Below are 144,179 nucleotides of genomic sequence, written 5' to 3'. Positions count from 1 at the left end.
AAAAGATGAAGAGTTATTTTCATATATCTTTAAATTGCATTATTCTAACTCATCAAAACTTTTTACATATAAAGAACAAGAAATTCTTAGGAAATACGTGTAGTTTCAAAATGTTATCATGCTCAGAGGCCCCAAAAACATTAAAAGTGTCACATAAATTTGTCAGATTAAAGCTCTAATACCAGGGATGAACACTAGAGGTCCTCATAAGATAAGGAATCGTTTGACCTCTAATGCTATTTAGCTCATTCTCAGTGTATAAGAATGAAAATAATCCATAGAATCAGTTGATATAGACTGTACTGTCAGTGTACTTTTACATAATTATTTTGTATAGGTGCTTAAAGAGCATTAAAATCTTTTTTTAATCTTTTAAGGAAAAATTATATGATTTATATACATATATACAATCTCACTGATAGAATAAAAAATCTTATAAGTATGACACTATACTGCTCAGTTCACTTAATTAGAATGAGAAACAAATACATCAACTAAGTTAATATGTATTTATTTTTAATATATTTGTTTATAATTATTTCACAGATGCTTATAGATCATTAAAATAATATTTAAAAATGGATGTAGATCATAAAACATGGTAACTATTTAAAATAGGGTCTCTTTTGTTAACATTGGTTAATGAACTAACACACGAACGAACAACGAACAATATATTTGTACTCGATTTTCTTCAAACTTCATCAGAATGATGTAAAAACACGGCCGATGAGAGTCTGTAAAGGCGTCCCTGATGCATCAAATGCTGTTGCCATGGCAAATAAATAAAAATACAAAATACATTCAAATATTTGTTTCCTGGGTTTTTGAGGCAGATAGCGTGCCTAGAATTTTATTTTCCATTTTCAATTTTCAATGATTTATTATATATTTAAAGTGCAGCATCCTAACTCTTTGAAACTTTTTTCATACAAATAACTATTCATTCTGATTAAACACAGTTCATTTCATAATTATACAAAACTCCACGAATGAAAGAAAATTAAAAAACAAATCTGATCTCACTCTGCTCTGCACTCTATGTGTGTGTTTGTGTGGTAAGTGGCTGAGTGTAAGGAGGTGGGATGGGTGGTAAGAGAAAGAGTCAGACAGGAGGAGAGACAGTTAGGGTTAGTCCAAAGGGTTATTGTGAATGCATGTGCCAACTGGGCACCGTTTTCCTGATGCTATCGGGATGGCGACTGCCAGACGGCGAGGGCCCGGTCAACGCTGCTTGCAGCTTTAATTTTTTTTTTTTTTTTTTTTTTTTCAACCGTTGGGGCACTTTTGGGGGCCTTAACATACTCAAAAACTCTTGAAAATTTGCACACACGTTGGAATCTGCCGTCGTCCGGACGCCACAGAGGCTGGGACCCGGGCGTGGTTCAGGGCATCTACAGCGCCCCCTGGAACACAGTTTGAAAACTTGATGTACTGCGCACACATACTTGCACGTACTCATATGAAACTCGGTACACATATAGAACTCATCGAGCTGAACAACTTTTGTACTCTATGTCATGGGCTCCACGCAACAGGAAGTGAGATATTTAGGGCTGTTTAAAAAGCGCATGCTCTGGAATTTAACGTACTTCTCCCAGGAATTCCATGGGATTGTCACCAAACTCGGTCAGCATGATCTCAAGGCATTGGGGACGCTAAATTGCGAGGAGATTTTTGATATCTCGAACGGTTTGGCCGTGGCAAGGCGACAAAGTTATGGCGAGAAATGAGAAACAGGAAGTGTCTAATAACTGTTGCACACATTGCCTGATTCTGATGAAACTTCACCAGTTTGTTCCTTGTATGATGCCGATTCCATAAATGTGACTATTATGAGTCAAAGTTATAGCGCCACCAACTGGCAGCAGGAAACGTGTCATTTTCAAAATGCTTTGAAATCAGCCTCTTAATTTTACTCGATTTTCTTTAAACTTCATCAAAATCATGTCAAAACACGGCCAATAAGAATATGTAAAGGGGTCGATGATAAATCAAATGCTGTTGCCATGGCAACGTGTCAAACTTTAAAATTACATTCCTGTCTTTTCGAGGCAGATAACATGCTTAGAATTTCATGAAACTCAACACACACATCAATATTAATGATAGTTAGACACTGGCAAAAGGTCATAAATGGGCGTGGAGCAGGCACTCTATAGCGCCATCTTTTGACAAAAGTTGGGGGGTTAGTTTTTCCTACAGTCACCAAACTCTGTACATATATTAATCTCATCAATCTGGACAACTTTCTAAATCAAACTCATTAGCTAAGACCAACAGAAAGCCGGCTATTTTGATTTGAAGGTGGATTTTTTGAAAAATCAGGTAGTAAACAAATTCACACTACTCCTAAGAACAACCAGCTGTTCACACCAAACTTTTTTAACATGAAGAGAAGATTCTGAAGATGTTAAATTGCGAGCGGATTTTGGATATCTCGAACGGTGTTGACGTGGTGATTTTTTAAAGATATAGTAAAAAACATAACCCTAATTTTTTATATATTTAAAGTGCAGCATCCAAACTCTTTAAAACTTTTTTCACACAGAGATCTAATCATTCTGAGCAAGTGCTGGAAATATTAATTTTATACAAGCTTCAATGAATTAAAGAAAATTAAAAAAATAACTCAGAAACCTGCTGTCACTCTGGTGAATGTCTCTACAGTATGTGTGTGCGTTCAGTCAGGCACAGAGAAGCTCATTATTGCAGGGGGGAGGGGTGAGAGGCAGAGAGGGTGACAGAGTAGAGAGCCATCCTACAGACCATCTTTGAACAAAAAATGCACATATGTATTTTAATTACATAAATATGTCTGATCTTTGAGAGTCTGATATTTTGAGAAAATATAAAGGGTCACTTTGTCTTTCATTGTTCGTATTTTGCAGTTGTTGTTTTTTATTTATTTTTTACTTAACTGTACCATGAACTTGTCCTATTCAGTCACATAGCAAAAGATTTAAAAAAATACAACTTTTTAGCATGATCAATTTATCTTCATTGATAGACAATATTTACATAGTGTTATTTATTGAATATAAAATAATAATAATAAAAAATTATGACAAACTTTGACAACAAAACAAACGTTACTGTTATCTCTTCAAAACATCTGAAAACCATAATTTTAAGATCAGTTATAAATATATATATATCACCCCGTTAAAATACTCAACTTGATTTTTAAAGATATTTTGAAAGAATGAGTTTATAGAGCACTTTATTGTGTATTGCTGTACACCCACATGAACTGTGTTCATGTTCATGTTAATTCACAGTACATAAACTTTATATGAATACTTTTTTTAGCTTAATATTAATTAACATTAATAAATGCTATTTATTTATTGGTCATGTTAACTAATATAGTTAATTTTAACAAATGAAACTGGATGGCAACATTTTATATTTTGTGTGTATGTGTCTGTGTGTTGATTTTAAAGTGTAACCCTTTCAATTCTGTAAACTTTAAATCCAAACTAGCAGAGGGTTACTGTGAATGCATGTGCCAACTGGGCACCGTCTTCCTTATTGATTCTTAGTTATGTAGCACTTAAGAGTGATGTCTTATAACAGGAGGAGTCACTAGCAAAGCAATATCCACACAAAAATTGTACAGATAGGTAACAATGACATTTAAGCAGAAGTGGTGGATGTAAAGGAAGCAATAATAACATTTTGCTATCATCATGAATCATGTTCTTATCATCATTTGTAGCATACTGGTTCACAGTTGGCATTTATCTGAAGTCCTTGCATTGATTGCATTTAGTTAAATCAACATTATATTTGGTCAGTCTGATCTTGAAGCCTTAGAGATGTTAAATTGTGAAGATCTTGAGTTTTCATTAAAGGGCATGTCCGTGGTGGCCTGACAAAGTTTGATGTTTCTGCATAGACATAGAAGTGGTTATAACTTAGCCTGAATATGTCTGATCTGCCACAAAATTCACAGGTTTGGTAAGAGTCCTGGCCTGAAGACACCTAAAGACCAATATTCAGATATTATCATAGCGCCACCTGTTGGCAGCAGGATATCTCATATATTTCACTAACTCAAACATACCAAGGTCAATCTGCACCAAACTTCATATGTTTGATAATAGTGCTGGCCTGAACACATCTACATGCCAATAATCAGTTATAGGCATAGCGCCACCAGCTGGCAGCGGCAAGTTTGGCACATTTAAGTGACTTTGACATATTTCTCCTACATTTACTGTATTAAAAGCATACTGCCCACCGTTTGCTGTTTTCCTGAAGCCACCGGTCGGCGGTGAGCCCGGGTGCGAGGGCCCGTTCATCGCTGCTCGCAGCTTTAATTATTAGGGCCCGAGCCCAAAAGGGCGAAGGCCCTATTGTTCTTCTAAGGATTCTTATTTTTTTTTTATTTTTTTTTCAACCGTTGGGGCACTTTTGGGGGCCTTAACATACTCAAAAACTCTTGAAAATTTGCACACACGTCGGAATCTGCCGTCGTCCGGACGCCACAGAGGCTGGGACCCGGGCGTGGTTCAGGGCCTCTACAGCGCCCCCTGGAACACAGTTTGAAAACTTGATATACTGCGCACACATACTTGCGCGTATTGATATGAAACTCGGTACACATATAGAACTCATCGAGCTGAACAACTTTTGTACTCTATGTCATGGGCTCCACGCAACAGGAAGTGAGATATTTAGGGCTGTTTAAAAAGCGCATGCTCTGGAATTTAACGTACTCCTCCCAGGAATTCCATGGGATTGTCACCAAACTCGGTCAGCATGATCTCAAGACATTGGGGACGCTAAATTGCGAGGAGATTTTTGATATCTCGAACGGTTTGGCCGTGGCAAGGCGACAAAGTTATGGCGAGAAATGAGAAACAGGAAGTGTCTAATAACTGTTGCACACATTGCCTGATTCTGATGAAACTTCACCAGTTTGTTCGTTGTATGATGCCGATTCCATAAATGTGACTATTATGAGTCAAAGTTATAGCGCCACCAACTGGCAGCAGGAAACGTGTCATTTTCAAAATGCTTTGAAATCAGCCTCTTAATTTTACTCGATTTTCTTTAAACTTCATCAAAATCATGTCAAAACACGGCCGATAAGAATATGTAAAGGGGTCGATGATAAATCAAATGCTGTTGCCATGGCAACGTGTCAAACTTTAAAATTACATTCCTGTCTTTTCGAGGCAGATAACATGCTTAGAATTTCATGAAACTCAACACACACATCAATATTAATGATAGTTAGACACTGGCAAAAGGTCATAAATGGGCGTGGAGCAGGCACTCTATAGCGCCATCTTTTGACAAAAGTTGGGGGGTTAGTTTTTCCTACAGTCACCAAACTCTGTACTTATATTGTTCTCATCAATCTGGACAACTTTCTAAATCAAACTCATTAGCTAAGACCAACAGAAAGCCGGCTATTTTGATTTGAAGGTGGATTTTTTGAAAAATCAGGTAGTAAACAAATTCACACTACTCCTAAGAACAACCAGCTGTTCACACCAAACTTTTTTAACATGAAGAGAAGATTCTGAAGATGTTAAATTGCGAGCGGATTTTGGATATCTCGAACGGTGTTGACGTGGTGATTTTTTAAAGATGTAGTAAAAAACATAACCCTAATTTTTTATATCTTTAAAGTGCAGCATCCAAACTCTTTAAAACTTTTTTCACACAGAGATCTAATCATTCTGAGCAAGTGCTGGAAATATAAATTTTATACAAGCTTCAATGAATTAAAGAAAATTAAAAAGATAACTCAGAAACCTGCTGTCACTCTGGTGAATGTCTCTACAGTATGTGTGTGCGTTCAGTCAGGCACAGAGAAGCTCATTATTGCAGGGGGGAGGGGTGAGAGGCAGAGAGGGTGACAGAGTAGAGAGCCATTCTACAGACCATCTTTGAACAAAATGCACATACTGTATGTAGTGTAATTACATAAATATGTCTGATCTTTGAGAGTCTGATATTTTGAGAAAATATAAAGGGTCACTAAGTCTTTCATTGTTCGTATTTTGCAGTTGTTGTTTTTTATTTATTTTTTACTTAACTGTACCATGAACTTGTCCTATTCAGTCACATAGCAAAAGATTAAAAAAAATACAACTTTTTAGCATGATCAATTTATCTTCATTGATAGACAATATTTACATAGTGTTATTTATTGAATATAAAATCATAATAATAAAAAATTAAGACAAACTTTGACAACAAAACAAACGTTACTGTTATCTCTTCAAAACATCTGAAAACCATAATTTTAAGATCAGTTATATATATATATGTATCACCCCGTTAAAATACTCAACTTGATTTTTAAAGATATTTTGAAAGAATGAAGCGTTTATAGAGCACTTTATTGTGTATTGCTGTACACCCACATGAACTGTGTTCATGTTCATGTTAATTCACAGTACATAAACTTTATATGAATACTTTTTTTAGCTTAATATTAATTAACATTAATAAATGCTATTTATTTATTGGTCATGTTAACTAATATAGTTAATTTTAACAAATGAAACTGGATGGCAACATTTTATATTTTGTGTGTATGTGTCTGTGTGTTGATTTTAAAGTGTAACCCTTTCAATTCTGTAAACTTAAAATCCAAACTAGCAGAGGGTTACTGTGAATGCATGTGCCAACTGGGCACCGTCTTCCTTATTGATTCTTAGTTATGTAGCACTTAAGAGTGATGTCTTATAACAGGAGTCACCAGCAAAGCAATATCCACACAAAAATTGTACAGATAGGTAACAATGACATTTAAGCAGAAGTGGTGGACGTAAAGCAAGCAATAATAACATTTTGCTATCATCATGAATCATGTTCTTATCATCTTCATCAGAAAATAGGGAATTTGTAGCATACTGGTTCACAGTTGGCATTTATCTGAAGTCCTTGCATTGATTGCATTTAGTTAAATCAACATTATATTTGGTCAGTCTGATCTTGAGGCCTTAGAGATGTTAAATTGTGAAGATCTTGAGTTTTCATTAAAGGGCATGTCCGTGGTGGCCTGACAAAGTTTGATGTTTCTGCATAGACATAGAAGTGGTTATAACTTAGCCTGAAAATGTCTGATCTGCCACAAAATTCACAGGTTTGGTAAGAGTCCTGGCCTGAAGACACCTAAAGACCAATATTCAGATATTATCACAGCGCCACCTGTTGGCAGCAGGATATATCATATATTTCACTAACTCAAACATACCAAGGTCAATCTGCACCAAACTTCATATGTTTGATAATAGTGCTGGCCTGAACACATCTACATGCCAATAATCAGTTATAGGCATAGCGCCACCAGCTGGCAGCGGCAAGTTTGGCACATTTAAGTGACTTTGACATATTTCTCCTACATTTACTCTATTAAAAGCATACTGCCCACCGTTTGCTGTTTTCCTGAAGCCACCGGTCGGCGGTGAGCCCGGGTGCGAGGGCCCGTTCATCGCTGCTCGCAGCTTTAATTAGGGCCCGAGCCCAAAAGGGCGAAGGCCCTATTGTTCTTCTAAGGATTCTTTTTTTTTTTTTTTTTTTTTTTCAACCGTTGGGGCACTTTTGGGGGCCTTAACATACTCAAAAACTCTTGAAAATTTGCACACACGTTGGAATCTGCCGTCGTCCGGACGCCACAGAGGCTGGGACCCGGGCGTGGTTCAGGGCATCTACAGCGCCCCCTGGAACACAGTTTGAAAACTTGATGTACTGCGCACACATACTTGCACGTACTCATATGAAACTCGGTACACATATAGAACTCATCGAGCTGAACAACTTTTGTACTCTATGTCATGGGCTCCACGCAACAGGAAGTGAGATATTTAGGGCTGTTTAAAAAGCGCATGCTCTGGAATTTAACGTACTCCTCCCAGGAATTCCATGGGATTGTCACCAAACTCGGTCAGCATGATCTCAAGACATTGGGGACGCTAAATTGCGAAGAGATTTTTGATATCTCGAACGGTTTGGCCGTGGCAAGGCGACAAAGTTATGGCGAGAAATGAGAAACAGGAAGTGTCTAATAACTGTTGCACACATTGCCTGATTCTGATGAAACTTCACCAGTTTGTTCCTTGTATGATGCCGATTCCATAAATGTGACTATTATGAGTCAAAGTTATAGCGCCACCAACTGGCAGCAGGAAACGTGTCATTTTCAAAATGCTTTGAAATCAGCCTCTTAATTTTACTCGATTTTCTTTAAACTTCATCAAAATCATGTCAAAACACGGCCGATAAGAATATGTAAAGGGGTCGATGATAAATCAAATGCTGTTGCCATGGCAACGTGACAAACTTTAAAATTACATTCCTGTCTTTTCGAGGCAGATAACATGCTTAGAATTTCATGAAACTCAACACACACATCAATATTAATGATAGTTAGACACTGGCAAAAGGTCATAAATGGGCGTGGAGCAGGCACTCTATAGCGCCATCTTTTGACAAAAGTTGGGGGGTTAGTTTTTCCTACAGTCACCAAACTCTGTACATATATTGTTCTCATCAATCTGGACAACTTTCTAAATCAAACTCATTAGCTAAGACCAACAGAAAGCCGGCTATTTTGATTTGAAGGTGGATTTTTTGAAAAATCAGGTAGTAAACAAATTCACACTACTCCTAAGAACAACCAGCTGTTCACACCAAACTTTTTTAACATGAAGAGAAGATTCTGAAGATGTTAAATTGCGAGCGGATTTTGGATATCTCGAACGGTGTTGACGTGGTGATTTTTTAAAGATATAGTAAAAAACATAACCCTAATTTTTTATATCTTTAAAGTGCAGCATCCAAACTCTTTAAAACTTTTTTCACACAGAGATCTAATCATTCTGAGCAAGTGCTGGAAATATTAATTTTATATAAGCTTCAATGAATTAAAGAAAATTAAAAAAATAACTCAGAAACCTGCTGTCACTCTGGTGAATGTCTCTACAGTATGTGTGTGCGTTCAGTCAGGCACAGAGAAGCTCATTATTGCAGGGGGGAGGGGTGAGAGGCAGAGAGGGTGACAGAGTAGAGAGCCATCCTACAGACCATCTTTGAACAAAAAATGCACATATGTATTTTAATTACATAAATATGTCTGATCTTTGAGAGTCTGATATTTTGAGAAAATATAAAGGGTCACTTAGTCTTTCATTGTTCGTATTTTGCAGTTGTTGTTTTTTATTTATTTTTTACTTAACTGTACCATGAACTTGTCCTATTCAGTCACATAGCAAAAGATAAAAAAAAATACAACTTTTTAGCATGATCAATTTATCTTCATTGATAGACAATATTTACATAGTGTTATTTATTGAAAATAAAATAATAATAATAAAAAATTATGACAAACTTTGACAACAAAACAAACGTTACTGTTAATTTCTTCAAAACATCTGAAAACCATAATTTTAAGATCAGTTATAAATATATATCACCCCGTTAAAATACTCAACTTGATTTTTAAAGATATTTTGAAAGAATGAAGAGTTTATAGAGCACTTTATTGTGTATTGCTGTACACCCACATGAACTGTGTTCATGTTCATGTTAATTCACAGTACATAAACTTTATATGAATACTTTTTTTAGCTTAATATTAATTAACATTAATAAATGCTATTTATTTATTGGTCATGTTAACTAATATAGTTAATTTTAACAAATGAAACTGGATGGCAACATTTTATATTTTGTGTGTATGTGTCTGTGTGTTGATTTTAAAGTGTAACCCTTTCAATTCTGTAAACTTAAAATCCAAACTAGCAGAGGGTTACTGTGAATGCATGTGCCAACTGGGCACCGTCTTCCTTATTGATTCTTAGTTATGTAGCGCTTAAGAGTGATGTCTTATAACAGGAGTCACCAGCAAAGCAATATCCACACAAAAATTGTACAGATAGGTAACAATGACATTTAAGCAGAAGTGGTGGATGTAAAGGAAGCAATAATAACATTTTGCTATCATCATGAATCATGTTCTTATCATCATTGGTAGCATACTGGTTCACAGTTGGCATTTATCTGAAGTCCTTGCATTGATTGCATTTAGTTAAATCAACATTATATTTGGTCAGTCTGATCTTGAAGCCTTAGAGATGTTAAATTGTGAAGATCTTGAGTTTTCATTAAAGGGCATGTCCGTGGTGGCCTGACAAAGTTTGATGTTTCTGCATAGACATAGAAGTGGTTATAACTTAGCCTGAAAATGTCTGATCTGCCACAAAATTCACAGGTTTGGTAAGAGTCCTGGCCTGAAGACACCTAAAGACCAATATTCAGATATTATCATAGCGCCACCTGTTGGCAGCAGGATATCTCATATATTTCACTAACTCAAACATACCAAGGTCAATCTGCACCAAACTTCATATGTTTGATAATAGTGCTGGCCTGAACACATCTACATGCCAATAATCAGTTATAGGCATAGCGCCACCAGCTGGCAGCGGCAAGTTTGGCACATTAAAGTGACTTTGACATATTTCTCCTACATTTACTGTATTAAAAGCATACTGCCCACCGTTTGCTGATTTCCTAAAGCCACCGGTCGGCGGTGAGCCCGGGTGCGAGGGCCCGTTCATCGCTGCTCGCAGCTTTAATTCTTCTTCTTCTTCTTCTTCTTCTTCTCCAAAGTGAAAAGTCTTTTTGAGGGCCTAAACATGCCCGAAAACTCACGAAACTTTGCACATGCATCAGACCTGGCGAAAATTTACATCTGATATGGTTTTCAAAAGTGGGTGTGACAAAATGGCTCGATAGCGCCACCTATAAAATTTCAACGGAGTGCCCCTCGAGCTACGTTTCATGTACATGTACGAAACTCGGTACACATATGTAACACACCAATACCTACAAAAAAGTCTCCTGGTGCAACATCCGAAACCCAACAGGAAGTCCGTTATATTGAATTTCCTGTACGATTTTTGTGCAGTTTTTGCCATTTTCAGGCCTCATACTTTAACGAACTCCTCCTACAGTTTTTATCCGATCATCTTCAAATTTGCTGAGTGTCATCATAAGGCCTTTGCGATGTTAAATTGCGAAGCTTTAGAGTTTTCGTCGAAGGGCGTGTCCGTGGCGGCCGGACAAACTTTGATGTTTCGCCATGAAAAAGGAAGTTGCTATAACTCAGGCATACGATGTACGATCTGCCTCAAACTTCACATGTTTGATGACAGTCCGGTCCTGAACACACGTCAGTGCCCATATTCAGTTATAGTCATAGCGCCACCTGCTGACAACAGGAAATGACATGTTTAACACTGTTACGGACTCCTAGAAACATATTGAAAAGCGTTAACAAGTCTTAAATAGGCTAGCAACATGCTACAAACATGCTAAAACATACTAGCAACACTTAGCTAAGAGCTAAAGCATGCTATTAATACAAATACAAAAGGAAATTGCTGTAACTCATTTACATAATGTTGAATCTGACCCAAACTTAATATTCAACATGCTACAAAAATAATAAAGCATGCTAGCAACACTTAGCTAATATGCTAAAGCATGCTAATAATACAATGAAACAGGAAGTTACTCTAACTCAGGCATACAATGTCCAATCAGCCCCAAACTTAACATGTTTGATAAGAATCCTGGCCTAAACACACGCCCATGCCCGTATTCAGTTATAGTCATAGCGCCACCAGCTGGTAACAGGAAGCCACATGTTTAATACTGTTGTGGATGCCTAGCAACATTTTAAAAAAATTCAACAACTGTTAAACAGGGTAGCAACATGCTAGAAACATGCTATAACATGTTAGCAACATTTAGCTAAGTGCTAAAGCATACTCTTAATGCAATGAAACAGCGCCACCTGCTGACAACAGGAAGTGACGTTTAATGGTGTTACGGACTCCTAGCAACATAATAAAAAGCGTCAGCAAGTTTTAAATAGGCTAGCATCATGCTAGAATCATGTTAAAACATGCTAGCAACACTTAGCTGAGAGCTAAAGCATGATATTAATACAAAGAAAAATAAGTGTAACTCATGCATACAATGTCCAATCTGACCCAAGCTTAATATGTTTGATAAGAGTCCTGGTCTGAACACAAGCCCATGCCCATATTCAGTTATAGTCATAGTGCCACCTGCTGGCAACAGGAAGTCACATGTTTAATACTGTTGTGGATGCCCAGCAACATTTTAAAAATATCAACAAGTGTTAAATAGGGTAGCAACATGCTAGAAACATGTTAGCAACATTTAGCTAAGTGCTAAAGCATACTCTTAATGCAATGAAATAGGAAGTTACTGTAACTCAGGCATGCAATGTCCAATCAGCCCCAAACTTAATATGTTTGATAAGAGTCTTGGCCTGAATACATTTACATGCCAATATTTAGTTATAGTCATAGCGCCACCAGCTGGCAACAGCAAATTACTTGTTTTACACTAACTTAAGCATGCAATGTACAATTTGCACCAAACTTGACATGTTTGCCAATAGTCCTGGCCTGAAGACATCTAAAAGCCAATATTTTGTAATAGCGCCACCTGTTGGCAGCAGGATATGTCATGACTTACACTCAAGCATGCCATGTTCAAGCTTCACCAAACTTCATATGTTTGATAAAAGCACTGGCCTGAACACATCTGCATGCCAATATTCAGTTATAGGCATAGCGCCACCAGCTGGCAGAAGGAAGATTGGCACATATCAATGACATATTCCTCCTACATTTTCTGAGTTAATAGCACAGTGCCAACCATTCGCCACCGATCGGCGGTGAGCCCGAGTGCGAGGGCCCTACCATCGCTGCTTGCAGCTTTAATTAGGGCCCGAGCACCGATGGTGTGAGGACCCTATTGGATCTGCTCCGTTTCTTATTAGGGCCCGAGCACTACAGTGCGAGGACCCTATTGGAATTGCTCCGTTTATTAGGGCCCGAGCCCAAAAGGGCGAAGGCCCTATTGTTCTTCTAAGGGTTATTATTTTTAGGGCCCGAGCACCGATGGTGTGAGGACCCTATTGGATCTGCTTCGTTTATTATTATTATTATTATTATTATTATTCTCCAAAATGAATCGCATTTTTGAGGGCTTAGACATACCCGAAAACTCATGAAACTTCGCACACACATCAGACCTGGCGAAAATTTACGTCTGATATGGGTTGCAGAAGTGGGTGTGGCAAAATGGCTCGATAGCGCCACCTTTACACGTTCCGCGGTGTGCGCTTTCAGTTGTGATTCACGTACATGCACGAAAATCGGTACACACATCTAGCTCACCAATACCTACAAAAAAGCCTCTTGGAGCAAAATTTGACACCCAACAGGAAGTCGGTTATTTTTAATTTTCTTAGCAAAATTTGTGTTATTTTTGCCATTTTCAGGCGTCATACTTGAACGAACTCCTCCTAGAGATTTATTCGGATCAACGGCAAATTTGGTGAGTCTAATCTAAAGCCCTTTGTGACGTTAAATTGCGAAGATCTAGAGTTTTCATCGGAGGGCGTGTCCGTGGCGGCCTGGCAAATTTCGATGCTTCGCCATAAAAAAGGAAGTTGCTATAACTCAGGCATAAAATGCCCGATCTGCCCCAAACTTCACATGTGTGATAACACTCCTGACCTGATGACATCTACATGCCCATATTCAGTTTTACTCATAGCGCCACCTGCTGGCACCAGGAAGTGTCATGCTGTACTCTGCAACAAACTCCTCCAAAAGATTTAATCAGATCAACACCAAAATCTGTCAGTCTAATATAAAGGCCTTAATGATGTTAAATTGCGAAGATCTTGAGTTTTCGTTGAAGGGTGTGTCCGTGGCGACCTGGCAAATTTCGTGGTCTCGCCATGGATATAAAACTTGTTATAACTCAGCCATAAAATGTCCGATTTGCCTCAAACTTCACATGTTCGATAAGAGTCCTGGCCTGAACCAATCTGAAGGCCTATATTCTATTATAATCACAGCGCCACCTGTTGGCAATAGGAAATGACTTGTACCAAACTCCTCCTAGAGATTTAATGATATCAACATCATATTTGGTCAGTCTGATCTCGAGGCCTTAGAGATGTTAAATTGTGAAGATCTTGAGTTTTCGTTAAAGGGCGTGTCCATGGCGGCCTGACAAAGTTTGATGTTTCGCCATGGACATAAAAGTTGTTATAACTCAGCCATAAAATGTCCGATCTGCCTCAAACTTCACATGTTTGGTAAAAGTCCTGGCCTGAAGACATCTAAAGGCCAATATACAGATATCATTATAGCGCCACCTATTGGCAGCAGGATATATTATATCTTGCACTAACTCACACATACCAAGGTCAATCTGCACCAAACTTCATATGTTTGATCAAAGTGCTGGCCTGAACACATCTACATGCCAATAATCAGTTATAGGCATAGCGCCACCAGCTGGCAGCAGGAAGTTTGGCACATTTAAGTGACTTTGATCTATTTTTCCTACATTTACTGTATTAAAAGCATACTGCCCACCGTTTGCTGTGTTCCTAAAGCCACCGGTCGGCGGTGAGCCCGTGTGCGAGGGCCCGTTCATCGCTGCTTGCAGCTTTAATTTTTTTTTTTTTCTTTTTTTCAACCTTCCGGGCACTTTTGGGGGTCTTAACATACTCAAAAACTCTTGAAAATTTGCACACACGTCGGAATCTGCGGCCATCAGGACGCCAAAGAGGCTGGGACCCGGGCGTGGTTCAGGGCCTCTACAGCGCCCCCTGGAACACAGTTTGAAAACTTGATGTACTGCGCACACATACTTGCATGTATTGATATGAAACTCGGTACACATATAGATCTCACTGAGCCAAACAACTTTTGTACTCTATGTCATAGGCTCCACGCAACAGGAAGTGAGATATTTAGGGCTGTTTAAAAAGCGCATGCTCTGGAATTTAACGTACTCCTCCCAGGGTTTCCATACGATTGTCACCAAACTCGGTCAGCATGATCTCAAGACATTGGGGACGCTAAATTGCGAGGAGATTTTTGATATATCGAACGGTTTGGCCGTGGCAAGGCGACAAAGTTATGGCGAGAAATGAGAAACAGGTAGTGTCTAATAACTGTTGCACACATTGCCTGATTCTGATGAAACTTCACCAGTTTGTTCATTGTATGATGCCGATTCCATAAATGTGACTATTATGAGTCAAAGTTATAGCGCCACCAACTGGGAGCAGGAAGTGTGTCATTTTCAAAATGCTTTGAAATCAGCCTCTTAATTTTACTCGATTTTCTTTAAACTTCATCAAAATCATGTCAAAACACGGCCGATAAGAATATGTAAAGGGGTCGATGATAAATCGAATGCTGTTGCCATGGCAACATGTCAAACTTTAAAATTAGATTCCTGTCTTTTCGAGGCAGATAACATGCTTAGAATTTCATGAAACTCAACACACACATCAATATTAATAATAGTTAGACACTGGCAAAAGGTCATAAATGGGCGTGGAGCAGGCACTCTATAGCGCCATCTTTTGACAAAAGTTGGGGGGTTAGTTTTTCCTGCAGTCACCAAACTCTGTACATATATTAATCTCATCAATCTGGACAACTTTCTAAATCAAACTCATTAGCTAAGACCAACAGGAAGCCGGCTATTTTGATTTGAATGTGGATTTTTTGAAAAATCAGGCTGTAAACAAATTCACACTACTTCTGAGAACATCAAGGTATTCACACCAAACTTTTTTAACATGAAGAGAAGATTCTGAAGATGTTAAATTGCGAGCGGATTCGGGATATCTTGAACGGTGTGGACGTGGTGATTTTTTAAAGATATAGTAAAAAATATTTTTATATCTTTAAAGTGCAGCATCCAAACTCTTTAAAACTTTTTTCACACAGAGATCTAATCATTTTGAGCAAGTGCTGGAAATAAAAAAATTATACAAGCTTCTATGAATTAAAGAAAATTAAAAAAAGAACTCATAAACCTCACTCTGCCTGACTGTGTTCAGTCACTGCAGAATGACAGTTAGAGTGGCTAAAGGGGGGAGGGGTGAAAGGGAGAGAGGGAGATAGAGATAGAGAGTGAAACATGCTATCTTGCTTATAGACCATCTTTGAGAAATGCACATATATATATAGTGTAATCGAAATAAATACATCTGATCTTTGAGAGTCTGATATTTTGAGAAAATATAAAGGGTCACTAAGTCTTTCATTGTTTGTATTTTGCAGTTGTTGTTTTTTTATTTATTTATTTTTTACTGAACTATACCATGAACTTGTCCTATTCAGTCACAGAGCAAAAGATTAAGAAAAATGCAACTTTTAGCATTATCTTCATTGATAGACATTTATTTTCATAGTGTTATTTATTGAATATAAAATTTAAATTAACAATTTCAAGACAAACTTGGACAACAAAACAAGCTTTGCTGTTATCTGTTCAAAACATCTGAAAATTATACAATTTTAAGTTGAGTTATATATATATATATATATATATATATATATATATATATATATATATATATATATATCGCCCCATTTCAATACTCAACTTGTTTTTAAAGATATTTTGAAAGAATGAAGCGTTTATAGAGCACTTTATTGTGTATTGCTGTACACCCACATGAACTGTGTTCATGTTCATGTTAATTCACAGTACATAAACTATATATGAATACTTTTTTAGCCTTATATTAATTAACATTAATAAATGCTATTTATTTATTGGTCATGTTAACTAATATAGTTAATGCTAACAAATGAAACTGAATGGCAACATTTTATATTTTGTGTGTATGTGTCTGTGTGTTGATTTTAAAGTCTAACCCTTTCAATTCTGTAAACTTAAAATCCAAACTAGCAGAGGGTTACTGTGAATGCATGTGCCATCTGGGCACCGTCTTCCTTATTGATTCTTAGTTATGTAGCGCTTAAGAGTGATGTCTTATAACAGGAGGAGTCACCAGCAAAGCAATATCCACACACAAATTGTACAGATAGGTAACGATGACATTTAAGCAGAAGTGGTGGACGTAAAGCAAGCAATAATAACATTTTGTTATCATCATGAATCATGTTCTTATCATCATCATCAGAGTATAGGGAACATTTAGCATATTGGTTCACAGTTGGCATTATCTGAAGTCCTTGCATTGATTGCATTTAATTAAATCAACATTATATTTGGTCAGTCTGATCTTGAGGCCTTAGAGATGTTAAATTGTGAAGATCTTGAGTTTTCATTGAGTTGTTATAACTTAGCCATAAAATGTCTGATCTGCCACAAAATTCACAGGTTTGGTAAGAGTCCTGGCCTGAAGACACCTAAAGACCAATATTCAGATATTATCATAGCGCCACTTGTTGGCAGCAGGATATATCATATCTTTCACTAACTCAAACATACCAAGGTCAACCTGCACCAAACTTCATATGTTTGATAATAGTGCTGGCCTGAACACATCTACATGCCAATAATCAGTTATAGGCATAGCGCCACCATCTGGCAGCGGCAAGTTTGGCACATTTAAATGACTTATGACATATTTTTTCTATATTTACTGTATTAAAAGCATACTGCCCACCGTTTGCTGATTTCCTGAAGCCATCGGTCGGCGGTGAGCCCAGGTGCGAGGGCCCGTTCATCGCTGCTCGCAGCTTTAATTAGGGCCCGAGCACCGATGGTGTGAGGACCCTATTGGATCTGCTCTGTTTCTTATTAGGGCCCGAGCACCGATGGTGTGAGGACCCTATTGGATCTGCTTCGTTTATTATTAGGGCCCGAGCACTACAGTGCGAGGACCCTATTGGAATTGCTCCGTTTATTATTATTCTTCTTCTTCTTCTTCTTCTCCAAAATGAAAAGTCTTTTTGAGGGCCTAAACATGCCCGAAAACTCACGAAACTTTGCACACGTATCAGACCTGGCGAAAATTTACATCTGATATGGTTTTCAAAAGTGGGTGTGGCAAAATGGCTCGATAGCGCCACCTATAAAATTTCAACGGAGTGCCCCTTGAGCTACGTTTCATGTACATGTACGAAACTCGGTACACATATGTAACACACCAATACCTACAAAAAAGTCTCCTGGTGCAACATCCGAAACCCAACAGGAAGTCCGTTATATTGAATTTCCTGTACGATTTTTGTGCAGTTTTTGCCATTTTCAGGCCTCATACTTTAACGAACTCCTCCTACAGTTTTTATCCGATCATCTTCAAATTTGCTGAGTGTCATCATAAGGCCTTTGCGATGTTAAATTGCGAAGCTTTAGAGTTTTCGTCGAAGGGCGTGTCCGTGGCGGCCGGACAAACTTTGATGTTTCGCCATGAAAAAGGAAGTTGCTATAACTCAGGCATACGATGTCCGATCTGCCTCAAACTTCACATGTTTGATGACAGTCCGGTCCTGAACACACGTCAGTGCCCATATTCAGTTATAGTCATAGCGCCACCTGCTGACAACAGGAAATGACATGTTTAACACAGTTAAGGACTCCTAGAAACATATTGAAAAGCGTTAACAAGTCTTAAATAGGCTAGCAACATGCTACAAACATGCTAAAACATGCTAGCAACACTTAGCTAAGAGCTAAAGCATGCTATTAATACAAATACAAAAGGAAATTGCTGTAACTCATGTATATAATGTTGAATCTGACCCAAACTTAATATTCAACATGCTACAAAAATAATAAAGCATGCTAGCAACACTTAGCTAATATGCTAAAGCATGCTAATAATACAATGAAACAGGAAGTTACTCTAACTCAGGCATACAATGTCCAATCAGCCCCAAACTTAACATGTTTGATAAGAATCCTGGCCTAAACACACGCCAATGCCCGTATTCAGTTATAGTCATAGCGCCACCAGCTGGTAACAGGAAGCCACATGTTTAATACTGTTGTGGATGCCTAGCAACATTTTAAAAAAATTCAACAACTGTTAAACAGGGTAGCAACATGCTAGAAACATGCTATAACATGTTAGCAACATTTAGCTAAGTGCTAAAGCATACTCTTAATGCAATGAAACAGGAAGTTACTCTAACTCAGGCATGCAATGTCCAATCAGCCCCAAACTTCACATGTTTGATAACAGTTCTGGCCTGAAGATATCTACATGCCAATATTCAGTTATAGTTATAGCGCCACCTACTGTCAACAGGAAGTGACATGTTTAACACTGTGACACACTATTAGCAACACACTAAAAAAGCCATTGAGTGCTAAACTAGTTTAAAACGTACTCAAACATGCTAGCAACACTTACTTAGTGCTAAAGCATGTTGTTAAAGACATAAAACAGGAAGTTACTGTAACTCAGACATGCAATGTCCAATCAGCCCCAAACTTCACGTTTGATAAGAGTCCTGGCCTGAAGATATATACATGCCCATATTCAGTTATAGTCACAGCGCCACCTGCTGACAACAGGAAGTGATGTTTAATGGTGTTACGGACTCCTAGCAACATAATAAAAAGCATCAGCAAGTTTTAAATAGGCTAGCATCATGCTAGAATCATGTTAAAACATGCTAGCAACACTTAGCTGAGAGCTAAAGCATGATATTAATACAAAGAAAAATAAGTGTAACTCATGCATACAATGTCCAATCTGACCCAAGCTTAATATGTTTTATAAGAGTCCTGGTCTGAACACAAGCCCATGCCCATATTCAGTTATAGTGATAGTGCCACCTGCTGGCAACAGGAAGTCACATGTTTAATACTGTTGTGGATGCCAAGCAACATTTTAAAAATATCAACAAGTGTTAAATAGGGTAGCAAGATGCTAGAAACATGTTAGCAACATTTAGCTAAGTGCTAAAGCATACTCTTAATGCAATGAAACAGGAAGTTACTGTAACTCAGGCATGCAATGTCCAATCAGCCCCAAACTTAATATGTTTGATAAGAGTCTTGGCCTGAATACATTTACATGCCAATATTCAGTTATAGTCATAGCGCCACCAGCTGGCAACAGCAAATTACTTGTTTTACACTAACTTAAGCATGCAATGTACAATTTGCACCAAACTTGACATGTTTGCCAATAGTCCTGGCCTGAAGACATCTAAAAGCCAATATTTTGTAATAGCGCCACCTGTTGGCAGAAGGATATGTCATGACTTACACTCAAGCATGCCATGTTCAAGCTTCACCAAACATCATATGTTTGATAAAAGCACTGGCCTGAACACATCTGCATGCCAATATTCAGTTATAGGCATAGCGCCACCAGCTGGCAGAAGGAAGATTGGCACATATCAATGACTTTGACATATTCCTCCTACATTTTCTGTGTTAATAGCATAGTGCCCACCATTCGCCACCGATCGGCGGTGAGCCCGAGTGCGAGGGCCCTACCATCGCTGCTTGCAGCTTTAATTAGGGCCCGAGCACTACAGTGCGAGGACCCTATTGGAATTGCTCCGTTTATTATTATTCTTCTTCTTCTTCTCCGAAATGAAAAGTCTTTTTGAGGGCCTAAACATGCCCGAAAACTCACGAAACTTTGCACACGCATCAGACCTGGCGAAAATTTACATCTGATATGGTTTTCAAAAGTGGGTGTGGCAAAATGGCTCGATAGCGCCACCTATAAAATTTCAACAGAGTGCGCCTCGAGCTACGTTTTACGTACATGTACGAAACTCGGTACACATATGTAACACACCAATACCTACAAAAAAGTCTCCTGGTGCAACATCCGAAACCCGACAGGAAGTCCGTTATATTGAATTTCCTGTACGATTTTTGTGCAGTTTTTGCCATTTTCAGGCCTCGTACTTTAACGAACTCCTCCTACAGTTTTTATCCGATCATCTTCAAATTTGCTGAGTGTCATCATAAGGCCATTGCGATGTTAAATTGCGAAGCTTTAGAGTTTTCGTCGATGGGCGTGTCCGTGGCAGCCTGACAAACTTTGATGTTTATCCATGAAAAACGAAGTTGCTATAACTCAGGCATACGATGTCCGATCTGCCTCAAACTTCACATGTTTGATGACAGTCCGGTCCTGAACACATGTCAGTGCCCAAATTCAGTTATAGTCATAGCGCCACCTGCTGACAACAGGAAATGACATGTTTAACACTGTTACGGACTCCTAGCAACATATTGAAAAGCGTTAACAAGTCGTAAATAGCCTAGCAACATGCTACAAACATGCTAAAAAATGCTAGCGGGAATTGCTCCGTTTATTATTATTCTTCTTCTTCTTCTCCGAAATGAAAAGTCTTTTTGAGGGCCTAAACATGCCCGAAAACTCACGAAACTTTGCACACGCATCAGACCTGGCGAAAATTTACATCTGATATGGTTTTCAAAAGTGGGTGTGGCAAAATGGCTCGATAGCGCCACCTATAAAATTTCAACAGAGTGCGCCTCGAGCTACGTTTTACGTACATGTACGAAACTCGGTACACATATGTAACACACCAATACCTACAAAAAAGTCTCCTGGTGCAACATCCGAAACCCGACAGGAAGTCCGTTATATTGAATTTCCTGTACGATTTTTGTGCAGTTTTTGCCATTTTCAGGCCTCGTACTTTAACGAACTCCTCCTACAGTTTTTATCCGATCATCTTCAAATTTGCTGAGTGTCATCATAAGGCCATTGCGATGTTAAATTGCGAAGCTTTAGAGTTTTCGTCGATGGGCGTGTCCGTGGCAGCCTGACAAACTTTGATGTTTATCCATGAAAAACGAAGTTGCTATAACTCAGGCATACGATGTCCGATCTGCCTCAAACTTCACATGTTTGATGACAGTCCGGTCCTGAACACATGTCAGTGCCCAAATTCAGTTATAGTCATAGCGCCACCTGCTGACAACAGGAAATGACATGTTTAACACTGTTACGGACTCCTAGCAACATATTGAAAAGCGTTAACAAGTCGTAAATAGCCTAGCAACATGCTACAAACATGCTAAAAAATGCTAGCAACACTTAGCTAAGAGCTAAAGCATGCTATTAATACAAATACAAAAGGAAATTGCTGTAACTCATGTAAATACTGTTGAATCTGACCCAAACTTAATATTCAACATGCTACAAAAATAATAAAGCATGCTAGCAACACTTAGCTAATATGCTAAAGCATGCTAATAATACAACAAAACAGGAAGTTACTCTAACTCAGGCATACCATGTCCAATTAGCCCCAAACTTAACATGTTTGATAAGAATCCTGGCCTAAACACACGCCCATGCCTGTATTCAGTTATAGTCATAGCGCCACCAGCTGGTAACAGGAAGCCATATGTTTAATACTGTTGTGGATGACTAGCAACATTTTAAAAAAAATTCAACAACTGTTAAAAAGGGTAGAAACATGCTAGAAACATACTATAACATGTTAGCAACATTTAGCTAAGTGCTAAGTGTTAAAGCATGCTCTTAATGCAATGAAACAGGAAGTTACTGTAACTCAGGCATGCAATGTCCAATCAGCCCCAAACTTCACATGTTTGATAACAGTCGTGACATGAAGATGTCTACATGCCAATATTCAGTTATAGTTATAGCGCCACCTACTGTCAACAGGAAGTGACATGTTTAACACTGTGACACACTATTAGCAACACACTAAAAAAGCCATTGAGTGCTAAACTAGTTCAAAACGTACTCAAACATGCTAGCAACACTTACTTAGTGCTAAAGCATGTTGTTAAAGACATAAAACAGGAAGTTACTGTAACTCAGGCATGCAATGTCCAATCAGCCCCAAACTTCACATGTTTGATAAGACTCCTGGCCTGAAGATATATACATGCCCATATTCAGTTATAGTCACAGCGCCACCTGCTGACAACAGGAAGTGATGTTTAATGGTGTTACGGACTCCTAGCAACATATTAAAAAGCTTTAGCAAGTTTTAAATAGGCTAGCATCATGCTAGAATCATGTTAAAACATGCTAGCAACACTTAGCTAAGAGCTAAAGCATGATATTAATACAAAGAAAAATAAGTGTAACTCATGCATACAGTGTCCAATCTGACCCAAGCTTAATATGTTTGATAAGAGTCCTGGTCTGAACACAAGCCCATGCCCATATTCAGTTATAGTCATAGTGCCACCTGCTGGCAACAGGAAGTCACATGTTTAATACTGTTGTGGATGCCAAGCAACATTTTAAAAATATCAACAAGTGTTAAATAGGGTAGCAACATTCTAGAAGCATGTTAGCAACATTTAGCTAAGTGCTAAAGCATACTCTTAATGCAATGAAACAGGAAGTTACTGTAACTCAGGCATGCAATGTCCAATCAGCCCCAAACTTAATATGTTTGATAAGAGTCCTGGCCTGAATACATTTACATGCCAGTATTTAGTTATAGTCATAGCGCCACCAGCTGGCAACAGCAAATTACTTGTTTTACACTAACTTAAGCATGCAATGTACAATTTGCACCAAACTTGACATGTTTGCCAATAGTCCTGGCCTGAAGACATCTTAAAGCCAATATTTCGTAATAGCGCCACCTGTTGGCAGCAGGATATGTCATGACTTACACTCAAGCATGCCATGTTCAAGCTTCACCAAACTTCATATGTTTCATGAAAGCACTGGCCTGAAGACATCTGCATGCCAATGTTCAGTTATAGGCATAGCGCCACCAGCTGGCAGCAGGAAGATTGGCACATATCAATGACTTTGACATATTCCTTCTACATTTACTGTGTTAATAGCATAGTCCCCACCATTCGCCACAGATCGGCGGTGAGCCCGAGTGCGAGGGCCCTACCATCGCTGCTTGCAGCTTTAATTATTATTATTATTATTATTCTTCTCCAAAATGAATCGCATTTTTGAGGGCTTAGACATACCCGAAAACTCATGAAACTTCGCACACACATCAGACCTGGCGAAAATTTACGTCTGATATGGGTTGCAGAAGTGGGTGTGGCAAAATGGCTCGATAGCGCCACCTTTACACGTTCCGCGGTGTGCACTTTCAGTTGTGATTCACGTACATGCACGAAAATCGGTACACACATGTAGCTCACCAAAACCTACAAAAAAGCCTCTTGGAGCAAAATTTGACACCCAACAGGAAGTCGGTTATTTTTAATTTTCTTAGCAAAATTTGTGTAATTTTTGCCATTTTCAGGCGTCATACTTGAACGAACTCCTCCTAGAGATTTATTCGGATTAACGGCAAATTTGGTGAGTCTAATCTAAAGCCCTTTGTGACGTTAAATTGCGAAGATCTAGAGTTTTCATCGGAGGGCGTGTCCGTGGCGGCCTGGCAAATTTCGATGCTTCGCCATGAAAAAGGAAGTTGCTATAACTTAGGCATAAAATGTCCGATCTGCCCCAAATTTCACATGTGTGATAACACTCCTGACCTGAAGACATCTACATCCCCATATTCAGTTATGATCATAGCGCCACCTGCTGGCACCAGGAAGTGTCATGCTGTACTCTGCAACAAACTCCTCCAAAAGATTTAATCAGATCAACACCAAAATCGGTCAGTCTAATAAAAAGGCTTTATCGATGTTAAATTGCGAAGATCTTGAGTTTTCGTTGAAGGGCGTGTGCGTGGCGGCCTGGCAAATTTCGTGGTCTCGCCATGGATATAAAACTTGTTATAACTCAGCCATAAAATGTCCGATTTGCCTCAAACTTCACATGTTCGATAAGAGTCCTGGCCTGAACCAATCTGAAGGCCAATATTCTATTATAATCACAGCGCCACCTGTTGGCAACAGGAAATGACTTGTATCAAACTCCTCCTAGAGATTTAATGATATCAACATTATATTTGGTCAGTCTGATCTAGAGGCCTTAAAGATGTTAAATTGCGAAGATCTTGAGTTTTCGTTAAAGGGCGTGTCTGTGGCTGCATGACAAAGTTTGATGTTTCGCCATGGACATAGAAGTTGTTATAACTCAGCCATAAAATGTCCGATCTGCCTCAAACTTCACAGGTTTGGTGAGAGTCCTGGCCTGAAGACACCTAAAGACCAATATTCAGATATTATCATAGCGCCACCTGTTGGCAGCAGGATATATAATATCTTTCACTAAATCAAACATACCAAGGTCAATCTGCACCAAACTTCATATGTTTGATGAAAGTGGTGGCCTGAACACATCTACATGTCAATAATCAGTTATAGGCATAGCGCCACCAGCTGGCAGCTGGAAATTTGGCACATTTAAGTGACTTTGACATATTTCTCCTATTTTTACTGTATTAAAAGCATACTACCCACCATTTGCTGTGTTCCTAAAGCCACCGGTCGGCGGTGAGCCCGTGTGCGAGGGCCCGTTCATCGCTGCTTGCAGCTTTAATTATTATTATTATTCTTCTTCTCCGGAATGAATCGCATTTTTGAGGGCCTAAACATACCCGAAAACTCATGAAACTTTGCACACACATCAAACCTGGCGAAAATGGATGTCTGATATGGGTTTCAGAGATGGGTGTGGCAAAACGGCTCGATAGCGCCACCTTTACACGCTCCGCGGTGTGCGCTTTCAGCTATGATTCACGTACATGCATGAAAATCGGTACACACATGTATCTCACCAATACCTACAAAAAAGCCTCCTGGGACAAAATCCGAAACCCAACAGGAAGTCGGTTATTATTAATTTTCTTAGCAAAATTTGTGTCATTTTTGCCATTTTCAAGCGTCGTACTTGAACGAACTCCTCCTAGAGATTTACTCCGATCAACAGCAAATTTGGTGAGTCTAATCTAAAGCCCTTTGTGACGTTAAATTGTGAAGATCTAGAGTTTTCATCAGAGGGCGTGTCCGTGGCGGCCTCGCAAATTTCGATGTTTCGCCATGAAAAAGGAAGTTGCTATAACTTAGGCATAAAATGTCCGATCTGTCCCAAACTTCACATGTGTGATAACACTCCTGACCTGATGACATCTACATATCCATATTCAGTTATAGTCATAGCGCCACCTGCTGGCAACAGGAAGTGTCATGCTGTACTCTACCACCAACTCCTCCTAGAGATTTATACAGATCAACACCAAAATCGGTCAGTCTAATATAAAGGCCTTAGAGATGTTAAATTGTGAAGATCTTGAGTTTTCGGTAAAGGGCGTGTCCGTGGCGGCCTGACAAATTTCGAGGTCTCGCCATGGATATAAAACTTGTTATAACTCAGCCATAAAATGTCCGATTTGCCTCAAACTTCACATATTCGATAAGAGTCCTGGCCTGAACACATCTGAAGGCCAATATTCTATTATAATCACAGCGCCACCTGTTGGCAACAGGAAATGACTTGTATCAAACTCCTCCTAGAAATTTATTGATATCAACATTATATTTGGTCAGTCTGATCTAGAGGCCTTAGAGATGTTAAATTGTGAAGATCTTGAGTTTTCGTTAAAGGGCGTGTCTGTGGCGGCGTGACAAAGTTTGATGTTTCGCCATGGACATAGAAGTTGTTATAACTCAGCCATAAAATGTCCGATCTGCCTCAAACTTCACAGGTTTGGTAAGAGTCCTGGCCTGAAGACACCTAAAGGCCAATATTCAGATATTATCATAGTGCCACCTGTTGGCAGCAGGATATATCATATCTTTCACTAACTCAAACATACCAAGGTCAATCTGCACCAAACTTCATATGTTTGATGAAAGTGGTGGCCTGAACACATCTACATGCCAATAATCAGTTATAGGCATAGCGCCACCAGCTGGCAGCAGGAAATTTGGCACATTTAAGTGACTTTGACATATTTCTCCTATTTTTACTGTATTAAAAGCATACTACCCACCATTTGCTGTGTTCCTAAAGCCACCGGTCGGCGATGAGCCCGTGTGCGAGGGCCCGTTCATCGCTGCTTGCAGCTTTAATTATTATTATTCTTCTTCTCCGGAATGAATCGCATTTTTGAGGGCCTAAACATACCCGAAAACTCATGAAACTTTGCACACACATCAAACCTGGCGAAAATGGACGTCTGATATGGGTTGCAGAAGTGGGTGTGGCAAAATGGCTCAATAGCGCCACCTTTACACGTTCCGCGGTGTGCGCATTCAGCTGTGATTCACGTACATGCACGCAAATCGGTACACACATGTAACTCACCAATACCTACAAAAAAGCCTCCTGGGACAAAATCCGAAACCCAACAGGAATTCGGTTATTATTAATTTTCTTAGCAAAATTTGTGTCATTTTTGCCATTTTCAGGCGTCATACTTGAACGAACTCCTCCTAGAGATTTATTCGGATCAACACCAAATTTGGTGAGTCTAATCTAAAGCCCTTTGTGACGTTAAATTGCGAAGATCTAGAGTTTTCATCAGAGGGCGTGTCCGTGGCGGCCTCGCAAATTTCGATGTTTCGCCATGAAAAAGGAAGTTGCTATAACTCAGGCATAAAATGCCCGATCTGCCCCAAACTTCACATGTGTGATAACACTCCTGACCTGAAGACATCTACATGCCCATATTCAGTTTTACTCATAGCACCACCTGCAGGCACCAGGAAGTGTCATGCTGCACTCTGCAACAAATTCCTCCTGGAGATTTAATCAGATCAACACCAAAATCAGTCAGTCTAATAAAAAGGCTTTAGCGATGTTAAATTGCGAAGATCTTGAGTTTTCGTTGAAGGGCGTGTCCGTGGCGGCCTGGCAAATTTCGTGGTCTCGCCATGGATATAAATCTTGTTATAACTCAGCCATAAAATGTCCGATTTGCCTCAAACTTCACATGTTCGATAAGAGTCCTGGCCTGAAAACATCTGAAGGCCTATATTCTATTATAATCACAGCGCCACCTGTTGGCAACAGGAAATGACTTGTACCAAACTTCTCCTAGAGATTTAATGATATCAACATTATATTTGGTCAGTCTGATCTAGAGGCCTTAGAGATGTTAAATTGTGAAGATCTTGAGTTTTCGTTAAAGGGCGTGTCCATGGCGGCCTGACAAAGTTTGATGTTTCGCCATGGACATAAAAGTTGTTATAACTCAGCCATAAAATGTCCGATCTGCCTCAAACTTCACATGTTTGGTAAGAGTCCTGGCCTTAAGACATCTAAAGGCCAATATACAGATATTATTATAGTGCCACCTATTGGCAGCAGGATATATCATTTCTTGCACTAACTCACACATACCAAGGTCAATCTGCACCAAACTTCACATGTTTGATGAAAGTGCTGGCCTGAACACATCTACATGCCAATAATCAGTTATAGGCATAGCGCCACCAGCTGGCAGCAGGAAGTTTGGCACATTTAAGTGACTTTGATCTATTTTTCCTACATTTACTGTATCAAAAGCATACTGCCCACCGTTTGCTGTGTTCCTAAAGCCACCGGTCGGCGGTGAGCCCGTGTGCGAGGGCCCGTTCATCGCTGCTTGCAGCTTTAATTAGGGCCCGAGCACCGATGGTGTGAGGACCCTATTGAATCTGCTCCGTTTATTAGGGCCCGAGCACTACAGTGCGAGGACCCTATTGGAATTGCTCCGTTTATTATTATTCTTCTTCTTCTCCAAAATGAAAAGTCTTTTTGAGGGCCTAAACATGCCCGAAAACTCACGAAACTTTGCACACGCATCAGACCTGGCGAAAATTTACATCTGATATGGTTTTCAAAAGTGGGTGTGGCAAAATGGCTCGATAGCCCCACCTATAAAATTTCAACGGAGTGCGCCTCGAGCTACGTTTCACGTACATGTACGAAACTCGGTACACATATGTAACACACCAATACCTACAAAAAAGTCTCCTGGTGCAACATCCGAAACCCAACAGGAAGTCCGTTATATTGAATTTCCTGTACGATTTTTGTGCAGTTTTTGCCATTTTCAGGCCTCGTACTTTAACGAACTCCTCCTACAGTTTTTATCCGATCATCTTCAAATTTGCTGAGTGTCATCATAAGGCCTTCGCGATGTTAAATTGCGAAGCTTTGGAGTTTTCATCGATGGGCGTGTCCGTGGCGGCCTGACAAACTTTGATGTTTCGCCATGAAAAAGGAAGTTGCTATAACTCAGGCATACGATGTCCGATCTGCCTCAAACTTCACATGTTTGATGACAGTCCAGTCCTGAACACATGTCAGTGCCCAAATTCAGTTATAGTCATAGCGCCACCTGCTGACAACAGGAAATGACATGTTTAACACTGTTACGGACTCTTAGCAACATATTGAAAAGCGTTAACAAGTCGTAAATAGGCTAGCAACATGCTACAAACATGCTAAAACATGCTAGCAACACTTAGCTAAGAGCTAAAGCATGCTATTAATAAAAATACAAAAGGAAATTGCTGTAACTCATGTATATACTGTTGAATCTGACCCAAACTTAATATTCAACATGCTACAAAAATAATAAAGCATGCTAGCAACACTTAGCTAATATGCTAAAGCATGCTAATAATACAATAAAACAGGAAGTTACTCTAACTCAGGCATACCATGTCCAATCAGCCCCAAACTTAACATGTTTGATAAGAATCCTGGCCTAAACACACGCCCATGCCTGTATTCAGTTATAGTCATAGCGCCACCAGCTGGTAACAGGAAGCCATATGTTTAATACTGTTGTGGATGACTAGCAACATTTAAAAAAAAATCAACAACTGTTAAAAAGGGTAGAAACATGCTAGAAACATGCTATAACATGTTAGCAACATTTAGCTAAGTGCTAAAGCATGCTCTTAATGCAATGAAACAGGAAGTTACTGTAACTCAGGCATGCAATGTCCAATCAGCCCCAAACTTCACATGTTTGATAACAGTCGTGACCTGAAGATGTCTACATGCCAATATTCAGTTATAGTTATAGCGCCACCTACTGTCAACAGGAAGTGACATGTTTAACAATGTGACACACTATTAACAACACACTAAAAAAGCCATTGAGTGCTAAACTAGTTTAAAACGTACTCAAACATGCTAGCAACACTTACTTAGTGCTAAAGCATGTTGTTAAAGACATAAAACAGGAAGTTACTGTAACTCAGGCATGCAATGTCCAATCAGCCCCAAACTTCACATGTTTGATAAGACTCTTGGCCTGAAGATATATACATGCCCATATTCAGTTATAGTCACAGCGCCACCTGCTGACAACAGGAAGTGATGTTTAATGGTGTTACGGACTCCTAGCAACATATTAAAAAGCTTTAGCGAGTTTTAAATAGGCTAGCATCATGCTAGAATCATGTTAAAACATGCTAGCAACACTTAGCTAAGAGCTAAAGCATGATATTAATACAAAGAAAAATAAGTGTAACTCATGCATACAATGTCCAATCTGACCCAAGCTTAATATGTTTGATAAGAGTGCTGGTCTGAACACAAGCCAATGCCCATATTCAGTTATAGTCATAGTGCCACCTGCTGGCAACAGGAAGTCACATGTTTAATACTGTTGTGGATGCCAAGCAACATTTTAAAAATATCAACAAGTGTTAAATAGGGTAGCAACATGCTAGAAACATGTTAGCAACATTTAGCTAAGTGCTAAAGCATACTCTTAATGCAATGAAACAGGAAGTTACTGTAACTCAGGCATGCAATGTCCAATCAGCCCCAAACTTAATATGTTTGATAAGAGTCCTGGCCTGAATACATTTACATGCCAGTATTTAGTTATATTCATAGCGCCACCAGCTGGCAACAGCAAATTACTTGTTTTACACTAACATAAGCATGCAATGTACAATTTGCACCAAACTTGACATGTTTGCCAATAGTCCTGGCCTGAAGACATCTAAAAGCCAATATTTCGTAATAGCGCCACCTGTTGGCAGCAGGATATGTCATGACTTACACTCAAGCATGCCATGTTCAAGCTTCACCAAACTTCATATGTTTCATGAAAGCACTGGCCTGAACACATCTGCATGCCAATATTCAGTTATAGGCATAGCGCCACCAGCTGGCAGCAGGAAGATTGGCACATATCAATGACTTTGACATATTCCTCCTACATTTACTGTGTTAATAGCATAGTGCCCACCATTCGCCACCGATTGGCGGTGAGCCCGAGTGCGAGGGCCCTACCATCGCTGCTTGCAGCTTTAATTATTATTATTATTATTATTATTATTATTATTCTCCAAAGTGAATCGCATTTTAGAGGACCTAAACATTCCCGAAAACTCACAAAACTTTGCACACACATCAAACCTGGCGAAAATTTACGTCTGATTTGGGTTTCAGAAGTGGGTGTGGCAAAATGGCTCGACAGCGCCACCTTTAGACGTTCAGCGGTGTGCGCTTTCAGCTGTGATTCACGTACATGCACGGAAATCGGTACACACATGTAACACACCAAAACCTACAAAAAAGCCTCTTGGAGCAAAATCCGGAACCCAACAGGAAGTCGGTTAATATTAATATTCTCAACAAAATTTGTGTCATTTTTGCCTTTTTCAGGTGTCGTACTTGAACGAACTCCTCCTACAGATTTATTCGGATCAACGCCAAATTTGCTGAGTCTAGTCTAAAGCCCTTTGTGACGTTAAATTGTGAAGATCTAGAGTTTTCATCGGAGGGCGTGTCCATGGCGGCCTCGCAAATTTCGATGTTTCGCCATGAAAAAGGAAGTTGCTATAACTCAGGCATACAATGTCCTATCTGTCCCAAACTTCACATGTGTGATAACACTCCTGACCTGAAGACATCTACATGCCCATATTCAGTTATAGTCATAGCGCCACCTGCAGGCAACATGAAGTGTCATGCTGTACTCTACAACCAACTCCTCCTAGAGATTTATTCAGATCAACACCAAAATCGGTCAGTCTAATATAAAGGCCGTAGCGATGTTAAATTGTGAAGATCTTGAGTTTTCGGTAAAGGGCGTGTCCGTGGCGGCCTGACAAATTTCGAGGTCTCGCCATGGATATAAAACTTGTTATAACTCAGCCATAAAATGTCCGATTTGCCTCAAACTTCACATATTAGATAAGAGTCCTGGCCTGAACACATCTGAAGGCCAATATTCTATTATAATCACAGCGCCACCTGTTGGCAACAGGAAATGACTTGTATCAAACTCCTCCTAGAGATTTAATGATATCAACATTATATTTGGTCAGTCTGATGTAGAGGCCTTAGAGATTTTAAATTGCGAAGATCTTGAGTTTTCATTAAAGGGCGTGTCTGTGGCGGCGTGACAAAGTTTGATGTTTCGCCATGGACATAGAAGTTGTTATAACTCAGCCATAAAATGTCCGATCTGCCTCAAACTTCACAGGTTTGGTAAGAGTCCTGGCCTGAAGACACCTAAAGGCCAATATTCAGATATTATCATAGCGCCACCTGTTGGCAGCAAGATATATCATATCTTTCACTAACTCAAACATACCAAGGTCAATCTGCACCAAACTTCATATGTTTGATGAAAGTGGTGGCCTGAACACATCTACATGCCAATAATCAGTTATAGGCATAGCGCCACCAGCTGGCAGCAGGAAATTTGGCACATTTAAGTGACTTTGACATATTTCTCCTATTTTTACTGTATTAAAAGCATACTACCCACCATTTGCTGTGTTCCTAAAGCCACCGGTCGGCGGTGAGCCCGTGTGCGAGGGCCCGTTCATCGCTGCTTGCAGCTTTAATTATTCTTCTTCTTCTTCTTCTCCAAAATGAAAAGTCTTTTTGAGGGCCTAAACATGCCCGAAAACTCACGAAACTTTGCACATGCATCAGACCTGGCGAAAATTTACATCTGATATGGTTTTCAAAAGTGGGTGTGGCAAAATGGCTCGATAGCGCCACCTATAAAATTTCAACGGAGTGCGCCTCGAGCTACGTTTCACGTACATGTACGAACCTCGGTACACATATGTAACACACCAATACCTACAAAAAAGTCTCCTGGTGCAACATCCGAAACCCAACAGGAAGTCCGTTATATTGAATTTCCTGTACGATTTTTGTGCAGTTTTTGCCATTTTCAGGCCTCGTACTTTAACGAACTCCTCCTACAGTTTTTATCCGATCATCTTCAAATTTGCTGAGTGTCATCATAAGGCCTTTGCGATGTTAAATTGCGAAGCTTTAGAGTTTTCGTCGATGGGCGTGTCCGTGGCGGCCTGACAAACTTTGATGTTTCGCCATGAAAAAGGAAGTTGCTATAACTCAGGCATACGATGTCCGATCTGCCTCAAACTTCACATGTTTGATGACAGTCCGGTCCTGAACACATGTCAGTGCACAAATTCAGTTATAGTCATAGCGCCACCTGCTGACAACAGGAAATGACATGAATTAACACTGTTACGGACTCTTAGCAACATATTGAAAAACGTTAACAAGTCGTAAATAGGCTAGCAACATGCTACAAACATGCTAAAACATGCTAGCAACACTTAGCTAAGAGCTAAAGCATGCTATTAATAAAAATACAAAAGGAAATTGCTGTAACTCATGTATATACTGTTGAATCTGACCCAAACTTAATATTCAACATGCTACAAAAATAATAAAGCATGCTAGCAACACTTAGCTAATATGCTAAAGCATGCTAATAATACAATAAAACAGGGAGTTACTCTAACTCAGGCATATCATGTCCAGTCAGCCCCAAACTTAACACGTTTGATAAGAATCCTGGCCTAAACACACGCCCATGCCTGTATTCAGTTATAGTCATAGCGCCACCAGCTGGTAACAGGAAGCCATATGTTTAATACTGTTGTGGATGACTAGCAACATTTAAAAAAAATCAACAACTGTTAAAAAGGGTAGAAACATGCTAGAAACATGCTATAACATGTTAGCAACATTTAGCTAAGTGCTAAAGCATACTCTTAATGCAATGAAACAGGAAGTTACTGTAACTCAGGCATGCAATGTCCAATCAGCCCCAAACTTCACATGTTTGATAACAGTCGTGACCTGAAGATGTCTACATGCCAATATTCAGTTATAGTTATAGCGCCACCTACTGTCAACAGGAAGTGACATGTTTAACACTGTGACACACTATTAGCAACACACTAAAAAAGCCATTGAGTGCTAAACTAGTTTAAAACGTACTCAAACATGCTAGCAACACTTACTTAGTGCTAAAGCATGTTGTTAAAGACATAAAACAGGAAGTTACTGTAACTCAGGCATGCAATGTCCAATCAGCCCCAAACTTCACATGTTTGATAAGACTCTTGGCCTGAAGATATATACATGCCCATATTCAGTTATAGTCACAGCGCCACCTGCTGACAACAGGAAGTGATGTTTAATGGTGTTACGGACTCCTAGCAACATATTAAAAAGCTTTAGCGAGTTTTAAATAGGCTAGCATCATGCTAGAATCATGTTAAAACATTCTAGCAACACTTAGCTAAGAGCTAAAGCATGATATTAATACAAAGAAAAATAAGTGTAACTCATGCATACAATGTCCAATCTGACCCAAGCTTAATATGTTTGATAAGAGTGCTGGTCTGAACACAAGCCAATGCCCATATTCAGTTATAGTCATAGTGCCACCTGCTGGCAACAGGAAGTCACATGTTTAATACTGTTGTGGATGCCAAGCAACATTTTAAAAATATCAACAAGTGTTAAATAGGGTAGCAACATGCTAGAAACATGTTAGCAACATTTAGCTAAGTGCTAAAGCATACTCTTAATGCAATGAAACAGGAAGTTACTGTAACTCAGGCATGCAATGTCCAATCAGCCCCAAACTTAATATGTTTGATAAGAGTCCTGGCCTGAATACATTTACATGCCAGTATTTAGTTATAGTCATAGCGCCACCAGCTGGCAACAGCAAATTACTTGTTTTACACTAACATAAGCATGCAATGTACAATTTGCACCAAACTTGACATGTTTGCCAATAGTCCTTGCCTGAAGACATCTAAAAGCCAATATTTCGTAATAGCACCACCTGTTGGCAGCAGGATATGTCATGACTTACACTCAAGCATGCCATGTTCAAGCTTCACCAAACTTCATATGTTTCATGAAAGCACTGGCCTGAACACATCTGCATGCCAATATTCAGTTATAGGCATAGCGCCACCAGCTGGCAGCAGGAAGATTGGCACATATCAATGACTTTGACATATTCCTCCTACATTTACTGTGTTAATAGCATAGTGCCCACCATTCGCCACCGATTGGCGGTGAGCCCGAGTGCGAGGGCCCTACCATCGCTGCTTGCAGCTTTAATTCTTATTATTATTATTATTATTATTATTATTCTCCAAAGTGAATCGCATTTTAGAGGACCTAAACATTCCCGAAAACTCACAAAACTTTGCACACACATCAAACCTGGCGAAAATTTACGTCTGATTTGGGTTTCAGAAGTGGGTGTGGCAAAATGGCTCGACAGCGCCACCTTTAGACGTTCAGCGGTGTGCGCTTTCAGCTGTGATTCACGTACATGCACGGAAATCGGTACACACATGTAACACACCAAAACCTACAAAAAAGCCTCTTGGAGCAAAATCCGGAACCCAACAGGAAGTCGGTTAATATTAATATTCTCAACAAAATTTGTGTCATTTTTGCCTTTTTCAGGTGTCGTACTTGAACGAACTCCTCCTACAGATTTATTCGGATCAACGCCAAATTTGCTGAGTCTAGTCTAAAGCCCTTTGTGACGTTAAATTGTGAAGATCTAGAGTTTTCATCGGAGGGCGTGTCCATGGCGGCCTCGCAAATTTCGATGTTTCGCCATGAAAAAGGAAGTTGCTATAACTCAGGCATACAATGTCCTATCTGTCCCAAACTTCACATGTGTGATAACACTCCTGACCTGAAGACATCTACATGCCCATATTCAGTTATAGTCATAGCGCCACCTGCAGGCAACATGAAGTGTCATGCTGTACTCTACAACCAACTCCTCCTAGAGATTTATTCAGATCAACACCAAAATCGGTCAGTCTAATATAAAGGCCGTAGCGATGTTAAATTGTGAAGATCTTGAGTTTTCGGTAAAGGGCGTGTCCGTGGCGGCCTGACAAATTTCGAGGTCTCGCCATGGATATAAAACTTGTTATAACTCAGCCATAAAATGTCCGATTTGCCTCAAACTTCACATATTAGATAAGAGTCCTGGCCTGAACACATCTGAAGGCCAATATTCTATTATAATCACAGCGCCACCTGTTGGCAACAGGAAATGACTTGTATCAAACTCCTCCTAGAGATTTAATGATATCAACATTATATTTGGTCAGTCTGATGTAGAGGCCTTAGAGATTTTAAATTGCGAAGATCTTGAGTTTTCATTAAAGGGCGTGTCTGTGGCGGCGTGACAAAGTTTGATGTTTCGCCATGGACATAGAAGTTGTTATAACTCAGCCATAAAATGTCCGATCTGCCTCAAACTTCACAGGTTTGGTAAGAGTCCTGGCCTGAAGACACCTAAAGGCCAATATTCAGATATTATCATAGCGCCACCTGTTGGCAGCAAGATATATCATATCTTTCACTAACTCAAACATACCAAGGTCAATCTGCACCAAACTTCATATGTTTGATGAAAGTGGTGGCCTGAACACATCTACATGCCAATAATCAGTTATAGGCATAGCGCCACCAGCTGGCAGCAGGAAATTTGGCACATTTAAGTGACTTTGACATATTTCTCCTATTTTTACTGTATTAAAAGCATACTACCCACCATTTGCTGTGTTCCTAAAGCCACCGGTCGGCGGTGAGCCCGTGTGCGAGGGCCCGTTCATCGCTGCTTGCAGCTTTAATTATTCTTCTTCTTCTTCTTCTCCAAAATGAAAAGTCTTTTTGAGGGCCTAAACATGCCCGAAAACTCACGAAACTTTGCACATGCATCAGACCTGGCGAAAATTTACATCTGATATGGTTTTCAAAAGTGGGTGTGGCAAAATGGCTCGATAGCGCCACCTATAAAATTTCAACGGAGTGCGCCTCGAGCTACGTTTCACGTACATGTACGAACCTCGGTACACATATGTAACACACCAATACCTACAAAAAAGTCTCCTGGTGCAACATCCGAAACCCAACAGGAAGTCCGTTATATTGAATTTCCTGTACGATTTTTGTGCAGTTTTTGCCATTTTCAGGCCTCGTACTTTAACGAACTCCTCCTACAGTTTTTATCCGATCATCTTCAAATTTGCTGAGTGTCATCATAAGGCCTTTGCGATGTTAAATTGCGAAGCTTTAGAGTTTTCGTCGATGGGCGTGTCCGTGGCGGCCTGACAAACTTTGATGTTTCGCCATGAAAAAGGAAGTTGCTATAACTCAGGCATACGATGTCCGATCTGCCTCAAACTTCACATGTTTGATGACAGTCCGGTCCTGAACACATGTCAGTGCACAAATTCAGTTATAGTCATAGCGCCACCTGCTGACAACAGGAAATGACATGAATTAACACTGTTACGGACTCTTAGCAACATATTGAAAAACGTTAACAAGTCGTAAATAGGCTAGCAACATGCTACAAACATGCTAAAACATGCTAGCAACACTTAGCTAAGAGCTAAAGCATGCTATTAATAAAAATACAAAAGGAAATTGCTGTAACTCATGTATATACTGTTGAATCTGACCCAAACTTAATATTCAACATGCTACAAAAATAATAAAGCATGCTAGCAACACTTAGCTAATATGCTAAAGCATGCTAATAATACAATAAAACAGGGAGTTACTCTAACTCAGGCATATCATGTCCAGTCAGCCCCAAACTTAACACGTTTGATAAGAATCCTGGCCTAAACACACGCCCATGCCTGTATTCAGTTATAGTCATAGCGCCACCAGCTGGTAACAGGAAGCCATATGTTTAATACTGTTGTGGATGACTAGCAACATTTAAAAAAAATCAACAACTGTTAAAAAGGGTAGAAACATGCTAGAAACATGCTATAACATGTTAGCAACATTTAGCTAAGTGCTAAAGCATACTCTTAATGCAATGAAACAGGAAGTTACTGTAACTCAGGCATGCAATGTCCAATCAGCCCCAAACTTCACATGTTTGATAACAGTCGTGACCTGAAGATGTCTACATGCCAATATTCAGTTATAGTTATAGCGCCACCTACTGTCAACAGGAAGTGACATGTTTAACACTGTGACACACTATTAGCAACACACTAAAAAAGCCATTGAGTGCTAAACTAGTTTAAAACGTACTCAAACATGCTAGCAACACTTACTTAGTGCTAAAGCATGTTGTTAAAGACATAAAACAGGAAGTTACTGTAACTCAGGCATGCAATGTCCAATCAGCCCCAAACTTCACATGTTTGATAAGACTCTTGGCCTGAAGATATATACATGCCCATATTCAGTTATAGTCACAGCGCCACCTGCTGACAACAGGAAGTGATGTTTAATGGTGTTACGGACTCCTAGCAACATATTAAAAAGCTTTAGCGAGTTTTAAATAGGCTAGCATCATGCTAGAATCATGTTAAAACATTCTAGCAACACTTAGCTAAGAGCTAAAGCATGATATTAATACAAAGAAAAATAAGTGTAACTCATGCATACAATGTCCAATCTGACCCAAGCTTAATATGTTTGATAAGAGTGCTGGTCTGAACACAAGCCAATGCCCATATTCAGTTATAGTCATAGTGCCACCTGCTGGCAACAGGAAGTCACATGTTTAATACTGTTGTGGATGCCAAGCAACATTTTAAAAATATCAACAAGTGTTAAATAGGGTAGCAACATGCTAGAAACATGTTAGCAACATTTAGCTAAGTGCTAAAGCATACTCTTAATGCAATGAAACAGGAAGTTACTGTAACTCAGGCATGCAATGTCCAATCAGCCCCAAACTTAATATGTTTGATAAGAGTCCTGGCCTGAATACATTTACATGCCAGTATTTAGTTATAGTCATAGCGCCACCAGCTGGCAACAGCAAATTACTTGTTTTACACTAACATAAGCATGCAATGTACAATTTGCACCAAACTTGACATGTTTGCCAATAGTCCTTGCCTGAAGACATCTAAAAGCCAATATTTCGTAATAGCACCACCTGTTGGCAGCAGGATATGTCATGACTTACACTCAAGCATGCCATGTTCAAGCTTCACCAAACTTCATATGTTTCATGAAAGCACTGGCCTGAACACATCTGCATGCCAATATTCAGTTATAGGCATAGCGCCACCAGCTGGCAGCAGGAAGATTGGCACATATCAATGACTTTGACATATTCCTCCTACATTTACTGTGTTAATAGCATAGTGCCCACCATTCGCCACCGATTGGCGGTGAGCCCGAGTGCGAGGGCCCTACCATCGCTGCTTGCAGCTTTAATTCTTATTATTATTCTTTCAATGTTTTGGGTCATTTCGGGGCCCTTAACATACACGAAAACTCTTGAAACTTTGCACACACATTGGAACCTGCGGCCATCAGGGCCGGACAGACTTTGACATGGGGGGGTCACCTGGGGGGGGCGTGGCACAGCGTTAAAAATATTTACATTTGAGGGACTCTGGACCAAACACCGGATGACCTACAGTTATCAAAATTCATACACATATAGACCTCATCGGGCTGAACAACTTTTATGCTCAAAGTCAGTGCTTTTCCCAACAGGAAGTCAGCTATTCAGGGATGTCTAAAAAGCGCATGCAATGGAATTTGAAATACTCCTCCTAAGCCTTTCCACCGATGGCCACCAAACTCGGTCAGCATGATCTCAAGACATTGGGGATGCAAAATTGCCAGGGGATTTTTGATATCTTGAACGGTTTGGCCGTGGCGGGGCGACAAAGTTATGGCGAGAAATGAGAAACAGGAAGTGTCTAATAACTTTAACACACTTTGTCTGATTTTGACCAAACTTCAGCAGTTTGTTCATCGTATGATGCCAATCACAGAGATGTGACTATTATGAGTCAAAGTTATAGCGCCACCAACTGGCAGCAGAACGCGCAACATTTTCTAAATGCTTTTAAATCAGCCTCTGAATTTTAGTAAATTTGCTTCAAACCTCATCCCAATAATGTCGAAACACGGCCGATGAGAATCTGTGAAGGGCATTATTGATAACTTTTATCATGTTGCCATGGCAACGTGTCAAACTTTAACTTTAGTTTTTTGTGTTTTCGAGCCACTTAAAATACTTAGAATTTCATGAAACTCAACACACACATCTGTATTAATGATATTTAGACACTGATAAAAGCCCATAAATGGGCGTGGAGGAGGCACTCTATAGCGCCACCTTTTGACAAAAGTTGGGGGTTTAGTTTTGCCTACCGTCACCAAACTCGGTACATATATTGGTCTCATCAAGCCGGACAGCTTTCTAATTAACACTTATTAGCTATAATAAACAGGAAGTTGGCTATTTTTATTTGAATGTGGATTTTTGGAAAAATCAGGCTGTAAATAAAATCATACTAAACAAAGCAGAAACAAGAAGTTCACACCAAACTTTGTCAACATGATAAGAATATACTCAAAATGCTAAATTGTGAGCGGATTTGGGATATCTTGAATGGTGTTGATGTGGTGATTTTTTAAAGTCACAGTAAAAAAAAAGTAGCATTCATTTTCAGATATCTTTAAAGTGCCTAATACCAACTCTTCAAAACTTTGTATATATGAAGAACAAATCATTCCTAGAAAATACGCTTGGTATCAACATTTTTTAAAATGCTCAGAGGCCCCAAAAACATTAAAAGTATCCAGAAGTGAAAGAGAGAGAAGTGAAAACTGTAATACAAGGGATGAACACCAGAGGTCCTCGTATGATAAGGAATATTTTTACCTCTAAAGCTATTCTGCTCATTCTCATCAATGTACAACAAAGAAACAAATGCATAGATTAATTTGCAGTTGTTATGTACTGTACTTTCAGAATACTTTTAAATAATTTTAAAATAAACACTAAAAAGCATAAATTTTTTTTAATGAAAAATTATGAAATGTTTTGTTTGTCTCTCATTGATTTGGTAACACTTTCTATGAAGCCCCTATTATAAGGGTATTTCTAAGGCATTTTAATGAACGCATAATGCATTATAAAAAAAATGTATAATATATTATATCATCCAATGAATATTCATAACAACAAATATATTACATTATAATACTTAAATATTAGAGGTTATAACTTTTAAGATTATGATTATTTATAACACACAATAGACACTATATTAAATCTACTTCATTTGTAATGGACTATATCATATTAGATTTATTTTTTACATTATATTCTATTCTATTGACTATAAGCAACTAACTCTCACCAACTAACACTCCTTAAAGTGTAGACTTACTTTAATGTTAGGCTAAGTAGAAGGTTCATGTTCTTGCAAAGTTACTTATAATCAGTTTCTCTTTTGGGGAACTGTCAAAATACAGTGTTCGCATATATTCAGCACACTACTAATAATAATTACTGCTAGCTGACATGCAGTTGCAGAGTTACTTATAAAAAGCTGTCTAACGGGTACCATCAAAATAATTAAACTGATCATATTACACATTTATCTGATCTGATCCCTTATCTTATGCCTATTTGAGAATTATTATTATTATTATTACTTATAAGTGATCTTTGTATGCTTTAAGAAAAGTGACATCAGTAAGATGGCAAAATATGAGAATTATACATTATAACTATGAGGAGGTAATCATACTCAATTTTATATATACAAATTGATTTTTAAAGATATTTTGAAAGAATGAAGCGTTTATAGAGCACTTTATTGTGTATTGCTGTACACCCACATGAACTGTGTTCATGTTCATGTTAATTCACAGTACATAAACTAATGTTGAAAGATACTAATTTACCTTTAAACAATATATGAATACTTGTTTTAGGTTAATATTAATTAACATTAATAAATGCTATTTAATTATTGTTCATGCCAATATAGTTAATATTAACAAATGAAACTGGATGGCAAAATTGTATATATTGTGTGTATGTGTCTGTGTGTTGATTTTAAAGTTTAACCCTTTCAATTCTGTAAAGTTTAAATCCAAACTGGCAGAGGGTTACTGTGAATGCATGTGCCAACTGGGCACCGTTTTCCTAATTGATTCTTAGTTATGTAGCGCTTAAGAGTGATGTTTTATAACAGGAGTCACCAGCAAAGCAATATCCACACACAAATTGAACAGAAAGGTAACAATGACATTTAAGCAGAAGTGGTGGACGTAATGCAAGCAATAATAACATTTTGTTATCATCATGAATTACATGTTCTTATCATCATCATCAGAATATAGGGAAAATGTAGCATATTGGTTCACAGTTGGCATTTATCTGAAGTCTTTGCAGGGGGTTAGGTTTATAGCAAACTCCTCCTAGAGATTTAATGATATCAACATTATATTTGGTCAGTCTAATCTACAGTCTAATGTTAAATTGTGAAAATCTTGAGTTTTCATTAAAGGGCGTGTCCGTGGCGGCCTGACAAAGTTTGTTGTTTCGCCATGGACATAGGTGTTGTAACTCAGCCATAAAATGTCTGATCTGCCTCAAAATTCACAGGTTTGGTAAGAGCCCTGGCCTGAAGACACCTAAAGGCCAATATTCAGATATTATCATAGCGCCACCTGTTAGCAGCAGGATGTATCATATCTTTCACTAACTCAAACATACCAAGGTCAATCTGCACCAAACTTCATATGTTTGATAAAAGTGCCGGCCTGAACACATCTACATGCCAATAATCAGTTATAGGCATAGCGCCACCAGCTGGCAGTAGGAAATTTGGCACATTTAAGTGACTTTGACATATTTCTCCTATTTTTACTGTATTAAAAGCATACTACCCACTATTTGCTGTGTTCCTAAAGCCACCGGTCGGCGGTGAGCCCGTGTGCGAGGGCCCGTTCATCGCTGCTTGCAGCTTTAATTATTATTATTCTTCTTCTCCGGAATGAATCGCATTTTTGAGGGCCTAAACATACCCGAAAACTCATGAAACTTTGCACACACATCAAACCTGGCGAAAATGGACGTCTGATATGGGTTGCAGAAGTGGGTGTGGCAAAATGGCTCAATAGCGCCACCTTTACACGTTCCGCGGTGTGCGCATTCAGCTGTGATTCACGTACATGCACGCAAATCGATACACACATGTAACTCACCAATACCTACAAAAAAGCCTCCTGGGACAAAATCCGAAACCCAACAGGAAGTCGGTTATTATTAATTTTCTTAGCAAAATTTGTGTCATTTTTGCCATTTTCAGGCGTCATACTTGAACGAACTCCTCCTAGAGATTTATTCGGATCAACACCAAATTTGGTGAGTCTAATCTAAAGCCCTTTGTGACGTTAAGTTGCGAAGATCTAGAGTTTTCATCAGAGGGCGTGTCCGTGGCGGCCTCGCAAATTTCGATGTTTCGCCATGAAAAAGGAAGTTGCTATAACTCAGGCATAAAATGCCCGATCTGCCCCAAACTTCACATGTGTGATAACACTCCTGACCTGAAGACATCTACATGCCCATATTCAGTTTTACTCATAGCGCCACCTGCAGGCACCAGGAAGTGTCATGCTGTACTCTGCAACAAATTCCTCCTGGAGATTTAATCAGATCAACACCAAAATCAGTCAGTCTAATAAAAAGGCTTTAGCGATGTTAAATTGCGAAGATCTTGAGTTTTCGTTGAAGGGCGTGTCCGTGGCGGCCTGTTAAATTTCGTGGTCTCGCCATGGATATAAATCTTGTTATAACTCAGCCATAAAATGTCCGATTTGCCTCAAACTTCACATGTTCGATAAGAGTCCTGGCCTGAACCAATCTGAAGGCCTATATTCTATTATAATCACAGCGCCACCTGTTGGCAACAGGAAATGACTTGTACCAAACTCCTCCTAGAGATTTAATGATATTAACATTATATTTGGTCAGTCTGATCTCGAGGCCTTAGAGATGTTAAATTGTGAAGATCTTGAGTTTTTGTTAAAGGGCGTGTCCATGGCGGCCTGACAAAGTTTGATGTTTCGCCATGGACATAAAAGTTGTTATAACTCAGCCATAAAATGTCCGATCTGCCTCAAACTTCACAGGTTTGGTAAGAGTCCTGGCCTGAAGACATCTAAAGGCCAATATACAGATATTATCATAGCGCCACCTATTGGCAGCAGGATATATCATATCTTGCACTAACTCACACATACCAAGGTCAATCTGCACCAAACTTCATATGTTTGATGAAAGTGCTGGCCTGAACACATCTACATGCCAATAATCAGTTATAGGCATAGCGCCACCAGCTGGCAGCAGGAAGTTTGGCACATTTAAGTGACTTTGATCTATTTTTCCTACATTTACTGTATTAAAAGCATACTGCCCACCGTTTGCTGTGTTCCTAAAGCCACCGGTCGGCGGTGAGCCCGTGTGCGAGGGCCCGTTCATCGCTGCTTGCAGCTTTAATTAGGGCCCGAGCACCGATGGTGTGAGGACCCTATTGAATCTGCTCCGTTTATTATTATTAGGGCCCGAGCACCGATGGTGTGAGGACCCTATTGGATCTGCTTCGTTTATTATTATTATTAGGGCCCGAGCACCGATGGTGTGAGGACCCTATTGGATCTGCTTCGTTTATTATTATATTAGACATACCCGAAAACTCATGAAACTTCGCACACACATCAGACCTGGCGAAAATTTACGTCTGATATGGGTTTCAGAAGTGGGTGTGGCAAAATGGCTCGACAGCGCCACCTTTACACGTTCCGCGGTGTGCGCTTTCAGCTGTGATTCATGTACATGCACGGAAATCGGTACACACATGTAACACACCAATACCTACAAAAAAGCCTCTTGGAGCAAAATCCGGAACCCAACAGGAAGTCGGTTAATATTAATATTCTCAACAAAATTTGTGTCATTTTTGCCATTTTCAGGCGTCGTACTTGAACGAACTCCTCCTAGAGATTTATTCGGATCAACACCAAATTTGCAGAGTCTAGTCTAAAGCCCTTTGTGACGTTAAATTGTGAAGATCTAGAGTTTTTATTGGAGGGCGTGTCAATGGCGGCCTCGCAAATTTCGATGTTTCGCCATGAAAAAGGAAGTTGCTATAACTCAGGCATACAATGTCCGATCCGTCCCAAACTTCACATGTGTGATAACACTCCTGACCTGATGACATCTACATGCCCATATTCAGTTTTACTCATAGCGCCACCTGCTGGCAACAGGAAGTGTCATGCTGTACTCTGCAACAAACTCCTCCAAGAGATTTTATCAGATCAACACCAAAATCGGTCAGTCTAATAAAAAGGCTTTAGCGATGTTAAATTGCGAAGATCTTGAGTTTTCGTTGAAGGGCGTGTCCGTGGCGGCCTGGCAAATTTCGAGGTCTCGCCATGGATAATACACTTGTTATAACTCAGCCATAAAATGTCCGATTTGCCTCAAACTTCACATGTTCGATAAGAGTCCTGGCCTGAACCAATCTGAAGGCCAATATTCTATTATAATCACAGTGCCACCTGTTGGCAACAGGAAATGACTTGTATCAAACTCCTCCTAGAGATTTAATGGTATCAACATTATATTTGGTCAGTCTGATCTAGAGGCCTTAGAGATGTTAAATTGCGAAGATCTTGAGTTTTCGTTAAAGGGCGTGTCCGTGGCGGCGTGACAAATTTGATGTTTCGCCATGGACATAGAAGTTGTTATAACTCAGCCATAAAATGTCCGATCTGCCTCAAACTTCACAGGTTTGGTAAGAGTCCTGGCCTGAAGACACCTAAAGGCCAATATTCAGATATTATCATAGCGCCACCTGTTGGCAGCAGGATATATCATATCTTTCACTAACTCAAACATACCAAGGTCAATCTGCACCAAACTTCATATGTTTGATGAAAATGGTGGCCTGAACACATCTACATGCCAATAATCAGTTATAGGCATAGCGCCACCACCTGGCAGCAGGAAATTTGGCACATTTAAGTGACTTTGACAGATTTCTCCTATTTTTACTGTATTAAAAGCATACTACCCACCATTTGCTGTTTTCCTAAAGCCACCGGTCTGCGGTGAGCCCGGGTGCGAGGGCCCGTTCATCGCTGCTTGCAGCTTTAATTAGGGCCCGAGCACCGATGGTGTGAGGACCCTATTGGATCTGCTTCGTTTATTATTATTATAATTATTATTATTATTCTTCTCCAAAATGAATCGCATTTTTGAGGGCTTAGACATACCCGAAAACTCATGAAACTTCGCACACACATCAGACCTGGCGAAAATTTACGTCTGATATGGGTTGCAGAAGTGGGTGTGGCAAAATGGCTCAATAGCGCCACCTTTACACGTTCCGCGGTGTGCGCTTTCAGTTGTGATTCACGTACATGCACGAAAATCGGTACACACATCTAGCTCACCAATACCTACAAAAAAGCCTCTTGGAGCAAAATTTGACACCCAACAGGAAGTCGGTTATTTTTAATTTTCTTAGCAAAATTTGTGTAATTTTTGCCATTTTCAGGCGTCATACTTGAACGAACTCCTCCTAGAGATTTATTCGGATCAACGGCAAATTTGGTGAGTCTAATCTAAAGCCCTTTGTGACGTTAAATTGCGAAGATCTAGAGTTTTCAACGGAGGGCGTGTCCGTGGCGGCCTGGCAAATTTCGATGCTTCGCCATGAAAAAGGAAGTTGCTATAACTCAGGCATAAAATGCCCGATCTGCCCCAAACTTCACATGTGTGATAACACTCCTGACCTGATGACATCTACATGTCCATATTCAGTTTTACTCATAGCGCCACCTGCTGGCACCAGGAAGTGTCATGCTGTACTCTGCAACAAACTCCTCCAAAAGATTTAATCAGATCAACACCAAAATCGGTCAGTCTAATATAAATGCCTTAATGATGTTAAATTGCGAAGATCTTGAGTTTTCGTTGAAGGGTGTGTCCGTGGCGACCTGGCAAATTTCGTGGTCTCGACATGGATATAAAACTTGTTATAACTCAGCCATAAAAGGTCCGATTTGCCTCAAACTTCACATGTTCGATAAGAGTCCTGGCCTGAACCAATCTGAAGGCCTATATTCTATTATAATCACAGCGCCACCTGTTGGCAATAGGAAATGACTTGTACCAAACTCCTCCTAGTGATTTAATGATATCAACATTATATTTGGTCAGTCTGATCTCGAGGCCTTAGAGATGTTAAATTGTGAAGATCTTGAGTTTTCGTTAAAGGGCGTGTCCATGGCGGCCTGACAAAGTTTGATGTTTCGCCATGGACATAAAAGTTGTTATAACTCAGCCATAAAATGTCCGATCTGCCTCAAACTTCACATGTTTGGTAAAAGTCCTGGCCTGAAGACATCTAAAGGCCAATATACAGATATTATTATAGCGCCACCTATTGGCAGCAGGATATATCATATCTTGCACTAACTCACACTTACCAAGGTCAATCTGCACCAAACTTCATATGTTTGATCAAAGTGCTGGCCTGAACACATCTACATGCCAATAATCAGTTATAGGCATAGCGCCACCAGCTGGCAGCAGGAAGTTTGGCACATTTAAGTGACTTTGATCTATTTTTCCTACATTTACTGTATTAAAAGCATACTGCCCACCGTTTGCTGTGTTCCTAAAGCCACCGGTCGGCGGTGAGCCCGTGTGCGAGGGCCCGTTCATCGCTGCTTGCAGCTTTAATTATTATTCTTCTTCTTCTTCTCCAAAGTTAATCGCATTTTAGAGGACCTAAACATTCCCGAAAACTCACAAAACTTTGCACACACATCAAACCTGGCGAAAATTGACGTCTGATTTGGGTTTCAGAAGTGGGTGTGGCAAAATGGCTCGACAGCGCCACCTTTAGACGTTCAGCGGTGTGCGCTTTCAGCTGTGATTCACGTACATGCACCAAAATCGGTACACACATGTAACTCACCAATACCTACAAAAAAGCCTCTTGGAACAAAATCCGGAACCCAACAGGAAGTCGGTTAATATTAATATTCTCAGCAAAATTTGTGTCATTTTTGCCTTTTTCAGGTGTCGTACTTGAACGAACTCCTCCTACAGATTTATTCGGATCAACGCCAAATTTGCAGAGTCTAGTCTAAAGCCCTTTGTGACGTTAAATTGTGAAGATCTAGAGTTTTCATCGGAGGGCGTGTCCGTGGCGGCCTCGCAAATTTCGATGTTTCGCCATGAAAAAGGAAGTTGCTATAACTCAGGCATACAATGTCCTATCTGTCCCAAACTTCACATGTGTGATAACACTCCTGACCTGAAGACATCTAGATGCCCATATTTAGTTAAAGTCATAGCGCCACCTGCAGGCAACAGGAAGTGTCATGCTGTACACTACAACCAAATCCTCCTAGAGATTTATTCAGATCAACACCAAAATCGGTCAGTCTAATATAAAGGCCGTAGCGATGTTAAATTGTGAAGATCTTGAGTTTTCGGTAAAGGGCGTGTCCGTGGCGGCCTGACAAATTTCGAGGTCTCGCCATGGATATAAAACTTGTTATAACTCAGCCATAAAATGTCCGATTTGCCTCAAACTTCACATATTCGATAAGAGTCCTGGCCTGAACACATCTGAAGGCCAATATTCTATTATAATCACAGCGCCACCTGTTGGCAACAGGAAATTACTTGTATCAAACTCCTCCTAGAGATTTAATGATGTCAACATTATATTTGGCCATTCTGATCTAGAGGCCTTAGAGATGTTAAATTGTGAAGATCTTGAGTTTTCGTTAAAGGGCGTGTCTGTGGCGGCATGACAAAGTTTGATGTTTCGCCATAGACATATAAGTTGTTATAACTCAGCCATAAAATGTCCGATCTGCCTCAAACTTCACTGGTTTGGTAAGAGTCCTGGCCTGAAGACACCTAAAGGCCAATATTCAGATATTATCATAGTGCCACCTGTTGGCAGCAGGATATATCATATCTTTCACTAACTCAAACATACCAAGGTCAATCTGCACCAAACTTCATATGATTGATGAAAGTGGTGGCCTGAACACATCTACATGCCAATAATCAGTTATATGCATAGCGCCACCAGCTGGCAGCAGGTAATTTGGCACATTTAAGTGACTTTGATCTATTTTTCCTACATTTACTGTATTAAAAGCATACTGCCCACCGTTTGCTGTGTTCCTAAAGCCACCGGTCGGCGGTGAGCCCGTGTGCGAGGGCCCGTTCATCGCTGCTTGCAGCTTTAATTAGGGCCCGAGCACTACAGTGCGAGGACCCTATTGGAATTGCTCTGTTTATTCTTCTTCTTCTTCTTCTTCTTCTTCTCCAAAATGAAAAGTCTTTTTGAGGGCCTAAACATGCCCGAAAACTCACGAAACTTTGCACACGCATCAGACCTGGCGAAAATTTACATCTGATATGGTTTTCAAAAGTGGGTGTGGCAAAATGGCTCGATAGCGCCACCTATAATATTTCAACGGAGTGCCCCTCGAGCTACGTTTCACGTACATGTACGAAACTCGGTACACATATGTAACACACCAATACCTACAAAAAAGTCTCCTGGTGCAACATCCGAAACCCAACAGGAAGTCCGTTATATTGAATTTCCTGTACGATTTTTGTGCAGTTTTTGCCATTTTCAGGCCTCATACTTTAACGAACTCCTCCTACAGTTTTTATCCGATCATCTTCAAATTTGCTGAGTGTCATCATAAGGCCTTTGCGATGTTAAATTGCGAAGCTTTAGAGTTTTCGTCGAAGGGCGTGTCCGTGGCGGTCGGACAAACTTTGATGTTTCGCCATGAAAAAGGAAGTTGCTATAACTCAGGCATACGATGTCCGATCTGCCTCAAACTTCACATGTTTGATGACAGTCCGGTCCTGAACACACGTCAGTGCCCATATTCAGTTATAGTCATAGCGCCACCTGCTGACAACAGGAAATGACATGTTTAACACTGTTACGGACTCCTAGAAACATATTGAAAAGCGTTAACAAGTCTTAAATAGGCTAGCAACATGCTACAAACATGCTAAAACATGCTAGCAACACTTAGCTAAGAGCTAAAGCATGCTATTAATACAAATACAAAAGGAAATTGCTGTAACTCATGTATATAATGTTGAATCTGACCCAAACTTAATATTCAACATGCTACAAAAATAATAAAGCATGCTAGCAACACTTAGCTAATATGCTAAAGCATGCTAATAATACAATGAAACAGGAAGTTACTCTAACTCAGGCATACAATGTCCAATCAGCCCCAAACTTAACATGTTTGATAAGAATCCTGGCCTAAACACACGCCCATGCCCGTATTCAGTTATAGTCATAGCGCCACCAGCTGGTAACAGGAAGCCACATGTTTAATACTGTTGTGGATGCCTAGCAACATTTTTAAAAAATTCAACAACTGTTAAACAGGGTAGCAACATGCTAGAAACACGCTATAACATGTTAGCAACATTTAGCTAAGTGCTAAAGCATACTCTTAATGCAATGAAACAGGAAGTTACTGTAACTCAGACATGCAATGTCCAATCAGCCCCAAACTTCACGTTTGATAAGAGTCCTGGCCTGAAGATATATACATGCCCATATTCAGTTATAGTCACAGCGCCACCTGCTGACAACAGGAAGTGACGTTTAATGGTGTTACGGACTCCTAGCAACATAATAAAAAGCGTCAGCAAGTTTTAAATAGGCTAGCATCATGCTAGAATCATGTTAAAACATGCTAGCAACACTTAGCTGAGAGCTAAAGCATGATATTAATACAAAGAAAAATAAGTGTAACTCATGCATACAATGTCCAATCTGACCCAAGCTTAATATGTTTGATAAGAGTCCTGGTCTGAACACAAGCCCATGCCCATATTCAGTTATAGTCATAGTGCCACCTGCTGGCAACAGGAAGTCACATGTTTAATACTGTTGTGGATGCCCAGCAACATTTTAAAAATATCAACAAGTGTTAAATAGGGTAGCAACATGCTAGAAACATGTTAGCAACATTTAGCTAAGTGCTAAAGCATACTCTTAATGCAATGAAACAGGAAGTTACTGTAACTCAGGCATGCAATGTCCAATCAGCCCCAAACTTAATATGTTTGATAAGAGTCTTGGCCTGAATACATTTACATGCCAATATTTAGTTATAGTCATAGCGCCACCAGCTGGCAACAGCAAATTACTTGTTTTACACTAACTTAAGCATGCAATGTACAATTTGCACCAAACTTGACATGTTTGCCAATAGTCCTGGCCTGAAGACATCTAAAAGCCAATATTTTGTAATAGCGCCACCTGTTGGCAGCAGGATATGTCATGACTTACACTCAAGCATGCCATGTTCAAGCTTCACCAAACTTCATATGTTTGATAAAAGCACTGGCCTGAACACATCTGCATGCCAATATTCAGTTATAGGCATAGCGCCACCAGCTGGCAGAAGGAAGATTGGCACATATCAATGACTTTGACATATTCCTCCTACATTTTCTGTGTTAATAGCATAGTGCCCACCATTCGCCACCGATCGGCGGTGAGCCCGAGTGCGAGGGCCCTACCATCGCTGCTTGCAGCTTTAATTAGGGCCCGAGCACCGATGGTGTGAGGACCCTATTGAATCTGCTCCGTTTATTATTATTATTAGGGCCCGAGCACTACAGTGCGAGGACCCTATTGGAATTGCTCCGTTTATTATTCTTCTTCTTCTTCTCCAAAGTGAAAAGTCTTTTTGAGGGCCTAAACATGCCCGAAAACTCACGAAACTTTGCACACGCATCAGACCTGGCGAAAATTTACATCTGATATGGTTTTCAAAAGTGGGTGTGGCAAAATGGCTCGATAGCGCCACCTATAAAATTTCAACTGAGTGCCCCTCGAGCTACGTTTCATGTACATGTACGAAACTCGGTACACATATGTAACACACCAATACCTACAAAAAAGTCTCCTGGTGCAACATCCGAAACCCAACAGGAAGTCCGTTATATTGAATTTCCTGTATGATTTTTGTGCAGTTTTTGCCATTTTCAGGCCTCATACTTTAACGAACTCCTCCTACAGTTTTTATCCGATCATCTTCAAATTTGCTGAGTGTCATCATAAGGCCTTTGCGATGTTAAATTGCGAAGCTTTAGAGTTTTCGTCGAAGGGCGTGTCCGTGGCGGACGGACAAACTTTGATGTTTCGCCATGAAAAAGGAAGTTGCTATAACTCAGGCATACGATGTCCGATCTGCCTCAAACTTCACATGTTTGATGACAGTCCGGTCCTGAACACACATCAGTGCCCATATTCAGTTATAGTCATAGCGCCACCTGCTGACAACAGGAAATGACATGTTTAACACTGTTACGGACTCCTAGAAACATATTGAAAAGCGTTAACAAGTCTTAAATAGGCTAGCAACATGCTACAAACATGCTAAAACATGCTAGCAACACTTAGCTAAGAGCTAAAGCATGCTATTAATACAAATACAAAAGGAAATTGCTGTAACTCATGTATATAATGTTGAATCTGACCCAAACTTAATATTCAACATGCTACAAAAATAATAAAGCATGCTAGCAACACTTAGCTAATATGTTAAAGCATGCTAATAATACAATGAAACAGGAAGTTACTCTAACTCAGGCATACAATGTCCAATCAGCCCCAAACTTAACATGTTTGATTAGAATCCTGGCCTAAACACACGCCAATGCCCGTATTCAGTTATAGTCATAGCGCCACCAGCTGGTAACAGGAAGCCACATGTTTAATACTGTTGTGGATGCCTAGCAACATTTTAAAAAAATTCAACAACTGTTAAACAGGGTAGCAACATGCTAGAAACATGCTATAACATGTTAGCAACATTTAGCTAAGTGCTAAAGCATACTCTTAATGCAATGAAACAGGAAGTTATTCTAACTCAGGCATGCAATGTCCAATCAGCCCCAAACTTCACATGTTTGATAACAGTCCTGACCTGAAGATATCTACATGCCAATATTCAGTTATAGTCATAGCGCCACCTACTGTCAACAGGAAGTGACATGTTTAACACTGTGACACACTATTGGCAACACACTAAAAAAGCCATTGAGTGCTAAACTAGTTTAAAACGTACCCAAACATGCTAGCAGCACTTACTTAGTGCTAAAGCAAGTTGTTAAAGACATAAAACAGGAAGTTACTGTAACTCAGGCATGCAATGTCCAATCAGCCCCAAACTTCACATGTTTGATAAGACTCCTGGCCTGAAGATATATACATGCCCATATTCAGTTATAATCACAGCGCCACCTGCTGACAACAGGAAGTGACATTTAATGGTATTACGGACTCCTAGCAACATATTAAAAAGCGTTAGCAAGTTTTAAATAGGCTAGCATCATGCTAGAATCATGTTAAAACCTGCTAGCAACACTTAGCTAAGAGCTAAAGCATGATATTAATACAAAGAAAAATAAGTGTAACTCATGCATACAATGTCCAATCTGACCCAAGCTTAATATGTTTGATAAGAGTCCTGGTCTGAACACAAGCCCATGCCTATATTCAGTTATAGTCATAGTGCCACCTGCTGGCAACAGAAAGTCACATGTTTAATACCGATGTGGATGCCCAGCAACATTTTAAAAATATCAACAAGTGTTAAATAGGGTAGCAACATGCTAGAAACATGTTAGCAACATTTAGCTAAGTGCTAAAGCATACTCTTAATGCAAATGAAACAGGAAGTTACTGTAACTCAGGCATGCAATGTCCAATCAGCCCCAAACTTAATATGTTTGATAAGAGTCCTGGCCTGAATACATTTACATGCCAATATTTAGTTATAGTCATAGCGCCACCAGCTGGCAACAGCAAATTACTTGTTTTACACTAACTTAAGAATGCAATGTACAATTTGCACCAAACTTGACATGATTGCCAATAGTCCTGGCCTGAAGACATCTAAAAGCCAATATTTCGTAATAGCGCCACCTGTTGGTAGCAGGATATGTCATGACTTACACTCAAGCATGCCATGTTCAATCTTCACCAAACTTCATATGTTTGATAAAACCGCCGGCCTGAACACATCTGCATGCCAATATTCAGTTATAGGCATAGCGCCACCAGCTGGCAGCAGGAAGATTGGCACATATCAATGACTTTGACATATTCCTCCTACATTTACTGTGTTAATAGCATAGTGCCCACCATTCGCCACCGATCGGCGGTGAGCCCGAGTGCGAGGGCCCTACCATCGCTGCTTGCAGCTTTAATTAGGGCCCGAGCACCGATGGTGTGAGGACCCTATTGAATCTGCTCCGTTTATTATTATTATTAGGGCCCAAGCACCGATGGTGTGAGGACCCTATTGGATCTGCTCCGTTTCTTATTATTATTCTTCTTCTCCGGAATGAATCGCATTTTTGAGGGCCTAAACATACCCGAAAACTCATGAAACTTTGCACACACATCAAACCTGGCGAAAATGTACGTCTGATATGGGGTTCAGAGATGGGTGTGGCAAAATGGCTCGATAGCGCCACCTTTACACGTTCCGCGGTGTGCGCTTTCAGTTGTGATTCACGTACATGCACGAAAATCGGTACACACATGTAACTCACCAATACCTACAAAAAAGCCTCTTGGAGCAAAATTTGTCACCCAACAGGAAGTCGGTTATTTTTAATTTTCTCAGCAAATTTTGTGTCATTTTTGCCATTTTCAGGCGTCATACTTGAACGAACTCCTCCTAGAGATTTATTCGGATCAACGCCAAATTTGCTGAGTCTAATCTAAAGCCCTTTGTGACGTTAAATTGCGAAGATCTAGAGTTTTCATCGGAGGGTGTGTCCGTGGCGGCCTGGCAAATTTCGATGCTTCGCCATGAAAAAGGAAGTTGTTATAACTCAGGCATAAAATGTCCGATCTGTCCCAAACTTCACATGTGTGATAACACTCCTGACCTGATGACATCTATATGTCTATATTCAGTTATAGTCATAGCGCCACCTGCTGGCAACAGGAAGTGTCATGCTGTACTCTGCAAAAAACTCCTCCTAGAGATTTATACAGATCAACACCAAAATCGGTCAGTCTAATATAAAGGCTTTAGTGATGTTTAATTGCGAAGATCTTGAGTTTTCGTTGAAGGGCGTGTCCGTGGCGGCCTGACAAATTTCGAGGTCTCGCCATGGATATAAAACTTGTTATAACTCAGCCATAAAATGTCCGATTTGCCTCAAACTTCACATATTCGATAAGAGTCCTGGCCTGAACAAATCTGAAGGCCAATATTCTATTATAATCACAGCGCCACCTGTTGGCAACAGGAAATGACTTGTAGCAAACTCCTCCTAGAGATTTAATGATATAAACTTTATATTTGCTCAGTCTGATCTAGAGGCCTTAGAGATGTTAAATTGTGAAGATCTTGAGTTTTCGTTAAAGGGCGTGTCCGTGGCGGCGTCACAAAGTTTGATGTTTCGCCATGGACATAGAAGTTGTTATAACTCAGCCATAAAATGTCCGATCTGCCTCAAACTTCACAGGTTTTGTAAGAGTCCTGGCCTGAAGACACCTAAAGGCCAATATTCAGATATTATCATAGCGCCACCTGTTGGCAGCAGGATATATCATATCTTTCACTAACTCAAACATACCAAGGTCAATCTGCACCAAACTTCATATGTTTGATGAAAGTGCCAGCCTGAACACATCTACATGCCGATAATCAGTTATAGGCATAGCGCCACCAGCTGGCAGCAGGAAATTTGGCACATTTAAGTGACTTTGACATAATTTTTCCTATTTTTACTGGATTAAAAGCATACTGCCCACCATTAGCTGTGTTCCAAAAGCCACCGGTCGGCGGTGAGCCCGTGTGCGAGGGCCCGTTCATCGCTGCTTGCAGCTTTAATTAGGGCCCGAGCACCGATGGTGTGAGGACCCTATTGGATCTGCTTCGTTTATTATTAGGGCCCGAGCCCAAAAGGGCGAAGGCCCTATTGTTCTTCTAAGGGTTCTTATTTTTTTTTTTTTTTTTTTTTTTTTCAACCGTTGGGGCACTTTTGGGGGCCTTAACATACTCAAAAACTCTTGAAAATTTGCACACACGTTGGAATCTGCCGTCGTCCGGACGCCACAGAGGCTGGGACCCGGGCGTGGTTCAGGGCCTCTACAGCGCCCCCTGGAACACAGTTTGAAAACTTGATGTACTGCGCACACATACTTACACGTATTGATATGAAACTCGGTACACATATAGAACTCATCGAGCTGAACAACTTTTGTACTCTATGTCATGGGCTCCACGCAACAGGAAGTGAGATATTTAGGGCTGTTTAAAAAGCGCATGCTCTGGAATTTAACGTACTCCTCCCAGGGTTTCCATAGGATTGTCACCAAACTCGGTCAGCATGATCTCAAGACATTGGGGATGCTAATTTGCGAGGGGATTTTTGATATCTCGAACGGTTTGGCCGTGGCAAGGCGACAAAGTTATGGCGAGAAATGAGAAACAGGAAGTGTCTAATAACTGTTGTACACATTGCCTGATTCTGATGAAACTTCACCAGTTTGTTCGTTGTATGATGCCAATTCCATAAATGTGACTATTATGAGTCATAGTTATAGCGCCACCAACTGGCAGCAGGAAGCGTGTCATTTTCAAAATGCTTTGAAATCAGCCTCTTAATTTTACTTGATTTTCTTTAAACTTCATCAAAATCATGTCAAAACACGGCCGATGAGAATATGTAAAGGGGTCGATGATAAATCAAATGCTGTTGCCATGGCAACGTCTCAAACTTTAAAATTAGATTCCTGTCTTTTCGAGGCAGATAACATGCTTAGAATTTCATGAAACTCAACACACACATCAATATTAATGATAGTTAGACACTGGCAAAAGGTCATAAATGGGCGTGGAGCAGGCACTCTATAGCGCCATCTTTTGACAAAAGTTGGGGGGTTAGTTTTTCCTACAGTCACCAAACTCTGTACATATATTGTTCTCATCAATCTGGACAACTTTCTAAATTAAACTCATTAGCTAAGACCAACAGGAAGCCGGCTATTTTGATTTGAATGTGGATTTTTTGAAAAATCAGGCTGTAAACAAATTCACACTCCTTCTAAGAAAAAAAAGCTTTTCACACCAAACTTTTTTAACATGAAGAGAAGATTCTGAAGATGTTAAATTGCGAGCGGATTTGGGATATCTTGAACGGTGTTGACGTGGTGATTTTTTAAAGATGTAGTAAAAAACATAACCCTAATTTTTTATATCTTTAAAGTGCAGCATCCAAACTCTTTAAAACTTTTTTCACACAAAGATCTAATCATCATGAGCAAGTGCTGGTAATATCATAACTAATCACGCTTCTATGAATTAAAGAAAATTAAAATAAGAACTCAGTAACCTGCTGTCACTGGGCTGACTGTCTGTGTTGACACTAAGAGTGACTGAAGGGGGGAGGGGAGAAAGGGAGAGAGACCAGTGGAACATGCTGTTTTGCTTCAGACCATCTTTGAGGAAGATGCTCATTGCACATTACACATTGCTGTAGTTTAATCTAGATAAATATGTCTGAACTTTGAGAGTCTGATCTTTAAGAAAATATAAAGGGTCACAAACTCTTTCATTCTTTGTATATTGCAGTTGTTTATTTATTTTTTACTGAACTATACCATGAACTTGTCCTATTCAGTCACATAGCAAAAGATTAAGAAAAATACAACTTTTTAGCATGAGCGATTTATCTTCATTGATAGACATTTATTTTCATAATTTAAATTTTAGATTGAATAAAAAAAACACTAACAATTTCAAGACAAACTTTGCTGTTATCTGTTCAAAACATCTGAAAATTGTACCATTTTAAGATGAGTTATATTTATATATCGCCTTATTACAATACCCAACTTGATTTTTAAAGATATTTTTAAAGAATGAAGGGTTTATTGAGCACTTTATTGTGTATTGCTGTACACCCACATGAACTGTGTTCATGTTCATGTTTATTCACAGTACATACACTATGTTAAAAGATACTAATTTACCTTTAAACAATATATGAGTACTTTTTTAGGTTAATATTAATTAACATTAATAAATGCTATTTAATTATTGTTCATGTTAACTAATATAGTTAATGTTAACAAATGAAACTGGATGGTAAAATTGTACATTTAGTGTGTATGTGTCTGTGTGTTGATTTTAAAATTTTACCCTTTCAATTCAAACTTTAAATCCAAACTGGCTGAGGGTTAATGTGAATGCATGTGCCAACTGGGCACCGTTTTCCTAATTGATTCTTAGTTATGTAGCGCTTAAAAGTGATGTCTTATAACAGGTGTCACCTGCAAAGCAATATCCACACACAAATTGGACAGATAGGTAACGATGACATTTAAGCAGAAGTGGTGGACGTAAAGCAAGCAATAATAACATTTTGTTATCATCATGAATTACTTGTTCTTATCGTCATCCTCAGAATATTGGGAAAATGTTCCCTATATTGTGAATGGCTTTGGGATATCTTGAACGGTATTGATGTGGTGATTTATGAAAGTAACAATAAAAAAGATGAAGAGTTTTTTCATATATCTTTGAATTGCATTATTCTAACTCATCAAAACTTTTTACATATAAAGAACAAGAAATTCTTAGGAAATACGTGTAGTTTCAAAATGTTATCATGCTCAGAGGCCCCAAAAACATTAAAAGTGTTATATAAATTTGTCAGATTAAAGCTCTAATACCAGAGATGAACACTAGAGGTCCTCATAACATAAGGAATCGTTTGACCTCTAATGCTATTTAGCTCATTGCCAGTGTATAAGAATGACAATAATCCATAGAATCAGTTGATTTGTACTGTATTGTCAGTGTACTTATACATAATTATTTTGTATAGGTGCTTAAAGAGCATTAAAATCTTTTTTTTTATCTTTTAAGGAAAAGTTATATGATTTAAATACATATATACACTCTCACTGATAGAACAATAAATCTTATAAGTATGACACTATACTGCTCAGTTCACTTAATTAGAATGAGAAACAAATACAAAAAGACCAAAAAAATCAACTAAGTAAATATGTATTTATTTTTAATGTATTTGTTTATAATTATTTCACAGATTCTTATAGATTATTAAAATAAAATTTAAAAATGATTGTAGACCATAAAACATGGTAACTATTTAAAATAGGGTCTCTTTTGTTAACAATGGTTAATGAACTAACAAACACGAACAAACATCGAACAATATATTTGTACTCGATTTTCTTCAAACTTCATCAGAATAATGAAAAAAAAAAAAACCGATGAGAGTCTGTAAAGGCGTCCCTGATGCATCAAATGCTGTTGCCATGGCAAATAAATAAAAATAAAAAATAGATTCAAATATTTTTTCCTGTGTTTTTGAGGCAGATATCATGCTTAGAATTTCATTTTCATTTTTACATTTTCAATGATTTATTAGGGCCCGAGCACTACAGTGCGAGGACCCTATTGGAATTGCTCCGTTTATTAGGGCCCGAGCCCAAAAGGGCGAAGGCCCTATTGTTCTTCTAAGGGTTCTTATTAGGGCCCGAGCCCAGAATGGGCGAAGGCCCTATTGTTTTTCTAAGGATTATTATTATTATTATTATTATTATTATTATTTCATCAATGTTTTGGGGGATTTCGGGGTCCTTAACATACACGAAAACTCTTGAAACTTTGCACACGCATTGGAACCTGCGGCCATCAGGGCCGGACAAACTTTGACATGGGGGGGTCACCTGGGGGGGGCGTGGCACAGCGTTAAAAATTTCAACTTTTGAGGGACTCTGGAGCACACACCGGTTGACCTATATTTATCAAAATTCATACACATATAGACGTCATCGAGCCGAACAACTCTAATGCTCAAAGTCCGTGCTTCGCCCAACAGGAAGTCAGCTATTCAGGGATGTCTAAAAAGCGCATGCAATGGAATTTGAAATACTCCTTCAAGGCCTTTCCACCGATGGCCTCCAAACTCGGTCAGCATGATCTCAAGACATTGGGGAAACAAAATTGCCAGGGGAATTTTGATATTTCAAACGGTTTGGCCGTGGCGGGGCGACAAAATTATGGCGAGAAATGAGAAACAGGAAGTGTCTAATAACTTTAACACACTTTGTCTGATTTTGACCAAACTTCAGCAGTTTGTTCAACGTATGATGCCAGTCACAGAGATGTGACTATTATGAGTCAAAGTTATAGCGCCACCAACTGGCAGCAGAAAGCGCAACGTTTTCTAAATGCTTTTAAATCAGCCTCTTAATTTTACTCAATTTGCTTCAAACTTCATCCCAATAATGTCGAAACACGGCTGATGAGAATCTGTGAAGGGCATTATCGATAACTTTTATCATGTTGCCATGGCAATGTGTCAAACTTTAACTTTAGTTTTTTGTGTTTTCGAGCCACTTAAAATACTTGGAATTTCATGAAACTCAACACACACATCTGTATTAATGATATTTAGACACTGATAAAAGCCTATAAATGGGCGTGGAGGAGGCACTCTATAGCGCCACCTTTTGACAAAAGTTGGGGGTTTAGTTTTGCCTACAGTCACCAAACTTGGTACGTATATTGCTCTCATCAATCCGGACAACTTTCTAATTAACACTCATTAGCTATAATAAACAGGAAGTTGGCTATTTTTATTTGAATGTGGATTTTTGGAAAATTCAGGCTGTAAATAAAATCATACTAAACAAAGCAGAAACAAGAAGTTCACACCAAACTTTGTCAACATGATAAGAATATACTCAAAATGCTAAATTGTGAGCGGATTTGGGATATCTTGAATGGTGTTGATGTGGTGATTTTTTAAAGTCACAGTAAAAAAAGTAGCATTAATTTTCATATATCTTTAAAGTGCCTAATACCAACTCTTCAAAACTTTGTATATATGAAGAACAAATCATTCTTAGAAAATACGCTTGGTATCAAAATTTTATCATGCTCAGAGGCCCCAAAAACATTAAAAGTATCCAGAAGTGAAAGAGAGAAATGAAAACTGTAATACAAGGCATGAACACCAGAGGTCCTCGTATGATAAGGAATATTTTTACCTCTAAAGCTATTCTGCTCATTCATAATGTACAACAAAGAAACGAATGCATAGATTCATTTGCAGTTGTTATGTACTGTACTTTCAGAATACTTTTAAATAATTTTAAAATAAACACTAAAAAGCATTATTTTATTTTTTTTATGAAAAATTATGAAATGTTTTGTTTGTCTCTCACTGATTTGGTAACACTTTCTATGAAGCCCCTGTTATAAGGGTATTTCTAAGGCATTATAATGAACGCATAATGCATTATAAAAAAAACGTATAATATAATATATTATATCATCCAATGAATATTCATAACAACAAATATCATACATTATAATACTTAAATATTAGAGGTTATAACTTTTAAGATTATGATTTATAACACACAATAGACACCATATTAAATCTACTTCATTTGTAATGGACTATATCATATTAGATTTATTTTTTACATTATATTCTATTCTATTGACTATAAGCAACTAAATCTCACCAACTAACACTCCTTACAGTGTAGACTTAGATTAATGTTAGGCTAAGTAGAAGGTTCATGTTCTTGCAAAGTTACTTATAATCAGTTTGTCTTTTGGGGAACTGTCAAAATACAGTGTTAGCACATATTTAGCACACTACTAATAATAATTACTGCTAGCTGACATGCAGTTGCAGAGTTACTTATAAAAAGCTGTCTAACGGGTACCATCAAAATAATTAAACTGATCATATTATACATTCATCTGATCTGATACCTGATCTTATGGCTATTTCAGAATTATTATTATTATTACTTATAAGTGATCTTTGTATGCTTTAAGTAAAGTGACATCAGTAAGATGGCAAAATATGAGACTTATACATTATAACTATGAGGAGGTAATCATACTCATAAAAGCTATAATAAAAAAAGTAAAAATTCTAATACATTAAAACTGTTCTTATGAATGCTCATGAGATTATACAACATATTATAAGGTTTTTTATAATGTATTATGCATTCCTTATAATGCCTTAAGAATACCCTTATAATGTATTATAAATACATGAACCCACAAATATTTTTAACAAATATAAATAAATGTACTAATGTACCTTTTAATAATATATGAATACTTTCTTTAGCTTAATATTAATTAACATTAATAAATGCCATTTAATTATTGTTCATGTTAACTAATATAGTTAATGTTAACAAATTAAACTGGATGGCAACATTTTAAATATTGTGTGTATGTGTATGTGTCTGTGTGTTGATTTTAATTAACCCTTTCAATTCGGTAAACTTTAAATCGACCCTGGAAGAAGGGTTACTGTGAATGCATGTGCCAACTGGGCACCGTTTTCCTGATGCTATCGGTATGGTGACTGCGCAGATGGCGAGGGCCCGGTCATCGCTGCTTGCAGCTTTAATTTTTTTTTTTTTTTTTTTTTTTTTAAACCTTCTGGGCACTTTTGGGGGCCTTAACATACTCAAAAACTCTTGAAAATTTGCACACACGTCGGAATCTGCGGCCATCAGGACGCCACAGAGGCTGGGACCCGGGCGTTGTTCAGGGCCTCTACAGCGCCCCCTGGAACACAGTTTGAAAACTTGATGTACTGCGCACACATACTTGCACGTATTGATATGAAAGTCGGTACACATATAGATCTCACTGAGCCAAACAACTTTTGTACTCTATGTCATGGGCTGAACGCAACAGGAAGTGAGATATTTAGGGCTGTTTAAAAAGCGCATGCTCTGGAATTTAACGTACTCCTCCCAGGGTTTCCATAGGATTGTCACCAAACTCGGTCAGCATGATCTCAAGACATTGGGGACGCTAAATTGCGAGGAGATTTTTGATATCTCGAACGGTTTGGCCGTGGCAAGGCGACAAAGTTATGGCGAGAAATGAGAAACAGGAAGTGTCTAATTACTGTTGCACACATTGCTTGATTCTTATGAAACTTCACCAGTTTGTTCGTTGTATGATGCCGATTCCATAAATGTGACTATTATGAGTCAAAGTTATAGCGCCACCAACTGACAGCAGGAAGCGTGTCATTTTCAAAATCCTTTGAAATCAGCCTCTTAATTTTACTTGATTTTCTTCAAACTTCATCAAAATAATGTCAAAACACGGCCGATGAGAATATGTAAAGGGGTCGATGATAAATCAAATGCTGTTGCCATGGCAACATGTCAAACTTTAAAATTTGATTCCTGTCTTTTCGAGGCAGATAACATGCTTAGAATTTCATGAAACTCAACACACACGTCAATATTAATGATAGTTAGACACTGGCAAAAGGTCATAAATGGGCGTGGAGCAGGCACTCTATAGCGCCATCTTTTGACAAAAGTTGGGGGGTTAGTTTTTCCTACAGTCACCAAACTCTGTACATATATTGTTCTCATCAATCTGGACAACTTTCTAAATCAAACTCATTAGCTAAGACCAACAGGAAGCCGGCTATTTTGATTTGAATGTGGATTTTTGGAAAAATCAGGCTGTAAACAAATTCACACTCCTTCTAAGAAAAATAAGGTATTCACACCAAACTTTTTTAACATGAAGAGAAGATTCTGAAGATGTTAAATTGCGAGCGAATTTGGGATATCTTGAACGGTGTTGACGTGGTGATTTTTTAAAGATGTAGTAAAAAACATAACCGTAATTTTTTTATATCTTTAAAGTGCAGCATCCAAACTCTTTACAACTTTTTTCACACAGAGATCTTATCATTCTGAGCAAGTGGTGTAAATATCAATTTTATACAAGCTTCTATGAATTAAAGAAAATTAAAAAAAGAAATTAGAAACCTGCTGTCACTCTGCCTGTGCCTGTCTGTGTTCAGTCACCATTGAGTCACTGAAGAGTGACTGAAGGGGGGAGGGGTGTAAGGGAGAGAGACCAGTGGAACATGCTGTTTTGCTTAAGACCATCTTTGAGGAAGATGAACATTGCTGTAGCGTAATCGACATAAATATGTCTGATATTTTGAGAAAATATAAAGGGTCATTAAATCTTTCATTGTTTGTATTTTGCAGTTGTTGCAGTTGTTGTTTTTTATTTATTTTTACTGAACTGTACCATGAACTTGTCCTATTCAGTCACATAGCAAAAGATTAAGAAAAATACAACTTTTAAGCATGAGTGAATAATCTTCATTGTAGACAATATTTTCATAGTGTTATTTATTGAATATAAAATTATAATAATTAAAAATTTCAAGACAAACTTTGACAACAAAACAAACTTTGCTGTTATCTGTTCAAAACATCCGAAAACCATCATTTTAAGATCAGTTATATATATATCGCCCCATTAAAACACTCAACTTGATTTTTAAAGATATTTTGAAAGAATTAAGCGTTTATAGAGCACTTTGTGTATTGCTGTACACCCACATGAACTGTGTTCATGTTCATGTTAATTCACAGTACATAAACTAATTTACCTTTAAACAATATATGAATACTTTTTTTTAGCTTAATATTAATTAACATTAATAAATGCTATTTAATTATTGTTCATGTTAACTAATATAGTTAATGTTAACAAATGAAACTGGATGGCAACATTTTATATATTGTGTGTATGTGTCTCTGTGTTGATTTTAAAGTGTAACCCTTTCAATTCAGTAAACTTAAAATCCAAACTAGCAGAGGGTTACTGTGAATGCATTTGCCAACTGTGCACCGTTTTCCTTATTGATTCTTAGTTATGTAGCGCTTAAGAGTGATGTCTTATAACAGGAGTCACCAGCAAAGCAATATCCACATACAAATTGTACAGATAGGTAACGATTTAAGCAGAAGTGGTGAATGTAATGCAAGCAATAATAACATTTTGTTATCATCATGAATTACATGTTCTTATCATCATCATCAGAATATAGGGAAAATGTTCACATTTGGTTCACAGTTGGCATTATCTGAAGTCCTTGCAGGGGATTAGGTTTATAGCAAACTCCTCCTAGACATTTAATGAAATCAACATTATATTTGGTCAGTCTGATCTAGAGGCCTTAGAGATGTTAAATTGTGAAGATCTTGAGTTTCAGTAAAGGGCGTGTCCGTGGCGGCCTGACAAAGTTTGATGTTTTGCCATGGACATAGGTGTAATAACTCAGCCATAAAATGTCTGATCTGCCTCAAACTTCAGAGGTTTGGTAAGAGTCCTGGCCTGAAGACACCTAAAGGCCAATATTCAGATATCATCATAGCGCCACCTGTTGACACCAGGATATATCATATCTTTCACTAACTCAAACATACCAAGGTCAATCTGCACCAAACTTCATATGTTTGATAATAGTGCTGGCCTGAACACATCTACATGCCATTTATAGGCATAGCGCCACCAGCTGCCAATGGGAAGTTTGGCACATTTAAATGACTTATGACATATTTCTCATATATTTACTGTATTAAAAGCATACTGCCCACCGTTTGCTGTTTTCCTAAAGCCACCGGTCGGCGGTGAGCCCGGGTGCGAGGGCCCGTTCATCGCTGCTTGCAGCTTTAATTATTATTATTATTCTTCTTCTCCGGAATGAATCGCATTTTTGAGGGCCTAAACATACCCGAAAACTCATGAAACTTTGCACACACATCAAACCTGGCGAAAATGGATGTCTGATATGGGTTTCAGAGATGGGTGTGGCAAAACGGCTCGATAGCGCCACCTTTACACGTTCCGCGGTGTGCGCTTTCAGCTATGATTCACGTACATGCATGAAAATCGGTACACACATGTATCTCACCAATACCTACAAAAAAGCCTCCTGGGACAAAATCCGAAACCCAACAGGAAGTCGGTTATTATTAATTTTCTTAGCAAAATTTGTGTCATTTTTGCCATTTTCAGGCGTCGTACTTGAGCGAACTCCTCCTAGAGATTTACTCCGATCAACAGCAAATTTGGTGAGTCTAATCTAAAGCCCTTTGTGACGTTAAATTGTGAAGATCTAGAGTTTTCATCAGAGGGCGTGTCCGTGGCGGCCTCGCAAATTTCGATGTTTCGCCATGAAAAAGGAAGTTGCTATAACTTAGGCATAAAATGTCCGATCTGTCCCAAACTTCACATGTGTGATAACACTCCTGACCTGATGACATCTACATATCCATATTCAGTTATAGTCATAGCGCCACCTGCTGGCAACAGGAAGTGTCATGCTGTACTCTACCACCAACTCCTCCTAGAGATTTATACAGATCAACACCAAAATCGGTCAGTCTAATATAAAGGCCTTAGTGATGTTAAATTGTGAAGATCTTGAGTTTTCGGTAAAGGGCGTGTCCGTGGCGGCCTGACAAATTTCGAGGTCTCGCCATGGATATAAAACTTGTTATAACTCAGCCATAAAATGTCCGATTTGCCTCAAACTTCACATATTCGATAAGAGTCCTGGCCTGAACACATCTGAAGGCCAATATTCTATTATAATCACAGCGCCACCTGTTGGCAACAGGAAATGACTTGTATCAAACTCCTCCTAGAGATTTAATGATATCAACATTATATTTGGTCAGTCTGATCTAGAGGCCTTAGAGATGTTAAATTGTGAAGATCTTGAGTTTTCGTTAAAGGGCGTGTCTGTGGCGGCGTGACAAAGTTTGATGTTTCGCCATGGACATAGAAGTTGTTATAACTCAGCCATAAAATGTCCGATCTGCCTCAAACTTCACAGGTTTGGTAAGAGTCCTGGCCTGAAGACACCTAAAGGCCAATATTCAGATATTATCATAGTGCCACCTGTTGGCAGCAGGATATCATATCTTTCACTAACTCAAACATACCAAGGTCAATCTGCACCAAACTTCATATGTTTGATGAAAGTGGTGGCCTGAACACATCTACATGCCAATAATCAGTTATAGGCATAGCGCCACCAGCTGGCAGCAGGAAATTTGGCACATTTAAGTGACTTTGACATATTTCTCCTATTTTTACTGTATTAAAAGCATACTACCCACCATTTGCTGTGTTCCTAAAGCCACCGGTCGGCGGTGAGCCCGTGTGCGAGGGCCCGTTCATCGCTGCTTGCAGCTTTAATTATTATTATTATTATTATTATTATTATTATTCTTCTCCAAAATGAATCGCATTTTTGAGGGCTTAGACATACCCGAAAACTCATGAAACTTCGCACACACATCAGACCTGGCGAAAATTTACGTCTGATATGGGTTTCAGAAGTGGGTGTGGCAAAATGGCTCGACAGCGCCACCTTTACACGTTCCGCGGTGTGCGCTTTCAGCTGTGATTCACGTACATGCACGGAAATCGGTACACACATGTAACACACCAATACCTACAAAAAAGCCTCTTGGAACAAAATCCGGAACCCAACAGGAAGTCGGTTAATATTAATATTCTCAACAAAATGTGTGTCATTTTTGCCATTTTCAGGCGTCGTACTTGAACGAACTCCTCCTAGAGATTTATTCGGATCAACGCCAAATTTGCAGAGTCTAGTCTAAAGCCCTTTGTGACGTTAAATTGTGAAGATCTAGAGTTTTCATCGGAGGGCGTGTCCATGGCGGCCTCGCAAATTTCGATGTTTCGCCATGAAAAAGGAAGTTGCTATAACTCAGGCATGCAATGTCCGATCCGTCCCAATCTTCACATGTGTGATAACACTCCTGACCTGATGACATCTACATGCCCATATTCAGTTTTACTCATAGCGCCACCTGCTGGCAACAGGAAGTGTCATGCTGTACTCTGCAACTAGCTCCTCCAAGAGATTTTATCAGATCAACACCAAAATCGGTCAGTCTAATAAAAAGGCTTTAGCGATGTTAAACTGCGAAGATCTTGAGTTTTCGTTGAAGGGCGTGTCCGTGGCGGCCTGGCAAATTTCGAGGTCTCGCCATGGATATAAAACTTGTTATAACTCAGCCATAAAATGTCCGATTTGCCTCAAACTTCACATATTTGATAAGAGTCCTGGCCTGAACACATCTGAAGGCCAATATTCTATTATAATCACAGCGCCACCTGTTGGCAACAGGAAATGACTTGTATCAAACTCCTCCTAGAGATTTAATGATATCAGCATTATATTTGGTCAGTCTGATCTAGAGGCCTTAAAGATGTTAAATTGCGAAGATCTTGAGTTTTCATTAAAGGGCGTGTCTGTGGCGGCGTGACAAAGTTTGATGTTTCGCCATGGACATAGAAGTTGTTATAACTCAGCCATAAAATGTTCGATCTGCCTCAAACTTCACAGGTTTGGTAAGAGTCCTGGCCTGAAGACAGCAAAAGGCCAATATTCAGATATTATCATAGCGCCACCTGTTGGCAGCAGGATATATCATATCTTTCACTAACTCAAACACACCAAGGTCAATCTGCACCAAACTTCATATGTTTGATGAAAGTGGTGGCCTGAACACATCTACATGCCAATAATCAGTTATATGCATAGCGCCACTAGCTGGCAGCAGGAAATTTGGCACATTTAAGTGACTTTGACATATTTCTCCTATTTTTAATGTATTAAAAGCATACTACCCACCATTTGCTGTTTTCCTAAAGCCACCGGTCGGCGGTGAGCCCGGGTGCGAGGGCCCGTTCATCGCTGCTTGCAGCTTTAATTATTATTATTATTATTCTTATCCGGAATGAATCGCATTTTTGAGGGCCTAAACATACCCGAAAACTAACGAAACTTTGCACACACATCAGACCTGGCGAAAATGGACGTCTGATATGGGTTGCAGAAGTGGGTGTGGCAAAATGGCTCGACAGCGCCACCTTTACACGTTCCGCGGTGTGCGCATTCAGCTGTGATTCACGTACATGCACAAAAATCGGTACACACATGTAACCCTAACCCTAACCCTAACCCTAACCCTAACCCTAACCCAATACCTACAAAAAAGCCTCTTGGAGCTAAATTTGACAACCAACAGGAAGTCGGTTATTTTTAATTTTCTCAACAAATTTTGTGTCATTTTTGCCATTTTCAGGCCTCGTATCTGAACGAACTCCTCCTAGAGATTTATTCGGATAAACGCCAAATTTGCTGAGTCTAATCTAAAGCCCTTTGTGACGTTAAATTGTGAAGATCTAGAGTTTTCATCGGAGGGCGTGTCCGTGGCGGCCTAGTAAATTTCGATGTTTCGCCATGAAAAACGAAGTTGCTATAACTCAGGCATACAATGTCCGATCTGTCCCAAACTTCACATGTGTGATAACACTCTTGACCTGATGACATCTACATGCCCATATTCAGTTATAGTCATAGCGCCACCTGCTGGCAACAGGAAGTGTCATGCTGTACTCTACAACAGACTCCTCCTAGAGATTTATACACATCAACACCAAAATTGGTCAGTCTAATATAAAGGCCTTAATGATGTTAAATTGTGAAGATCTTGAGTTTTCGTTGAAGGGCGTGTCCGTGGCGGCCTGACAAATTTCGAGGTCTCGCCATGGATATAAAACTTGTTATAACTCAGTCATAAAATGTCCGATTTGCCTCAAACTTCACATGCTCGATAAGAGTCCTGGCCTGAAAACATCTGAAGGCCAATATTCTATTATAATCACAGCGCCACCTGTTGGCAACAGGAAATGACTTGTAGCAAACTCCTCCTAGAGATTTAATGATATCAACATTATATTTGGTCAGTCTGATCTAGAGGCCTTAGAGATGTTAAATTGCGAAGATCTTGAGTTTTCGTTATAGGGCGTGTCTGTGGCGGCGTGACAAAGTTTGATGTTTCGCCATGGACATAGAAGTTGTTATAACTCAGCCATAAAATGTCCGATCTGCCTCAAACTTCACAGGTTTGGTAAGAGTCCTGGCCTGAAGACACCTAAAGGCCAATATTCAGATATTATCATAGCGCCACCTGATGGCAGCAGGATATATCATATCTTTCACTAACTCAAACATACCAAGGCCAATCTGCACCAAACTTCATATGTTTGATAAAAGTGCTGGCCTGAACACATCTAAATGCCAATAATCAGTTATAGGCATAGCGCCACCAGCTGGCAGCAGGAAATTTGGCACTTTTAAGTGACTTTGACATATTTCTCCTATTTTTACTGTATTAAAAGCATACTGCCCACCATTAGCTGTGTTCCTAAAGCCACCGGTCGGCGGTGAGCCCGTGTGCGAGGGCCCGTTCATCGCTGCTTGCAGCTTTAATTAGGGCCCGAGCACCGATGGTGTGAGGACCCTATTGAATCTGCTCCGTTTATTATTATTATTATTATTATTATTATTATTAGGGCCCGAGCACTACAGTGCGAGGACCCTATTGGAATTGCTCCGTTTATTATTCTTCTTCTTCTTCTTCTTCTTCTTCTTCTCCAAAATGAAAAGTCTTTTTGAGGGCCTAAACATGCCCGAAAACTCACGAAACTTTGCACACGCATCAGACCTGGCGAAAATTTACATCTGATATGGTTTTCAAAAGTGGGTGTGGCAAAATGGCTCGATAGCGCCACCTATAAAATTTCAACGGAGTGCCCCTCGAGCTACGTTTCACGTACATGTACGAAACTCGGTACACATATGTAACACACCAATACCTACAAAAAAGTCTCCTGGTGCAACATCCGAAACCCAACAGGAAGTCCGTTATATTGAATTTCCTGTACGATTTTTGTGCAGTTTTTGCCATTTTCAGGCCTCATACTTTAACGAACTCCTCCTACAGTTTTTATCCGATCATCTTCATTGCATTCATGACATTGCTGAGTGTCATCATAAGGCCTTTGCGATGTTAAATTGCGAAGCTTTAGAGTTTTCGTCGAAGGGCGTGTCCGTGGCGGCCGGACAAACTTTGATGTTTCGCCATGAAAAAGGAAGTTGCTATAACTCAGGCATACGATGTCCGATCTGCCTCAAACTTCACATGTTTGATGACAGTCCGGTCCTGAACACACGTCAGTGCCCATATTCAGTTATAGTCATAGCGCCACCTGCTGACAACAGGAAATGACATGTTTAACACTGTTACGGACTCCTAGAAACATATTGAAAAGCGTTAACAAGTCTTAAATAGGCTAGCAACATGCTACAAACATGCTAAAACATGCTAGCAACACTTAGCTAAGAGCTAAAGCATGCTATTAATACAAATACAAAAGGAAATTGCTGTAACTCATGTATATAATGTTGAATCTGACCCAAACTTAATATTCAACATGCTACAAAAATAATAAAGCATGCTAGCAACACTTAGCTAATATGCTAAAGCATGCTAATAATACAATGAAACAGGAAGTTACTCTAACTCAGACATACAATGTCCAATCAGCCCCAAACTTAACATGTTTGATAAGAATCCTGGCCTAAACACACGCCCATGCCCGTATTCAGTTATAGTCATAGCGCCACCAGCTGGTAACAGGAAGCCACATGTTTAATACTGTTGTGGATGCCTAGCAACATTTTAAAAAAATTCAACTACTGTTAAACAGCGTAGCAACATGCTAGAAACATGCTATAACATGTTAGCAACATTTAGCTAAGTGCTAAAGCATACGCTTAATGCAATGAAACAGGAAGTTACTCTAACTCAGGCATGCAATGTCCAATCAGCCCCAAACTTCACATGTTTGATAACAGTCCTGGCCTGAAGATATCTACATGCCAATATTCAGTTATAGTTATAGCGCCACCTACTGTCAACAGGAAGTGACATGTTTAACACTGTGACACACTATTAGCAACACACTAAAAAAGCCATTGAGTGCTAAACTAGTTTAAAACGTACTCAAACATGCTAGCAACACTTACTTAGTGCTAAAGCATGTTGTTAAAGACATAAGACAGGAAGTTACTGTAACTCAGACATGCAATATCCAATCAGCCCCAAACTTCACGTTTGATAAGACTCCTGGCCTGAAGATATATACATGCAGTTATAGTCACAGCGCCACCTGCTGACAACAGGAAGTGACGTTTAATGGTGTTACGGACTCCTAGCAACATAATAAAAAGCGTCAGCAAGTTTTAAATAGGTTAGCATCATGCTAGAATCATGTTAAAACATGCTAGCAACACTTAGCTGAGAGTTAAAGCATGATATTAATACAAAGAAAAATAAGTGTAACTCATGCATACAATGTCCAATCTGACCCAAGCTTAATATGTTTGATAAGAGTCCTGGTCTGAACACAAGCCCATGCCCATATTCAGTTATAGTGATAGTGCCACCTGCTGGCAACAGGAAGTCACATGTTTAATACTGTTGTGGATGCCAAGCAACATTTTAAAAATATCAACAAGTGTTAAATAGGGTAGCAACATGCTAGAAACATGCTATAACATGTTAGCAACATTTAGCTAAGTGCTAAAGCATGCTCTTAATGCAATGAAACAGGAAGTTACTGTAACTCAGGCATGCAATGTCCAATCAGCCCCAAACTTCACATGTTTGATAAGAGTCCTGGCCTGAAGATATATACATGCCCATATTCAGATATAGTCATAGCGCCACCAGCTGGTAATAGGAAGCCACATGTTTAATACTGTTGTGGATGCCTAGCAACATTTTAAAAATATCAACAAGTGTTAAAATAGGGTAGCAACATGTTAGAAACATGTTAGCAACATTTAGCTACGTGCTAAAGCATACTCTTAATGCAATGAAACAGGAAGTTACTGTAACTCAGGCATGCAATGTCCAATCAGCCCCAAACTTCACATGTTTGATAACAGTCCTGGCCTGAAGATATCTACATGCCAATATTCAGTTATAGTTATAGCGCCACCTACTGTCAACAGGAAGTGACATGTTTAACACTGTGACACACTATTAGCAACACACTAAAAAAGCCATTGAGTGCTAAACTAGTTTAAAACGTACTCAAACATGCTAGCAACACTTACTTAGTGCTAAAGCATGTTGTTAAAGACATAAAACAGGAAGTTACTGTAACTCAGACATGCAATGTCCAATCAGCCCCAAACTTCACGTTTGATAAGACTCCTGGCCTGAAGATATATACATGCAGTTATAGTCACAGCGCCACCTGCTGACAACAGGAAGTGACGTTTAATGGTGTTACGGACTCCTAGCAACATAATAAAAAGCGTCAGCAAGTTTTAAATAGGCTAGCATCATGCTAGAATCATGTTAAAACATGCTAGCAACACTTAGCTGAGAGCTAAAGCATGATATTAATACAAAGAAAAATAAGTGTAACTCATGCATACAATGTCCAATCTGACCCAAGCTTAATATGTTTGATAAGAGTCCTGGTCTGAACACAAGCCCATGCCCATATTCAGTTATAGTGATAGTGCCACCTGCTGGCAACAGGAAGTCACATGTTTAATACTGTTGTGGATGCCAAGCAACATTTTAAAAATATCAACAAGTGTTAAATAGGGTAGCAACATGCTAGAAACATGCTATAACATGTTAGCAACATTTAGCTAAGTGCTAAAGCATGCTCTTAATGCAATGAAACAGGAAGTTACTGTAACTCAGGCATGCAATGTCCAATCAGCCCCAAACTTCACATGTTTGATAAGAGTCCTGGCCTGAAGATATATACATGCCCATATTCAGCTATAGTCATAGTGCCACCTGCTGACAACAGGAAGTCACATGTTTAATACTGTTGTGGATGCCAAGCAACATTTTAAAAATATCAACAAGTGTTAAATAGGGTAGCAACATGCTAGAAACATGTTAGCAACATTTAGCTAAGTGCTAAAGCATACTCTTAATGCATTGAAACAGGAAGTTACTGTAACTCAGGCATGCAATGTCCAATCAGCCCCAAACTTAATATGTTTGATAAGAGTCCTGGCCTGAATACATTTACATGCCAGTATTTAGTTATAGTCATAGCGCCACCAGCTGGCAACAGCAAATTACTTGTTTTACACTAACATAAGCATGCAATGTACAATTTGCACCAAACTTGACATGTTTGCCAATAGTCCTGGGCTGAAGACATCTAAAAGCCAATATTTCGTAATAGCGCCACCTGTTGGCAGCAGGATATGTCATGACTTACACTCAAGCATGCCATGTTCAAGCTTCACCAAACTTCATATGTTTCATGAAAGCACTGGCCTGAACACATCTGCATGCCAATATTCAGTTATAGGCATAGCGCCACCAGCTGGCAGCAGGAAGATTGGCACATATCAATGACTTTGACATATTCCTCCTACATTTACTGTGTTAATAGCATAGTGCCCACCATTCGCCACCGATCGGCGGTGAGCCCGAGTGCGAGGGCCCTACCATCGCTGCTTGCAGCTTTAATTAGGGCCCGAGCACCGATGGTGTGAGGACCCTATTGGATCTGCTCCGTTTCTTATTATTATTATTCTTCTTCTCCGGAATGAATCGCATTTTTGAGGGCCTAAACATACCCGAAAACTCATGAAACTTTGCACACACATCAAACCTGGCGAAAATGGACGTCTGATATGGGTTGCAGAAGTGGGTGTGGCAAAATGGCTCAATAGCGCCACCTTTACACGTTCCGCGGTGTGCGCATTCAGCTGTGATTCACGTACATGCACGCAAATCGGTACACACATGTAACTCACCAATACCTACAAAAAAGCCTCCTGGGACAAAATCCGAAACCCAACAGGAAGTCGGTTATTATTAATTTTCTTAGCAAAATTTGTGTCATTTTTGCCATTTTCAGGCGTCATACTTGAACGAACTCCTCCTAGAGATTTATTCGGATCAACACCAAATTTGGTGAGTCTAATCTAAAGCCCTTTGTGACGTTAAATTGCGAAGATCTAGAGTTTTCATCAGAGGGCGTGTCCGTGGCGGCCTCGCAAATTTCGATGTTTCGCTATGAAAAAGGAAGTTGCTATAACTCAGGCATAAAATGCCCGATCTGCCCCAAACTTCACATGTGTGATAACACTCCTGACCTGAAGACATCTACATGCCCATATTCAGTTTTACTCATAGCGCCACCTGCAGGCACCAGGAAGTGTCATGCTGTACTCTGCAACAAATTCCTCCTGGAGATTTAATCAGATCAACACCAAAATCGGTCAGTCTAATAAAAAGGCTTTAGCGATGTTAAATTGCGAAGATCTTGAGTTTTCGTTGAAGGGCGTGTCCGTGGCGGCCTGGCAAATTTCGTGGTCTCGCCATGGATATAAATCTTGTTATAACTCAGCCATAAAATGTCCGATTTGCCTCAAACTTCACATGTTCGATAAGAGTTCTGGCCTGAACCAATCTGAAGGCCTATATTCTATTATAATCACAGCGCCACCTGTTGGCAACAGGAAATGACTTGTACCAAACTCCTCCTAGAGATTTAATGATATTAACATTATATTTGGTCAGTCTGATCTCGAGGCCTTAGAGATGTTAAATTGTGAAGATCTTGAGTTTTTGTTAAAGGGCGTGTCCATGGCGGCCTGACAAAGTTTGATGTTTCGCCATGGACATAAAAGTTGCTATAACTCAGCCATAAAATGTCCGATCTGCCTCAAACTTCACATGTTTGGTAAGAGTCCTGGCCTGAAGACATCTAAAGGCCAATATACAGATATTATCATAGCGCCACCTATTGGCAGCAGGATATATCATATCTTGCACTAACTCACACATACCAAGGTCAATCTGCACCAAACTTCATATGTTTGATGAAAGTGCTGGCCTGAACACATCTACATGCCAATAATCAGTTATAGGCATAGCGCCACCAGCTGGCAGCAGGAAGTTTGGCACATTTAAGTGACTTTGATCTATTTTTCCTACATTTACTGTATTAAAAGCATACTGCCCACCGTTTGCTGTGTTCCTAAAGCCACCGGTCGGCAGTGAGCCCGTGTGCGAGGGCCCGTTCATCGCTGCTTGCAGCTTTAATTATTATTATTCTTCTTATCCAAAGTGAATCGCATTTTAGAGGACCTAAACATTCCCGAAAACTCACAAAACTTTGCACACACATCAAACCTGGCGAAAATTTACGTCTGATTTGGGTTTCAGAAGTGGGTGTGGCAAAATGGCTCGACAGCGCCACCTTTAGACGTTCAGCGGTGTGCGCTTTCAGCTGTGATTCACGTACATGCACGGAAATCAGTACACACATGTAACACACCAAAACCTACAAAAAAGCCTCTTGGAGCAAAATCCGGAACCCAACAGGAAGTCGGTTAATATTAATATTCTCAACAAAATTTGTGTCATTTTTGCCTTTTTCAGGTGTCGTACTTGAACGAACTCCTCCTACAGATTTATTCGGATCAACGCCAAATTTGCTGAGTCTACTCTAAAGCCCTTTGTGACGTTAAATTGTGAAGATCTAGAGTTTTCATCGGAGGGCGTGTCCGTGGCGGCCTCGCAAATTTCGATGTTTCGCCATGATAAAGGAAGTTGCTATAACTCAGGCATACAATGTCCTATCTGTCCCAAACTTCACATGTGTGATAACACTCCTGACCTGAAGACATCTACATGCCCATATTCAGTTATAGTCATAGCGCCACCTGCAGGCAACAGGAAGTGTCATGCTGTACTCTACAACCAACTCCTCCTAGAGATTTATTCAGATCAACACCAAAATCGGTCAGTCTAATATAAAGGCCGTAGCGATGTTAAATTGTGAAGATCTTGAGTTTTCGGTAAAGGGCGTGTCCGTGGCGGCCTGACAAATTTCGAGGTCTCGCCATGGATATAAAACTTGTCATAACTCAGCCATAAAATGTCCGATTTGCCTCAAACTTCACATATTAGATAAGAGTCCTGGCCTGAACACATCTGAAGGCCAATATTCTATTATAATCACAGCGCCACCTGTTGGCAACAGGAAATGACTTGTATCAAACTCCTCCTAGAGATTTAATGATATCAACATTATATTTGGTCAGTCTGATCTAGAGGCCTTAGAGATGTTAAATTGCGAAGATCTTGAGTTTTCGTTAAAGGGCGTGTCTGTGGCGGCGTGACAAAGTTTGATGTTTCGCCATGGACATAGAAGTTGTTATAACTCAGCCATAAAATGTCCGATCTGCCTCAAACTTCACAGGTTTGGTAAGAGTCCTGGCCTGAAGACACCTAAAGGCCAATATTCAGATATTATCATAGCGCCACCTGTTGGCAGCAAGATATATCATATCTTTCACTAACTCAAACATACCAAGGTCAATCTGCACCAAACTTCATATGTTTGATGAAAGTGGTGGCCTGAACACATCTACATGCCAATAATCAGTTATAGGCATAGCGCCACCAGCTGGCAGCAGGAAATTTGGCACATTTAAGTGACTTTGACATATTTCTCCTATTTTTACTGTATTAAAAGCATACTACCCACCATTTGCTGTGTTCCTAAAGCCACCGGTCGGCGGTGAACCCGTGTGCGAGGGCCCGTTCATCGCTGCTTGCAGCTTTAATTATTATTATTATTCTTCTTCTCCAAAATGAATCGCATTTTAGAGGACCTAAACATTCCCGAAAACTCACAAAACTTTGCACACACATCAAACCTGGCGAAAATTTACGTCTGATTTGGGTTTCAGAAGTGGGTGTGGCAAAATGGCTCGACAGCGCCACCTTTAGACGTTCAGCGGTGTGCGCTTTCAGCTGTGATTCACGTACATGCACGGAAATCGGTACACACATGTAACACACCAATACCTACAAAAAAGCCTCTTGGAGCAAAATCCGGAACCCAACAGGAAGTCGGTTAATATTAATATTCTCAACAAAATTTGTGTCATTTTTGCCATTTTCAGGCGTCGTACTTGAACGAACTCCTCCTACAGATTTATTCGGATCAACGCCAAATTTGCTGAGCCTAATCTAAAGCCCTTTGTGACATTAAATTGTGAAGATCTAGAGTTTTCATCGGAGGGCGTGTCCGTGGCGGCATCGCAAATTTCGATGTTTCGCCATGAAAAAGGAAGTTGCTATAACTCAGGCATACAATGTCCGATCTGTCCCAAACTTCACATGTGTGATAACACTCCTGACCTGATGACATCTCCATGCCCATATTCAGTTTTACTCATAGCTCCACCTGCTGGCAACAGGAAGTGTCATTCTGTACTCTGCAACAAACTCCTCCAAGAGATTTAATCAGATCAACACCAAAATCGGTCAGTCTAATAAAAAGGCTTTAGCGATGTTAAATTGTGAAGATCTTGAGTTTTCATTGAAGGGCGTGTCCGTGGCGGCCTGACAAATTTTGAGGTCTCGCCATGGATCTAAAACTTGTTATAACTCAGCCATAAAATGTCCGATTTGCCTCAAACTTCACAAGTTCGATAAGAGTCCTGGCCTGAACAAATCTGAAGGCCAATATTCTATTATAATCACAGCGCCACCTGTTGGCAACAGGAAATGACTTGTAGCAAACTCCTCCTACAAATTTAATGATATCAACATTAAATTGGGTCAGTCTGATCTAGAGGCCTTAGAGATGTTAAATTGTGAAGATCTTGAGTTTTCGTTAAAGGGCGTGTCCGTGGCGGCGTCACAAAGTTTGATGTTTCGCCATGGACATAGAAGTTGTTATAACTCAGCCATAAAATGTCCAATCTGCCTCAAACTTCACAGGTTTGGTAAGAGTCCTGACCTGAAGACACCTAAAGGCCGATATTCAGATATTATCATAGCGCCACCTGTTGGCAGCAATATATATAATATCTTTCACTAACTCAAACATACCAAGGTCAATCTGCACCAAACTTCATATGTTTGATGAAAGTGGTGGCCTGAACACATCTACATGCCAATAATCAGTTATAGGCATAGCGCCACCAGCTGGCAGCAGGAAATTTGGCACATTTAAGTGACTTTGACATATTTCTCCTATTTTTACTGTATTAAAAGCATACTACCCACCATTTGCTGTGTTCCTAAAGCCACCGGTCGGCGGTGAGCCCGTGTGCGAGGGCCCGTTCATCGCTGCTTGCAGCTTTAATTAGGGCCCGAGCCCAAAAGGGCGAAGGCCCTATTGTTCTTCTAAGGATTCTTATTATTTTTTTTTTTTTCAACCGTTGGGGCACTTTTGGGGGCCTTAACATACTCAAAAACTCTTGAAAATTTGCACACACGTTGGAATCTGCCGTCGTCCGGACGCCACAGAGGCTGGGACCCGGGCGTGGTTCAGGGCATCTACAGCGCCCCCTGGAACACAGTTTGAAAACTTGATGTACTGCGCACACATACTTGCACGTATTGATATGAAACTCGGTACACATATAGAACTCATCGAGCTGAACAACTTTTGTACTCTATGTCATGGGCTCCACGCAACAGGAAGTGAGATATTTAGGGCTGTTTAAAAAGCGCATGCTCTGGAATTTAACGTACTCCTCCCAGGAATTCCATGGGATTGTCACCAAACTCGGTCAGCATGATCTCAAGACATTGGGGACGCTAAATTGCGAGGAGATTTTTGATATCTCGAACGGTTTGGCCGTGGCAAGGCGACAAAGTTATGGCGAGAAATGAGAAACAGGAAGTGTCTAATAACTGTTGCACACATTGCCTGATTCTGATGAAACTTCACCAGTTTGTTCCTTGTATGATGCCAATTCCATAAATGTGACTATTATGAGTTAAAGTTATAGCGCCACCAACTGGCAGCAGGAAACGTGTCATTTTCAAAATGCTTTGAAATCAGCCTCTTAATTTTACTCGATTTTCTTTAAACTTCATCAAAATCATGTCAAAACACGGCCGATAAGAATATGTAAAGGGGTCGATGATAAATCAAATGCTGTTGCCATGGCAACGTGTCAAACTTTAAAATTACATTCCTGTCTTTTCGAGGCAGATAACATGCTTAGAATTTCATGAAACTCAACACACACATCAATATTAATGATAGTTAGACACTGGCAAAAGGTCATAAATGGGCGTGGAGCAGGCACTCTATAGCGCCATCTTTTGACAAAAGTTGGGGGGTTAGTTTTTCCTACAGTCACCAAACTCTGTACATATATTGTTCTCATCAATCTGGACAACTTTCTAAATCAAACTCATTAGCTAAGACCAACAGAAAGCCGGCTATTTTGATTTGAAGGTGGATTTTTTGAAAAATCAGGTAGTAAACAAATTCACACTACTCCTAAGAACAACCAGCTGTTCACACCAAACTTTTTTAACATGAAGAGAAGATTCTGAAGATGTTAAATTGCGAGCGGATTTTGGATATCTCGAACGGTGTTGACGTGGTGATTTTTTAAAGATATAGTAAAAAACATAACCCTAATTTTTTATATCTTTAAAGTGCAGCATCCAAACTCTTTAAAACTTTTTTCACACAGAGATCTAATCATTCTGAGCAAGTGCTGGAAATATTAATTTTATACAAGCTTCAATGAATTAAAGAAAATTAAAAAAATAACTCAGAAACCTGCTGTCACTCTGGTGAATGTCTCTACAGTATGTGTGTGCGTTCAGTCAGGCACAGAGAAGCTCATTATTGCAGGGGGGAGGGGTGAGAGGCAGAGAGGGTGACAGAGTAGAGAGCCATCCTACAGACCATCTTTGAACAAAAAATGCACATATGTATTTTAATTACATAAATATGTCTGATCTTTGAGAGTCTGATATTTTGAGAAAATATAAAGGGTCACTTTGTCTTTCATTGTTCGTATTTTGCAGTTGTTGTTTTTTATTTATTTTTTACTTAACTGTACCATGAACTTGTCCTATTCAGTCACATAGCAAAAGATTTAAAAAAATACAACTTTTTAGCATGATCAATTTATCTTCATTGATAGACAATATTTACATAGTGTTATTTATTGAATATAAAATAATAATAATAAAAAATTATGACAAACTTTGACAACAAAACAAACGTTACTGTTATCTCTTCAAAACATCTGAAAACCATAATTTTAAGATCAGTTATAAATATATATATATTACCCCGTTAAAATACTCAACTTGATTTTTAAAGATATTTTGAAAGAATGAAGAGTTTATAGAGCACTTTATTGTGTATTGCTGTACACCCACATGAACTGTGTTCATGTTCATGTTAATTCACAGTACATAAACTTTATATGAATACTTTTTTTTAGCTTAATATTAATTAACATTAATAAATGCTATTTATTTATTGGTCATGTTAACTAATATAGTTAATTTTAACAAATGAAACTGGATGGCAACATTTTATATTTTGTGTGTATGTGTCTGTGTGTTGATTTTAAAGTGTAACCCTTTCAATTCTGTAAACTTAAAATCCAAACTAGCAGAGGATTACTGTGAATGCATGTGCCAACTGGGCACCGTCTTCCTTATTGATTCTTAGTTATGTAGCACTTAAGAGTGATGTCTTATAACAGGAGTCACCAGCAAAGCAATATCCACACAAAAATTGTACAGATAGGTAACAATGACATTTAAGCAGAAGTGGTGGATGTAAAGGAAGCAATAATAACATTTTGCTATCATCATGAATCATGTTCTTATCATCATTTGTAGCATACTGGTTCACAGTTGGCATTTATCTGAAGTCCTTGCATTGATTGCATTTAGTTAAATCAACATTATATTTGGTCAGTCTGATCTTGAAGCCTTAGAGATGTTAAATTGTGAAGATCTTGAGTTTTCATTAAAGGGCATGTCCGTGGTGGCCTGACAAAGTTTGATGTTTCTGCATAGACATAGAAGTGGTTATAACTTAGCCTGAAAATGTCTGATCTGCCACAAAATTCACAGGTTTGGTAAGAGTCCTGGCCTGAAGACACCTAAAGACCAATATTCAGATATTATCATAGCGCCACCTGTTGGCAGCAGGATATCTCATATATTTCACTAACTCAAACATGCCAAGGTCAATCTGCACCAAACTTCATATGTTTGATAATAGTGCTGGCCTGAACACATCTACATGCCAATAATCAGTTATAGGCATTGCGCCACCAGCTGGCAGCGGCAAGTTTGGCACATTTAAGTGACTTTGACATATTTCTCCTACATTTACTGTATTAAAAGCATACTGCCCACCGTTTGCTGTTTTCCTGAAGCCACCGGTCGGCGGTGAGCCCGGGTGCGAGGGCCCGTTCATCGCTGCTCGCAGCTTTAATTAGGGCCCGAGCACCGATGGTGTGAGGACCCTATTGGATCTGCTCCGTTTATTATTAGGGCCCGAGCACCGATGGTGTGAGGACCCTATTGAATCTGCTCCGTTTATTAGGGCCCGAGCACCGATGGTGTGAGGACCCTATTGGATCTGCTTCGTTTATTAGGGCCCGAGCACCGATGGTGTGAGGACCCTATTGGATCTGCTTCGTTTATTAGGGCCCGAGCACCGATGGTGTGAGGACCCTATTGAATCTGCTCCGTTTATTATTATTATTATTATTATTATTATTATTAGGGCCCGAGCCCAAAAGGGCGAAGGCCCTATTGTTCTTCTAAGGGTTCTTATTTTTTTAATTTTTTTTAAACCTTCTGGGCACTTTTGGGGGCCTTAACATACTCAAAAACTCTTGAAAATTTGCACACACGTCGGAATCTGCGGCCATCAGGACGCCACAGAGGCTGGGACCCGGGCGTGGTTCAGGGCCTCTACAGCGCCCCCTGGAACACAGTTTGAAAACTTGATGTACTGCGCACACATACTTGCACGTATTGATATGAAACTCGGTACACATATAGAACTCATCGAGCTGAACAACTTTTGTACTCTATGTCATGGGCTGAACGCAACAGGAAGTGAGATATTTAGGGCTGTTTAAAAAGCGCATGCTCTGGAATTTAACGTACTCCTCCCAGGGTTTCCATAGGATTGTCACCAAACTCGGTCAGCATGATCTCAAGACATTGGGGACGCTAAATTGCGAGGGGATTTTTGATATCTCGAACGGTTTGGCCGTGGCAAGGCGACAAAGTTATGGCGAGAAATGAGAAACAGGAAGTGTCTAATTACTGTTGCACACATTGCTTGATTCTGATGAAACTTCACCAGTTTGTTCCTTGTATGATGCCGATTCCATAAATGTGACTATTATGAGTCAAAGTTATAGCGCCACCAACTGGCAGCAGGAAGCGTGTCATTTTCAAAATCCTTTGAAATCAGCCTCTTAATTTTACTTGATTTTCTTCAAACTTCATCAAAATAATGTCAAAACACGGCCGATAAGAATATGTAAAGGGGTCGATGATAAATCAAATACTGCTGCCATGGCAACGTGTCAAACTTTAAAATTACATTCCTGTCTTTTCGAGGCAGATAACATGCTTAGAATTTCATGAAACTCAACACACACATCAATATTAATGATAGTTAGACACTGGCAAAAGGTCATAAATGGGCGTGGAGCAGGCACTCTATGGCGCCATCTTTTGACAAAAGTTGGGGGGTTAGTTTTTCCTACAGTCACCAAACTCTGTACATATATTGTTCTCATCAATCTGGACAACTTTCTAAATCAAACTCATTAGCTAAGACAAACAGGAAGCCGGCTATTTTGATTTGAATGTGGATTTTTGGAAAAATCAGGCTGTAAACAAATTCACACTCCTTCTAAGAAAAATAAGGTATTCACACCAAACTTTTTTAACATGAAGAGAAGATTCTGAAGATGTTAAATTGCGAGCGGATTTGGGATATCTTGAACGGTGTTGACGTGGTGATTTTTTAAAGATGTAGTAAAAAACATAACCGTAATTTTTCTATATCTTTAAAGTGCAGCATCCAAACTCTTTACAACTTTTTTCACACAGAGATCTTATCATTCTGAGCAAGTGCTGGAAATATAATTTTTTTTACAAGCTTCTATGAATTAAAGAAAATTAAAAATCGAAATCAGAAACCTGCTGTCACTCTGGGTCTCTGTGTGTGTGCGTAGTTGAGTCACAGTAAGAGAGACTGAAGGGGGAGGGGTGAAAGGAAGAGAGAGAGTGAAACCCATTACCCCATTACAATACTCAACTTGATTTTTAAAGATATTTTGAAAGAAAGAAGCGTTTATAGAGCACTTTGTGTATTGCTGTACACCCACATGAACTGTGTTCATGTTCATGTTAATTCACAGAACATAAACTAATGTTAAAATATACTATTTTACCATTAAACAATATATGAATACTTTTTTTGGCTTAAAATTAAAATTAATAAATACTATTTAATTATTGTTCATGTTAACTAATATAGTTAATGTTAACAAATGAAACTGGTTGGCAATTTTATATATTGTGTGCATGTGTCTGTGTGTTGATTTTAAAGTTTAACCCTTTCAATTCAGTAAACTTTAAATCCAAACTGGCTGAGGGTTACTGTGAATGCATGTGCCAACTGGGCACCGTTTTCCTAATTGATTCTTTGTTATGTAGCGCTTAAAAGCGATGTCTTATAACAGGAGTCACCTGCAAAGCAATATCCACACACAAATTGAACAGATAGGTAACGATGACATTTAAGCAGAAGTGGTGGACGTAAAACAAGCAATAATAACATTTTGTTATCATCATGAATTACATGTTCTTATCATCATCATCAGAATATTGGGAAAATGTTCCCTATATTGTGAACGGCTTTGGGATATCTTGAACGGTGTTGATGTGGTGATTTATGAAAGTAACAATAAAAAAGATGAAGAGTTATTTTCATATATCTTTAAATTGCATTATTCTTACTCATCAAAACTTTTTACATATAAAGAACAAGAAATTCTTAGGAAATACGTGTAGTTTCAAAATGTTATCATGCTCAGAGGCCCCAAAAACATTAAAAGTGTCAAATAAATTCGTCTGATTAAAGCTCTAATACCAGGGATGAACACTAGAGGTCCTCATAAGATAAGGAATCGTTTGACCTCTAATGCTATTTAGCTCATTCTCAGTGTATAAGAATGACAATAATCCATAGAATCAGTTGATATGTACTGTACTGTCAGTGTAATTTTACATAATTATTTTGTATAGGTGCTTAAAGAGCATTAAAAAAATGTTATCTTTTAAGGAAAAATTATGTGATTTAAATACATATATACACTCTGACTGATAGAACAAAGTATCTTATAAGTATGACACTATACTGCTCAGTTCACTTAATTAGAATGAGAAACAAATACAAAAAGGCCAAAAAATCAACTAAGTTAATATGTATTTATTTTTAATATATTTGTTTACAATTATTTCACAGATGCTTATAGACTATTAAAATAATATTTAAAAATGCTTGTAGACCATAAAACATGGTAACTATTTAAAATAGGGTCCAATACCTACAAAAAAGCCTCTTGGAGCAAAATTTGACACCCAACAGGAAGTCAGTTATTTTTAATTTTCTCAGCAAATTTTGTCATTTTTGCCATTTTCAGGTGTCGTACTTGAAGGAACTCCTCCTAGAGATTTATCCGGATTAACGCCAAACTTGCTGAGTGTAATCTAAAGCACTTTGTGACGGTAAATTGCAAAGATCTAGAGTTTTCATGGAGGGCGTGTCCAAATCGGTATCGCAAATTTCGATGTTTCGCCATGAAAAAGGAAGTTTCTATAACTCAGGGATACAATGTCCGATCTGTCCCAAACTTCACATGTGTGATAACACTCCTGACCTGAAGACATCTACATTCCCATATTCAGTTATAGTCATAGCGCCACCTGCTGGCAACAGGAAGTGTCATGCTGTACTCTACAACAAACTCCTCCAAGAGATTTATACAGATCAACACCAAAATCGGTCAGTCTAATAAAAAGGCTTTAGAGATGTTAAATTGTGAAGATCTTGAGTTTTCGTTGAAGGGCTTGTCCGTGGTGGCCTGACAAAGTTTGATGTTTGGTCATGGACATAGAAGTTGTTATAACTCAGCCATAAAATGTCCAATCTGCCTCAAACTTCACATGTTTGATAAGAGTCCTGGCCTGAAGACATCTTAAGGCCAATATTCAGATATCATCATAGCGCCACCTATTGACAGCAGGATATATCATATCTTGCACTAACTTGAACATACCAAGGTCAATCTGCACCAGACTTCATATGTTTGATGAAAGGGCTGGCCTGAACACATCTACATGTCAATAATCAGTTACAGGCATAGCGCCACCAGCTGGCAGCAGGAGGTTTGGCACATTTAAGTGACTTTGATATATTTTTCCTACATTTACTGTATTAAAAGCATACTGCCCACCGTTTGCTGTTTTCCTAAAGCCACCGGTCGGCGGTGAGCCCTGGTGCGAGGGCCCGTTCATCGCTGCTTGCAGCTTTAATTATTATTATTATTATTCTCCAAAATGAATCGCATTTTAGAGGACCTAAACATGCCCGAAAACTCACAAAACTTTGCACACACATCAAACCTGGCGAAAATTTACGTCTGATATGGGTTTCAGAAGTGGGTGTGGCAAAATGGCTCGACAGCGCCACCTTTAGATGTTCAGCGGTGTGCGCTTTCAGCTGTGATTCACGTACATGCACGGAAATCGGTACACACATGTAACACACCAATACCTACAAAAAAGCCTCTTGGAGCAAAATCCGGAACCCAACAGGAAGTCGGTTAATATTAATATTCTCAACAAAATTTGTGTCATTTTTGCCATTTTCAGGCGTCGTACTTGAACGAACTCCTCCTAGAGATTTATTCCGATCAATAGCAAATTTGGTGAGTCTAATCTAAAGCCCTTTGTGACGTTAAATTGTGAAGATCTAGAGTTTTCATCGGAGGGCGTGTCCGTGACGGCCTCGCAAATTTCGATGTTTCGCCATGAAAAAGGAAGTTGCTATAACTTAGCCATAAAATGTCCGATCTGTCCCAAACTTCACATGTGTGATAACACTCCTGACCTGAAGACATCTACATGCCCATATTCAGTTATAGTCATAGCGCCACCTGCAGGCAACAGGAAGTGTCATGCTGTACTCTTCAACCAACTCCTCCTAGAGATTTATACAGATCAATACCAAAATAGGCCAGTCTAATATAAAGGCCTTAGCGATGTTAAATTGTGAAGATCTTGAGTTTTCGGTAAAGGGCGTGTCCGTGGCAGCCTGACAAATTTCGAGGTCTCGCCATGGATATAAAACTTGTTATAACTCAGCCATAAAATGTCCGATTTGCCTCAAACTTCACATATTCGATAAGAGTCCTGGCCTGTACACATCTGAAGGCCAATATTCTATTATAATCACAGCGCCACCTGTTGGCAACAGGAAATGACTTGTATCAAACTCCTCCTAGAGATTTAATGATATCAACATTATATTTGGTCATTCTGATCTAGAGGCCTTAGAGATGTTAAATTGCCAAGATCTTGAGTTTTCGTTGAAGGGCTTGTCCGTGGCGGCGTGACAAAGTTTGATGTTTCGCCATGGACATAGAAGTTGTTATAACTCAGCCATAAAATGTCTGATCTGCCTCAAACTACACAGGTTTGGTAAGAGTCCTGGCCTGAAGATACCTAAAGGACAATATTCAGATATTATCATAGCGCCACCTGTTGGCAGCAGGATATATCATATCTTTCACTAAGTCAAACATACCAAGGCCAATCTGCACCAAACTTCATATGTTTGATAAAAGTGCTGGCCTGAACACATGTAAATGCCAATATTCAGTTATAGGCATAGCGCCACCAGCTGGCAGCAGGAAATTTGGCACTTTTAAGTGACTTTGACATATTTCTCCTATTTTTACTCTATTAAAAGCATACTGCCCACAATTAGCTGTGTTCCTGAAGCCACCGGTCGGCGGTGAGCCCGTGTGCGAGGGCCCGTTCATCGCTGCTTGCAGCTTTAATTATTATTATTATTATTATTATTATTATTATTCTTCTCCAAAATGAATCGCATTTTTGAGGGCTTAGACATACCCGAAAACTCATGAAACTTCGCACACACATCAGACCTGGCGAAAATTTACGTCTGATATGGGTTGCAGAAGTGGGTGTGGCAAAATGGCTCTACAGCGCCACCTTTACACGTTCCGCGGTGTGCGCATTCAGCTGTGATTCACATACATGCACGAAAATCGGTACACACATGTAACACACCAATACCTACAAAAAAGCCTCTTGGAGCAAAATCCGGAACCCAACAGGAAGTCGGTTAATATTAATATTCTCAACAAAATTTGTGTATTTTTGCCATTTTCAGGCCTCGTATCTTAACGAACTCCTCCTAGAGATTTATTCGGATCAACGCCAAATTTGCTGAGTGTAGTCTAAAGCCCTTTGTGACGTTAAATTGTGAAGATCTAGAGTTTTCATCGGAGGGCGTGTCCGTGGCGGCCTCGCAAATTTCGATGTTTCGCCATGAAAAAGGAAGTTGCTATAACTCAGGCATACAATGTCCGATCTGTTCCAAACTTCACATGTGTGATAACACTCCGGACCTGATGACATCTACATGTCCATATTCAGTTTTACTCATAGCGCCACCTGCTGGCAACAGGAAGTGTCATGCTGTACTCTGCAACAAACTCCTCCAAGAGATTTAATCAGTTCAACACCAAAATCGGTCAGTCTAGTAAAAAGGCTTTAATGATGTTAAATTGTGAAGATCTTGAGTTTTCGTTGAAGGGCGTGTCCGTGGCGGCCTGACAAATTTCGAGGTCTCGCCATGGATATAAAACTTGTTATAACTCAGCCATAAAATGTCCGATTTGCCTCAAACTTCACATGTTCGATAAGAGTCCTGGCCTGAACCAATCTGAAGGCCAATATTCTATTATAATAACAGCGCCACCTGTTGGCAACAGGAAATGTCTTGTAGCAAACTCCTCCTACAGATTTAATGATATCAACATTATATTTGGTCAGTCTGATTTAGAGGCCTTAGAGATGTTAAATTGTGAAGATCTTGAGTTTTCGTTAAAGGGCGTGTCCGTGGCGGCGTGACAAAGTTGGATGTTTTACCATGGACATAGAAGTTGTTATAACTCAGCCATTAAATGTCCGATCTGCCTCAAACTTCACAGGTTTGGTAAGAGTCTTGGCCTGAAGACACCTAAAGGGCAATATTCAGATATTATCATAGCGCCACCTGTTGGCAGCAGGATATATCATATCTTTCACTAACTCAAACATACTAAGGTCAATCTGCACCAAACTTCATATGTTTGATAATAGTGCTGGCCTGAACACATCTACATGCCAATAATCAGTTATAGGCATAGCGCCACCAGCTGGCAGCAGGAAATTTGGCACATTTAAGTGACTTTGACATATTTCTCCTATTTTTACTGTATTAAAAGCATACTGCCCACCATTAGCTGTTTTCCTAAAGCCACCGGTCGGCGGTAAGCCCGTGTGCGAGGGCCCGTTCATCGCTGCTTGCAGCTTTAATTATTAGGGCCCGAGCACCGATGGTGTGAGGACCCTATTGGATCTGCTTCGTTTATTATTATTATTATTATTATTATTATTATTATTATTATTATTATTATTCTCCAAAATAAATCGCATTTTTGAGGGCTTAGACATACCCGAAAACTCATGAAACTTCGCACACACATCAGACCTGTCGAAAATTTACGTCTGATATGGGTTGCAGAAGTGGGTGTGGCAAAATGGCTCAACAGCGCCACCTTTACACGTTCCGCGGTGTGCGCATTCAGCTGTGATTCACGTACATGCACGAAAATCGGTACACACATGTAACACACCAATACCTACAAAAAAGCCTCTTGGAGCAAAATTTGACACCCAACAGGAAGTCGGTTATTTTTAATTTTCTCAGCAAATTTTGTGTAATTTTTGCCATTTTCAGGCCTCGTACTTGAACGAACTCCTCCTAGAGATTTATTCGGATCAACGCCAAATTTGCTGAGTCTAATCTAAAGCCCTTTGTGACGGTAAATTGTGAAGATCTAGAGTTTTCATCAGAGGGCGTGTCCGTGGCGGCCTCGCAAATTTCGATGTTTCGCCATGAAAAAGGAAGTTGCTATAACTCAGGCATACAATGTCCGATCTGTCCCAAACTTCACATGTGTGATAACAGTCCTGACCTGATGACATCTACATGCCCATATTCAGTTATGGTCATAGCGCCACCTGCTGGCAACAGGAAGTGTCATGCTGTACTCTACAACAAACTCCTCCTAGAGATTTATACAGATCAACACCAAAATCGGTCAGTCTAATAAAAAGGCTTTAGTGATGTTAAATTGCAAAGATCTTGAGTTTTCGTTGAAGGGCGTGTCCGTGGCGGCCTGACACATTTCGAGGTCTCGCCATGGATATAAAACTTGTTATAACTCAGCCATAAAATGTCCGATTTGCCTCAAACTTCACATGTTCGATTAAAGTCCTGGCCTGAACACATCTGAAGGCCAATATTCTATTATAATCACAGCGCCACCTGTTGGCAACAGGAAATGACTTGTATCAAACTCCTCCTAGAGATTTAATGATATCAACATTATATTTGGTCAGTCTGATCTAGAGATCTTAGAGATGTTAAATTGCGAAGATCTTGACTTTTTGTTAAAGGGCGTGTCTGTGGCGGCGTGACAAAGTTTGATGTTTCGCCATGGACATAGAAGTTGTTATAACTAAGCCATAAAATGTCCGATCTGCCTCAAACTTCACAGGTTTGGTAAGAGTCCTGGCCTGAAGACACCTAAAGGCCAATATTCAGATATTATCATAGCGCCACCTGTTGGCAGCAGAATATATCATATCTTTCACTAACTCAAACATACGAAGGTCAATCTGCACCGAACTTCATATGTTTGATGAAAGTGCTGGCCTGAACACATCTACATGCCAATAATCAGTTATAGGCATAGCGCCACCAGCTGGCAGCAGGGAATTTGGCACATTTAAGTGACTTTGACATATTTCTCCTATTTTTACTGTATTAAAAGCATACTACCCACCATTTGCTGTGTTCCTAAAGCCACCGGTCGGCGGTGAGCCCATGTGCGAGGGCCCGTTCATCGCTGCTTGCAGCTTTAATTATTATTATTATTATTATTCTCCAAAATGAATCGCATTTTTGAGGGCTTAGACATACCCGAAAACTCATGAAACTTCGCACACACATCAGACCTGGCGAAAATTTACGTCTGATATGGGTTGCAGAAGTGGGTGTGGCAAAATGGCTCGATAGCGCCACCTTTACACGTTCCGCGGTGTGCGCTTTCAGTTGTGATTCACGTACATGCACGAAAATCGGTACACACATGTAGCTCACCTATACCTACAAAAAAGCCTCTTGGAGCAAAATTTGACACCCAACAGGAAGTCGGTTATTTTTAATTTTCTTAGCAAAATTTGTGTAATTTTTGCCATTTTCAGGCGTCATACTTGAACGAACTCCTCCTAGAGATTTATTCGGATCAACGGCAAATTTGGTGAGTCTAACCTAAAGCCCTTTGTGACGTTAAATTGCGAAGATCTAGAGTTTTCATCGGAGGGCGTGTCCGTGGCGGCCTGGCAAATTTCGATGCTTCGCCATGAAAAAGGAAGTTGCTATAACTCAGGCATAAAATGCCCGATCTGCCCCAAACTTCACATGTGTGATAACACTCCTGACCTGATGACATCTACATGCCCATATTCAGTTTTACTCATAGCGCCACCTGCTGGCACCAGAAAGTGTCATGCTGTACTCTGCAACAAACTCCTCCAAAAGATTTAATCAGATCAACACCAAAATCGGTCAGTCTAATAAAAAGGCTTTAGCGATGTTAAATTGCGAAGATCTTGAGTTTTCGTTGAAGGGTGTGTCCGTGGCGGCCTGGCAAATTTCGTGGTCTCGCCATGGATATAAAACTTGTTATAACTCAGCCATAAAATGTCCAATTTGCCTTAAACTTCACATGTTCGATAAGAGTCCTGGCCTGAACCAACCTGAAGGCCTATATTCTATTATAATCACAGCGCCACCTGTTGGCAATAGGAAATGACTTGTACCAAACTCCTCCTAGAGATTTAATGATATCAACATTATATTTGGTCAGTCTGATCTCGAGGCCTTAGAGATGTTAAATTGTGAAGATCTTGAGTTTTCGTTAAAGGGCGTGTCCATGGCGGCCTGACAAAGTTTAATGTTTCGCCATGGACATAAAAGTTGTTATAACTCAGCCATAAAATGTCCGATCTGCCTCAAACTTCACATGTTTGGTAAAAGTCCTGGCCTGAAGACATCTAAAGGCCAATATACAGATATTATTATAGCGCCACCTATTGGCAGCAGGATATATCATATCTTGCACTAACTCACACATACCAAGGTCAATCTGCACCAAACTTCATATGTTTGATCAAAGTGCTGGCCTGAACACATCTACATGTCAATAATCAGTTATAGGCATAGCGCCACCAGCTGGCAGCAGGAAGTTTGGCACATTTAAGTGACTTTGATCTATTTTTCCTACATTTACTGTATTAAAAGCATACTGCCCACCGTTTGCTGTGTTCCTAAAGCCACCGGTCGGCGGTGAGCCCGTGTGCGAGGGCCCGTTCATCGCTGCTTGCAGCTTTAATTAGGGCCCGAGCACCGATGGTGTGAGGACCCTATTGGATCTGCTTCGTTTATTATTATTATTATTATTATTATTATTAGGGCCCGAGCACTACAGTGCGAGGACCCTATTGGAATTGCTCCGTTTATTATTATTCTTCTTCTTCTTCTTCTTCTCCAAAATGAAAAGTCTTTTTGAGGGCCTAAACATGCCCGAAAACTCACGAAACTTTGCACACGCATCAGACCTGGCGAAAATTTACATCTGATATGGTTTTCAAAAGTGGGTGTGGCAAAATGGCTCGATAGCGCCACCTATAAAATTTCAACGGAGTGCCCCTCGAGCTACGTTTCACGTACATGTACGAAACTCGGTACACATATGTAACACACCAATACCTACAAAAAAGTCTCCTGGTGCAACATCCGAAACCCAACAGGAAGTCCGTTATATTGAATTTCCTGTACGATTTTTGTGCAGTTTTTGCCATTTTCAGGCCTCATACTTTAACGAACTCCTCCTACAGTTTTTATCCGATCATCTTCAAATTTGCTGAGTGTCATCATAAGGCCTTTGCGATGTTAAATTGCGAAGCTTTAGAGTTTTCGTCGAAGGGCGTGTCCGTGGCGGCCGGACAAACTTTGATGTTTTGCCATGAAAAAGGAAGTTGCTATAACTCAGGCATACGATGTCCGATCTGCCTCAAACTTCACATGTTTGATGACAGTCCGGTCCTGAACACACGTCAATGCCCATATTCAGTTATAGTCATAGCGCCACCTGCTGACAACAGGAAATGACATGTTTAACACTGTTACGGACTCCTAGAAACATATTGAAAAGCGTTAACAAGTCTTAAATAGGCTAGCAACATGCTACAAACATGCTAAAACATGCTAGCAACACTTAGCTAAGAGCTAAAGCATGCTATTAATACAAATACAAAAGGAAATTGCTGTAACTCATGTATATAATGTTGAATCTGACCCAAACTTAATATTAAACATGCTACAAAAATAATAAAGCATGCTAGCAACACTTAGCTAATATGCTAAAGCATGCTAATAATACAATGAAACAGGAAGTTACTATAACTCAGGCATACAATGTCCAATCAGCCCCAAACTTAACATGTTTGATAAGAATCCTGGCTTAAACACACGCCCATGCCCGTATTCAGTTATAGTCATAGCGCCACCAGCTGGTAACAGGAAGCCATATGTTTAATACTGTTGTGGATGACTAGCAACATTTTAAAAAAATCAACAACTGTTAAACAGGGTAGCAACATGCTAGAAACATGCTATAACATGTTAGCAACATTTAGCTAAGTGCTAAAGCATACTCTTAATGCAATGAAACAGGAAGTTACTGTAACTCAGGCATGCAATGTACAATCAGCCCCAAACTTCACATGTTTGATAACAGTCCTGGCCTAAAGATATCTACATGCCAATATTCAGTTATAGTTATAGCGCCACCTACTGTCAACAGGAAGTGACATGTTTAACACTGTGACACACTATTTGCAACACACTAAAAAAGCCATTGAGTGCTAAACTAGTTTAAAACGTACTCAAACATGCTAGCAACACTTACAACTTACTTACTAAAGCATGTTGTTAAAGACATAAAACAGGAAGTTACTGTAACTCAGACATGCAATGTCCAATCAGCCCCAAACTTCACGTTTGATAAGAGTCCTGGCCTGAAGATATATACATGCCCATATTCAGTTATAGTCACAGCGCCACCTGCTGACAACAGGAAGTGACGTTTAATGGTGTTACGGACTCCTAGCAACATAATAAAAAGCGTCAGCAAGTTTTAAATAGGCTAGCATCATGCTAGAATCATGTTAAAACATGCTAGCAACACTTAGCTGAGAGCTAAAGCATAATATTAATACAAAGAAAAATAAGTGTAACTCATGCATACAATGTCCAATCTGACCCAAGCTTAATATGTTTGATAAGAGTCCTGGTCTGAACACAAGCCCATGCCCATATTCAGTTATAGTCATAGTGCCACCTGCTGGCAACAGGAAGTCACATGTTTAATACTGTTGTGGATGCCCAGCAACATTTTAAAAATATCAACAAGTGTTAAATAGGGTAGCAACATGCTAGAAACATGTTAGCAACATTTAGCTAAGTGCTAAAGCATACTCTTAATGCAATGAAACAGGAAGTTACTGTAACTCAGGCATGCAATGTCCAATCAGCCCCAAACTTAATATGTTTGATAAGAGTCTTGGCCTGAATACATTTACATGCCAATATTTAGTTATAGTCATAGCGCCACCAGCTGGCAACAGAAAATTACTTGTTTTACACTAACTTAAGCATGCAATGTACAATTTGCACCAAACTTGACATGTTTGCCAATAGTCCTGGCCTGAAGACATCTAAAAGCCAATATTTTGTAATAGCGCCACCTGTTGGCAGCAGGATATGTCATGACTTACACTCAAGCATGCCATGTTCAAGTTTCACCAAACTTCATATGTTTGATAAAAGCACTGGCCTGAACACATCTGCATGCCAATATTCAGTTATAAGCATAGCGCCACCAGCTGGCAGAAGGAAGATTGGCACATATCAATGACTTTGACATATTCCTCCTACATTTTCTGTGTTAATAGCATTGTGCCCACCATTCGCCACCGATCGGCGGTGAGCCCGAGTGCGAGGGCCCTACCATCGCTGCTTGCAGCTTTAATTATTATTATTATTCTTCTCCAAAATGAATCGCATTTTTGAGGGCTTAGACATACCCGAAAACTCATGAAACTTCGCACACACATCAGACCTGGCGAAAATTTACGTCTGATATGGGTTTTAGAAGTGGGTGTGGCAAAATGGCTCGACAGCGCCACCTTTACACGTTCCGCGGTGTGCGCTTTCAGTTGTGATTCACGTACATGCACGAAAATCGGTACACACATGTAACTCACCAATACCTACAAAAAAGCCTCTTGGAGCAAAATTTGTCACCCAACAGGAAGTCGGTTATTTTTAATTTTCTCAGCAAATTTTGTGTCATTTTTGCCATTTTCAGGCGTCATACTTGAACGAACTCCTCCTAGAGATTTATTCGGATCAACGCCAAATTTGCTGAGTCTAATCTAAAGCCCTTTGTGACGTTAAATTGCGAAGATCTAGAGTTTTCATCGGAGGGTGTGTCCGTGGCGGCCTGGCAAATTTCGATGCTTCGCCATGAAAAAGGAAGTTGTTATAACTCAGGCATAAAATGTCCGATCTGTCCCAAACTTCACATGTGTGATAACACTCCTGACCTGATGACATCTATATGTCTATATTCAGTTATAGTCATAGCGCCACCTGCTGGCAACAGGAAGTGTCATGCTGTACTCTGCAAAAAACTCCTCCTAGAGATTTATACAGATCAACACCAAAATCGGTCAGTCTAATATAAAGGCTTTAGTGATGTTTAATTGCGAAGATCTTGAGTTTTCGTTGAAGGGCGTGTCCGTGGCGGCCTGACAAATTTCGAGGTCTCGCCATGGATATAAAACTTGTTATAACTCAGCCATAAAATGTCCGATTTGCCTCAAACTTCACATATTCGATAAGAGTCCTGGCCTGAACAAATCTGAAGGCCAATATTCTATTATAATCACAGCGCCACCTGTTGGCAACAGGAAATGACTTGTAGCAAACTCCTCCTAGAGATTTAATGATATAAACTTTATATTTGCTCAGTCTGATCTAGAGGCCTTAGAGATGTTAAATTGTGAAGATCTTGAGTTTTCGTTAAAGGGCGTGTCCGTGGCGGCGTCACAAAGTTTGATGTTTCGCCATGGACATAGAAGTTGTTATAACTCAGCCATAAAATGTCCGATCTGCCTCAAACTTCACAGGTTTTGTAAGAGTCCTGGCCTGAAGACACCTAAAGGCCAATATTCAGATATTATCATAGCGCCACCTGTTGGCAGCAGGATATATCATATCTTTCACTAACTCAAACATACCAAGGTCAATCTGCACCAAACTTCATATGTTTGATGAAAGTGCCAGCCTGAACACATCTACATGCCGATAATCAGTTATAGGCATAGCGCCACCAGCTGGCAGCAGGAAATTTGGCACATTTAAGTGACTTTGACATAATTTTTCCTATTTTTACTGGATTAAAAGCATACTGCCCACCATTAGCTGTGTTCCAAAAGCCACCGGTCGGCGGTGAGCCCGTGTGCGAGGGCCCGTTCATCGCTGCTTGCAGCTTTAATTAGGGCCCGAGCACCGATGGTGTGAGGACCCTATTGGATCTGCTTCGTTTATTATTAGGGCCCGAGCACTACAGTGCGAGGACCCTATTGGAATTGCTCCGTTTATTATTATTCTTCTTCTTCTTCTCCGAAATGAAAAGTCTTTTTGAGGGCCTAAACATGCCCGAAAACTCACGAAACTTTGCACATGCATCAGACCTGGCGAAAATTTACATCTGATATGGTTTTCAAAAGTGGGTGTGGCAAAATGGCTCGATAGCGCCACCTATAAAATTTCAACGGAGTGCGCCTCGAGCTACGTTTCACGTACATGTACGAAACTCGGTACACATATGTAACACACCAATACCTACAAAAAAGTCTCCTGGTGCAACATCCGAAACCCAACAGGAAGTCCGTTATATTGAATTTCCTGTACGATTTTTGTGCAGTTTTTGCCATTTTCAGGCCTCGTACTTTAACGAACTCCTCCTACAGTTTTTATCCAATCATCTTCAAATTTGCTGAGTGTCATCATAAGGCCTTTGCGATGTTAAATTGCGAAGCTTTAGAGTTTTCGTCGATGGGCGTGTCCGTGGCGGCCTGACAAACTTTGATGTTTCGCCATGAAAAAGGAAGTTGCTATAACTCAGGCATACGATGTCCGATCTGCCTCAAACTTCACATGTTTGATGACAGTCTGGTCCTGAACACATGTCAGTGCCCAAATTCAGTTATAGTCATAGCGCCACCTGCTGACAACAGGAAATGACATGTTTAACACTGTTACGGACTCTTAGCAACATATTGAAAAGCGTTAACAAGTCGTAAATAGGCTAGCAACATGCTACAAACATGCTATAACATGTTAGCAACATTTAGCTAAGTGCTAAAGCATACTCTTAATGCAATGAAACAGGAAGTTACTGTAACTCAGGCATGCAATGTCCAATCAGCCCCAAACTTCACATGTTTGATAACAGTCCTGGCCTGAATATATATACATGCCAATATTCAGTTATAGTTATAGCGCCACCTACTGTCAACAGGAAGTGACATGTTTAACACTGTGACACACTATTAGCAACACACTAAAAAAGCCATTGAGTGCTAAACTAGTTTAAAACGTACTCAAACATGCTAGCAACACTGACTTAGTGCTAAAGCATGTTGTTAAAGACATAAAACAGGAAGTTACTGTAGCTCAGACATGCAATGTCCAATCAGCCCCAAACTTCACGTTTGATAAGAGTCCTGGCCTGAAGAGATATACATGCCCATATTCAGTTATAGTCACAGCGCCACCTGCTGACAACAGGAAGTGATGTTTAATGGTGTTACGGACTCCTAGCAACATATTAAAAAGCGTTAGCAAGTTTTAAATAGGCTAGCATCATGCTAGAATCATGTTAAAACATGCTAGCAACACTTAGCTAAGAGCTAAAGCATGATATTAATACAAAGAAAAATAAGTGTAACTCATGCATACAATGTCCAATCTGACCCAAGCTTAATATGTTTGATAAGAGTCCTGGTCTGAACACAAGCCCATGCCCATATTCAGTTATAGTGATAGTGCCACCTGCTGGCAACAGGAAGTCACATGTTTAATACTGTTGTGGATGCCAAGCAACATTTTAAAAATATCAACAAGTGTTAAATAGGGTAGCAACATGCTAGAAACATGTTAGCAACATTTAGCTAAGTGCTAAAGCATACTCTTAATGCAATGAAACAGGAAGTTACTGTAACTCAGGCATGCAATGTCCAATCAGCCCCAAACTTAATATGTTTGATAAGAGTCCTGGCCTGAATACATTTACATGCCAATATTCAGTTATAGTCATAGCGCCACCAGCTGGCAACAGCAAATTACTTGTTTTACACTAACTTAAACATGCAATGTACAATTTGCACAAAACTTGACATGTTTGCCAATAGTCCTGGCCTGAAGACATCTAAAAGCCAATATTACGTAATAGCACCACCTGTTGGCAGCAGGATATGTCATGAATTACACTCAAGCATGCCATGTTCAATCTTCACCAAACTTCATATGTTTGATAAAAGCGTTGGCCTGAAGACATCTGCATGCCAATATTCAGTTATAGGCATAGCGCCACCAGCTGGCAGCAGGAAGATAGGCACATATCAATGACTTTGACATATTCCTCCTACATTTACTGTGCTAATAGCATAGTGCCCACCATTCGCCACCGATCAGCGGTGAGCCCGAGTGCGAGGGCCCTACCATCGCTGCTTGCAGCTTTAATTATTATTATTATTCTTCTTCTCCGGAATGAATCGCATTTTTGAGGGCCTAAACATACCCGAAAACTCATGAAACTTTGCACACACATCAAACCTGGCGAAAATGGATGTCTGATATGGGTTTCAGAGATGGGTGTGGCAAAACGGCTCGATAGCGCCACCTTTACACGTTCCGCGGTGTGCGCTTTCAGCTATGATTCACGTACATGCATGAAAATCGGTACACACATGTATCTCACCAATACCTACAAAAAAGCCTCCTGGGACAAAATCCGAAACCCAACAGGAAGTCGGTTATTATTAATTTTCTTAGCAAAATTTGTGTCATTTTTGCCATTTTCAGGCGTCGTACTTGAGCGAACTCCTCCTAGAGATTTACTCCGATCAACAGCAAATTTGGTGAGTCTAATCTAAAGCCCTTTGTGACGTTAAATTGTGAAGATCTAGAGTTTTCATCAGAGGGCGTGTCCGTGGCGGCCTCGCAAATTTCGATGTTTCGCCATGAAAAAGGAAGTTGCTATAACTTAGGCATAAAATGTCCGATCTGTCCCAAACTTCACATGTGTGATAACACTCCTGACCTGATGACATCTACATATCCATATTCAGTTATAGTCATAGCGCCACCTGCTGGCAACAGGAAGTGTCATGCTGTACTCTACCACCAACTCCTCCTAGAGATTTATACAGATCAACACCAAAATCGGTCAGTCTAATATAAAGGCCTTAGTGATGTTAAATTGTGAAGATCTTGAGTTTTCGGTAAAGGGCGTGTCCGTGGCGGCCTGACAAATTTCGAGGTCTCGCCATGGATATAAAACTTGTTATAACTCAGCCATAAAATGTCCGATTTGCCTCAAACTTCACATATTCGATAAGAGTCCTGGCCTGAACACATCTGAAGGCCAATATTCTATTATAATCACAGCGCCACCTGTTGGCAACAGGAAATGACTTGTATCAAACTCCTCCTAGAGATTTAATGATATCAACATTATATTTGGTCAGTCTGATCTAGAGGCCTTAGAGATGTTAAATTGTGAAGATCTTGAGTTTTCGTTAAAGGGCGTGTCTGTGGCGGCGTGACAAAGTTTGATGTTTCGCCATGGACATAGAAGTTGTTATAACTCAGCCATAAAATGTCCGATCTGCCTCAAACTTCACAGGTTTGGTAAGAGTCCTGGCCTGAAGACACCTAAAGGCCAATATTCAGATATTATCATAGTGCCACCTGTTGGCAGCAGGATATCATATCTTTCACTAACTCAAACATACCAAGGTCAATCTGCACCAAACTTCATATGTTTGATGAAAGTGGTGGCCTGAACACATCTACATGCCAATAATCAGTTATAGGCATAGCGCCACCAGCTGGCAGCAGGAAATTTGGCACATTTAAGTGACTTTGACATATTTCTCCTATTTTTACTGTATTAAAAGCATACTACCCACCATTTGCTGTGTTCCTAAAGCCACCGGTCGGCGGTGAGCCCGTGTGCGAGGGCCCGTTCATCGCTGCTTGCAGCTTTAATTATTATTATTATTATTATTATTATTATTATTCTTCTCCAAAATGAATCGCATTTTTGAGGGCTTAGACATACCCGAAAACTCATGAAACTTCGCACACACATCAGACCTGGCGAAAATTTACGTCTGATATGGGTTTCAGAAGTGGGTGTGGCAAAATGGCTCGACAGCGCCACCTTTACACGTTCCGCGGTGTGCGCTTTCAGCTGTGATTCACGTACATGCACGGAAATCGGTACACACATGTAACACACCAATACCTACAAAAAAGCCTCTTGGAACAAAATCCGGAACCCAACAGGAAGTCGGTTAATATTAATATTCTCAACAAAATGTGTGTCATTTTTGCCATTTTCAGGCGTCGTACTTGAACGAACTCCTCCTAGAGATTTATTCGGATCAACGCCAAATTTGCAGAGTCTAGTCTAAAGCCCTTTGTGACGTTAAATTGTGAAGATCTAGAGTTTTCATCGGAGGGCGTGTCCATGGCGGCCTCGCAAATTTCGATGTTTCGCCATGAAAAAGGAAGTTGCTATAACTCAGGCATGCAATGTCCGATCCGTCCCAATCTTCACATGTGTGATAACACTCCTGACCTGATGACATCTACATGCCCATATTCAGTTATAGTCATAGCGCCACCTGCTGGCAACAGGAAGTGTCATGCTGTACTCTGCAACTAGCTCCTCCAAGAGATTTTATCAGATCAACACCAAAATCGGTCAGTCTAATAAAAAGGCTTTAGCGATGTTAAACTGCGAAGATCTTGAGTTTTCGTTGAAGGGCGTGTCCGTGGCGGCCTGGCAAATTTCGAGGTCTCGCCATGGATATAAAACTTGTTATAACTCAGCCATAAAATGTCCGATTTGCCTCAAACTTCACATATTTGATAAGAGTCCTGGCCTGAACACATCTGAAGGCCAATATTCTATTATAATCACAGCGCCACCTGTTGGCAACAGGAAATGACTTGTATCAAACTCCTCCTAGAGATTTAATGATATCAACATTATATTTGGTCAGTCTGATCTAGAGGCCTTAGAGATGTTAAATTGCGAAGATCTTGAGTTTTCGTTATAGGGCGTGTCTGTGGCGGCGTGACAAAGTTTGATGTTTCGCCATGGACATAGAAGTTGTTATAACTCAGCCATAAAATGTCCGATCTGCCTCAAACTTCACAGGTTTGGTAAGAGTCCTGGCCTGAAGACACCTAAAGGCCAATATTCAGATATTATCATAGCGCCACCTGATGGCAGCAGGATATATCATATCTTTCACTAACTCAAACATACCAAGGCCAATCTGCACCAAACTTCATATGTTTGATAAAAGTGCTGGCCTGAACACATCTAAATGCCAATAATCAGTTATAGGCATAGCGCCACCAGCTGGCAGCAGGAAATTTGGCACTTTTAAGTGACTTTGACATATTTCTCCTATTTTTACTGTATTAAAAGCATACTGCCCACCATTAGCTGTGTTCCTAAAGCCACCGGTCGGCGGTGAGCCCGTGTGCGAGGGCCCGTTCATCGCTGCTTGCAGCTTTAATTAGGGCCCGAGCACCGATGGTGTGAGGACCCTATTGAATCTGCTCCGTTTATTATTATTATTATTATTATTATTATTATTAGGGCCCGAGCACTACAGTGCGAGGACCCTATTGGAATTGCTCCGTTTATTATTCTTCTTCTTCTTCTTCTTCTTCTTCTTCTCCAAAATGAAAAGTCTTTTTGAGGGCCTAAACATGCCCGAAAACTCACGAAACTTTGCACACGCATCAGACCTGGCGAAAATTTACATCTGATATGGTTTTCAAAAGTGGGTGTGGCAAAATGGCTCGATAGCGCCACCTATAAAATTTCAACGGAGTGCCCCTCGAGCTACGTTTCACGTACATGTACGAAACTCGGTACACATATGTAACACACCAATACCTACAAAAAAGTCTCCTGGTGCAACATCCGAAACCCAACAGGAAGTCCGTTATATTGAATTTCCTGTACGATTTTTGTGCAGTTTTTGCCATTTTCAGGCCTCATACTTTAACGAACTCCTCCTACAGTTTTTATCCGATCATCTTCAAATTTGCTGAGTGTCATCATAAGGCCTTTGCGATGTTAAATTGCGAAGCTTTAGAGTTTTCGTCGAAGGGCGTGTCCGTGGCGGCCGGACAAACTTTGATGTTTCGCCATGAAAAAGGAAGTTGCTATAACTCAGGCATACGATGTCCGATCTGCCTCAAACTTCACATGTTTGATGACAGTCCGGTCCTGAACACACGTCAGTGCCCATATTCAGTTATAGTCATAGCGCCACCTGCTGACAACAGGAAATGACATGTTTAACACTGTTACGGACTCCTAGAAACATATTGAAAAGCGTTAACAAGTCTTAAATAGGCTAGCAACATGCTACAAACATGCTAAAACATGCTAGCAACACTTAGCTAAGAGCTAAAGCATGCTATTAATACAAATACAAAAGGAAATTGCTGTAACTCATGTATATAATGTTGAATCTGACCCAAACTTAATATTCAACATGCTACAAAAATAATAAAGCATGCTAGCAACACTTAGCTAATATGCTAAAGCATGCTAATAATACAATGAAACAGGAAGTTACTCTAACTCAGACATACAATGTCCAATCAGCCCCAAACTTAACATGTTTGATAAGAATCCTGGCCTAAACACACGCCCATGCCCGTATTCAGTTATAGTCATAGCGCCACCAGCTGGTAACAGGAAGCCACATGTTTAATACTGTTGTGGATGCCTAGCAACATTTTAAAAAAATTCAACTACTGTTAAACAGCGTAGCAACATGCTAGAAACATGCTATAACATGTTAGCAACATTTAGCTAAGTGCTAAAGCATACGCTTAATGCAATGAAACAGGAAGTTACTCTAACTCAGGCATGCAATGTCCAATCAGCCCCAAACTTCACATGTTTGATAACAGTCCTGGCCTGAAGATATCTACATGCCAATATTCAGTTATAGTTATAGCGCCACCTACTGTCAACAGGAAGTGACATGTTTAACACTGTGACACACTATTAGCAACACACTAAAAAAGCCATTGAGTGCTAAACTAGTTTAAAACGTACTCAAACATGCTAGCAACACTTACTTAGTGCTAAAGCATGTTGTTAAAGACATAAAACAGGAAGTTACTGTAACTCAGACATGCAATATCCAATCAGCCCCAAACTTCACGTTTGATAAGACTCCTGGCCTGAAGATATATACATGCAGTTATAGTCACAGCGCCACCTGCTGACAACAGGAAGTGACGTTTAATGGTGTTACGGACTCCTAGCAACATAATAAAAAGCGTCAGCAAGTTTTAAATAGGTTAGCATCATGCTAGAATCATGTTAAAACATGCTAGCAACACTTAGCTGAGAGTTAAAGCATGATATTAATACAAAGAAAAATAAGTGTAACTCATGCATACAATGTCCAATCTGACCCAAGCTTAATATGTTTGATAAGAGTCCTGGTCTGAACACAAGCCCATGCCCATATTCAGTTATAGTGATAGTGCCACCTGCTGGCAACAGGAAGTCACATGTTTAATACTGTTGTGGATGCCAAGCAACATTTTAAAAATATCAACAAGTGTTAAATAGGGTAGCAACATGCTAGAAACATGCTATAACATGTTAGCAACATTTAGCTAAGTGCTAAAGCATGCTCTTAATGCAATGAAACAGGAAGTTACTGTAACTCAGGCATGCAATGTCCAATCAGCCCCAAACTTCACATGTTTGATAAGAGTCCTGGCCTGAAGATATATACATGCCCATATTCAGATATAGTCATAGCGCCACCAGCTGGTAATAGGAAGCCACATGTTTAATACTGTTGTGGATGCCTAGCAACATTTTAAAAATATCAACAAGTGTTAAAATAGGGTAGCAACATGTTAGAAACATGTTAGCAACATTTAGCTACGTGCTAAAGCATACTCTTAATGCAATGAAACAGGAAGTTACTGTAACTCAGGCATGCAATGTCCAATCAGCCCCAAACTTCACATGTTTGATAACAGTCCTGGCCTGAAGATATCTACATGCCAATATTCAGTTATAGTTATAGCGCCACCTACTGTCAACAGGAAGTGACATGTTTAACACTGTGACACACTATTAGCAACACACTAAAAAAGCCACTGAGTGCTAAACTAGTTTAAAACGTACTCAAACATGCTAGCAACACTTACTTAGTGCTAAAGCATGTTGTTAAAGACATAAAACAGGAAGTTACTGTAACTCAGACATGCAATGTCCAATCAGCCCCAAACTTCACGTTTGATAAGACTCCTGGCCTGAAGATATATACATGCAGTTATAGTCACAGCGCCACCTGCTGACAACAGGAAGTGACGTTTAATGGTGTTACGGACTCCTAGCAACATAATAAAAAGCGTCAGCAAGTTTTAAATAGGCTAGCATCATGCTAGAATCATGTTAAAACATGCTAGCAACACTTAGCTGAGAGCTAAAGCATGATATTAATACAAAGAAAAATAAGTGTAACTCATGCATACAATGTCCAATCTGACCCAAGCTTAATATGTTTGATAAGAGTCCTGGTCTGAACACAAGCCCATGCCCATATTCAGTTATAGTGATAGTGCCACCTGCTGGCAACAGGAAGTCACATGTTTAATACTGTTGTGGATGCCAAGCAACATTTTAAAAATATCAACAAGTGTTAAATAGGGTAGCAACATGCTAGAAACATGCTATAACATGTTAGCAACATTTAGCTAAGTGCTAAAGCATGCTCTTAATGCAATGAAACAGGAAGTTACTGTAACTCAGGCATGCAATGTCCAATCAGCCCCAAACTTCACATGTTTGATAAGAGTCCTGGCCTGAAGATATATACATGCCCATATTCAGCTATAGTCATAGTGCCACCTGCTGACAACAGGAAGTCACATGTTTAATACTGTTGTGGATGCCAAGCAACATTTTAAAAATATCAACAAGTGTTAAATAGGGTAGCAACATGCTAGAAACATGTTAGCAACATTTAGCTAAGTGCTAAAGCATACTCTTAATGCATTGAAACAGGAAGTTACTGTAACTCAGGCATGCAATGTCCAATCAGCCCCAAACTTAATATGTTTGATAAGAGTCCTGGCCTGAATACATTTACATGCCAGTATTTAGTTATAGTCATAGCGCCACCAGCTGGCAACAGCAAATTACTTGTTTTACACTAACATAAGCATGCAATGTACAATTTGCACCAAACTTGACATGTTTGCCAATAGTCCTGGGCTGAAGACATCTAAAAGCCAATATTTCGTAATAGCGCCACCTGTTGGCAGCAGGATATGTCATGACTTACACTCAAGCATGCCATGTTCAAGCTTCACCAAACTTCATATGTTTCATGAAAGCACTGGCCTGAACACATCTGCATGCCAATATTCAGTTATAGGCATAGCGCCACCAGCTGGCAGCAGGAAGATTGGCACATATCAATGACTTTGACATATTCCTCCTACATTTACTGTGTTAATAGCATAGTGCCCACCATTCGCCACCGATCGGCGGTGAGCCCGAGTGCGAGGGCCCTACCATCGCTGCTTGCAGCTTTAATTATTATTATTCTTCTTATCCAAAGTGAATCGCATTTTAGAGGACCTAAACATTCCCGAAAACTCACAAAACTTTGCACACACATCAAACCTGGCGAAAATTTACGTCTGATTTGGGTTTCAGAAGTGGGTGTGGCAAAATGGCTCGACAGCGCCACCTTTAGACGTTCAGCGGTGTGCGCTTTCAGCTGTGATTCACGTACATGCACGGAAATCAGTACACACATGTAACACACCAAAACCTACAAAAAAGCCTCTTGGAGCAAAATCCGGAACCCAACAGGAAGTCGGTTAATATTAATATTCTCAACAAAATTTGTGTCATTTTTGCCTTTTTCAGGTGTCGTACTTGAACGAACTCCTCCTACAGATTTATTCGGATCAACGCCAAATTTGCTGAGTCTACTCTAAAGCCCTTTGTGACGTTAAATTGTGAAGATCTAGAGTTTTCATCGGAGGGCGTGTCCGTGGCGGCCTCGCAAATTTCGATGTTTCGCCATGATAAAGGAAGTTGCTATAACTCAGGCATACAATGTCCTATCTGTCCCAAACTTCACATGTGTGATAACACTCCTGACCTGAAGACATCTACATGCCCATATTCAGTTATAGTCATAGCGCCACCTGCAGGCAACAGGAAGTGTCATGCTGTACTCTACAACCAACTCCTCCTAGAGATTTATTCAGATCAACACCAAAATCGGTCAGTCTAATATAAAGGCCGTAGCGATGTTAAATTGTGAAGATCTTGAGTTTTCGGTAAAGGGCGTGTCCGTGGCGGCCTGACAAATTTCGAGGTCTCGCCATGGATATAAAACTTGTCATAACTCAGCCATAAAATGTCCGATTTGCCTCAAACTTCACATATTAGATAAGAGTCCTGGCCTGAACACATCTGAAGGCCAATATTCTATTATAATCACAGCGCCACCTGTTGGCAACAGGAAATGACTTGTATCAAACTCCTCCTAGAGATTTAATGATATCAACATTATATTTGGTCAGTCTGATCTAGAGGCCTTAGAGATGTTAAATTGCGAAGATCTTGAGTTTTCGTTAAAGGGCGTGTCTGTGGCGGCGTGACAAAGTTTGATGTTTCGCCATGGACATAGAAGTTGTTATAACTCAGCCATAAAATGTCCGATCTGCCTCAAACTTCACAGGTTTGGTAAGAGTCCTGGCCTGAAGACACCTAAAGGCCAATATTCAGATATTATCATAGCGCCACCTGTTGGCAGCAAGATATATCATATCTTTCACTAACTCAAACATACCAAGGTCAATCTGCACCAAACTTCATATGTTTGATGAAAGTGGTGGCCTGAACACATCTACATGCCAATAATCAGTTATAGGCATAGCGCCACCAGCTGGCAGCAGGAAATTTGGCACATTTAAGTGACTTTGACATATTTCTCCTATTTTTACTGTATTAAAAGCATACTACCCACCATTTGCTGTGTTCCTAAAGCCACCGGTCGGCGGTGAACCCGTGTGCGAGGGCCCGTTCATCGCTGCTTGCAGCTTTAATTATTATTATTATTCTTCTTCTCCAAAATGAATCGCATTTTAGAGGACCTAAACATTCCCGAAAACTCACAAAACTTTGCACACACATCAAACCTGGCGAAAATTTACGTCTGATTTGGGTTTCAGAAGTGGGTGTGGCAAAATGGCTCGACAGCGCCACCTTTAGACGTTCAGCGGTGTGCGCTTTCAGCTGTGATTCACGTACATGCACGGAAATCGGTACACACATGTAACACACCAATACCTACAAAAAAGCCTCTTGGAGCAAAATCCGGAACCCAACAGGAAGTCGGTTAATATTAATATTCTCAACAAAATTTGTGTCATTTTTGCCATTTTCAGGCGTCGTACTTGAACGAACTCCTCCTACAGATTTATTCGGATCAACGCCAAATTTGCTGAGCCTAATCTAAAGCCCTTTGTGACATTAAATTGTGAAGATCTAGAGTTTTCATCGGAGGGCGTGTCCGTGGCGGCATCGCAAATTTCGATGTTTCGCCATGAAAAAGGAAGTTGCTATAACTCAGGCATACAATGTCCGATCTGTCCCAAACTTCACATGTGTGATAACACTCCTGACCTGATGACATCTCCATGCCCATATTCAGTTTTACTCATAGCTCCACCTGCTGGCAACAGGAAGTGTCATTCTGTACTCTGCAACAAACTCCTCCAAGAGATTTAATCAGATCAACACCAAAATCGGTCAGTCTAATAAAAAGCCTTTAGCGATGTTAAATTGTGAAGATCTTGAGTTTTCATTGAAGGGCGTGTCCGTGGCGGCCTGACAAATTTTGAGGTCTCGCCATGGATCTAAAACTTGTTATAACTCAGCCATAAAATGTCCGATTTGCCTCAAACTTCACAAGTTCGATAAGAGTCCTGGCCTGAACAAATCTGAAGGCCAATATTCTATTATAATCACAGCGCCACCTGTTGGCAACAGGAAATGACTTGTAGCAAACTCCTCCTACAAATTTAATGATATCAACATTAAATTGGGTCAGTCTGATCTAGAGGCCTTAGAGATGTTAAATTGTGAAGATCTTGAGTTTTCGTTAAAGGGCGTGTCCGTGGCGGCGTCACAAAGTTTGATGTTTCGCCATGGACATAGAAGTTGTTATAACTCAGCCATAAAATGTCCAATCTGCCTCAAACTTCACAGGTTTGGTAAGAGTCCTGACCTGAAGACACCTAAAGGCCGATATTCAGATATTATCATAGCGCCACCTGTTGGCAGCAATATATATAATATCTTTCACTAACTCAAACATACCAAGGTCAATCTGCACCAAACTTCATATGTTTGATGAAAGTGGTGGCCTGAACACATCTACATGCCAATAATCAGTTATAGGCATAGCGCCACCAGCTGGCAGCAGGAAATTTGGCACATTTAAGTGACTTTGACATATTTCTCCTATTTTTACTGTATTAAAAGCATACTACCCACCATTTGCTGTGTTCCTAAAGCCACCGGTCGGCGGTGAGCCCGTGTGCGAGGGCCCGTTCATCGCTGCTTGCAGCTTTAATTAGGGCCCGAGCCCAAAAGGGCGAAGGCCCTATTGTTCTTCTAAGGATTCTTATTTTTTTTTTTTTTCAACCGTTGGGGCACTTTTGGGGGCCTTAACATACTCAAAAACTCTTGAAAATTTGCACACACGTTGGAATCTGCCGTCGTCCGGACGCCACAGAGGCTGGGACCCGGGCGTGGTTCAGGGCATCTACAGCGCCCCCTGGAACACAGTTTGAAAACTTGATGTACTGCGCACACATACTTGCACGTATTGATATGAAACTCGGTACACATATAGAACTCATCGAGCTGAACAACTTTTGTACTCTATGTCATGGGCTCCACGCAACAGGAAGTGAGATATTTAGGGCTGTTTAAAAAGCGCATGCTCTGGAATTTAACGTACTCCTCCCAGGAATTCCATGGGATTGTCACCAAACTCGGTCAGCATGATCTCAAGACATTGGGGACGCTAAATTGCGAGGAGATTTTTGATATCTCGAACGGTTTGGCCGTGGCAAGGCGACAAAGTTATGGCGAGAAATGAGAAACAGGAAGTGTCTAATAACTGTTGCACACATTGCCTGATTCTGATGAAACTTCACCAGTTTGTTCCTTGTATGATGCCAATTCCATAAATGTGACTATTATAAGTTAAAGTTATAGCGCCACCAACTGGCAGCAGGAAACGTGTCATTTTCAAAATGCTTTGAAATCAGCCTCTTAATTTTACTCGATTTTCTTTAAACTTCATCAAAATCATGTCAAAACACGGCCGATAAGAATATGTAAAGGGGTCGATGATAAATCAAATGCTGTTGCCATGGCAACGTGTCAAACTTTAAAATTACATTCCTGTCTTTTCGAGGCAGATAACATGCTTAGAATTTCATGAAACTCAACACACACATCAATATTAATGATAGTTAGACACTGGCAAAAGGTCATAAATGGGCGTGGAGCAGGCACTCTATAGCGCCATCTTTTGACAAAAGTTGGGGGTTAGTTTTTCCTACAGTCACCAAACTCTGTACATATATTGTTCTCATCAATCTGGACAACTTTCTAAATCAAACTCATTAGCTAAGACCAACAGAAAGCCGGCTATTTTGATTTGAAGGTGGATTTTTTGAAAAATCAGGTAGTAAACAAATTCACACTACTCCTAAGAACAACCAGCTGTTCACACCAAACTTTTTTAACATGAAGAGAAGATTCTGAAGATGTTAAATTGCGAGCGGATTTTGGATATCTCGAACGGTGTTGACGTGGTGATTTTTTAAAGATATAGTAAAAAACATAACCCTAATTTTTTATATCTTTAAAGTGCAGCATCCAAACTCTTTAAAACTTTTTTCACACAGAGATCTAATCATTCTGAGCAAGTGCTGGAAATATTAATTTTATACAAGCTTCAATGAATTAAAGAAAATTAAAAAAATAACTCAGAAACCTGCTGTCACTCTGGTGAATGTCTCTACAGTATGTGTGTGCGTTCAGTCAGGCACAGAGAAGCTCATTATTGCAGGGGGGAGGGGTGAGAGGCAGAGAGGGTGACAGAGTAGAGAGCCATCCTACAGACCATCTTTGAACAAAAAATGCACATATGTATTTTAATTACATAAATATGTCTGATCTTTGAGAGTCTGATATTTTGAGAAAATATAAAGGGTCACTTTGTCTTTCATTGTTCGTATTTTGCAGTTGTTGTTTTTTATTTATTTTTTACTTAACTGTACCATGAACTTGTCCTATTCAGTCACATAGCAAAAGATTTAAAAAAATACAACTTTTTAGCATGATCAATTTATCTTCATTGATAGACAATATTTACATAGTGTTATTTATTGAATATAAAATAATAATAATAAAAAATTATGACAAACTTTGACAACAAAACAAACGTTACTGTTATCTCTTCAAAACATCTGAAAACCATAATTTTAAGATCAGTTATAAATATATATATATTACCCCGTTAAAATACTCAACTTGATTTTTAAAGATATTTTGAAAGAATGAAGAGTTTATAGAGCACTTTATTGTGTATTGCTGTACACCCACATGAACTGTGTTCATGTTCATGTTAATTCACAGTACATAAACTTTATATGAATACTTTTTTTTAGCTTAATATTAATTAACATTAATAAATGCTATTTATTTATTGGTCATGTTAACTAATATAGTTAATTTTAACAAATGAAACTGGATGGCAACATTTTATATTTTGTGTGTATGTGTCTGTGTGTTGATTTTAAAGTGTAACCCTTTCAATTCTGTAAACTTAAAATCCAAACTAGCAGAGGATTACTGTGAATGCATGTGCCAACTGGGCACCGTCTTCCTTATTGATTCTTAGTTATGTAGCACTTAAGAGTGATGTCTTATAACAGGAGTCACCAGCAAAGCAATATCCACACAAAAATTGTACAGATAGGTAACAATGACATTTAAGCAGAAGTGGTGGATGTAAAGGAAGCAATAATAACATTTTGCTATCATCATGAATCATGTTCTTATCATCATTTGTAGCATACTGGTTCACAGTTGGCATTTATCTGAAGTCCTTGCATTGATTGCATTTAGTTAAATCAACATTATATTTGGTCAGTCTGATCTTGAAGCCTTAGAGATGTTAAATTGTGAAGATCTTGAGTTTTCATTAAAGGGCATGTCCGTGGTGGCCTGACAAAGTTTGATGTTTCTGCATAGACATAGAAGTGGTTATAACTTAGCCTGAAAATGTCTGATCTGCCACAAAATTCACAGGTTTGGTAAGAGTCCTGGCCTGAAGACACCTAAAGACCAATATTCAGATATTATCATAGCGCCACCTGTTGGCAGCAGGATATCTCATATATTTCACTAACTCAAACATGCCAAGGTCAATCTGCACCAAACTTCATATGTTTGATAATAGTGCTGGCCTGAACACATCTACATGCCAATAATCAGTTATAGGCATTGCGCCACCAGCTGGCAGCGGCAAGTTTGGCACATTTAAGTGACTTTGACATATTTCTCCTACATTTACTGTATTAAAAGCATACTGCCCACCGTTTGCTGTTTTCCTGAAGCCACCGGTCGGCGGTGAGCCCGGGTGCGAGGGCCCGTTCATCGCTGCTCGCAGCTTTAATTAGGGCCCGAGCACCGATGGTGTGAGGACCCTATTGGATCTGCTCCGTTTATTATTAGGGCCCGAGCACCGATGGTGTGAGGACCCTATTGAATCTGCTCCGTTTATTAGGGCCCGAGCACCGATGGTGTGAGGACCCTATTGGATCTGCTTCGTTTATTAGGGCCCGAGCACCGATGGTGTGAGGACCCTATTGGATCTGCTTCGTTTATTATTATTATTATTATTATTATTATTATTATTCTCCAAAATGAATCGCATTTTTGAGGGCTTAGACATACCAGAAAACTCATGAAACTTCGCACACACATCAGACCTGGCGAAAATTTACGTCTGATATGGGTTGCAGAAGTGGGTGTGGCAAAATGGCTCTACAGCGCCACCTTTACACGTTCCGCGGTGTGCGCATTCAGCTGTGATTCACATACATGCACGAAAATCGGTACACACATGTAACACACCAATACCTACAAAAAAGCCTCTTGGAGCAAAATCCGGAACCCAACAGGAAGTCGGTTAATATTAATATTCTCAACAAAATTTGTGTATTTTTGCCATTTTCAGGCCTCGTATCTTAACGAACTCCTCCTAGAGATTTATTCGGATCAACGCCAAATTTGCTGAGTGTAGTCTAAAGCCCTTTGTGACGTTAAATTGTGAAGATCTAGAGTTTTCATCGGAGGGCGTGTCCGTGGCGGCCTCGCAAATTTCGATGTTTCGCCATGAAAAAGGAAGTTGCTATAACTCAGGCATACAATGTCCGATCTGTTCCAAACTTCACATGTGTGATAACACTCCGGACCTGATGACATCTACATGTCCATATTCAGTTTTACTCATAGCGCCACCTGCTGGCAACAGGAAGTGTCATGCTGTACTCTGCAACAAACTCCTCCAAGAGATTTAATCAGTTCAACACCAAAATCGGTCAGTCTAGTAAAAAGGCTTTAATGATGTTAAATTGTGAAGATCTTGAGTTTTCGTTGAAGGGCGTGTCCGTGGCGGCCTGACAAATTTCGAGGTCTCGCCATGGATATAAAACTTGTTATAACTCAGCCATAAAATGTCCGATTTGCCTCAAACTTCACATGTTCGATAAGAGTCCTGGCCTGAACCAATCTGAAGGCCAATATTCTATTATAATAACAGCGCCACCTGTTGGCAACAGGAAATGTCTTGTAGCAAACTCCTCCTACAGATTTAATGATATCAACATTATATTTGGTCAGTCTGATTTAGAGGCCTTAGAGATGTTAAATTGTGAAGATCTTGAGTTTTCGTTAAAGGGCGTGTCCGTGGCGGCGTGACAAAGTTGGATGTTTTACCATGGACATAGAAGTTGTTATAACTCAGCCATTAAATGTCCGATCTGCCTCAAACTTCACAGGTTTGGTAAGAGTCTTGGCCTGAAGACACCTAAAGGGCAATATTCAGATATTATCATAGCGCCACCTGTTGGCAGCAGGATATATCATATCTTTCACTAACTCAAACATACTAAGGTCAATCTGCACCAAACTTCATATGTTTGATAATAGTGCTGGCCTGAACACATCTACATGCCAATAATCAGTTATAGGCATAGCGCCACCAGCTGGCAGCAGGAAATTTGGCACATTTAAGTGACTTTGACATATTTCTCCTATTTTTACTGTATTAAAAGCATACTGCCCACCATTAGCTGTTTTCCTAAAGCCACCGGTCGGCGGTAAGCCCGTGTGCGAGGGCCCGTTCATCGCTGCTTGCAGCTTTAATTATTAGGGCCCGAGCACCGATGGTGTGAGGACCCTATTGGATCTGCTTCGTTTATTATTATTATTATTATTATTATTATTATTAGGGCCCGAGCCCAGAATGGGCGAAGGCCCTCTTGTTTTCCTAAGGATTCTTATTTTATTTTTTTTTATTTTTTGTTAACCTTCCGGGCACTTAAGGGGGTCTTAACATGCTCAAAAACTCTTGAAAATTTGCACACATGTCGGAATCTGCGGCCATCAGGACGTCACAGAGGCTGGTACCGGGGCGTGGCAAGGGGACTCTACAGCGCCCCCTGGAATTTTTAGGGCCATATAGCACACATACTTGAACGTACACATATGAAACTCGGTACACATATAGAACTCATTGAGCTGAAAAACTTTTGTACTCTATGTCATTTTCTTAACGCAACAGGAAGTGAGATATTTAGGGCTGTTTAAAAAGCGCATGCTCTGGAATTTAACGTACTCCTCCCAGGATTTCCATACGATTGTCACCAAACTCGGTCAGCATGATCTCAAGACATTGGGGACGCTAAATTGCGAGGGGATTTTTGATATCTCGAACGGTTTGGCCGTGGCAAGGCGACAAAGTTATGGCGAGAAATGAGAAACAGGAAGTGTCTAATAACTGTTGCACACATTGCCTGATTCTGATGAAACTTCACCAGATTGTTCGTTGTATGATGCCGATTCCATAAATGTGACTATTATGAGTCAAAGTTATAGCGCCACCAACTGGTAGCAGGAAGCGTGTCATTTTCAAAATGCGTTGAAATCAGCCTCTTAATTTTACTTGATTTTCTTCAAACTTCATCAAAATAATGTCAAAACACGGCCGATAAGAATATGTAAAGGGTACGATGATAAATCAAATGCTGTTGCCATGGCAACGTGTTAAACTTTAAAATTAGATTCCTGTCTTTTCGAAGCAGATAACATGTTTAGAATTTCATGAAACTCAACACACACATCAATATTAATGATAGTTAGACACTGGCAAAAGGTCATAAATGGGCGTGGAGCAGGCACTCTATAGCGCCATCTTTTGACAAAAGTTGGGGGGTTAGTTTTTCCTACAGTCACCAAACTCTGTACATATATTGTTCTCATCAATCTGGACAACTTTCTAAATCAAACTCATTAGCTAAGACCAACAGGAAGCCGGCTATTTTGATTTGAATGTGGATTTTTGGAAAAATCAGGCTGTAAACAAATTCACACTCCTTCTAAGAATAACAAGGTATTCACACCAAACTTTTTTAACATGAAGAGAAGATTCTGAAGATGTTAAATTGCGAGCGGATTTGGGATATCTTGAACGGTGTTGACGTGGTGATTTTTTAAAAAACATAACCCTAATTTTTTATATCTTTAAAGTGCAGCATCCAAACTCTTTAAAACTTTTTTCACACAGAGATCTAATCATTATGAGCAAGTGCTGGTAATATCATAGTTATTCAAGCTTCTATGAATTAAAGAAAATTAAAAAAAGAAATCAGTAAACTGTTGTCACTGGGCTGACAGTCTGTGTTGACACTAAGAGTGACTGAAGGGGGAGGGGTGAAAGGGAAAGAGACCAGTGGAACATGCTGTTTTGCTTAAGACCATCTTTGAGGAAGATGCAATTTGAGAAAATATAAAGGGTCACGAACTCTTTCATTCTTTGTATATTGCAGTTGTTGTTTTTTATTTATTTTTTACTGAACTGTACCATGAACTTGTCCTATTCAGTCACATAGCAAAAGATTAAGAAAAATACAGCTTTTTAGCATGAGCGATTTATCTTCATTGATAGACATTTATTTTCATAATTAAAATTTTTGATTCAATAAAAAAAAAACACTAACAATTTCAAGACAAACTTTGACAACAAAACAAACTTTGCTGTTATCTGTTAAAATTGTACCATTTTAAGATGAGTTATATTTATATATCGCCCCATTACAATACCCAACTTGATTTTTAAAGATATTTTGAAAGAATGAAGCGTTTATTGAGCACTTTATTGTTTATTGTTGTATACCCACATGAACTGTGTTCATGTTCATGTTAATTCACAGTACATACACTATGTTAAAAGATACTAATTTACCTTTAAACAATATATGAGTACTTTTTTAGGTTAATATTAATTAACATTAATAAATGCTTTTTATTATTGTTCATGTTAACAATGTTAACAAATGAAACTGGATGGTAAAGTTGTATATTTAGTGTGTATTTGTCTGTGTGTTGATTTAAAAATGTAACCCTTTCATTTCTGTAAACTTTAAATCCAAACTGGCAGAGGGTTACTGTGAATGCATGTGCCAACTGGGCACCGTTTTCCTAATTGATTCTTAGTTATGTAGCGCTTAAGAGTGATGTCTTATAACAGGAGTCACCTGCAAAGCAATGTCCACACACAAATGGAACAGATAGGTAACGATGACATTTAAACAGAAGTGGTGGACGTAAAGCAAGCAATAATAACATTTTGTTATCATCATGAATTACATGTTCTTATCATCATCCTCAGAATATAGGGGAAATGTTCCCTATATTGTGAACGGCTTTGGGATATCTTGAACGGTGTTGATGTGGTGATTTATGAAAGTAACAATAAAAAAGATGAAGAGTTATTTTCATATATCTTTAAATTGCATTATTCTTACTCATCAAAACTTTTTACATATAAAGAACAAGAAATTCTTAGGAAATACGTGTAGTTTCAAAATGTTATCATGCTCAGAGGCCCCAAAAACATTAAAAGTGTCAAATAAATTCGTCAGATTAAAGCTCTAATACCAGGGATGAACACTAGAGGTCCTCATAAGATAAGGAATCGTTTGACCTCTAATGCTATTTAGCTCATTCTCAGTGTATATGAATGACAATAATCCATAGAATCAGTTGATATGTACTGTACTGTCAGTGTAATTTTACATAATTATTTTGTATAGGTGCTTAAAGAGCATTAAAATATTTTTTTTATCTTTTAAGGAAAAATTATGTGATTTAAATACATATATACACTCTCACTGATAGAACAAAGTATCTTATAAGTATGACACTATACTGCTCAGTTCACTTAATTAGAATGAGAAACAAATACAAAAAGGCCAAAAAAAAAGGCCAAAAAGTCAACTAAGTTAATATGTATTTATTTTCAATATATTTGTTTATAATTATTTCACAGATGCTTATAGACTATTAAAATAATATTTAAAAATGCTTGTAGACCATAAAACATGGTAACTATTTAAAATAGGGTCCAATACCTACAAAAAAGCCTCTTGGAGCAAAATTTGACACCCAACAGGAAGTCGGTTATTTTTTTCTCAGCAAATTTGGTCATTTTTGCCATTTTCAGGCCTCGTACTTGAACGAACTCCTCCTAGAGATTTATCCGGATTAACGCCAAATTTGCTGAGTGTAATCTAAAGCACTTTGTGAAGTTAAATTGCAAAGATCTAGAGTTTTCATTGGAGGGCGTGTCCATAGCGGTCTCGCAAATTTCGATGTTTCGCCATGAAAAAGGAAGTTTCTATAACTCAGGCATACAATGTCCGATCTGTCCCAAACTTCACATGTGTGATAACACTCCTGACCTGAAGACATCTACATTCCCATATTCAGTTATAGTCATAGCGCCACCTGCTGGCAACAGGAAGTGTCATGCTGTACTCTACAACAAACTCCTCCAAGAGATTTATACAGATCAACACTAAAATCGGTCAGTCTAATAAAAAGGCTTTAGTGATGTTAAATTGCGAAGATCTTGAGTTTTCGTTGAAGGGCATGTCCGTGGTGGCCTGACAAAGTTTGATGTTTGGTCATGGACATAGAAGTTGTTATAACTCAGCCATAAAATGTCCAATCTGCCTCAAACTTCACATGTTTGATAAGAGTCCTGGCCTGAAGACATCTTAAGGCCAATATTTAGATATTATCATAGCGCCACCTATTGACAGCAGGATATATCATATCTTGCACTAACTTAAACATACCAAGGTCAATCTGCACCAGACTTCATATGTTTGATGAAAGTGCTGGCCTGAACACATCTACATGTCAATAATCAGTTACAGGCATAGCGCCACCAGCTGGCAGCAGGAGGTTTGGCACATTTAAGTGACTTTGATCTATTTTTCCTACATTTACTGTTTTAAAAGCATAATGCCCACCGTTTGCTGTTTTCCTAAAGCCACCGGTCGGCGGTGAGCCCGGGTGCGAGGGCCCGTTCATCGCTGCTTGCAGCTTTAATTATTATTATTATTATTATTCTCCAAAATAAATCGCATTTTTGAGGGCTTAGACATACCCGAAAACTCATGAAACTTCGCACACACATCAGACCTGTCGAAAATTTACGTCTGATATGGGTTGCAGAAGTGGGTGTGGCAAAATGGCTCAACAGCGCCACCTTTACACGTTCCGCGGTGTGCGCATTCAGCTGTGATTCACGTACATGCACGAAAATCGGTACACACATGTAACACACCAATACCTACAAAAAAGCCTCTTGGAGCAAAATTTGACACCCAACAGGAAGTCGGTTATTTTTAATTTTCTCAGCAAATTTTGTGTAATTTTTGCCATTTTCAGGCCTCGTACTTGAACGAACTCCTCCTAGAGATTTATTCGGATCAACGCCAAATTTGCTGAGTCTAATCTAAAGCCCTTTGTGACGGTAAATTGTGAAGATCTAGAGTTTTCATCAGAGGGCGTGTCCGTGGCGGCCTCGCAAATTTCGATGTTTCGCCATGAAAAAGGAAGTTGCTATAACTCAGGCATACAATGTCCGATCTGTCCCAAACTTCACATGTGTGATAACAGTCCTGACCTGATGACATCTACATGCCCATATTCAGTTATGGTCATAGCGCCACCTGCTGGCAACAGGAAGTGTCATGCTGTACTCTACAACAAACTCCTCCTAGAGATTTATACAGATCAACACCAAAATCGGTCAGTCTAATAAAAAGGCTTTAGTGATGTTAAATTGCAAAGATCTTGAGTTTTCGTTGAAGGGCGTGTCCGTGGCGGCCTGACACATTTCGAGGTCTCGCCATGGATATAAAACTTGTTATAACTCAGCCATAAAATGTCCGATTTGCCTCAAACTTCACATGTTCGATTAAAGTCCTGGCCTGAACACATCTGAAGGCCAATATTCTATTATAATCACAGCGCCACCTGTTGGCAACAGGAAATGACTTGTATCAAACTCCTCCTAGAGATTTAATGATATCAACATTATATTTGGTCAGTCTGATCTAGAGATCTTAGAGATGTTAAATTGCGAAGATCTTGACTTTTTGTTAAAGGGCGTGTCTGTGGCGGCGTGACAAAGTTTGATGTTTCGCCATGGACATAGAAGTTGTTATAACTAAGCCATAAAATGTCCGATCTGCCTCAAACTTCACAGGTTTGGTAAGAGTCCTGGCCTGAAGACACCTAAAGGCCAATATTCAGATATTATCATAGCGCCACCTGTTGGCAGCAGAATATATCATATCTTTCACTAACTCAAACATACGAAGGTCAATCTGCACCGAACTTCATATGTTTGATGAAAGTGCTGGCCTGAACACATCTACATGCCAATAATCAGTTATAGGCATAGCGCCACCAGCTGGCAGCAGGGAATTTGGCACATTTAAGTGACTTTGACATATTTCTCCTATTTTTACTGTATTAAAAGCATACTACCCACCATTTGCTGTGTTCCTAAAGCCACCGGTCGGCGGTGAGCCCATGTGCGAGGGCCCGTTCATCGCTGCTTGCAGCTTTAATTATTATTATTATTATTATTCTCCAAAATGAATCGCATTTTTGAGGGCTTAGACATACCCGAAAACTCATGAAACTTCGCACACACATCAGACCTGGCGAAAATTTACGTCTGATATGGGTTGCAGAAGTGGGTGTGGCAAAATGGCTCGATAGCGCCACCTTTACACGTTCCGCGGTGTGCGCTTTCAGTTGTGATTCACGTACATGCACGAAAATCGGTACACACATGTAGCTCACCTATACCTACAAAAAAGCCTCTTGGAGCAAAATTTGACACCCAACAGGAAGTCGGTTATTTTTAATTTTCTTAGCAAAATTTGTGTAATTTTTGCCATTTTCAGGCGTCATACTTGAACGAACTCCTCCTAGAGATTTATTCGGATCAACGGCAAATTTGGTGAGTCTAACCTAAAGCCCTTTGTGACGTTAAATTGCGAAGATCTAGAGTTTTCATCGGAGGGCGTGTCCGTGGCGGCCTGGCAAATTTCGATGCTTCGCCATGAAAAAGGAAGTTGCTATAACTCAGGCATAAAATGCCCGATCTGCCCCAAACTTCACATGTGTGATAACACTCCTGACCTGATGACATCTACATGCCCATATTCAGTTTTACTCATAGCGCCACCTGCTGGCACCAGAAAGTGTCATGCTGTACTCTGCAACAAACTCCTCCAAAAGATTTAATCAGATCAACACCAAAATCGGTCAGTCTAATAAAAAGGCTTTAGCGATGTTAAATTGCGAAGATCTTGAGTTTTCGTTGAAGGGTGTGTCCGTGGCGGCCTGGCAAATTTCGTGGTCTCGCCATGGATATAAAACTTGTTATAACTCAGCCATAAAATGTCCAATTTGCCTTAAACTTCACATGTTCGATAAGAGTCCTGGCCTGAACCAACCTGAAGGCCTATATTCTATTATAATCACAGCGCCACCTGTTGGCAATAGGAAATGACTTGTACCAAACTCCTCCTAGAGATTTAATGATATCAACATTATATTTGGTCAGTCTGATCTCGAGGCCTTAGAGATGTTAAATTGTGAAGATCTTGAGTTTTCGTTAAAGGGCGTGTCCATGGCGGCCTGACAAAGTTTAATGTTTCGCCATGGACATAAAAGTTGTTATAACTCAGCCATAAAATGTCCGATCTGCCTCAAACTTCACATGTTTGGTAAAAGTCCTGGCCTGAAGACATCTAAAGGCCAATATACAGATATTATTATAGCGCCACCTATTGGCAGCAGGATATATCATATCTTGCACTAACTCACACATACCAAGGTCAATCTGCACCAAACTTCATATGTTTGATCAAAGTGCTGGCCTGAACACATCTACATGTCAATAATCAGTTATAGGCATAGCGCCACCAGCTGGCAGCAGGAAGTTTGGCACATTTAAGTGACTTTGATCTATTTTTCCTACATTTACTGTATTAAAAGCATACTGCCCACCGTTTGCTGTGTTCCTAAAGCCACCGGTCGGCGGTGAGCCCGTGTGCGAGGGCCCGTTCATCGCTGCTTGCAGCTTTAATTAGGGCCCGAGCACCGATGGTGTGAGGACCCTATTGGATCTGCTTCGTTTATTATTATTATTATTATTATTATTATTATTATTATTATTCTTCTCCAAAATGAATCGCATTTTTGAGGGCTTAGACATACCCGAAAACTCATGAAACTTCGCACACACATCAGACCTGGCGAAAATTTACGTCTGATATGGGTTTTAGAAGTGGGTGTGGCAAAATGGCTCGACAGCGCCACCTTTACACGTTCCGCGGTGTGCGCTTTCAGTTGTGATTCACGTACATGCACGTAAATCGGTACACACATGTAACACACCAATACCTACAAAAAAGCCTCTTGGAGCAAAATCCGGAACCCAACAGGAAGTCAGTTAATATTAATATTCTCAACAAAATTTGTGTCATTTTTGCCATTTTCAGGCGTCGTACTTGAACGAACTCCTCCTAGAGGTTTATTCGGATCAACACCAAATTTTCAGAGTCTAGTCTAAAGCCCTTTGTGACGTTAAATTGTGAAGATCTAGAGTTTTTATCGGAGGGCGTGTCCATGGCGGCCTCGCAAATTTCGATGTTTCGCCATGAAAAAGGAAGTTGCTATAACTCAGGCATACAATGTCCGATCCGTCCCAAACTTCACATGTGTGATAACAATCCTGACCTGATGACATCTACATGCCCATATTCAGTTATAGTCATAGCGCCACCTGCAGGCAACAGGAAGTGTCATGCTGTACTCTGCAACAAACTCCTCCAAGAGATGTTATCAGATCAACACCAAAATCGGTCAGTCTAATAAAAAGGCTTTAGCGATATTAAATTGCGAAGATCTTGAGTTTTCGTTGAAGGGCGTGTCCGTGGCGGCCTGGCAAATTTCGAGGTCTCGCCATGGATAATACACTTGTTATAACTCAGCCATAAAATGTCTGATTTGCCTCAAACTTCACATGTTCGATAAGAGTCCTGGCCTGAACCAATCTGAAGGCCAATATTCTATTATAATCACAGCGCCACCTGTTGGCAACAGGAAATGACTTGTATCAAACTCCTCCTAGAGATTTAATGATATCAACATTATATTTGGTCAGTCTGATCTAGAGGCCTTAAAGATGTTAAATTGCGAAGATCTTGAGTTTTCGTTAAAGGGCGTGTCTGTGGCTGCATGACAAAGTTTGATGTTTCGCCATGGACATAGAAGTTGTTATAACTCAGCCATAAAATGTCCGATCTGCCTCAAACTTCACAGGTTTGGTGAGAGTCCTGGCCTGAAGACACCTAAAGACCAATATTCAGATATTATCATAGCGCCACCTGTTGGCAGCAGGATATATCATATCTTTCACTAACTCAAACATACCAAGGTCAATCTGCACCAAACTTCATATGTTTGATGAAAGTGGTGGCCTGAACACATCTACATGTCAATAATCAGTTATAGGCATAGCGCCACCAGCTGGCAGCAGGAAATTTGGCACATTTAAGTGACTTTGACATATTTCTCCTATTTTTACTGTATTAAAAGCATACTACCCACCATTTGCTGTGTTCCTAAAGCCACCGGTCGGCGGTGAGCCCGTGTGCGAGGGCCCGTTCATCGCTGCTTGCAGCTTTAATTATTATTATTATTATTATTATTCTTCTTCTCCAAAGTGAATCGCATTTTAGAGGACCTAAACATTCCCGAAAACTCACAAAACTTTGCACACACATCAAACCTGGCGAAAATTTACGTCTGATTTGGGTTTCAGAAGTGGGTGTGGCAAAATGGCTCGACAGCGCCACCTTTAGACGTTCAGCGGTGTGCGCTTTCAGCTGTGATTCACGTACGTACACGGAAATCGGTACACACATGTAACACACCAAAACCTACAAAAAAGCCTCTTGGAGCAAAATCCGGAACCCAACAGGAAGTCGGTTAATATTAATATTCTCAACAAAATTTGTGTCATTGTTGCCATTTTCAGGCGTCGTACTTCAACGAACTCCTCCTACAGATTTATTCGGATCAACGCCAAATTTGCCGAGTCTAGTCTAAAGCCCTTTGTGACGTTAAATTGTGAAAATCTAGAGTTTTCATCGGAGGGCGTGTCTGTGGCGGCCTCGCAAATTTCGATGTTTCGCCATGAAAAAGGAAGTTGCTATAACTCAGGCATACAATGTCCGATCTGTCCCAATCTTCACATGTGTGATAACACTCCTGACCTGATGACATCTACATGCCCATATTCAGTTTTACTCATAGCGCCACCTGCTGGCAACAGGAAGTGTCATTCTGTACTCTGCAACAAACTCCTCGAAGAGATTTAATCAGATCAACACCAAAATCGGTCAGTCTAATAAAAAGGCTTTAGCGATGTTAAATTGCGAAGATCTTGAGTTTTCATTGAAGGGCGTGTCCGTGGCGGCCTGACAAATTTTGAGGTCTCGCCATGGATCTAAAACTTGTTATAACTCAGCCATAAAATGTCCGATTTGCCTCAAACTTCACATGTTCGATAAGAGTCCTGGCCTGAACCAATATGAAGGCCAATATTCTATTATAATCACAGCGCCACCTGTTGGCAACAGGAAATTACTTGTATCAAACTCCTCCTAGAGATTTAATGATATCAACATTATATTTTGTCAGTCTGATCTAGAGGCCTTAGAGATGTTAAATTGTGAAGATCTTGAGTTTTCGTCAAAGGGCGTGTCCGTGGTGGCCTGACAAAGTTTGATGTTTTGCCATGGACATAGAAGTTGTTATAACTCAGCCATAAAATGTCCAATCTGCCTCAAACTTCACATGTTTGGTAAGAGTCCTGGCCTGAAGACATCTACAGGCCAATATTCAGATATTATCATAGCGCCACCTATTGACAGCAGGATATATCATATCTTGCATTAACTTAAACATACCAAGGTCAATCTGCACGAAACTTCATATGTTTGATGAAAGTGCTGGCCTGAACACATCTACATGCCAATAATCAGTTATAGGCATAGCGCCACCAGCTGGCAGCAGGAAGTTTGGCACATTTAAGTGACTTTGATCTATTTTTCCTACATTTACTGTATTAAAAGCATACTGCCCACCGTTTGCTGTTTTCCTAAAGCCACCGGTCGGCGGTGAGCCCGGGTGCGAGGGCCCGTTCATCGCTGCTTGCAGCTTTAATTATTAGGGCCCGAGCACTACAGTGCGAGGACCCTATTGGAATTGCTCCGTTTATTATTATTCTTCTTCTTCTCCAAAATGAAAAGTCTTTTTGAGGGCCTAAACATGCCCGAAAACTCACAAAACTTTGCACACGCATCAGACCTGGCGAAAATTTACATCTGATATGGTTTTCAAAAGTGGGTGTGGCAAAATGGCTCGATAGCGCCACCTATAAAGTTTCAACGGAGTGCGCCTCGAGCTACGTTTCACTTACATGTACGAAACTCGGTACACATATGTAACACACCAATACCTACAAAAAAGTCTCCTGGTGCAACATCCGAAACCCAACAGGAAGTCCGTTATATTGAATTTCCTGTACGATTTTTGTGCAGTTTTTGCCATTTTCAGGCCTCGTACTTTAACGAACTCCTCCTACAGTTTTTACCCGATCATCTTCAAATTTGCTGAGTGTCATCATAAGGCCTTTGCGATGTTAAATTGCGAAGCTTTAGAGTTTTCGTCGATGGCCGTGTCCGTGGCAGCCTGACAAACTTTGATGTTTCGCCATGAAAAAGGAAGTTGCTATAACTCAGGCATACGATGTCCGATCTGCCTCAAACTTCACATGTTTGATGACAGTCCGGTCCTGAACACACATCAGTGCCCATATTCAGTTATAGTCATAGCGCCACCTGCTGACAACAGGAAATGACATGTTTAACACTGTTACGGACTCCTAGAAACATATTGAAAAGCGTTAACAAGTCTTAAATAGGCTAGCAACATGCTACAAACATGCTAAAACATGCTAGCAACACTTAGCTAAGAGCTAAAGCATGCTATTAATACAAATACAAAAGGAAATTGCTGTAACTCATGTATATAATGTTGAATCTGACCCAAACTTAATATTCAACATGCTACAAAAATAATAAAGCATGCTAGCAACACTTAGCTAATATGTTAAAGCATGCTAATAATACAATGAAACAGGAAGTTACTCTAACTCAGGCATACAATGTCCAATCAGCCCCAAACTTAACATGTTTGATAAGAATCCTGGCTTAAACACACGCCCATGCCCGTATTCAGTTATAGTCATAGCGCAACCAGCTGGTAACAGGAAGCCACATGTTTAATACTGTTGTGGATGCCTAGCAACATTTTAAAAAAATTCAACAACTGTTAAACAGGGTAGCAACATGCTAGAAACATGCTATAACATGTTAGCAACATTTAGCTAAGTGCTAAAGCATACTCTTAATGCAATGAAACAGGAAGTTACTCTAACTCAGGCATGCAATGTCCAATCAGCCCCAAACTTCACATGTTTGATAACAGTCCTGACCTGAAGATTTCTACATGCCAATATTCAGTTATAGTCATAGCGCCACCTACTGTCAACAGGAAGTGACATGTTTAACACTGTGACACACTATTAGCAACACACTAAAAAAGCCATTGAGTGCTAAACTAGTTTAAAATCTACCCAAACATGCTAGCAGCACTTACTTAGTGCTAAAGCATGTTGTTAAAGACATAAAACAGGAAGTTACTGTAACTCAGGCATGCAATGTCCAATCAGCCCCAAACTTCACATGTTTGATAAGACTCCTGGCCTGAAGATATATACATGCCCATATTCAGTTATAATCACAGCGCCACCTGCTGACAACAGGAAGTGACATTTAATGGTATTACGGACTCCTAGCAACATATTAAAAAGCGTTAGCAAGTTTTAAATAGGCTAGCATCATGCTAGAATCATGTTAAAACATGCTAGCAGCACTTACTTAGTGCTAAAGCATGTTGTTAAAGACATAAAATAGGAAGTTACTGTAACTCAGGCATACAATGTCCAATCTGACCCAAGCTTAATATGTTTGATAAGAGTCCTGGTCTGAACACAAGCCCATGCCTATATTCAGTTATAGTCAAAGTGCCACCTGCTGGCAACAGAAAGTCACATGTTTAATACCGATGTGGATGCCCAGCAACATTTAAAAAATATCAACAAGTGTTAAATAGGGTAGCAACATGCTAGAAACATGTTAGCAACATTTAGCTAAGTGCTAAAGCATACTCTTAATGCAATGAAACAGGAAGTTACTGTAACTCAGGCATGCAATGTCCAATCAGCCCCAAACTTAATATGTTTGATAAGAGTCCTGGCCTGAATACATTTACATGCCAATATTTAGTTATAGTCATAGTGCCACCAGCTGGCAACAGCAAATTACTTGGTTTACACTAACTTAAGAATGCAATGTACAATTTGCACCAAACTTGACATGATTGCCAATAGTCCTGGCCTGAAGACATCTAAAAGCCAATATTTCGTAATAGCGCCACCTGTTGGTAGCAGGATATGTCATGACTTACACTAAAGCATGCCATGTTCAATCTTCACCAAACTTCATATGTTTGATAAAAGTGCCGGCCTGAACACATCTGCATGCCAATATTCAGTTATAGGCATAGCGCCACCAGCTGGCAGCAGGAAGATTGGCACATATCAATGACTTTGACATATTCCTCCTACATTTACTGTGTTAATAGCATAGTGCCCACCATTCGCCACCGATCGGCGGTGAGCCCGAGTGCGAGGGCCCTACCATCGCTGCTTGCAGCTTTAATTAGGGCCCGAGCACCGATGGTGTGAGGACCCTATTGGATCTGCTCCGTTTCTTATTATTATTATTCTTATCCGGAATGAATCGCATTTTTGAGGGCCTAAACATACCCGAAAACTAACGAAACTTCGCACACACATCAGACCTGGCGAAAATGGACGTCTGATATGGGTTGCAGAAGTGGGTGTGGCAAAATGGCTCAATAGCACCACCTTTACACGTTCCGCGGTGTGCGCATTCAGCTGTGATTATCGTACATGCACAAAAATCGGTACACACATGTAGCACACCAATACCTACAAAAAAGCCTCTTGAGATAAAATCTGAAACCCAACAGGAAGTCGGTTATTATTAATTTTCTCAGCAAAATTTGTGCCATTTTTGCCATTTTCAGGTGTCATACTTGAACGAACTCCTCCTAGAGATTTATTCCGATCAACACCAAATTTGGTGAGTCTAATCTAAAGCCCTTTGTGACGTTAAATTGTGAAGATCTAGAGTTTTCATCGGAGGGCGTGTCCGTGGCGGCCTCGCAAATTTCGATGTTTCGCCATGAAAAAGGAAGTTGCTATAACTTAGGCATAAAATGTCCGATCTGTCCCAAACTTCACATGTGTGATAACACTCCTGACCTGAAGACATCTACATGCCCATATTCAGTTATAGTCATAGCGCCACCTGCAGGCAACAGGAAGTGTCATGCTGTACTCTACAACCAACTCCTCCTAGAGATTTATACAGATCAACTCCAAAATCGGTCAGTCTTATAATAAAGGCCTTAGCGATGTTAAATTGTGAAGATCTTGAGTTTTCGGTAAAGGGCGTGTCCGTGGCGGCCTGACAAAGTTTGATGTTTTGCCATGGACATAGAAGTTGTTATAACTCAGCCATAAAATGTCCGATTTGCCTCAAACTTCACATATTTGATAAGAGTCCTGGCCTGAACACATCTGAAGGCCAATATTCTATTATAATCACAGCGCCACCTGTTGGCAACAGGAAATGACTTGTATCAAACTCCTCCTAGAGATTTAATGATATCAACATTATATTTGGTCAGTCTGATATAGAGGCCTTAGAGATGTTAAATTGCGAAGATCTTGAGTCTTCAGTAAAGGGCGTGTCTGTGGCGGCGTGACAAAGTTTGATGTTTTGCCATGGACATAGAAGTTGTTATAACTCAGCCATAAAATGTCCGATCTGCCTCAAACTTCACAGGTTTGTTAAGAGTCCTGGCCTGAAGACACCTAAAGGCCAATATTCAGATATTATCATAACGCCACCTGTTGGCAGCAGGATATATCATATCTTTCACTAACTCAAACATACCAAGGTCAATCTTCACCAAACTTCATGTGTTTGATGAAAGTGGTGGCCTGAACACATCTACATGCCAATAATCAGTTATAGGCATAGCGCCACCAGCTGGCAGCGGGAAATTTGGCACATTTAAGTGACTTTGACATATTTCTCCTATTTTTACTGTATTAAAAGCATACTGCCCACCGTTTGCTGTTTTCCTAAAGCCACTGGTCGGCGGTGAGCCCGGGTGCGAGGGCCCGTTCATCGCTGCTTGCAGCTTTAATTATCATTATTAGGGCCCGAGCCCAAAAGGGCGAAGGCCCTATTGTTCTTCTAAGGATTCTTATTTTTTATTTTTTTTTTTTTCAACCGTTGGGGCACTTTTGGGGGACTTAACATACTCAAAAACTCTTGAAAATTTGCACACACGTTGGAATCTGCCGTCGTCCGGACGCCACAGAGGCTGGGACCCGGGCGTGGTTCAGGGCCTCTACAGCGCCCCCTGGAACACAGTTTGAAAACTTGATGTACTGTGCACACATCTTGCACGTATTGATATGAAACTCGGTACACATATAGAACTCACCGAGCTGAACAACTTTTGTACTCTATGTCATGGGCTCCACGCAACAGGAAGTGAGATATTTAGGGCTGTTTAAAAAGCGCATGCTCTGGAATTTAACGTACTCCTCCCAGGATTTCTATACGATTGTCACCAAACTCGGTCAGCATGATCTCAAGACATTGGGGACGCTAAATTGCGAGGGGATTTTTGATATCTCGAACGGTTTGGCCGTGGCAAGGCGACAAAGTTTTGGCGAGAAATGAGAAACAGGAAGTGTCTAATAACTGTTGCACACATTGCCTGATTCTGATGAAACTTCACCAGTTTGTTCATTGTATGATGCCGATTCCATAAATGTGACTATTATGAGTCAAAGTTATAGCGCCACCAACTGGCAGCAGGAAACGTGTCATTTTCAAAATGCTTTGAAATCAGCCTCTTAATTTTACTCGATTTTCTTTAAACTTCATCAAAATCATGTCAAAACACGGCCGATAAAGAATATGTAAAGGGGTCGATGATAAATCAAATGCTGTTGCCATGGCAACGTGTCAAACTTTAAAATTAGATTCCTGTCTTTTCAAGGCAGATAACATGCTTAGAATTTCATGAAACTCAACACACACATCAATATTAATGATAGTTAGACACTGGCAAAAGGTCATAAATGGGCGTGGAGCAGGCACTCTATAGCGCCATCTTTTAACAAAAGTTGGGGGGTTAGTTTTTCCTACAGTCACCAAACTCTGTACTTATATTGTTCTCATCAATCTTGACAACTTTCTAAATCAAACTCATTAGCTAAGACCAACAGAAAGCCGGCTATTTTGATTTGAATGTGGATTTTTTGAAAAATCAGGTAGTAAACAAATTCACACTACTCCTAAGAACAACCAGCTGTTCACACCAAACTTTTTTAACATGAAGAGAAGATTCTGAAGATGTTAAATTGCGAGCGGATTTTGGATATCTCGAACGGTGTTGACGTGGTGATTTTTTAAAGATGTAGTAAAAAACATAACCCTAATTTTTTATATCTTTAAAGTGCAGCATCCAAACTCTTTAAAACTTTTTTCACACAGAGATCTAATCATTCTGAGCAAGTGCTGGAAATATAAATTTTATACAAGCTTCAATGAATTAAAGAAAATTAAAAAGATAACTCAGAAACCTGCTGTCACTCTGGTGAATGTCTCTACAGTATGTGTGTGCGTTCAGTCAGGCACAGAGAAGCTCATTATTGCAGGGGGGAGGGGTGAGAGGCAGAGAGGGTGACAGAGTAGAGAGCCATTCTACAGACCATCTTTGAACAAAAAAATGCACATACTGTATGTAGTATAATTACATAAATATGTCTGATCTTTGAGAGTCTGATATTTTGAGAAAATATAAAGGGTCACTAAGTCTTTCATTGTTCGTATTTTGCAGTTGTTGTTTTTTATTTATTTTTTACTTAACTGTACCATGAACTTATCCTATTCAGTCACATAGCAAAAGATTTTAAAAAATACAACTTTTTAGCATGATCAATTTATCTTCATTGATAGACAATATTTACATAGTGTTATTTATTGAATATAAAATAATAATAATAAAACATTAAGACAAACTTTGACAACAAAACAAACGTTACTGTTATCTCTTCAAAACATCTGAAAACCATCATTTTAAGATCAGTATATATATATATATATATATATATATATATATATATATATATATATATATATATATCACCCCGTTAAAATACTCAACTTGATTTTTAAAGATATTTTGAAAGAAAGCGTTTATAGAGCACTTTATTGTGTATTGCTGTACACCCACATGAACTGTGTTCATGTTCATGTTAATTCACAGTACATAAACTTTATATGAATACTTTTTTTTAGCTTAATATTAATTAACATTAATAAATGCTATTTATTTATTGGTCATGTTAACTGATATAGTTAATTTTAACAAATGAAACTGGATGGCAACATTTTATATTTTGTGTGTATGTGTCTGTGTGTTGATTTTAAAGTGTAACCCTTTCAATTCTGTAAACTTAAAATCCAAACTAGCAGATGGTTACTGTTTATGCATGTGCCAACTGGGCACCGTCTTCCTTATTGATTCTTAGTTATGACAAAAATTGATTTTATACAAAAATATATTATACAAAAATTGTTCAGATAGGTAACAATGACATTTAAGCAGAAGTGGTGGATGTAAAGGAAGCAATAATAACATTTTGCTATCATCATGAATTACATGTTCTTATCATCATCAGAAAATAGGGAATTTGTAGCATACTGGTTCACAGTTGGCATCTATCTGAAGTCCTTGCATTGATTGCATTTAATTAAATCAACATTATATTTGGTCAGTCTGATCTTGAGGCCTTAGAGATGTTAAATTGTGAAGATCTTGAGTTTTCATTAAAGGGCATGTCCGTGGTGGCCTGACAAAGTTTGATGTTTCTGCATAGACATAGAAGTGGTTATAACTTAGCCTGAAACTGTCTGATCTGCCACAAAATTCACAGGTTTGGTAAGAGTCCTGGCCTGAAGACACCTAAAGACCAATATTCAGATATTATCATAGCCCCACCTGTTGGCAGCAGGATATCTCATATATTTCACTAACTCAAACATACCAAGGTCAATCTGCACCAAACTTCATATGTTTGATAATAGTGCTGGCCTGAACACATCTACATGCCAATAATCAGTTATAGGCATAGCGCCACCAGCTGGCAGCGGCAAGTTTGGCACATTTAAATGACTTATGACATATTTTTTCTATATTTACTGTATTAAAAGCATATTGCCCACCGTTTGCTGTTTTCCTGAAGCCACCGGTCGGCGGTGAGCCCGGGTGCGAGGGCCCGTTCATCGCTGCTCGCAGCTTTAATTAGGGCCCGAGCACTGCAGTGCGAGGACCCTATTGGAATTGCTCCGTTTATTAGGGCCCGAGCACCGATGGTGTGAGGACCCTATTGAATCTGCTCCGTTTATTATTATTATTATTAGGGCCCGAGCACCGATGGTGTGAGGACCCTATTGAATCTGCTCCGTTTATTATTATTATTATTAGGGCCCGAGCACTACAGTGCGAGGACCCTATTGGAATTGCTCCGTTTATTATTAGGGCCCGAGCCCAAAAGGGCGAAGGCCCTATTGTTCTTCTAAGGATTCTTATTTTTTTTTTTTTTTTTTTTTTTTTTTTTGTTAACCTTCCGGGCACTTAAGGGGGTCTTAACATACTCAAAAACTCTTGAAAATTTGCACACATGTCGGAATCTGCGGCCATCAGGACGTCACAGAGGCTGGTACCGGGGCGTGGCAAGGGGACTCTACAGCGCCCCCTGGAATTTTGAGGGCCATATAGCACACATACTTGAACGTACACATATGAAACTCGGTACACATATAGAACTCATTGAGCTGAACAACTTTTGTACTCTATGTCATTTTCTCAATGCAACAGGAAGTGAGATATTTAGGGCTGTATAAAAAGCGCATGCTCTGGAATTTAACGTACTCCTCCCAGGATTTCCATACGATTGTCACCAAACTCGGTCAGCATGATCTCAAGACATTGGGGACGCTAAATTGCGAGGGGATTTTTGATATCTCGAACGGTTTGGCCGTGGCAAGGCGACAAAGTTATGGCGAGAAATGAGAAACAGGAAGTGTCTAATAACTGTTGCACACATTGCCTGATTCTGATGAAACTTCACCAGATTGTTCGTTGTATGATGCCGATTCCATAAATGTGACTATTATGAGTCAAAGTTATAGCGCCACCAACTGGTAGCAGGAAGCGTGTCATTTTCAAAATGCGTTGAAATTAGCCTCTTAATTTTACTTGATTTTCTTCAAACTTCAGCAAAATCATGTCAAAACACGGCCGATAAGAATATGTAAAGGGTACGATGATAAATCAAATGCTGTTGCCATGGCAACGTCTCAAACTTTAAAATAAGATTCCTGTCTTTTCGAGGCAGATAACATGCTTAGAATTTCATGAAACTCAACACACACATCAATATTAATGATAGTTAGACACTGGCAAAAGGTCATAAATGGGCGTGGAGCAGGCACTCTATAGCGCCATCTTTTGACAAAAGTTGGGGGGTTAGTTTTTCCTACAGTCACCAAACTCTGTACATATATTGTTCTCATCAATCTGGACAACTTTCTAAATTAAACTCATTAGCTAAGACCAACAGGAAGCCGGCTATTTTGATTTGAATGTGGATTTTTTGAAAAATCAGGTAGTAAACAAATTCACACTACTCCTAAGAACAACCAGCTGTTCACACCAAACTTTTTTAACATGGAGAGAAGATTCTGAAGATGTTAAATTGCGAGCAGTTTTGGGATATCTTGAACGGTGTTGACGTGGTGATTTTTTAAAGATGTATAACCGTCATTTTCTATATCTTTAAAGTGCAGCATCTTAACTATTTAAAACTTTTTTCACACAGAGATCTTATCATTCTGAGCAAGTGCTGTAAATATCAATTTAATTCAAGCTTCTACGAATTAAAGAAAATTAAAAAAAGAAATCAGAAACCTGCTGTCACTCTGCCTTGAGTGTCTGTGTTCAGTCACCATTGAGTGACTGAAGAGAGACTGAAGGGGGAGGGGTGAAAGGGAGAGAGGGAGAGAGAGTAGAACATGCTGTCTTGCTAAAGACCATCTTTGAGGAAAAAATGCACATTGATGTTACATAAATATGTTTGATCTTTGAGAGTCTGATATTTTGAGAAAATATAAAGGGTCACTAAGTCTTTCATTGTTTGTATTTTGCAGTTGTTGTTTTTTTATTTATTTTTTACTGAACTGTACCATGAACTTGTCCTATTCAGTCACATAGCAAAAGATTAAGAAAAATGCAGCTTTTTATCATGAGCGATTTATCTTCATTGATAGACATTTATTTTCATAGTGTTATTTATTGAATATAAAATTTAAATTAACAATTTCAAGACAAACTTTGCTGTTATCTGTTCAAAACATCTGAAAATTATACCATTATACCATATATATATCGCCCCATTACAATATTAAACTTGATTTTTAAAGATATTTTGAAAGAAAGAAGCGTTTATAGAGCACTTTGTGTATTGCTGTACACCCACATGAACTGTGTTCATGTTCATGTTAATTCACAGTACATAAACTAATGTTAAAATATGTTATTTTACCATTAAATAATATATGAATACTTTTTTTAGGTTAATATTAATTAACATTAATAAATACTATTTAATTATTGTTCATGTTAACTAATATAGTTAATGTTAACAAATGACACTGGTTGGCAATTTTATATATTGTGCGTATGTGTCTGTGTGTTGATTTTAAAGTCTAACCCTTTCAATTCAGTAAACTTTAAATCCAAACTGGCTGAGGGTTACTGTGAATGCATGTGCCAACTGGGCACCGTTTTCCTAATTGATTCTTTCTTAGTTATGTAGCGCTTAAAAGTGATGTCTTATAACAGGAGTTACCTGCAAAGCAATATCCACACACAAATTGAATAGATAGGTAACGATGACATTTAAGCAGAAGTGGTGGACGTAAAGCAAGCAATAATAACATTTTGTTATCATCATGAATTACATGTTCTTATCATCATCCTCAGAATATTGGGAAAATGTTCCCTATATTGTGAACGGCTTTGGGATATCTTGAACGGTGTTGATGTGGTGATTTATGAAAGTAACAATAAAAAAGATGAAGTTATTTTCATATATCTTTAAATTGCATTATTCTAACTCATCAAAACTTTTTACATATAAAGAACAAGAAATTCTTAGGAAATACGTGTAGTTTCAAAATGTTATCATGCTCAGAGGCCCCAAAAACATTAAAAGTGTCATATAAATTTTTCAGATTAAAGCTCTAATACCAGAGATGAACACTAGAGGTCCTCATAAGATAAGGAATCGTTTGACCTCTAATGCTATTTAGCTCATTGTCAGTGTATAAGAATGACAATAATCCATAGAATCAGTTGATATATACTGTACTGTCAGTGTAATTTTACATAATTATTTTGTATAGGTGCTTAAAGAGCATTAAAATCTTTTTTTTATCTTTTAAGGAAAAATTATATGATTTAAATACATATATACAATCTCACTGATAGAACAAAATATTTTATAAGGATGACACTATACTGCTCAGTTCACTTAATTAGAATGAGAAACAAATACAAAAAAGGCCAAACAAATCAACTAAGTTAATATGTATTTATTTTTAATATATGTGTTTATAATTATTTCACAGATGCTTATAGATTATTAAAATACTATTTAAAAATGCTTGTAGACCATAAAACATGGTAACTATTTAAAATAGGGTCTCTTTTGTTAACAATGGTTAATGAACTAACAAACACGAACGAACAACGAACAGTATATTTGTAATCGATTTTCTTCAAACTTCATCAGAATAATGTAAAAACACTGCCGATGAGAGTCTGTAAAGGGCGTCCCTGATGCATCAAATGCTGTTGCCATGGCAAATAAATAAAACAAAAAATAAATTCAAATATTTGTTTCCTGTGTTTTTGAGGCAGATAGCGTGCATAGAATTTCATTTTCCATTTTCAATTTTCAATGATTTATTATATATTTAAAGTGCAGCATCCTTACTCTTTGAAACTTTTTTCCAAAAAAATAACGATTCATTCTGATCAAACACAGTACATTTCATAATTATACAAAACTCCACGAATGAAAGAAAATAAAAAAAACATATCTGATCTCACTCTGCTCTGCACTCTTTTTTGTGTGGTAAGTGGCTGAGTGTAAGGAGGGGGGATGGGTGGTAAGAGAAAGAGTCAGAGAGGAGGAAAGACAGTTACGGTTAGTCCAAATGGTTACTGTGAATGCATGTGCCAACTGGGCACCGTTTTCCTGATGCTATCGGGATGGCGACTGCACAGTCGGCGAGGGCCCGGTCATCGCTGCTTGCAGCTTTAATTAGGGCCCGAGCCCAAAAGGGCGAAGGCCCTATTGTTCTTCTAAGGATTCTTATTTGTTTTTTTTTTTATTTTTATTTTTATTTTTTTTCAACCGTTGGGGCACTTTTGGGGGCCTTAACATACTCAAAAACTCTTGAAAATTTGCACACACGTTGGAATCTGCCGTCGTCCGGACGCCACAGAGGCTGGGACCCGGGCGTGGTTCAGGGCATCTACAGCGCCCCCTGGAACACAGTTTGAAAACTTGATGTACTGCGCACACATACTTGCACGTACTCATATGAAACTCGGTACACATATAGAACTCATCGAGCTGAACAACTTTTGTACTCTATGTCATGGGCTCCACGCAACAGGAAGTGAGATATTTAGGGCTGTTTAAAAAGCGCATGCTCTGGAATTTAACGTACTCCTCCCAGGAATTCCATGGGATTGTCACCAAACTCGGTCAGCATGATCTCAAGGCATTGGGGACGCTAAATTGCGAGGAGATTTTTGATATCTCGAACGGTTTGGCCGTGGCAAGGCGACAAAGTTATGGCGAGAAATGAGAAACAGGAAGTGTCTAATAACTGTTGCACACATTGCCTGATTCTGATGAAACTTCACCAGTTTGTTCCTTGTATGATGCCGATTCCATAAATGTGACTATTATGAGTCAAAGTTATAGCGCCACCAACTGGCAGCAGGAAACGTGTCATTTTCAAAATGCTTTGAAATCAGCCTCTTAATTTTACTCGATTTTCTTTAAACTTCATCAAAATCATGTCAAAACACGGCCGATAAGAATATGTAAAGGGGTCGATGATAAATCAAATGCTGTTGCCATGGCAACGTGTCAAACTTTAAAATTACATTCCTGTCTTTTCGAGGCAGATAACATGCTTAGAATTTCATGAAACTCAACACACACATCAATATTAATGATAGTTAGACACTGGCAAAAGGTCATAAATGGGCGTGGAGCAGGCACTCTATAGCGCCATCTTTTGACAAAAGTTGGGGGGTTAGTTTTTCCTACAGTCACCAAACTCTGTACATATATTGTTCTCATCAATCTGGACAACTTTCTAAATCAAACTCATTAGCTAAGACCAACAGAAAGCCGGCTATTTTGATTTGAAGGTGGATTTTTTGAAAAATCAGGTAGTAAACAAATTCACACTACTCCTAAGAACAACCAGCTGTTCACACCAAACTTTTTTAACATGAAGAGAAGATTCTGAAGATGTTAAATTGCGAGCGGATTTTGGATATCTCGAACGGTGTTGACGTGGTGATTTTTTAAAGATATAGTAAAAAACATAACCCTAATTTTTTATATCTTTAAAGTGCAGCATCCAAACTCTTTAAAACTTTTTTCACACAGAGATCTAATCATTCTGAGCAAGTGCTTGAAATATTAATTTTATACAAGCTTCAATGAATTAAAGAAAATTAAAAAAATAACTCAGAATCCTGCTGTCACTCTGGTGAATGTCTCTACAGTATGTGTGTGCGTTCAGTCAGGCACAGAGAAGCTCATTATTGCAGGGGGAGGGGTGAGAGGCAGAGAGGGTGACAGAGTAGAGAGCCATCCTACAGACCATCTTTGAACAAAAAATGCACATATGTATTTTAATTACATAAATATGTCTGATCTTTGAGAGTCTGATATTTTGAGAAAATATAAAAGGTCACTTTGTCTTTCATTGTTCGTATTTTGCAGTTGTTGTTTTTTATTTATTTTTTACTTAACTGTACCATGAACTTGTCCTATTCAGTCACATAGCAAAAGATTTAAAAAAATACAACTTTTTAGCATGATCAATTTATCTTCATTGATAGACAATATTTACATAGTGTTATTTATTGAATATAAAATAATAATAATAAAAAAATATGACAAACTTTGACAACAAAACAAACGTTATTGTTATCTCTTCAAAACATCTGAAAACCATAATTTTAAGATCAGTTATAAATATATATATATTACCCCGTTAAAATACTCAAATTGATTTTTAAAGATATTTTGAAAGAATGAAGAGTTTATAGAGCACTTTATTGTGTATTGCTGTACACCCACATGAACTGTGTTCATGTTCATGTTAATTCACAGTACATAAACTTTATATGAATACTTTTTTTAGCTTAATATTAATTAACATTAATAAATGCTATTTATTTATTGGTCATGTTAACTAATATAGTTAATTTTAACAAATGAAACTGGATGGCAACATTTTATATTTTGTGTGTATGTGTCTGTGTGTTGATTTTAAAGTGTAACCCTTTCAATTCTGTAAACTTAAAATCCAAACTAGCAGAGGATTACTGTGAATGCATGTGCCAACTGGGCACCATCTTCCTTATTGATTATTAGTTATGTAGCACTTAAGAGTGATGTCTTATAACAGGAGTCACCAGCAAAGCAATATCCACACAAAAATTGTACAGATAGGTAACAATGACATTTAAGCAGAAGTGGTGGATGTAAAGGAAGCAATATTAACATTTTGCTATCATCATGAATCATGTTCTTATCATCATTTGTAGCATACTGGTTCACAGTTGGCATTTATCTGAAGTCCTTGCATTGATTGCATTTAGTTAAATCAACATTATATTTGGTCAGTCTGATCTTGAAGCCTTAGAGATGTTAAATTGAGAAGATCTTGAGTTTTCATTAAAGGGCATGTCCGTGGTGGCCTGACAAAGTTTGATGTTTCTGCATAGACATAGAAGTGGTTATAACTTAGCCTGAAAATGTCTGATCTGCCACAAAATTCACAGGTTTGGTAAGAGTCCTGGCCTGAAGACACCTAAAGACCAATATTCAGATATTATCATAGCGCCACCTGTTGGCAGCAGGATATCTCATATATTTCACTAACTCAAACATACCAAGGTCAATCTGCACCAAACTTCATATGTTTGATAATAGTGCTGGCCTGAACACATCTACATGCCAATAATCAGTTATAGGCATAGCGCCACCAGCTGGCAGCGGCAAGTTTGGCACATTTAAGTGACTTTGACATATTTCTCCTACATTTACTGTATTAAAAGCATACTGCCCACCGTTTGCTGTTTTCATGAAGCCACCGGTCGGCGGTGAGCCCGGGTGCGAGGGCCCGTTCATCGCTGCTCGCAGCTTTAATTATTCTTCTTCTTCTTCTTCTTCTCCAAAGTGAAAAGTCTTTTTGAGGGCCTAAACATGCCCGAAAACTCACGAAACTTTGCACACGCATCAGACCTGGCGAAAATTTACATCTGATATGGTTTTCAAAAGTGGGTGTGGCAAAATGGCTCGATAGCGCCACCTATAAAATTTCAACGGAGTGCCCCTCGAGCTACGTTTCATGTACATGTACGAAACTCGGTACACATATGTAACACACCAATACCTACAAAAAAGTCTCCTGGTGCAACATCCGAAACCCAACAGGAAGTCAGTTATATTGAATTTCCTGTACGATTTTTGTGCAGTTTTTGCCATTTTCAGGCCTCATACTTTAACGAACTCCTCCTGCAGTTTTTATCCGATCATCTTCAAATTTGCTGAGTGTCATCATAAGGCCTTTGCGATGTTAAATTGCGAAGCTTTAGAGTTTTCGTCGAAGGGCGTGTCCGTGGCGGCCGGACAAACTTTGATGTTTCGCCATGAAAAAGGAAGTTGCTATAACTCAGGCATACGATGTCCGATCTGCCTCAAACTTCACATGTTTGATGACAGTCCGGTCCTGAACACACGTCAGTGCCCATATTCAGTTATAGTCATAGCGCCACCTGCTGACAACAGGAAATGACATGTTTAACACTGTTACGGACTCCTAGAAACATATTGAAAAGCGTTAACAAGTCTTAAATAGGCTAGCAACATGCTACAAAGATGCTAAGACGTGCTAGCAACACTTAGCTAAGAGCTAAAGCATTCTATTAATACAAATACAAAAAGAAATTGCTGTAACTCATGTATATAATGTTGAATCTGACCCAAACTTAATATTCAACATGCTACAAAAATAATAAAGCATGCTAGCAACACTTAGCTAATATGCTAAAGCATGCTAATAATACAATGAAACAGGAAGTTACTCTAACTCAGGCATACAATGTCCAATCAGCCCCAAACTTAACATGTTTGATAAGAATCCTGGCCTAAAAACACGCCAATGCCCGTATTCAGTTATAGTCATAGCGCCACCAGCTGGTAACAGGAAGCCACATGTTTAATACTGTTGTGGATGCCTAGCAACATTTTAAAAAAATTCAACAACTGTTAAACAGGGTAGCAACATGTTAGAAACATGCTATAACATGTTAGCAACATTTAGCTAAGTGCTAAAGCATACTCTTAATGCAATGAAACAGGAAGTTACTCTAACTCAGGCATGCAATGTCCAATCAGCCCCAAACGTCACATGTTTGATAACAGTCCTGGCCTGAAGATATCTACATGCCAATATTCAGTTATAGTTATAGCGCCACCTACTGTCAACAGGAAGTGACATGTTTAACACTGTGACACACTATTAGCAACACACTAAAAAAGCCATTGAGTGCTATACTAGTTTAAAACGTACTCAAACATGCTAGCAACACTAACTTAGTGCTAAAGCATGTTGTTAAAGACATAAAACAGGAAGTTACTGTAACTCAGACATGCAATGTCCAATCAGCCCCAAACTTCACATGTTTGATAACAGTCCTGGCCTGAAGATATATACATGCCCATATTCAGTTATAGTCACAGCGCCACCTGCTGACAACAGGAAGTGACGTTTAATGGTGTTACGGACTCCTAGCAACATAATAAAAAGCGTCAGCAAGTTTTAAATAGGCTAGCATCATGCTAGAATCTTGTTAAAACATGCTAGCAACACTTAGCTGAGAGCTAAAGCATGATATTAATACAAAGAAAAATAAGTGTAACTCATGCATACAATGTCCAATCTGACCCAAGCTTAATATGTTTGATAAGAGTCCTGGTCTGAACACAAGCCCATGCCCATATTCAGTTATAGTCATAGTGCCACCTGCTGGCAACAGGAAGTCACATGTTTAATACTGTTGTGGATGCCCAGCAACATTTTAAAAATATCAACAAGTGTTAAATAGGGTAGCAACATGCTAGAAACATGTTAGCAACATTTAGCTAAGTGCTAAAGCATACTCTTAATGCAATGAAACAGGAAGTTACTGTAACTCAGGCATGCAATGTCCAATCAGCCCCAAACTTAATATGTTTGATAAGAGTCTTGGCCTGAATACATTTACATGCCAATATTTAGTTATAGTCATAGCGCCACCAGCTGGAAACAGCAAATTACTTGTTTTACACTAACTTAAGCATGCAATGTACAATTTGCACCTAACTTGACATGTTTGCCAATAGTCCTGGCCTGAAGACATCTAAAAGCCAATATTTTGTAATAGCGCCACCTGTTGGCAGCAGGATATGTCATGACTTACACTCAAGCATGCCATGTTCAAGCTTCACCAAACTTCATATGTTTGATAAAAGCACTGGCCTGAACACATCTGCATGCCAATATTCAGTTATAGGCATAGCGCCACCAGCTGGCAGAAGGAAGATTGGCACATATCAATGACTTTGACATATTCCTCCTACATTTTCTGTGTTAATAGCATAGTGCCCACCATTCGCCACCGATCGGCGGTGAGCCCGAGTGCGAGGGCCCTACCATCGCTGCTTGCAGCTTTAATTAGGGCCCGAGCACCGATGGTGTGAGGACCCTATTGGATCTGCTTCGTTTATTAGGGCCCGAGCACCGATGGTGTGAGGACCCTATTGAATCTGCTCCGTTTATTAGGGCCCGAGCACCGATGGTGTGAGGACCCTATTGGATCTGCTTCGTTTATTATTATTATTATTATTATTAGGGCCCGAGCACTACAGTGCGAGGACCCTATTGGAATTGCTCCGTTTATTAGGGCCCGAGCCCAGAATGGGCGAAGGCCCTCTTGTTTTCCTAAGGATTCTTATTTTTTTTTTTTTTATTTTTTGTTAACCTTCCGGGCACTTAAGGGGGTCTTAACATGCTCAAAAACTCTTGAAAATTTGCACACATGTCGGAATCTGCGGCCATCAGGACGTCACAGAGGCTGGTACCGGGGCGTGGCAAGGGGACTCTACAGCGCCCCCTGGAATTTTTAGGGCCATATAGCACACATACTTGAATGTACACATATGAAACTCGGTACACATATAGAACTCATTGAGCTGAACAACTTTTGTACTCTATGTCATTTTCTTAACGCAACAGGAAGTGAGATATTTAGGGCTGTTTAAAAAGCGCATGCTCTGGAATTTAACGTACTCCTCCCAGGATTTCTATACGATTGTCACCAAACTCGGTCAGCATGATCTCAAGACATTGGGGACGCTAAATTGCGAGGGGATTTTTGATATCTCGAACGGTTTGGCCGTGGCAAGGCAACAAAGTTATGGCGAGAAATGAGAAACAGGAAGTGTCTAATAACTGTTGCACACATTGCCTGATTCTGATGAAACTTCACCAGATTGTTCGTTGTATGATGCCGATTCCATAAATGTGACTATTATGAGTCAAAGTTATAGCGCCACCAACTGGTAGCAGAAAGCGTGTCATTTTCAAAATGCGTTGAAATCAGCCTCTTAATTTTACTTGATTTTCTTCAAACTTCATCAAAATAATGTCAAAACACGGCCGATAAGAATATGTAAAGGGTACGATGATAAATCAAATGCTGTTGCCATGGCAACGTGTTAAACTTTAAAATTAGATTCCTGTCTTTTCGAAGCAGATAACATGTTTAGAATTTCATGAAACTCAACACACACATCAATATTAATGATAGTTAGACACTGGCAAAAGGTCATAAATGGGCGTGGAGCAGGCACTCTATAGCGCCATCTTTTGACAAAAGTTGGGGGGTTAGTTTTTCCTACAGTCACCAAACTCTGTACATATATTGTTCTCATCAATCTGGACAACTTTCTAAATCAAACTCATTAGCTAAGACCAACAGGAAGCCGGCTGTTTTGATTTGAATGTGGATTTTTGGAAAAATCAGGCTGTAAACAAATTCACACTCCTTCTAAGAATAACAAGGTATTCACACCAAACTTTTTTAACATGAAGAGAAGATTCTGAAGATGTTAAATTGCGAGCGGATTTGGGATATCTTGAACGGTGTTGACGTGGTGATTTTTTAAAAAACATAACCCTAATTTTTTATATCTTTAAAGTGCAGCATCCAAACTCTTTAAAACTTTTTTCACACAGAGATCTAATCATTATGAGCAAGTGCTGGTAATATCATAGTTATTCAAGCTTCTATGAATTAAAGAAAATTAAAAAAAGAAATCAGTAAACTGTTGTCACTGGGCTGACAGTCTGTGTTGACACTAAGAGTGACTGAAGGGGGAGGGGTGAAAGGGAGAGAGACCAGTGGAACATGCTGTTTTGCTTAAGACCATCTTTGAGGAGATGCACATTGCTGTAGTTTAATCTGCATAAATAAGTCTGAACTTTGAGAGTCTGATCTTTGAGAAAATATAAAGGGTCACGAACTCTTTCATTCTTTGTATATTGCAGTTGTTGTTTTTTATTTATTTTTTACTGAACTGTACCATGAACTTGTCCTATTCAGTCACATAGCAAAAGATTAAGAAAAATACAGCTTTTTAGCATGAGCGATTTATCTTCATTGATAGACATTTATTTTCATAATTAAAATTTTTGATTCAATAAAAAAAACACTAACAATTTCAAGACAAACTTTGACAACAAAACAAACTTTGCTGTTATCTGTTCAAAACATCTGAAAATTGTACCATTTTAAGATGAGTTATATTTATATATCGCCCCATTACAATACCCAACTTGATTTTTAAAGATATTTTGAAAGAATGAAGCGTTTATTGAGCACTTTATTGTTTATTGTTGTATACCCACATGAACTGTGTTCATGTTCATGTTAATTCACAGTACATACACTATGTTAAAAGATACTAATTTACCTTTAAACAATATATGAGTACTTTTTTAGGTTAATATTAATTAACATTAATAAATGCTTTTTATTATTGTTCATGTTAACAATGTTAACAAATGAAACTGGATGGTAAAGTTGTATATTTAGTGTGTATTTGTCTGTGTGTTGATTTAAAAATGTAACCCTTTCATTTCTGTAAACTTTAAATCCAAACTGGCAGAGGGTTACTGTGAATGCATGTGCCAACTGGGCACCGTTTTCCTAATTGATTCTTAGTTATGTAGCGCTTAAGAGTGATGTCTTATAACAGGAGTCACCTGCAAAGCAATATCCACACACAAATGGAACAGATAGGTAACGATGACATTTAAACAG

This window comes from Garra rufa, unplaced genomic scaffold (genome assembly GCF_049309525.1).
Source record: "Garra rufa unplaced genomic scaffold, GarRuf1.0 hap1_unplaced_001, whole genome shotgun sequence".
NCBI lineage: Eukaryota > Metazoa > Chordata > Actinopteri > Cypriniformes > Cyprinidae > Garra > Garra rufa.
The sequence above is the reverse complement of the archived record's forward strand: the minus strand, read 5'-3'. Positions refer to the sequence as shown.